The following is a 144,179-nucleotide window of genomic DNA, read 5'->3' as shown; positions in this document are numbered from 1 at the left end:
GATAATAAACGCTAATTTGTTCGCTAAAAAGTATTAAATTGGTATTAAATAAAATTAGGTTTGGCGACCGAAATTATTGATATCATTCAAAAATTTATTACATCACTGCGAAATTTAACGTTTATTCTTAAGGTATAAATATCTTTAATCAATCAACCCAAAATATTTAAAAAATTCGTCATGAGTTAAATTAGGTTTTGGAACCGAAATTACTTTACCGAAAAGAGGGACGCATATTTTTGATAATATTTGATTGATTAAAGTGGGATAAAAAGCCAAAAATATTTTTAATTTTATTTTTACCATGTTTTTAAAATTAATATTTAAATCTTAAATTAATATTGTAAACTTTGTAAAAACAATATATTTAAAATTGTAAATATTTGAAAAATTAATATAAATTTGGTGTGAATTTATAATATGAATTTTTAAATTAAGTTTGGTGTGAATTTTTAATTTTTAAAAATATGAATTTTTAATTTTATGCATTTCAAATTTTAAGTTTGGTGTGAATTTTTAATATTAATTTTGAATTTTATATTTAAGTTGTGTGAATTTAAAAACAAAAATTTACTTTATCTCATTAAGTTAAAAATATGATTTTTAAAATTCGTCGTAAGTTGAAGACTAGGTCTTTGAACCGAAATTGCTTTACCCAAGGGAGGGACGAGAACTTTTATTATCATTATTTTTAATCTTATTGAATTAAAGTATGCCAAAAACATTAAAAAACCAAAAATCTTAGCTTTTAAAATAATCGCTAAAAAAAGACAAATTTTAAAATTTTGTCGAGGGACAGACTAGGACATCGATCCGAAACGACATCGTCCTCAATAATAAGGAAAACAAAATTTTAAAAATTAATTACTTAATTGTTTTATAAGTTAAAGATTAAAAAAAAAAAAAAAAAAAAGCAAACTCCGCGACTCGCGGAGTTTGAAGTGTCCAAACACCGCGAGTCGCGGAGGGACCAATTTACAGAAAAAAATATAAAACGTAAAAAAAAAGATCAGTGCACTCCACAACTCAAACAAACTGCGAAATAACAGCGAAAATACCCGAAAAATACACCCCAAAATTACAATTTTTAACCGTTAATCACCAAATCTTTTACTAAAATCATGTTGAGAAGGATGCTATCTAGGAATTACTCAAGAAAAACGGTAAATTTCTACACCTAAACACCATTTAATCCGAAATTAGTGTTCTTGAGCAATTTTTTCCCCAATTTGATTTTGATGCTTTTTAGTGTAATTAGGCTTAAATTGTTTATGTATTATGCTTGTATAACCTAGATTGATGCTGTTTAACATGATTAGAAGCTTTAAACTTCAAATTTTAAGTAATCTAGGGTTTGTGTTCTTGAGCAAATTTGGGGCTTTTTGATATAAACAGGTTATGGCCGATTTTTGTCATGAATTGTTGCTAAATTAAGTAGTGTAACATGTCTAGGTAGTTAAATGATCCAAACTTTGAGCCTAAACATGATTTTGATAATTAAAGTGGACTTTTTCAAGTCTAAAATTCATGAACTTGATTTTTGAAAGATAATGCCATTTGAAACTTGTTTAATTGCTAGTAATGATTATTTTAACATGTTATTTGAGTTGAATGCTTATGAACTTGGCGAACATTTTCGTATATGCTTATTTGAAAAAGTGTAGATTTGATAAAAATGTGAAAATGAGCTTAAGTTTGATATAAATTGATCATGTCATTGTAATTATTTTGATTGATGATTTTGCTGACACTAATGCATATTTGGATGCACAAAAATTGTGTTTGATGTGTTTTGCAGACTGAAAGGGGTGAATCTTCATCCCAAGCTCGCAATGCTCCTGCTGAGAATGCGGAACAACAGGAGGTGGATAACTACTACAAGCAGGATATACCTCATCCAGTCATGACCTTTTCTGATATGCACTTGGAAGATTTGCACCCGAACCTGAGATTTGACAGACTTTGGATAGATTATCCAAAATACCAAAGGGGTTTGCATACTCTTCATTCTAAGGTTGTTGAGGTACCGAGGGTCATAGAATGGGGACCCTTAGAAGCTATAGAATTGGCCGGGCCAATTAGGGAATTACTTGTACAGAGGTATGGTAATTCTACTTTTAATGACTGGGTACGTTTATTCACCATGTGTAGACCTGTATATAAAGTATGGTGTGAAGAATTGTTGTGTAGTATAGAGTTGAATGATCGGGTAGCTAGTTTAACCGATCGTTCTTTTATTAGATTTTTGTTAGGCGGTTCGATGCGCCACATGTCTTTACTGGACATGGCTCAGGCTTTACGTATATATACGCCTGAGGAGTTAGCATCTGCCGATTGTAGAGGGTTGATACTAAATGGTAGAAAGATAGATGAAAATTTTGATACACACGGTGTGTGGAGTCAAATGACAAGCCATCACCGTTTCAAAGGGGGAAATTACTCTTATTTGGATATAGATAGAGCCGAATTAAGAGTGATTCATAGGTTTTTAGCTAATTCGATTACACAAAGGGGTAAGAACAAGGAAAAGGTAAATGAACAGGATTTGTTTTACCATATGTGTATTCGAGACCCACAAAGCGCTGTAAGTATACCATATTGTGTGGGTTATTATTTATCAGCTATGGTTCGGGGGATGAGACCGCATAGCATAATAGGAGGTGGTATTTTTATTACTTTGATTGGTGAATATCTCGGTGTGGATATAAGTCGGGGGGGATTATTAGTAGAAGAACCAGAACCCCGCGATACTATAGGTTTAAATGTATACCATGGTGCGAAAGTTTTGAAAAGGCGAAATAACGCCGCAGTACCATACCATGGTAGACATCCACAGGTTGAGAGAAACCAACAGCAAGGTAATGTAGGAGGGGGAAATGAGATGCAAGAAATGCAAAGGTTTATAGCTTCACAGGAGTACGAAAATGCTAGACAAAGAGCATTTGAAGATTGGCAAGTTCATCAGAACCAAATAATAGCTCATTGCCAACATATAGGTATAAACTATATTCCTACACCGAAACCCATCTTCCCTCCCTGGTCTATAGAGATGCAACCACCGTATCCTACGTATAACCCTGCCGAAGCATTCTATAGCACCTATGGTTATGCCTGGAACCCCTATTGGTACCAGTATCATCCCTAGTATACTTAGTTTTATTTATTTTGTAATTTGTAATGATTGATACGTTTAATACTTTTGTTAATATTGTAATAGTTTTTATAATTGTCTAACTTTTATTCTTAGATTTTAATAATTTTTGAATGTGGGGTAATATACCAAACTTCAAAAATATATATATATATATATATTTGCAGTTTATCTTATGTACACAACAGGGTAAAACAACGCATTTTCAAAGACTGGCATTAAGTTCAGCAAAAGCAACTAATTTTGACGACAAGATGCAAAATATATGTGAAATAACAACAAGACGGAATGAACAAATGATGTGCACCATTTATCATTCAACAAACAAACGCCAATATATTTGGAAACTTTGGTAAAAATTTAATCATTTTCACACAAATCACCCTCAATAATTTAAATTATTACTGATTTCTTGCAAATGAGGGCATTGCAAGATCTTAAGTGTGGGAAGGGGTTAAATTCTTTTGGATTTTAAAATTTTTTACTTTATACACTTGGTTACCATTAAAAATACTAGTAAAGCAGTAGTTGTATTAGAATCTAGTGCTCTCTGATAAAAAAGAACAGCCCTAGTCTTATATACTGACTACCCAATTCTAGTAAAATTTTTCAAAATTTTCAATTAAATGAACTCAAAATCATGTTTATACATATTTATGAACGATAAAACTAGGTTTTGACACCGAAATTATTGTTACCTCGGAAAGGACATAAATTGAGAAACAAACCAAAATGTTAAAATTCATTTAAAATGGAATAGAGGACGATAAAAAGGAAAATAAAAGCCAAGTGTGGGAAAATTTACCAAGTTATCTTAAACAAATGTCACATATATCTGTAACAAATAACTGAAAATACTTTTGCTTTGGACTAAACTAAACTTTTTACCCGATGAAAGAAAAGAAGAGATGGATCTACACGATGAATCAATTCCATCATTAAAAGGAAGTAAAGTCTTCCGAAAAAGAAACGCGCTTCTTGATTTAGGTCATGAAGTTGTCATCCAGACCAGCTGTAGGTTGACGAAAAATCCAGAAAAGTCATCACTAAAATCAGCAGGAAATCCACGGACCTCAGCATTAAACAGGGTCGCCAAGTGGTCAGATTTATCCTAACCATGAGAAGGATTTATCTCGTACAATGGGGTGGCACCATGCAAATTAGCTTGATAAGACTAATGAATCAGATCCCCAGAAAGGATAATCTCCTTAAAAGATCAAAAAAATCAACTTTTAAGACTGATATTACTCAATCCTAGATATTGACCTTAAAGATTGAGAATTACAAACTCATGGAATTCAATGATATCTAAACTCGAGCTTGAACGAGAAAATATTTTGATCAAAATTACAAACCGATTTGTTTTCTGAAAACCCTATTTTCAATGCTTTCATTACCATTGAACGTAAAATCCTAGGAATTCACCTGGAATTCATTAGGTCACCTGAACTAAATCGGGAGTCAACTGTAAGAACGGTGGTTGCATAGTGGTCAAAGACAGGACCTTGTGCCAGACCGAAAAATTATAAGGGTGAGCTTTACTATTGCTCCTACCAAGGATAGTAATTGCATCCGACACGTTATAGACCATAATTAAAAGCATGTCAGGGGACATTGCCTTAACAGTTGCTTGTTCAACGCTTTCCTTTACAACCGGACGGTAGTTTACCGAAAGGTAATATACGGGACAAGTAAACTGGACGTGTTGCTTTCCAAATACAAGGTTGGCAAGTGGGTGACATAAAACCGCAAGTTTTGAGCTAAAATTTTCAAAACTGAAACCCACCAAACCCACAAAAATATTTTGCAAACACCGGTAAAGGGTTATTCCGGAAAACTTATCCAGGGTAAAAACTAGATTTAATTTTCAAAAGATCAAATGTTTTTATAAAGATCCAATTTCCTTAATGGATCTAAATTTTATAGTCATGTGGGACTGTAAACCATATCGTTACTACCGTTGTTTATACCGCCGTATAGAAATCACTGATGTACAAAGTGTGAAGAATAAAGAAGTGATTCTAGTATTTCAAGACGATATTGCTTGAGGACAAGCAACGCTCAAGTGTGGGAATATTTGATAATGCTAAAAACGAACATATATTTCATAGCATTATTCCTCAAGAAAGATAAGCTTTTAGTTGCAATTGTTCTATTTACAAGTGATATTCGTTTAAATAATAAAAGGTGAACACAAAAGACAGATTCGACGAATTGAAGACGCAAATGACCAAAAAGCTCAAAAGTACAAAAGACAATCAAAGAGATTCAAATTATTGATAAGAAACGTCTCGAAATTACAAGAGTACAAGATTCAAAACGCAAAGTACAAGATATTAAATTGTACGCAAGGACGTTCGAAAATCCGAAACCGGGACCAGAGTCAACTCTTAACGCTCGACGCAACGGACTAAAAATTACAAGTTAACTATGTATATAAATATAATATAATATATAATTAATTATATTAATTATATATATATTATATATATAAAATAAATCGTAGGCAAGAAAGACTCCAAACATGGGTGAGCTGTAAAAGTAAACTCCGCGACTCGCGGAGTTTGAAGGCAAAATTGGCCGCGAGTCGCGGAGCCCCAATTTCAGAAACTCCCTATAAAGCTCGCGCATTCTGATCGTAATCATCATCTTTTTCTTCTCCTCCTCATTCATACGTAAAATATATATATATATATATATATATATATATATATATATATATATATATATATATATATATTTATAATTTATATTTTAATTTTAATTATAATTCTAATAATAAGGGTATGTTAGCGAATATTGTAAGGGTGTAAGTCGAAATTCTGTCCGTGTAACGCTACGCTATTTTTAATCATTGTAAGTTATGTTCAACCTTTTTACATTAATGTCTCGTAGCTAAGTTATTATTATGCTTATTTAAAACGAAGTAATCATGATGTTGGGCTAATTACTAAAATTGGGTAATTGGGCTTTGTACCATAATTGGGGTTTGGACAAAAGAACGACACTTGTGGAAATTAGACTATGAGCTATTAATGGGCTTTATATTTGTTTAACTAAATTATAGTTTGTTAATGTTAATATAAAGATTTACAATTGGGCGTCCCTATAAATTACCATATACACTCAATCGGACACGATGGGCGGGGTATTTATATGTACGAATAATCGTTCATTTAACCGGACACGGGAATAGATTAATAGTCACTAGAATAATTAAAACAGGGGTGAAATTATGTACAAGGACACTTGATATAATTGATAACAAAATATTAAAACCTTGGGTTACACTCAGTCGACATCCTGGTGTAATTATTAAACAAAGTATTAAAATCTTGTTACAGTTTAAGTCCCCAATTAGTTGGAATATTTAACTTCGGGTATAAGAATAATTTGACGAGGACACTCGCACTTTATATTTATGACTGATGGACTGTTATGGACAAAAACCAGACGGACATATTAAATAATCCAGGACAAGGGACAATTAACCCATGGGCATAAAACTAAAATCAACACGTCAAACATCATGATTACGGAAGTTTAAATAAGCATAATTCTTTTATTTCATATTTAATTTCCTTTATTTTATATTTAATTGCACTTCTAATTATCACATTTTTATTGTTATTGTATTTAATTGCACTTTTACTTATCGTACTTTTTAATTATCGCACTTTTATTATTCGCAATTTCATTATCGTTATTTACTTTATGCTTTAATTTAAAGTCTTGTATTTATTTGGTTTTAACTGCGACTAAAGTTTTAAAATCGATAAACCGGTCATTAAACGGTAAAAACCCCCCTTTATAATAATAATATTACTTATATATATATATATTTGTATTTTTATAAAAGTAAACTAATATAGCGTTAAGCTTTGTTTAAAAAGATTCCCCGTGGAACGAACCGGACTTACTAAAAACTACACTACTGTACGATTAGATACACTGCCTATAAGTGTTGTAGCAAGGTTTAAGTATATCCATTCTATAAGTAAATAAATATCTTGTGTAAAATTGTATCGTATTTAATAGTATTTCCTGCTAAAATTTAATAGTATTTTATACCCCACCGCTACCACATCATTGATGATGATATTTTGGAATTTCTAAGTTCGATGGTTGATGGAGAAAGATTTTCCGCAAGATTTTAACATGACTTCGGAGCAAGATATTCTCTATAGATTTCAACGGGTCCAGAATTATCTGGATTCTTTGAATATAGGGTATGGTCCTTGTATTTGTCCTTGGTCTCCTTCGTGGTTAGCTCAATCTGTTTTTCAGTTCCAACTTTTCTGAGCTTTTCCAACATACTATTCTTTATCATTAAACTTCCGACGATTAAGGTCGTTTACAGTTGTCTACAGTTTTTGCTACTTCACTCAGCTTTTTCAACATTCAGAGTATTGGTTTGTAGACTGAGTGCTGTTCAGAATTTCAGAATGAAAGACCATAATTCTAAAAGATAAATGTTATACATATAACTGTTGATGTAGATATGATGTGCGTTTTCAATGTACTGATTGCTGATTCCCGATAATTGGTATGGCAGTTCTCGTTACAAGATGCGGATGAGTATATGATAGGGTTTCAATGAATAAATATAATGATTTATCGGAGAGATTTAAACCAATAAGCAACGAGGTTGCTGGTACGTCTGCTGGTAATATGGAAGAATATGAAAGGTTTCCCGGTAACAATAAAAGAGCACGCATATATATCAAGGTTATAATAAGGTTGTTTCGAACGAAAAGTCGAAGTTATCTTGCAGGAGCTGTGACAAAATTCACTACTTTGAAAAGAGATTATCAAGTTATTTTGGGTAATAATAACACTAAGAAATTAGCACAACTACGTGTTAAATGTTTATTCAGTTTCCGAGAGTTTTTCAGATGCATAAGTATATGCATCAATCTTTTATTCTGTAGATGAAGTGCGGTTGGTTCATCCTTTAGTTTGAGATGTTTTCTAGAATCATGAAAGGTTTGAACGCATATCATAATCGTCAAGATACAAATGAAATTTAGGATGAAATCAAGTGGCAAACTTGAAGAATTATTTAGTTTCATATGTTATAATCAGTATTTTAATTCATTTTAATTGTCCAATATTATTCGTCCACAGTCGATAGTCCACAGTTAATAGTCCAATCATTCATATATAGTTTAATATATAATATTCGAATTAATTAATACTTATTGTGACCCGTGTACATGTCTCAGACTCGATCACAACTCAAAGTATATATATTATTGTAGAATCAACCTCAACCTTGTATAGCTAACTCCAGCATTACTGCATATAGAGTGCCTATGGTTATTCCAAATAATATATATAGATGCGTCGATATGATATGTTAAAACCTTGTATACGTGTCCCGATATTGAAAGTGCGTAAAATAAATAACAGAAATTAAATGACGATAAATAAAGTGCGTAAAATAAATAACAGAAATTAAATGACGATTAATAAAATTGCGAGAATATAAATTGCGATAAATAAAATGTAATCAGTTAGCTAGGAACAATTAGCTAGGAACAGTTAGCGTGGATTCTTAACAAATTTTTTTTTCTCGTAGTTAATTTGTTTGTTTCTAACAAATTTTATTTTGTCCAATGTTTTCTTCATTATGCCACTTGTTGGATTCTGATAGGGCAAAATCCAAATATGAAATTGAATAAAAATGGTTATTCTGCGGTGAACGGATTCGTATCTCGGTGGTTGTAAATAGGATAGTAAATGACTGTTGAATCAGATTCGAAGAATGTAAAGTGTAACTTATTAATATGAAAACTAAATATTCCTCAGGTATTACCTACCCGTTAAAATATTTTCACAATTAACACTTTGTACGAAAGAATTTTTAATTACAATCTTTATGAAAAAATATATATACCTATATATTTTCTTCAGATGTAATCATGGATTTAATGAGTCAATATGATATTAAACTCATCTGATTTACCGTTAGAACAAGAATATATAATCTCTAAAACATTAGAGATTACATAATCGCTATGTTGAACGAAGATAAATGATGTAGAACGTCATGTAGAACGATGATTATACTCGAGGTATAGAATGAGATGTCGAAACTGGTGACGCGGATGTTGTTGTTGGTGGTACTAGTGCTGTTGGTGCTGAGGCTGGTGATGTTACTGGTGTTGGTGATACTGCTGGTGCTTACAAATTGTGTACCGTGCTCTCTAAAGTTAACACTCGAGCTCGGAGTTCTTTAACTTCTTCTACTAACCCTGGTTGGTTATCAGTGTGAGGTAGAGGTCGGATATCTTCTCTAGTTCCGTTAATGGTAGCCTCAAGACGAAAAATTCTTACAAAAAGGGTATAAACGGTGTTGCGAACAGGTTCACCTGTGAGCGGGTCGAGTACTCCGAGGTTAGGTGGTAGATTCGGTTCATGATATGGAGTACCTTCTTCCCTTCTCCATAGGGTGAGTATGTCGCGAACCCACCCCCATTTTATCCAGTAATCAAGGTAGTTGATTGGCTGGTGTGCTCCTGTCACGCTGTATTCAAAGTCAGAGGAACGTGGTCGATTCGTATAGGCCATCTTACGCGATTACAGAAAATATTTTTGGTTTGAAGAGTTTAGTGACAGCAATTGATAGTTGGATGTATTCTCAATGCATAATATGCATAGATAAATATAGTACCAGGATCCCTTAAATTACGGAGAAATTTATGAAAGATATCAGGCAAGGTCTATAGTAACAGATACGCTAAGATATGAGATTTGTCTATACACTATTCATGCAGTAAAATGTGTCTAGACTAAGAATAATGAGCAGGTAATTTCCTAAGGATGATAAGCAGATGATTTCCGACAAAAATGATAAGCAAAACTTTTGACATGCAGATACGGTCGAAGTCCAGACTCACTAATGCATCCTAACAACTATCAGTTACACACACTAATGCAAGACCTGGTTTGCTAAGACCACGGCTCTGATACCAACTGAAATGACCCGTCCTAATCCTCCTGGACCAAGTCATCAACATCTGGTCCCATTGCGAGGTACTGACTTAAATATGCCATGAATGACTCCAAGTAATATCTTTATAATGAGCAAATGCACAGTGGAAGGTTTCTTTCATACCTGAGAATAAACATGCTTAAAAGTGTCAACCAAAAAGTTGACGAGTTCATAGGTTTATCATAACAATCATATCAATATATTAATAGACCACAAGATTTTTGTTTATATATATATGTACACTCGCAAGTGTATAAAAGTATTCTATAAGTTGTTGAGCACTTCAGTAACCATACTTAACAATTAATGTGGCATATTCCCTTTATTATGAAATCTCCCTACACTGTACCAAGTGTAGTAAAAATGAAGTACTATGCAACCGTTTACGATACTAGAGCGACTAGCCCGGTTGAGGTGGTCAAACCCGATAGATCTATCATTAGGATTCGCACTTACATGTTCTTCCAACATGTAAATATTAGTTACCAAGCTATTAGGGAAGATATGCAAGGTGGTACAACTCAACGTAGAATATATTTTAAGTACTTGTGTCTATTTCGTCAAACATAAAAGCAGCGCATGTATTCTCAGCCCAAAAATATATATTGCAAAAGCAATTAAAAAGGGAGCAAATGAAACTCACCATACTGTATTTTGTAGTAAAAATACATATGACGTCATTTAACAAGTGTATGGTTGACCTCGGATTCACGAACCTATATTAATTGTATATCTATTAAATCATATAATCGTAATCGAACAAAATATATGTATATTATTATTAGTGATCTAATTTTTATATTAATAACTTATAGGTTTCATTATTTAATTCAATATATTTATTTTATATATTTTAAGTAAATAAAAATAGTAATATAGTTAAGTTATGTGTATTAAATATATTTTTATATAAAGATCCCTTATTTGTTAATTTAACAATAATACTAGATTAAGAATGGTAATAATAATAATAATGATAGTAATAATAATAATAATAATAATAATAATAATAATAATAATAATAATAATAATAATAATAATAATAATAATAATAATAATAATAATAATGTTAATTTTAAAAATGATAATTTTAATAAAAATAATAACTTTAGTTATAATAATAATTTTATTAACAATGATGTTTTTAATAATAAAGATAAATTGATAGTTTTACTAATATTGATTCTTTCAATACTAATATAGTTGTAAAGATAATACTTTTTATTAATAACAATGCTAATATCGATAATACTATTGTTATTAATAATAATAATACTTACAATAATAATAATGATAATAAAGATAATAATACTTATACTTAATAATAATAGTAATTATAATTGTAATTATAATCATCATAATAATAATTAATGATACTTATTACTTATGTTGATAATAATAATAACCATAATAAAAATGATAATTATAATGATAATGGAAATGAAATAAAAATATATACCATTAAAAATGCTTTCCTAAAAAGATTTGCCCAAGATGAGACTCGAACCCAAGACCTCTCGATCACCCGACAACATACTTAACCATTGCACCATTTCAATTTTTCTGAATTATATCTCTTATGTACAATATTTAACCCGATTATTTTTCTGTTATGTTTTCTTCTTCATCTTCACAAGCAAATTGGCCAAAGGAGTTTATATTAGCTAATTTATGATATGATTTATAACTTGTAAATGGAACAGAAACCTTTATGATGAAATTGGATTATCAAAACAGAAAAGAAAATAAAATTGACCTGAGCAGAAGTATGAACACGATGATGAACTCGATTTCAATTTCAAATTTTAAGGATCTTTTAGCTAAAGAGTATAACATTAAAAAGGTGTTAAATCCTTATTAGAAACTTTCTATAACCTTAATTGAACTTAAAACATAACACCGATTTCAAATTTTGTGATGAATATAAAGTTTGACTTTTAGAGATAGAACTTTGACTCGTAAATTCACACACGATAAGAAAAATTGAGACTTGAAACGTTCCAGATAGTTTAAGTAAAATATTCCTAACAAGACCACATTAACACATTTTGAAATGGATTAAGAAATCTTTTTGAGTGAAATAAGAAGTATAAACAGAGCAGGCGATGGTTTCTGTTTGATTCTTGATTTAATTTCGACAATTTGAAGGTTGTAAATGATAATTGTAATTGTAAATTGATATTGTAGGTTAACTGGTATCATATAACACTAGAATTGATCGTTTATATACTGGATTGATGGTCGACAGGTTCAATGAAAAGAAAAAATAAATAAATAATCTTAAGAAAATAATATAGATTATGACTTGTAACAGAATGTGTATCTATATGGTGATTGAAATCGAATTTGGTAGCAATTTACAGACAGAAACAAAGTAATAGAATAGTATGATGGTGATGCAAAAAGAATTTGATTCCAATTTTATGTATATACTATTTTATATAATATAATTGATATTAATAACAATTCTATTAATAAAATAAAAATACTGAAATAATAATATCATAATAATACAGGTAATTATCATAATAATATTTAAGATAATAATACTAATAGTTATCATAATGTTATTAATGATATTATTAATTATACTATTAATAAATTTTACTATTTTTATAATAATAATAATATTGATAAAGATAATAATAATAATAGTAGTAACTTAATATTATAATTTCACTACTAATTATAATGATATATCAACTTTCATATTTATGTATTATCTATTGTTATTAATAATATATCTAACATTGACTTAAAAAAATATATTTTTTTATTAATAATGGTACTAATAATATTATTAGTTTAATATAAACAATTTTATCGATAATAATAATATTAACAATAGTAATATAACCATCTATACTTGTCTAATTTCATATATTTATATCTACTTTATATAATAATAGTAAGGATACAAATATTAATATTAATGCTAACATTATTAATAAAAGTAATGAGAATAATATTAATATAGTATTTACACTTAAAATTATAATTAAATTTAATATGTTACAATTTATTAATTATATCATATTTACCAATATTGAATCTTTAGTATTTATTTACTATTTATATTTAATATTTCTTATGTATAGGTTATATATATATATATATATATATATATATATATATATATATATATATATATATATATATATATATATATATGTGTGTGTGTGTGTGTGTGTGTGTGTGTGTGTGTATGTATATATATATTTACATATTTATTTACACATAATTGTTCGTGAATCGTCGGGAATAGTCAAAGGTTAACTAAATTCATGTAAACAGTTCTAAAAATTTGAGACTCAACTTTACAGACTTTGCTTATCGTGTCGAAAACATCTAAGAATAAAGTTTAAATTTGGTCGAAAATTCCCGGGTCGTCACAGTACCTACCCGTTAAAGAAATTTCGTCCCGAAATTTGAGTGAGGTGGTCATGGCTAAAAATAAAAATATTTTCATGACTCATATAAGCTGATAAATATAGTTTTATTACCATTGAGTAATATAGATAGGATAATTCGATTACTCGAAGAGTACGAGTGAAGCTATCACGAAAGAGTGAAATGAGAAAGACAAATTTCAATCATAACTTTTGACTAGTCATGGTTGAATTCAGAAAATAAGGTGCGTCTTAACTTTTGACGTTGTCTTGGTTGAATTCCGAAATTCAAGGGATTTAAAGAAAATCTTCGAAATCTAAAAGATTTGACTCTTCGGCGAGTAAGAAAATTAAGATCTCTATAATTAAATACGGTGATCTACATCGATTACTCTGTCTGATATTTTTATTATAAATTAAACTTTTTCCGTTCCATTATTTTCCACTACTCTCATTTTCTATACTTTCATTCTTAATTCTTACTTCTAAAAGATTTTGAAAATGCTTCATCCAGTTCTAATCATTGATATTTTCCTAATTATCCTTTATGTCATCCTTCTTTTTTTTAATCTTCCACCAGAAGAATCTGTTTACTTCTACTATTATCTTGGGATGATACTATTCTTAATTCTACCATGTCTTTATATTGCTATTCGTATTAATATCCACGGTTTGTAATCTCCGTGCTGTTATTGGGCTTTATATTTTCTCTTATATTTTCGGTGTCCCTGCTTCTGTCTCCTATAATCATTGTCATCCATAGTTAATGCTCTCTCTTATTTGCTGCGATTTATACCCCCTTTCTATTTCGGAGCTTCATGCTTTTGTTTTCTTTTCGCAAGTATTGGTCCAGAATTTATAGGTATGGAGTTCCGAATGAACTTAATGTTCTAAGCAAGAAAGAACGTAATAGCACGATTTGATTTGTCAAATTACCAGAATCACTAAGAATAGAACTATCAAGAATATATTTTCTTGATATGTTCAGATGTTAATTTGAATGAAGGAGTTATGTAACATGGCACGTGATGACGATATGATCTGTGAATCATCACGTTCCATTCGAAACTCAGCATGACTTACTGTAATATAATCACGTTGATCAAATGTCATTATATTATACTAATTCATGCATCAATTTCTTTACATTTCTCCAGAATTTATTCAAAAATTAAACTTAGATTTTACAGAAGTTTCCAATATAATGAAACACAGGAAGCACGAAGAGGTATATAATTTCGGACGAGAATATTTATGAAAATATCCTCAGAAATATCGAAGATATTGATGATGATATTTTGGAATTTCTAAGTTCGATGGTTGATGGAGAAAGATTTTCCGCAAGATTTTAACATGACTTCGGAGCAAGATATTCTCTAAAGATTTCAACGGGTCCAGAATTATCTGGATTCTTTGAATATAGGGTATGGTCCTTGTATTTGTCCTTGGTCTCCTTCGTGGTTAGCTCAATCCGTTTTTCAGTTCCAACTTTTCTGAGCTTTTCTAACATACTATTCTTTATCATTAAACTTCCGACGATTAAGGTCGTTTACGGTTGTCTACAGTTTCTGCTGCTTCATTCAGCTTTTTCAATATTCAGATTGTTGGTTTGTAGACTGAGTGCTGTTCAGAATTTCAGAATGAAAGACCATAATTCTAAAAGAGAAATGTTATACATATAACTGTTGATGTAGATATGCTGTGCGTTTTTGTAACAACCCAACCCGTATTCCAGACGATAAATAATTTTTTTTTTATAACACACATTTACGCGCCAATTAAATATGTAACCCATTCCGCATGTTCCATTTAAATGTACAACAATTTAAATGTTTACAAAAGGCACGAAGGCCATTAATTAAGTTTAATACAAGTTTGACCCACTACAAATGATAGTTTATAATCCAAACGACACTTCGAGCATGGTTTGGGACTAAACTACCCAAAACGTTAGGCCAACTTCCAAGCTTCCAACAAAACATCATCAAGGGACACCTAATGCCCGATAAACCCTTTGCCCTTATCCGCACCTGCAACTAAAAAGGTAAACAACGAGAGGGGTAAGTTAATGCTTAGTGAATGCAATAATTATATATTCATATATATAACCCATCTATTTGCAATCACATCCAACAAATACCTCACACGAACTTGTATCTCAATTAGCATGTCATCATACCCGTAATACTTAACAAGTCGTGTATTATCACAAACCACATTAGCATATACTCAACACAATATATATATAAACAATATGTTAAATAATCAACAATCTCAATATGGTTAACCATAAACGCTATGGTGCTACCGGCTCGTGGTTCACACCATACGCAATTGATTCATACTCTTTTATAGTGTTACCGGCTCGTGGTTCACACTCGATGCTACCGGCTCGTGGTTCACATCTTAGTTTATAGTTCTACCGGCTCGTGGTTCACACTCGATGCTACCGGCTCGTGGTTCACATCTTACTTTATAGTGCTACCGGCTCGTGGTTCACACTCGATGCTACCGGCTCGTGGTTCACATCTTATCGCACACATGTTATGGCACTACCGGCTCGATGGTTCATGCCATAACACCCACAAATAAACACGCCATATACACATACGTATAATTACTCCACTCACCTTAACGGTTCGGTGACGGTTTTGTACTTTCACAAACTTCAATGCAAGGTACCTAGTACAATAAGTACTCAATCAACACACAACTAGATGGCTAACACCAATACTTAACACATGTGCATTTAATGGCTTAAATGCACCAAATGCCCCAATTATACCAAAACCACCCCTTTAAGGTCAAGACCGCCATTCATCAATAAAAGTTAGTGGTTTAGGTCTATAAACACCAACTAACATAATCTAGGGTCTTTCATACCCATCATGCCCAAACTAGGTCAACATCACCCATTTTGACTCATTTTAACACTTTGACTCACAATCTAGTCAAACTTAGTTCATTAACTATTTTCTCATCATTAACAAGTGTATTAGTGATAAGGAACACCATTTAACACTTACAACCTCAAATCTTAAGACCAAACCCTAGATTATAGCTATTTAGGGTTTCCTTTCATCAACACGACCCAAGTTCACACATTTTAACCCCAAATGGGTCACATAAGTTCCAAATGAACCAAAACCCTAGCATAAACTAATTAAAACTCGAAACATAGAGTTAGGACTTACCAAGACTATCAAATCATAGCTAGAGACTCAAGGAACAACTTTAAAGCTTGGGTTCGGGTGAGATTTGGTCTCCTTCTTCTCCAAATGGCCTCTCTCTCACTAGGATCTCCACTCTCTCACTAGAATTCAATTTGGGGTAGATGAAGAAAGTGTTTAATGAGATGAGATCAGGTTGAACTAGCCTTAAAGTCTCAAAAACCGGCCATAGGTGAAAAGTCCTAAACACCCCTAAAAGATTCCATTTTAAATGGACAAAAATGTAAAACAGCGACCAGTATCGCGTTTCGCGACAACAAGTCGCGTTCCGCGATAACCCGACGCGATGAACAATTTTGAAACACGACATTTGATCAGAAGTGAGAAAACCCTAACCATCGTGTTCCAATACAGTTTGTCGCGATACGCGACGAACTGGGTCGCGACACACTAAACCAAAACGCGACAACCTTACTGTTGAATTCTCCCAGATACCCATCGCATTTTAACCTATTTCGTCGCGTTACACGATGTACCAGAACGCGATAGACCTTGTTCAAATGTGACACAAGGCCTGATTGAACATTTTCTATATTTTAGACACCTAACCAAACATAGTCCACTACGGATACAATATTAAACGTTTACGAGGGTAATTACGCACCTTAATACACATTCGGAAAGAACGGGATGTTACAACTCTCCCCCACTTGAATCGGAGCGCGTCCTCGCGATCCAAGCCGCATGACAAGATAGAAGATAAACTAAAACGAACTCTTCGGGTTCCTAAGTAAACTTGGAACCTTTACTACGACGCCATTGGACCTTAAAGGTCCTCACCTCTTTGTTACGCAACATTTTCACCTTCTCGACAAGTATAGCAATCGGCTCTTCAACATATTCTAACTTGTTGTTTAGCTCAATTTCGTCTAATAACATCCATGAAGAATCATCCGCAAGACACTTACGGAGATGGGAAACATGAAATGTGTTATGGATCCCCACAAGCTCTTCGGGTAATTCCAACCGATACGCAACCTCACCGACACGAGCTAAAACCTTAAATGGTCCAATAAACCGAGGAGCTAACTTTCCCCGCTTTCGAAATCGAATGATACCCTTCCATGGCGAAAACTTAAGCATCACTTTGTCGCCCTCTTGGAACTCAATCAAGCACCTACGTTTATCGGCATAAGATTTTTTCCTATCTTGCGCCTTTTTCAAATGTTCCCGAATAATTTCAATCTTGCTATTCGTCTCCAAAACTAAATCGGTACTCCCGATTTCCCTTTGACCCACTTCACCCCAACAAATGGGAGTTCGACACCTTCGCCCATATAGCATCTCGTAAGGTGGCATCCCGATACTAGTATGATAACTATTATTGTACGAGAATTCCACCAAAGGTAAGTGCTCATCCCAACTACCACCGAAATCAATAATGCACGCCCGTAACATGTCCTCCAATGTTTGATTTGTACGTTCGGTTTGACCGTCTGTTTGAGGATGGTACGCCGTGCTCAACTTCAATTGTATACCCATATCTTCATGAAACTTTTCCCAAAATAGAGATGTGAAACGGGTATCTCGATCCGAAATAATAGATATAGGAACTCCGTGTCGAGAGATGACTTCCTTGATAAACAACTTAGCCAAGGTCTCCGACGATATCGCTTCCCGAATGGGGAGAAACAAAGCACTTTTCGTTAATCGATCAACTATCACCCAAATCGAATCAAATTGGGTTCTCGCCGTTTTAGGTAACTTTGTGATGAAATCCGTGGTAATGTGCTCCCATTTCCACTTTGGGATTTCTAACAGTTGTAGCTTACCATATGGCTTTTGGTGCTCGGCTTTAACTTGCAAACATGTAACACATTGTTCAACATATTTTACAACATCACGTTTCATGCCCGGCCACCAATAATCCTTCCTCAAATCAAGATACATTTTCGTCGCGCCCAGATGAATGAAATACTTTGACTTATGTGCTTCATCAAGTAGCACTTGTCGATAATCACCCATCTTACGCACCCACACTCTTCCTTGAAAAGACAACAAACCACGCGAACCCATAGTAATGAACTCCGATTGCCCCACAATTCGTTCCGCATGCTTGTTGTGAACGTAAGCCTCTATTTGAATCACACCAAGTTTTTCAAGAAAATCGTTAGTAATAATCATATGTAACAATCCCAATCGTAACGCCGGGTGATGACTCTTTTGACTTAACGCATCCGTGACCACATTCGCCTTGCCCGAGTGATAAAGTATTTCACAACCATAATCCTTTACCACATCCATCCACCTACGTTGACGATAATTCAAATCTCGTTGATTAAATAGATGTTTCAAACTCTTATGATCCGAATAAATCGTACTCTTGACACCATACAATTAATGGAGCCAAATTTTCAATGCATGCACAACCGTCGCCAACTCAAGATCATGAGTCGGATATCTCGTTTCATGTTCCTTTAATTGTCGAGAGGCATAAGCGATGACTTTACCTCTTTGTATTAGAACACACCCGAGCCCATTTAACGAAGCATCACAATAAACCGCCATGTCTTCCACTCCTTCCGGTAACACTAACTCCGGAGCTTGACACAACTTCTCTTTTAACAATTGAAAAGCAATTTCTTGCTCGTTCTCCCAATTAAATCTCGCGTTTTTCCTCGTCACGTTTGTCAATGAAGAAGCCATCTTAGAAAAGTATTGGATAAACCGACGATAATAACCGGCCAATTCGAGAAAAATTCGGACCTCCGTAGGCGTAGTCGGTTGTCTCCAACTCTTCACCGTCTCTATCTTCCCCGGATCCACTTGAATACCCTCATTGTTCACAATATGACCTAGGAATTGAACTTCCCTTAGCCAAAATTCACATTTGGAGAACTTAGCATACAAATTCTTCTTTCGTAACGTCTTTAATACTTCACGCAAATGATGTTCATGTTCGTTCATACTCTTTGAATAAACAAGTATGTCGTCAATGAACACAATTACCGACTTGTCCAACATAGGTTAGCACACTCGGTTCATAAGATCCATGAATGTCGTCGGTGCATTCGTAAGACCAAAAGGCATAACTACAAACTCAAAATGCCCATAACGTGTTCGAAAAGCCGTTTTCTCAATATCTTCCTCACGGACCTGCATTTGGTGATAGCCGGACCGTAGGTCGATCTTAGAGAAATACGTCGCACCTTGGAGTTGGTCAAATAAATCGTCAATCCGAGGCAATGGATAACGATTCTTGATCGTCACTTTATTCAACTCCCGGTAATCGAGGCACATCCGCATACTACCATCCTTCTTTTTCACTAATAAAACCGGAGCGCCCCATGGCGAAGCACTCGGTCGAATAAAACCCTTCTCGAGCAACTCTTGGGTTTGATTTAACAACTCTTGCATTTCCGTCGGTGCTAAACGATAAGGAGTTTTAGCAATGGGAGTAGCTCCCGGAACCAACTCAATGCGAAATTCAACTTGTCTTTCCGCCGGAACACCCGGTAACTCGTCCGGAAAAACGTATTCAAATTCGCTAGCCACCGGAATTTCACGAATAGGTGGTAGCTCATCACGAGTATCAACAACATGGGCAAGAAAATCCATGCCACCACTAACAAGAAAACGACATGCCCGTGCAAAATAACATATCGGCACAAGTCTTCTTCGCTTATCGCCATGAATAATTAGCTCTCCCCCACTTGAGGTTTTCACACGAATAGATTTTTCATGGCAAGCAATATCGGCTCTATTATGATCGAGCCAATCCATACCAACAACGATATCAAAATCACCCAAAGTCATCGGGATGAGATCAATTTCAAAGTTTTCGGCACCAAACACAACATCACAATTTTTACACACATCAACCACAAGCACCGTCTTGTCGTCCGCTATTTCGACTTCTACCGGACGACTTAACTTAGCTAACGGTCTATTAAGTTTAGGCACAAATGTTGGAGATACAAACACAAATTTGCATCGCTATCAAATAGAATCCTTGCCGAATTTAAGTTAACCATAAAAGTACCTGAGACAACTTCGTTGGATTGCTTGGCCTCATCATTGGTCATCAAGTAATTGCCATCCCTAACCGTACCCCCCGCTCTCTCCAACTTCTTCACATGATCATTATTCAAATCGGGACATTCCGGCCTCTTGTGTCCTTCTTTACCACAATTATAACAAGTAAGCTTGGTCGACGCCTTGGTACAATCACGGGCTATGTGCCCTCTTTAGTTACAATTGTAACACGTGGGTCTGAAACCCCCGGAAGCACCCTTCTTCACACTATTAAAACTTTCGGAGCCTTTCTTGTTCTTTTTATTTGAAAAGTTCGAATGGCTCAAACCTTCAAACTTTCTCTTAGAAAAAGTGAAATCACTCTTCCTTGGAACCTCCGGCTCAAAACCCCGAGCCAATTCAAATAACTCTTCAAAAGACTTAGCCATACCCCAACTAATCTTACCCTTCAACTCATCGCTTAAAGTACGGTAAAAATCTTTCATTAACTTGTGATCATCACCAACATATTCCGGAAAAAAATGAGTCTTTGCCAAGAAGGTAGACTTGAGAATAACCAAGTCCATTGATCCTTGTTGCAAATGGTGTAACTCGTCCTGGATTCTATCAAGGTCGGAAGAAGTTCGGTATTCTTTGAAAAATTCCTTCTTGAACTCTTCCCACGCCAAGCTCATACATTGATCTTCACCATATAAGTTGATTTTATCGTCCCACCACAACTTAGCTTCTTCCCGCAACATACTAGAACCATACCTTGTTTTCTTCTCGGGAGGACATTCCGCGGTACGGAAGGCCCCCTCGATATCTGAAATCCAACAAGTACTCTTCAAAGGATCTCGCACCCCATTAAACATAGGAGGTTGAGCATCCTTGAAGTTTTTGTAGCGGAAGTCCCGCCTTCCATTCCCACCAATACCATCACCCCCTTCGCCACGAGGATGCAAGTTTCTAGCTTCAAATGCCTCTTCAATCGCGGCATTCATGTGTTCATTGATTAAATCGATTACTTGCTCATTAACCGATTCTTTGAAAACCTTTCTAACACTAATGATAAAATCCTCCTTGTAGTTCTTTAAGATGGCCTCAACCTTGGCCGTGAATTCGGAGTCCTTGCTCGTACCCCGTTATCGGTATCGTGTCCGTTTCTCATCTTCATTCTATAAAACGTAAAGGGTTAAACAATGGAACGAAAAGAAACGACACATATATACACACATACACCTTACCACCCCATCTTGCTCAACAATCGTCGTACATCATTTTTTTGATACGATTTGCACCCGTAGTAATGGTAGCTAGTCATTACCACGCGAGCACATCGCATTAACTCACTAGTACAACGTCTATCTCGCTTGATGATTGCAAATACAACACAAAACAATTAGTACAAGGTTAAATCGCATAAACCTAAGCACTAACAATTTCCGATCCGACCCGAAGTCCTACAAGTCCCGCATAAAAGCGCATACACAATAAAGTCTAAGTCTAGGCACCTATCTCAAGTCGCCTAAATCCCTTAGACAATACTCTGATACCACTTGTAACAACCCAACCCGTATTCCATACGATAAATAAATTTTTTTTATAACACACATTTACGCGCCAATTAAATATGTACCCATTCCACAAGTTCCATTTAAACGTACAACAATTTAAATGTTTACAAAAGGCACGAAGGCCATTAATTAAGTTTAAAACAAGTTTGACCCACTACAAATAATAGTTTATAATCCAAACGACACTTCGAGCATGGTTTGGGTCTAAACTACCCAAAACGTTAGGCCAACTTCCAAGCTTCCAACAAAACATCATCACGGGACACCTAATGCCCGATAACCCCTTTGCCCTTTTCCGCACCTTAAAAAGGTAAACAACGAGATGGATAAGCTAATGCTTAGTGAATGCAATAAAATGCTTAGTGAATGCAATAATTATACATACATATATATAACCCATCTATTTGCAATCACATCCAACAAATACCTCACACGAACTTGTATCTCAATTAGCATGTCATCATACCCGTAATACTTAACAAGTCGTGTATTATCACAAAACCACATTAGCATATACTCAACACAATATATATATATAAACAATATGCTAAACAATCAACAATCTCAATATGGTTAACCATAAACGCTATGGTGCTACCGGCTCGTGGTTCACACCATACGCAATTGAGTCATACTCTTTTATAGTGCTACCGGCTCGTGGTTCACACTCGATGCTACCGGCTCATGGTTCACATCTTAGTTTATAGTGCTACCGGCTCGTGGTTCACACTCGATGATACCGGCTCGTGGTTCACATCTTAGTTTATAGTGCTACCAGCTCGTGGTTCACACTCGATGCTACCGGATCGTGGTTCACATCTTATCGCACACATGTTATGGCACTATCGGCTCGATGGTTCATGCCATAACACCCACAAATAAACATGCCATATACACATACGTATAATTACTCCACTCACCTTAACGGTTCGGTGACAGTTTTGTACTTCCGCAAACTTCAATGCAAGGTACCTAGTACAATAAGTACTCAATCAACACACAACTAGATGGCTAACACCATTACTTAACACATGTGCATTTAATGGCTTAAATGCACCAAATGCCCCAATTATACCAAAACCGCCCCTTTAAGGTCATGACCGCCATTCATCAATAAAAGTTAGTGGTTTAGGTCTATAAACACAACTAACATAATCTAGGGTCTTTCATACCCATCATGCCCAAACTAGGTCAACATCACCCATTTTGACTCATTATAACACTTTGACTCACAATCTAGTCAAACTTAGTTCATTAACTATTTTCTCATCATTAACAAGTGTATTAGTGACAAGAAACACCATTTAACACTTACAACCTCAAATCTTAAGACCAAACCCTAGATTATAGCTATTTAGGGTTTCCTTTCATCAACACGACCCAAGTTCACCCATTTTAACCCCAAATGGGTCACATAAGTTCCAAATGAACCAAAACCCTAGCATAAACTAATTAAAACTTGAAACATAGAGTTAGGACTTACCAAGACTATCAAATCGTAGCTAGAGATGCAAGGAATAACTTTAAAGCTTGGGTTCGGGTGAGATTTGGTCTCCTTCTTCTCCAAATGGCCTCTCTCTCACTAGGATCTCCACTCTCTCACTAGAATTCAATTTGGGGTAGATGAAGAAAGTGTTTATTGAGATGAGATAAGGTTGAACTAGCCTTAAAGTCTCAAAAACCGGCCATAGGTGAAAAGTCCTAAACACCCCTAAAAGATTCCATTTTAAATGGACAAAAATGTAAAACGGCGATCAGTATCGCGTTTCGCGACAACAAGTCGCGTTCCGCGATAACCCGACGCGATGAACAATTTTGAAACGCGACATTTGATCAGAAGTGAGAAAACCCTAACCATCGCGTTCCAATACAGTTTGTAGCGATACGCGACGAACTAGGTCGCGACACACTAAACCAAAACGCGACAACCTTACTGTTGAATTCTCACAGATACCCATCGCGTTTCAACCTATTTTGTCGCGTTACGCGATGTACCAGAACGCGATAGACCTTGTTCAAACGCGACACAAGGCCTGATTGAACATTTTCTATATTTTAGACACCTAACCAAACATAGTCCACTACAGATACAAAATTAAACGTTTACGAGGGTAATTACGCACCTTAATACACATTCGGAAAGAACGGGATGTTACAGTTTTCAAAGTACTGATTGCTGATTCCCGATAATTGGTATGGTAGTTCTCGTTACAAGATGCGGATGAGTATATGATAGGGTTTCAATGAATAAATATAATGATTTATCGGAGAGATTTAAACCAATAAGCAACGAGGTTGCTGGTACGTCTGCTGGTAATATGGTAGAATATGAAAGGTTTCCCGGTAACAATAAAAGAGCACGCATATATATCAAGGTTATAATAAGGTTGGTTCGAACGAAAAGTCGAAGTTATCTTGCTGGAGCTGTGACAAAATTCGCTACTTTGAAAAGTGATTATCAAGTTATTTTGGGTAATAATAACACTAAGAAATTAGCATAACTACGTGTTAAACGTTTATTCAGTTTTCGAGAGTTTTTCAGATGCATAACTATATGCATCAATCTTTTCTTTCGTAGATGAAGTGCGGTTGGTTCATCCTTTAGTTTGAGGTGTTTTCCAAAATCATGAAAGGTTTGAACGCAGATCATAATCGTCAAGATACAAATGAAATTTAGGATGAAATCAAGTGGCAAACTTGAAGAATTATTTAGTTTCATATGTTATAATCAGTATTTTAATTCATTTTAATTGTCCAATCATTCATATATAGTTTAATATATAATATTTGAATTAATTAATACATATTGTGACCCGTGTACATGTCTCAGACTCGATTACAACTCAAAGTATATATATTATTGTAGAATCAACCTCAACCCTGTATAGCTAACTCCAGAATTACTGCATATAGAGTGTCTATGGTTATTCCAAATAATATATATTGATGTGTCAATATGATATGTCAAAACCTTGTATACGTGTCCCGATATTTAAAGTGCGTAAAATAAATAACAGAAATTAAATGACGATAAATAAAGTGCGTAAAATAAATAACAGAAATTAAATGACGATTAATAAAATTACGAGAATATAAATTGCGATAAATAAATTGCGATAAATAAAATGTAATCAGTTAGCTATGAACAATTAGCTAGGAACAGTTAGCGTGGATTCTTAACAATTTTTTTTTCTCGTAGTTAATTTGTTTGTTTCTAACAAATTTTATTTTGTCCAATGTTTTCTTCATTATATCACTTGTTGGATTCTGATAGGTCAAAATCCAAATATGAAATTGAATAAAAATAGTTATTCTGCGGTGAACGGATTCGTATCTCGGTGGTTGTAAATAGGATAGTAAATGACTGTTGAATCAGATTCGAAGAATATACAGTGTAACTTATTAATGTGAAAACTAAATATTCCTCGGGTATTACCTACCCGTTAAAATATTTTCACAATTAACACTTTGTACGAAAGAATTTTTAATTACAATCTTTATGAAAAAATATATATACCTATATATTTTCTTCAGATGTAATCATGGATTTAATGAGTCAATATGATATTAAACTCATTTGATTTACCATTAGAACAAGAATATATAATCTCTAAAACATTAAAGATTACATAATCGCTATGTTGAACGAAGATAAATGATGTAGAACGTCATGTAGAACGATGATTATACTCGAGGTATAGAATGAGATGTCGAAACTGGTGACGCGGATGTTGTTGTTGGTGGTACTAGTGCTGTTGGTGCTGAGGTTGGTGATGTTACTGGTGTTGGTGATACTGCTGGTGCTTGCAAATTGTGTACCGTGCTCTTTAAAGTTAACACTCGAGCTCGGAGTTCTTTAACTTCTTCTACTAATCCTGGTTGGTTATCAGTGTGAGGTAGAGGTCAGATATCTTCTCTAGTTCCGCTAATGGTAGCCTCAAGACGAAAAATTCTTACAAAAAGGGTATAAACGGTGTTGCGAACAGGTTCACCGGTGAGCGGGTCGAGTACTCCGAGGTTAGGAGGTAGATTCGGTTCATGATATGGAGTACCTTCTTCCCTTCTCCATAGGGTGAGTATGTCGAGAACCCACCCCTATTTTATCCAGTAATCACGGTAGTTGATTGGCTGGTGTGCTCCTGTCACGCTGTCTTCGGAGTCAGAGGAACGTGGTCGATTCGTAGAGGCCATCTTACGCGATTACAGAAAAGATTTTTGGTATGAAGAGTTTAGTGACAGCAATTGATAGTTAGATGTATTCTCAATGCATAATATGCATAGATATATATAGTACCAGGATCCCTTAAATTACGGAGAAATTTACGAAAGATATCAGGCAAGGTATATAGTAACAGATACGCTAAGATATGAATTTTGTCTATACACTATTCATGCAGTAAAACGTGTCTAGACTAAAAATAATAAGCAGATAATTTCCTAAGGATGATAAGCAGATGATTTTCGACAAAAATAATAAGCAAAACTTTTGACATGCAGACACGGTCGAAGTCCAGACTCACTAATGCATCCTAACGACTATCAGTTAGACACACTAATGCAAGACCTGGTTCGCTAAGACCACGACTCTGATACCAACTGAAATGACCCGTCCTAATCCTCCTGGACGAAGTCATCAACATCTGGTCCTATTGCGAGGTACTGACCTAAATATGCCATGAATGACTCCAGGTAATATCTTTATAATGAGCAAATGCACAGCGGAAGGTTTCTTTCTTACCTGAGAATAAACATGCTTAAAAGTGTCAACCAAAAGGTTGGTGAGTTCATAGGTTTATCATAACAATCATATCAATATATTAATAGACCACAAGATTTTCGTTTATATATATATATATATATATATATATATATATATATATATATATATATATATATATATATGTACACTCGCAAGTGTATAAAAGTATTCTATAAGTTGTTGAGCGCTTCGGTCACCATACTTAACAATTAATGTGGCATATTCCCTTTATTATGAAATCTCCCTACACTGTACCAAGTGAAGTAAAAACGAAGTACTATGCAACCGTTTACGATACTAGAGCGACTAGCCTGGTTGGGGTGGTCAAACCCGATAGATCTATCAATAGGATTCGCGCTTACATGTTCTTCCAACATGTAAATATTAATTACCAAGCTATTAGGGAAGATATGCAAGGTGGTACAACTCAACGTAGAATATATTTTAAGTACTTGTGTCTATTTCGTCAAACATAAAAGCAGCGCATGTATTCTCAGCCCAAAAATATATATTGCAAAAGCAATTAAAAAGGGAGCAAATGAAACTCACCATACTGTATTATGTAGTAAAAATACATATGACGTCATTTAACAAGTGTAGGGTTGACCTCGGATTCACGAACATATATTAATTGTATATCTATTAAATCATATAATCGTAATCGAACAAAATATATGTATATTATTATTAGTGATCTAATTTTTATATTAATAACTTATAGGTTTCATTATTTAATTAAATATATTTATTTTATATATTTTAAGTAAATAGAAATTGTAATATAGTTAAGTTATGTGTATTAAATATATTTTTATATAAAGATCCCTTATTTGTTAATTTAACAATAATACTAGATTAAGGATAGTAATAATAATAATGATAGTAATAATAGTAATAATAATAATAATAAAAATGTTAATTTTAAAAAATGATAATTTTAATAAAAATAATAACTTTAATTATAATAATAATTTTATTAACAATGATGTTTTTAATAATAAAGATAAATTGATAGTTTTACTAATATTGATTCTTTCAATACTAATATAGTTGTAAAGATAATACTTTTTATTAATAACAATGCTAATATCGATAATACTATTGTTATTAATAATAATAATACTTACAATAATAATAATGATAATAAAGATATTAATAATAATAATACTTACAATAATAATAATGATAATAAAGATAATAATACTTATACTTAATAATAATAGTAATTATAATTGTAATTATAATCATCATAATAATAATTAATGATACTTATTACTTATGTTAATAATAATAATAACCATAATAAAAATGATAATTATAATGATAATGGAAATGAAATAAAAATATATACCATTAAAAATGCTTTCCTAAAAAGATTTGCCCAAGATGAGACTCGAACCCAAGACCACTCGATCACCCGACAACATACTTAACCAATGCACCATTTCAGTTTTTCTGAATTATATCTCTTCTGTACAATATTTAACCCGATTATTTTTCTGTTATGTTTTCTTCATCATCTTCACAAGCAAATCGGCTAAAGGCAATTCTATTAGCTAATTTATGATATGATTTATAACTTGTAAATGGAACAGAAACGTTTATGATGAAATTGGATTATCAAAACAGAAAAGAAAATAAAATTGAACTGAGCAGAAGTATGAACACGATGATGAACTCGATTTCAATTTCAAATTTTAAGGATGTTTTAGCTAAAGAGTATAACATGAAAAAGGTGTTAAATCCTTATTAGAAACTTTCTGTAACCTTAATTGAACTTAAAACATAACACCGATTTCAAATTTTGTGATGAACATAAAGTTTGACTTTTAGAGATAGAACTTTGACTCGTAAATTCACACTCGATAAGAAAATTTGAAACTTGAAACGTTCCAGATAGTTTAAGTAAAATATTCCTAACAAGACCACATTAACACATTTTGAAATGGATTAAGAAATCTTTTTGAGTGAAATAAGAAGTATAAACAGAGCAGGCGAGGGTTTTGTTTGATTCTTGATTTAATTTCGACAATTTGAAGGTTGTAAATGATAATTGTAATTGTGAATTGATATTGTAGGTTAACTGGTATCATATAACACTAGAATTGATCGTTTATATACTGGATTGATGGTCGACAGGTTCAATGAAAAGAAAAAAATCTTAAGAAAATAATATAGATTATGACTTGCAACAGAATTTGTATCTATATGGTGATTGAAATCGAATCTGGTAGCAAGTTACAGACAGAAACAAAGTAATAGAATAGTATGATGGTGATGCAAACAGAATTTGATTCCAAATTTATGTATATACTCTTTTATATAATATAATTGATATTAATAACAATTCTATTAATAAAATAAAAATACTGAAATAATAATAGCATAATAATACAGGTAATTATCATAATAATATTTAGGATAATAATACTAATAGTTATCATAATGTTATTAATGATATTATTAATAATACTGTTAATAAATTGTACTATTTTTATAATAATAATAATATTGATAAAGATAATAATAATAATAGTAGTAACTTAAAATTATAATTTCACTACTAATTATAATGATATATCAACTTTCATATTTATGTATTATCTATTGATATTAATATTAATAATATATCTAACATTGACTTAAAAAAATATATTTTTTTATTAATAATGGTACTAATAATATTATTAGTTTAATATCAATAATTTTACTGATAATAATAATATTAACAATAGTAATATAACCATCTATACTTGTCTAATTTCATATATTTATATATACTTTATATAATAATAGTAAGGATACAAATATTAATATTAATGCTAACATTATTAATAAAAGTAATGAGAATAATATTAATATAGTATTTACACTTAAAATTATAATTAAATTTAATATGTTACAATTTATTAATTATATCATATTTACCAATATTGAATCTTTAGTATTTATTTACTATTTATATTTAATATTTCTTATGTATAGATTTATATATATATATATATATATATATATATATATATATATATATATATATATATGTATATATATTTACATATTTATTTACACATAATTGTTCGTGAATCGTCAGGAATAGTCAAAGGTTAACTGAATTCATGTAAACAGTTCTAAAAATTTGAGATTCAACTTTACAGACTTTACTTATCGTGTCGAAAACATCTAAGAATAAAGTTTAAATTTGGTCGGAAATTACCGGGTCGTCACAATATACTACCTAATAGACAAAAACGATTAATAGTCACCAGGGCCATTTTTGTCCTTTCACTTTTTTTTTCCTTTTCCCACTTTTTTTAAAAAAAATCCCCCATAGTTTGTTCAAATATTAAAATCGACCCCCCAAAGTGTCAAATACTCATTTTCATAAAAAAAAAATTTAAATAAACTCCACCCAAATATTCAACGGGCCATATCTTCTCGCTCGCAACGAGTTAAATTTTTCTGACACCATCGTTAAACTCGAAATAATTTTAGGAGCACACTGTCACTAACTATACGCAAAACAGACGCTTTTTAAAAAATGCTAAATATTTGAGGTACTTTTCATACACGTCTATTTTGCGTTAAATTTTTAAAAGTCGACAATTTCATAGTGAAATGCGGAGATGTACATATATTGTTAATTTAAAATAACATTTAAATCTTTCACGGATTATACCTTTTAGTTCGAATCGAATTGCGCTTCAAGGATATCATCTTTAGCCACGAAATAATTTTACAAACAAAACGCAATATAATACATTAAAAACCGAACCCCGGCGCGAAGCGAGGGTTCGAACACTAGTTTTTTCTATTTCATCAAAAAAATTGTTGAATGGCTTTGAATAATGGTGGGGATTGTGTGGAATCAAAGTGAATGGTTTTAAATTAACAAAAATAGGATCTGAGAACAGAAACGTCTAACGATATCATCCTTGGTATATCATCATATACTATTATGGAAGTAAAAATGGAACAAATATAATAGCTAGTGATGGCAAAAAGACCCACACCCGATTGGTAAACCCGAAACCCGGCACTTTTGAGGCGGGTCCGGGTATTTGGGTCATAGGCCGGGTATGAGGATGATTTTAATTTTTTGCGGGTTCGGGTCCGGGTATTCGGGTCGTAGGCCGGGTATGAGGATGATTTTATTTTTTTGCGGGTTCGGGTATGGGGATGGGTTTAGATATAAACCCGTATATACGACGAAGGGAATTTCAATTTTATTAATAAGCATTAATCAAATTTAACAATATTAATATAAGCTAAAATGTGATATTGTACTATTGTTCGATATTATAGTCATTTCGATTTAATACTCATTTTTATAACATTATTGAAACAAAAATCGAAATATATGAATGATGAATGAAAATGAGTAACATCGAAGACATTCGATACCCGCGATAAATCCGGCAACCTGAAGCGTCCCGTTCATGTCGAATATAAACGTCACGTATTCATTAGTGTCATTGCGAGGTATTGACCTCTATATGTGACATTTTTTAAAAATCTGCATACGTTTTTATGATACAAACCATAATCTTTATTATAACCAAAGGCTTAAACCACATAATAATGATTATCGTTTAGCGATAATCTTAGTCTTACAAACTTTACATTTGATAATAACAATACGATTTCCAACATATTTTACATTACAAATCTTCCGGTATGCAGTTTTATTTTTGACACAAATATGCATACTCCAAATCTTGCTTAAATTCGGCATAATGCAGCGGAAGCTTTTAATTATCACCTGAGAATAAACATGCTTAAAACGTCAACATAAAGTTGGTGAGATATAGATTTAATGCTAGTAGCATTATAAATATAGACCACAAGATTTAATATACATAAACGTTTTAATAAAAATATTCTAAGTGGTTGAGCACTTGATAACCATACTTAACATTTAATCAACGTCGCATATTCCCTTTATTATGAAATCTCACTACACTGTACCAAATGTAGTCACCTAAATGAAGTACTGTGCAACCGTTGAATACTGGTCATCCAGTCCGGTTGGGGTTGTCAGGCCCGATAGATCTATCAACAGAATTTGCGTTTACAATACCGCATGTAAATAGTAGTTACCAAGTTACAGGGAAGTATGCAGTGGTACAACTCAACGTAGAATATATATTTTTAATCACTTGTGTCCATAACGTAAATCATAAAATGCATGTATTCTCATCCCGAAATATTTAGAGTTTAAAAGTGGGACTATATACTCACTTTTGTCTTGAAGATATATAACACGACTTGGTCTCCGATAGATATCATGAACCTAACCATATATATAATATATTAACATATTTTCTTTTCAAATAATCGTTACATATATACTTATAATACTTTTAATATCTATTAGTCCGTAGTTAGCAGTCCGATGTTAGTGGTCTACAATTAGTTGCTCAATAAATAAATAAAGACCCCATCATATTCGTATTGATCAGAATTAATCTCGACTCATGGTACCATGTTGTCAAATGACGTGTTGCGTACAATCATGAGGTCTTATAATTAATCTTCTCGTGTTGTTTACGGGTGGTCCTGAAATATATAAAATCAAATCATAAGTAAATATATATAAAATATCATATTAATTAGCAAAGATATGATTAGTTTAGTTTTACTCCAATTAATTTCGTAGCTAAACTTGCTTTGGATACCCAATTTTGTTTTAGCCGTAGTTTCTTCAATATAACTCCGTTTTTGTTGGTTCAACTTGCCACTTCCTTGGATCGAGTCATTATTTATGAATATGAACTGTAAATACCTTAGTTTGCATTCGAAATCATAAGTTATAGGTCAAACTTTGGTGAATCTTATGAAAGTGATCATTTCCGTTGTAAAAACAACATCTAGATGATCATTTTTACAAAAATACTTACACTTTGAGTTACACCATGAGATTTTTATATATTAACATATTCATAAGAAATATCATTTTTCCAGAATATAAACTTCCAATTCAAAGTTTAAGATGGTTTTTAATTATCCAACCCAAAACAGCCCCCGGTTGCACTCCGACGACGTAGATTTAGTTTTAAGGTGTTCTTTGTAAAATCGAGTTGTATCTTGTTAAGTTAGCATATCATTATGATATATTACAGGTCTTAAAGTGTTTTAAAAGTCAAGTTAGAAGGATCTATTTAGTTTGCGAACAAGTTTGATATCATTCAAACTATGTTCTTATTGTTATATATATATTCGTAGTAAGATAGTCATATATGAATTGAACAAGATGATGAACCAAGGTTATACCTCAAGTATGATGAAGAAAGTTACTGAATAAACAAGATATGAACTTGTTCTTTGTCAAGACCCGTCCTAATCCATCCGGACGAAGTCCATATCGATTATAAACGATTCACAACAGTTGATTACATCGCGAGATACTTGACCTCTATATGATATATTTTACAAACATTGCATTCGTTTTTAAAAGACAAACTTTCATTTACATCGAAAGTTGACGGCATGCATACTCTTTCGTAATATATCCATCTATAATTGACTTAATAATAATCTTGATGAACTCGACGACTTGAATGCAACGTCTTTTGAAATATGTCATGAATGACTCCAAGTAATATCTCTAAAATGAGTAAATGCACAGCGGAAGACTTCTTTCATACCTGAGAATAAACATGCTTTAAAGTGTCAACCAAAAGGTTGGTGAGTTCATTAGTTTATCATAAATAATCATTTCATAATTTTAATAGACCACAAGATTTCATATTTCCATTTCTCATAAACATACGTCCCATGCATAGAGACAAAAATATCATTCATATTGATTGAACACCTGGTAACCGACATTCACAATATAAATATAAGAATATCCCCATCATTCCGGGATCCTCCTTCGGACATGATATAAATTTTGAAGTACTAAAGCATCTTGTACTTTGGATGGGGCTTGTTAGACTCGATAGATCTATCTTTAGGATTCGTGTCAATTAGGGTGTCTGTTCCCTAATTCTTAGATTACCAGACTTAATAAAAAGAGGCATATTCGATTTCGATCATTCAACCATATAATGTAATTTTGATTACTTGTGTCTATTTCGTAAAACAGTTATAAAAGTTGCGCATGTATTCTCAGCCCAAAAATATAAAGGGTAAATAGGTAAATGAAACTCACGCATATAAATATTGTAAAACAGTTAATAAATCATTTGCATGTATTCTCAGCCCAAAAACGTAAAGAGTAAAAGGGAGCAAATGAACTCACCTAATGTATTTTGTAGTAAAAATACATATAACAACATTGAACAATTGTAGGGTTGGCCTCAGATTCACGAACCTATATCATTTGTATATTTATTAATATACATAGTTGTACTTGAACAAATATATATATATATATAAATTTATTAGTTATATCCTTTTTATCTTAATAATATTTATATGTTTTATATATTCATTTTGTATATAAATATATTAATTGTTGTTATGTCATATATATTAAACATATCATTTGTATATCAATAATAGTAGTTATATTAATACCAGAATAGTCTTAATAGTGGTAAAAAGATAATAATTATGATACTTAGTATTATTAATAAGATAATAATGTTAATAATTCTATTAATGATAATATGTGTAAAAATATTAATTTTTATTGTTAATGACAGTTTTGATAATAATGATTTACTGATAATAATAATAATAATAATTCTAATCATAATTATAATATTGGTAATACTACTAAAATTGTAAGTTTAATAATTTTAGTAGTACTTATAATAGTACTAATGATAATATTAATAATAATATTACTTACTAATAATACTAGTAATGAATATGATGTTAGTAATAATGATAATAATAATATTAGTCATAATTGTGATTTTTTATTTTGTTAATAATAAATGATAACTTTTATTAATAGTAATGATAATAATAATAATAACAATATTATTACTAATGAAAATATTAATAATAATATTACATAGTGATATTACTAGTAAGTGTAATAATATTGGTTATACATTAATATTAATAATAATAATAATCCTAATCGTAATCATAATACTTATACTAATACTATTAATGTCATTAACAATACTTACTAATGTTACTTAATTAACAAAAGGGATAATAATATTAACTATAGCATTTATGTTACCATAATAATAATAATAATAACAATAAATATAATAATAATAATAATAATAATAATAATAATAATAATAATAATAATAATAATAATAATAATAATAATAATAATAAATAAAATTGAGAAAACTACCTCACAAAGAAAATGTTCCAAAAAAATGCCCACGCTCGGGCTCGAATCCGCGACCTCTCGCTCACACGAAAACACCCCAACCGCTAAACCGTCTTTTGTTTTTCTGAATAAATCCCCTTTCCAAATATATATGACCCGAATTTATGACAGTTTCTAACTCCCCTCTTCATAATTTAATCGGTAATTAAAATTGAATTATCAAACAAACAAAAAATGATTTGCGTATTACAAGAATAAAATTAACCAGTTAATATCAATGTTTGCATGGAATGAAAACAAAAAAAAAATTAAAAAAAATTCAACAGCTTCGCTGTTCGTCGCAAGTTCTTTAAAAAAAAAATTGATTTTCGCGATTGATTGTATTTTGGACCATGTTTTTTAACACGAACAATATTTCATATCCTTTCTAAAATCGTTGTGAATCCTCAATTTCGACAGAAACATCAACAAAAATTCGAATTTCATGAAGAACAAAGAGTTGACTTTTTGATTTCTAAACTTTGACCCTTAAATTAAAACTCATTAAGATGAATTGGAAGATGAGATTTTTCAGAAGGATTCACTAAAGGTTTCCTAACAATTCTACATTAACAGATTTTTTTTATACAAATCGATTTGGAGTATTTGCTTTTTTCAAAACTCAAGAACATGAACTCAAAATCAAATATTGAATTCAAGACTGTTTTGGACAAAAATTATAACATGAATTAGGTAGTAAAATATACTTAGAAACTTTATGCATCATTGATCCTAAGACATCAAATTAAATTCAAATTTCGCGATGAACAAATTAGTTGACTTTTATTTCAAAAACTTTGACTCAAAAATTAACAATTAATAAGAGGAATTGGATCGTGGAATTTTGCAGGAAGTTTGAGTGAAGGCTTCCTAATAGAACTACAATTCTAGTTTTTGAAATAGATTTGAATTTAGACATATGATAAAAAGAGTTAATACAGAGGTATCGAGAAAAAAAATAATATAAGTACCTGTTCTGTTTCTCTTTCAAGTCTTTTTTTTTTTTAATTTCTGACTTAATATTGAAATATTGATTGAATAAGATCTAATATTGATTACAGCTTTGTAGTTGAATAATGAAAGACAAGAGATCACAAGCTGAATAAGAAAAGAGAAAAGGAGATAGTGATATAACACGTTCTGTAATCTTAATATCTGTATAAATATTTTTATTTAACTGTATTATTAATATCTGAATATAACTGTGTTTATAGATTATGTTTACTTCTTTAATAAACGTAATAATAGTAAATATATCCTTAATATTTTATCTAGTAGTAATACAAGTATAATGTTAATGAAAATAATAATAATACTACTTTAACAACTATATTTTCAACTCTTAATTATATTTAATATCATAATATTATAACTTGTTAATCATCTTAACAAATTATATATTATACAATAACATAACTTGGATATTTACTATTTATCAATTTTATATATTACAATATATATATATATATATATATATATATATATAATATTACTTATGTATACACACACACATATATATTATATATATATATATATATATATATATATATATATATATATATATATTTTAAACATCTTATTTATTTTGTACATTACACTATCTATTTAATTCAAATGATTAATTGATATTATACTAATTCAAATTATTATATATACTTTTGTTTATATATATACATATAGTTATTTACAAACACTTGTTCGTGAATCATCGAGAATAGTCGAAGGTAATTGAATACATGACAACAGTTCAAAAATTTTCGAGACTCAACATTATAGACTTTGCTTATCGTGTCGAAATCATATAAAGATTAAGTTTAAATTTAGTCGGAAATTCCCGGGTCATCACATTCTTCATGACTTGGAAGATTAAGAAGTGAAATCATGAAAAGAAACAAAGGTTGTAAGTAAGTTTATATCTTGATTTAAGATAAATAACTTACATGAATTGAATCAAAGTTTAAACATAGTTTTACCTTGATTATGAAGCTAAAAGATGGTGAAAATGCTTGGAGATGATCAAGTATGATGTTAGAAGTATTTTGAGAGAGAATTTGGAATGTAAGTATGAGAAAATGGAATGGAAAAATGGGGTGAAATCATAAAAATGAATTTACTTGTTATATAGAGAAAAAAATCCTTAAGTTTGTTTTTTAGCTCATAAGTCTTCCTAATTGATCCCACATGTTGTTGACTAACAATAGCTGCTAAGAGCAGATAATTGAGGTCTAATAATTGGTATTTATCAATAGTAAATACATCTAAAAGCTGCGTATAATACGGGTACATATACCCTAGGTATACGTGTAGAAATCTTAAGAAAACGGAACGAGAATTCAAATATAACTATCTTTTATGAATATACTTATATTTTTTTATGTATTTAAGTCCTTTAAAGTAATTAAATACGTATTTATACGATACTTGTATAAGCATTATAGATTATAGGTATATATGTCAAAGAACTTTACGTATAGTTACCGTTTTGAAAACTTAAGTTAGTAGTCTCAAAGTATACTTATAACTCATTGTTATTAGTACACAATGATATGTTAAACCATCATTAGATCATGTTAAATATATATAAATACGTATATGTACACAATCGTATAATTATCGTATGTTATATAGTTCGTGATATCATCGGTCAAATTGGACGGTCAAACATTGTGTAAAACTCTTTTCAAAAACACAAGACTCAACAATTTGGATTGCTTATCATGTTGGTAATGTTTAATTTATGTAAATATTAATCTCATATGTATAAAATAATCGGAAAAATCCGGGTCGTTACAGTACCTACCCGTTAAATAAATTTCGTCCCGAAATTTTAATGTTGTACCTATTTTGCGTTCTTGGGAAACAAATGTGGGTACTTTTGTTTCATCTGATCCTCTCATTCCCAAGTAAACTCGGGACCCCTTCGAGCATTCCAACGAACTTTAACGATTGGTATGTTGCTCTGCTTGAGTTGTTTAACTTCACGGTCCATGATTTCGACTGGTTCTTATATGAATAGTAGTTTCTCGTCGACTTGGATTTCTTCAAGAGGAATGGTGAGGTATTCCTTTGCAAGACACTTCTTAAGGTTTGAAACATGAAACATATTATGTACTCCGGCGAGTTGTTGTGGTAACTCGAGTCGATAAGCTACAGGTCCAATGCGTTCGATGATCTTGAACGGGCCTACATACATTGGGTTCAGTTTACCCCTTTTGCCGAAATGTATTACACCTTTCCAAGGTGACACCTTTAGCATAACCATGTCACCGATCTGAAACTCTAATGGTTTCCTTCGGACATCGGCGTAGCTCTTTTGGCGACTACGGGCTGTTTTCAATCTCTCCTTGATTTGTACTATCTTCTCAGTAGTTTCGTGTATGATCTCGGGACCAGTTAATCATCGATCTCCTACTTCATTCCAACAGATAGGGGATCTACACTTCCTTCCATACAGTGTTTCAAATGGTGCAGCTTTAATGCTCGCATGATAACTATTATTATACGAGAATTCTGCTAATGGTAGATATTTATCCCATCCATTTCCAAAATCGATCACACATGCCCTGAGCATGTCTTCAAGAGTCTGAATTGTTCTTTCACTCTGCCCGTCAGTTTGCGGATGATATGCGGTGCTCATATCCAAACGAGTTCCCAGAGCCTCCTGTAGTGATTGCCAGAACTTTGATGTAAATCTACTATCACGATCGAATATAATGGAAATAGGTATTCCATGCCTTGAAACAATTTCCTTTATGTATAATCGTAATAGTTTCTCCATTCTATCCGTTTCCTTTATAGGCAAGAAATGTGCAGATTTGGTGAGACGATCAACTATTACCCAAATGGTGTCATAACCTCATGCAGTCTTGGGTAACTTTGTGATAAAATCCATGGTGGTACCGTCCCACTTCCATTCTGGGATTTCTGGTTGTTGAAGTAACCCTGACGGCTTCTGGTGTTCTGCTTTAACTTTGGAACAAGTTAAACATTCCCCGACATATGTTGCAACGTCTGTCTTTAAATTAGGCCACCAATAATACGTCTTAAGATCTTGATACATCTTTCCAACTCCAGGATGTATCGAGTATCTTATCTTATGTGCCTCGTTCAATATCAACTTCCTTAATCCACCCAACTTTGGTACCCAAATACGTTTTGCAAAATATCGAATTCCGTCTTCCCGTATAACGAGTTGCTTCTCATACTTCTTCATTATTTCATTTCCTATGTTTTCCTTAGTAAGAGCTTCTCGTTGAGCCTCTTTGATTTGTGAGTTGAGATTCATGCGAATTTTTATGTTCATCGCTCGTACTCGAATTGGCTCTCATTCCTTTCTACTTAGAGCGTCGGCCACTACATTTGCTTTCCCGGGATGATAGCGAATCTCACAATCATAGTCGTTTATCAGCTCGGCCCACCTACGTTGCCTCATGTTCAGCTGTTTCTGATCGAAAATATGTTGAAGACTTTTATGATCGGTAAACACAGTGCATTTAACCCCATATAAGTAGTGTCTCCATATCTTCAATGCAAACACTACTGCTCCCAGTTCTAGATCATTCGTCGTATAATTTTGCTCGTGAATCTTCAATTGTCGGGATGCGTACGCAATAACTTTCTTTCGTTGCATAAGGACGCAACCAAAACCTTGTCGCGAAGCGTCACAATATATCTCAAAATCATCGTTCCCTTCAGGTAAAGATAAAATAGGCGCCGTAGTCAACTTCTTCTTCGGTAATTAAAATGTACTCTCCTGCTCAGAAGTCCATTCATACTTCTTCCCTTTTTGCGTTAACGCTGTTAATGGTTTAGCTATTCGGGAAAAATCTTGAATAAACCTTCTATAATAACCGGCTAAACCCAAAAATTGACGTATTTGTGTTGGTGTCTTAGGAGTCTCCCATTTTTCAATGGCCTCAATTTTAGCTGGATCAACCTGAATTCCTTTGCTACTAACAACGTGGCCAAGAAATTGCACTTCTTTCAACCAAAATGCACACTTAGAAAATTTGGCGTATAACTGTTCTTTTCTTAACAATTATAATACCAACCTTAAATGCTGCTCATGCTCTTGCTCATATTTGGAATAGATAAGAATATCGTCAATGAAAACGATAACAAACTTATCTAGATACGGACTACAAACTCGATTCATGAGGTCCATGAATACAGCTGGCGCATTCGTCAATCCAAATGGCATGACCAAAAATTCGTAATGACCGTAGCGTGTCCGGAAAGTAGTTTTCGGAATATCTTCTTCTTTGACGCGTAGTTGATGATAGCCCGATCTTAGGTCAATTTTCGAATAAACACATGATCCTTGCAGTTGATCAAATAAGTCGTCAATTCTCGGTAGTGGATACCGATTATTGATAGTTAACTTATTTAATTCACGGTAATCTATACACATTCAGAAGGATCCATCTTTCTTCTTGACGAATAAAATCGGAGCTCCCCACGGGGAAGTGCTCGGTCAAATGAAACCACGGTCCAGTAATTCTTGTAACTGGCTTTGTAAATCTTTCATCTCAGATGGTGCAAGTCTGTATGGAGCACGAGCCACTGGTGCAGCTCCTGGTACTAGATCTATTTGAAATTCTATAGATCTAAATGGAGGTAATCCCGGCAACTCTTCGGAAAGACTTCAGGAAAATCTCTTGCCACATGCACGTCGTTGATGCACTTTTCTTTTTCCTTCATTTCGACTTTATTAACATGTGCTAAGATAGCATAGCACCCTTTCTTCAAGCACTTTTGGGCTTTCAAACAGCTAATGAGTTTTAGCTTTGAGTTACCCTTCTCTCCATAAATCATTACTGGCGTTTTATCCTTACGAGGAGTGCGAATTGCCTTCTTGGCACACGCAACTTCAGCTCCTATTTTGGACATCCAGTCCATGCCGACTATTACATCAAAACTTCCTAATTCTACGGGTATCAAATCAATTTTAAACGTTTCTCCGGCTAAATTTATTTTACAATCATGGCAAATTTTATCGGCTTTAATTAGTTTACCATTAGCTAACTCAATCATGTACTTAGCATCTAGATGTAATGATGAACAATTCAATTTAGCGTAAAAGTCTCTACACACGTAACTTCTATCGGCACCAGTATCAAATATAATAGATGCTGATAAGTTATTAATGGTAAACGTACCCGTAACAAGCTCCGGGTCTTCACACGCAACTCTAGCATTAATAATAAATGCTCTTCCACGTGCAGATCCGTTATTCTTCTCTGGATTCGGGCACTGGCTCTTATAATGACCCTGTTTCCCACACCCATAACAAGTAACAGTGGCCACGGTAGTTCTATTTGCATTGGTGGCAGGAGTCTTGGTGGCATTTGTATTTGTAACGGGAACCCTCCAATCTTCAGTAAGATGACCCCTTTGATTACAATTGTTGTACACCACATTACAATAACCAGAGTGATGTTTGTGGCATCTGTTACATAAAGGATTTCGTCCCTTGTAACCTGAGCTTGAACCACTACCCGCACCTTGCGTGGTTTCTTGTTTCTTGTTGGATAATTGATGGTTACCTTCCCACTTTCTTTTGTTTTCCGATGTCTTGACATCGGTGTTCTTATCCAGAATAATCTGGTCCCTCAACTCGTTTGCCATGGTGATGGCTTCGTGAATAGTCTTGGGTTTCGATGCTGTAACATTTGCCTTGACATTTTTAGGCAAACCATCTTTGTACAGTTATATCTTCCGTTCTTCGGTTGGTACCAATTCGGGACATAGCAAAGCTAATTCCATGAATCGCTGATTGTAGTTAGTGAGTTCAGTACCAACAACTTTCAGGCTTCGTAATTCAGCTTCCAACTTCCTAACCTCGTTCCTTGGACAATACTCGTTGATTAGCATTGTTTTGAATTCTTCCCATGGAGTATCATAAGCTACATCTCCTCCTACGGCCTTCACATAGTTTTTCCACCACGTGAGTGCACTATCTTGTAAGGTGCACGATGCATACTTGGTCATATCCTTCTCAATACAACCACTGATTTTAAACACAGACTCAATCTTTTCGATCCACCGGGTTAAACCGACCGGTCCTTCTGTTCCACTAAATGATGAGGGCTTGCAACCTTGAAAAGTTTTGTAGGTGCATCCCACACGAGGATTTGGGTTAACAGCATCACCTCTTGCAGCCTCGACCCATAACATTCTGTCGTTCACTCGCTGATTGATGAGTTCCTCGATTTCTTGTTCCGTCATTCGGTTCAATCGCGCCATATTCTTCAATAAGAAAAAAAATAATTATTCACACGGAATATTATAGATGTAGTGTGTATTTACAGTACATCGTAGCTTATTAATAATATGAACCAGTTATTATTATAAAAGCCTTTTCTTTTTATTAGCGTTTTATAATTATATCTAGGGTAGTACCTACCCGTTAAAGTTCATACTTAATAGCTTAGTACGGAAATCAATTACTACCACCCAAATAATACTCAACCATGGAAAATTATTGCATTTCACACTTCACTCTTTAACATATGCTTATCTTACCTCAAACATCAAGAAAACCACACTAGTAATATTATACAAAACGTTATATGATCCCATGGTTTAAAACAACAGCGCATCATTTAGCCTATATCCCAAAACGTTTGTGTTCAGGGAATCGCTTAACGCTAATCCTAGCTGTCTCCCTACGTTTTGGCTGAGGGGCCGAAGAACTGGATGCCGGGATAGAACTAATAGGAATAGCGGGAATAGGGGTGGAAGTGTCTGGTGGAGTTGGTGCCACAACATCCTCACTAAACTCGGGATTTGGATTTTCCAATTCAGTAGCCTTTCGTTTCTTTCCTCGTTCGAACTTGTCTTTCGTAATTTCCTGTATTTCTTCCTCCTCAGGATCACTTTCCAGTTCCTCTTCAATTGATTCATCCGGAAATTGTGAGTCTTCCCCAAAGGTGTCGTTTTCATCGTCGGATAGGTTAATGACTGGAACACTATCTGGGGATTCTGGTTCGGAGTCGCTGAATGTGATAACAAGTTTTAAGCCAGACATCTATCACACAACAACTAGCACGTTAGTACCACATAATATTTACATATTAATTTTTAACCAACAAGGATAAGCAATAGTTTTCGAAATCAGACACGGTCAAAGTCCAGACTCACTAATACATCCTAACAAACTCGATAAGACACACTAATGCAAATTTTCTGGTTCTCTAAGACCAACGCTCTGATACCACCTGAAGCGTCCCGTTCATGTCGAATATAAACGTCACGTATTCATTGGTGTCATTGCGAGGTATTGACCTCTATATGTGACATTTTTTAAAAATCTGCATACGTTTTTATGATACAAACCATAATCTTTATTATAACCAAAGGCTTAAACCACATAATAATGATTATCATTTAGCGATAATCTTAGTCTTACAAACTTTACATTTGATAATAACAATACGATTTCCAACATATTTTACATTACAAATCTTCCGGTATGCAGTTTTATTTTTGACACAAATATGCATACTCCAAATCTTGCTTAAATTCGGCATAATGCAGCGGAAGCTTTTAATTATCACCTGAGAATAAACATGCTTAAAACGTCAACATAAAGTTGGTGAGATATAGGTTTAATGCTAGCAGCGTTATAAATATAGACCACATGATTTAATATACATAAACGTTTAAATAAAAATATTCTAAGTGGTTGAGCACTTGATAACCATACTTAACATTTAATCAACGTCGCATATTCCTTTTATTATGAAATCTCACTACGATGTACCAAATGTAGTCACCAAAAAGAAGTACTGTGCAACCGTTGAATACTAGTCGTCCAGTCCGGTTGGGGTTGTCAGGCCCGATAGATCTATCAACAGGATTCGCGTTTACAATACCGCATGTAAATAGTAGTTACCAAGTTACAGGGAAGTATGCAGTGGTACAACTCAACGTAGAATATATATTTTTAATCACTTGTGTCCATAACGTAAATCATAAAATGCATGTATTCTCATCCCGAAATATTTAGAGTTTAAAAGTGGGACTATATACTCACTTTTGTCTTGAAGATATATAACACGACTTGATCTCCGATAGATATCACGAACCTAACCATATATATAATATATTAACATATTATCTTTTCAAATAATCGTTACATATATACTTATAATACTTTTAATATCTATTAGTCCGTAGTTTGCAGTCCGATGTTAGTGGTCCACAATTAGTTGCTCAATAAATAAATAAAGACCCCATCGTATTCGTATTGATCAGAATTAATCTCGACCCGTGGTACCATGTTGTCAAATGACGTGTTGCGTACATAAAGTACCGTGTTGTCAAATGACGTGTTGCGTACAATCCTGAGGTCTTATAATTAATCTTCTCGTGTTGTTTACGGGTGGTCCTGAAATATATAAAATCAAATCATAAGTAAATATATATAAAATATTATATTAATTAGCAAAGATATGATTAGTTTAGTTTTACTCCAATTAATTTCGTAGCTAAACTAGATTTGGATACCCAATTTTGTTTTAGACGTAGTTTCTTCAATATAACTCCGTTTTTGTTGGTTCAACTTGCCACTTCCTTGGATCGAGTCATTATTTATGAATATGAACTGTAAATACCTTAGTTTGCATTTGAAATCATAGGTTATAGGTCAAACTTTGGTGAATCTTATGAAAGTGATCATTTCCGTTGTAAAAACAACATCTAGATGATCATTTTTACAAAAATACTTACACTTTGAGTTACACCATGAGATTTTTATATATTAACGTATTCATAAGAAATATCATTTTTCCAGAATATAAACTTCCAATTCAAAGTTTAAAATGGTTTTTAATTATCCAACCCAAAACAGCCCCCGGTTGCACTCCGACGACGTAGATTCAGTTTTAAGGTATTCTTTGTAAAATCAAGTTGTATCTTGTTAAGTTAGCATATCATTATGATATATTACAGGTCTTGAAGTGTTTTAAAAGTCAAGTTAGAAGGATCTATTTAGTTTGCGAACAAGTTTGAAATCATTCAAACTATGTTCTTGTTGTTATATATATTTGAAGTAAGATAGTCATATATGAATTGAACAAGATGATGAACCAAGGTTCTACCTCAAGTATGATGAAGAAAGTTATTGAATAAACAAGATATGAACTTGTTCTTGATGACTTGGAAGATTAAGAAGTGAAATCATGAAAAGAAACAAAGGTTGTAAGTAAGTTTATATCTTGATTTAAGATAAATAACTTACATTAATTGAATCAAAGTTTAAACATAGTTTTACCTTGATTATGAAGCTAAAAGATGGTGAACATGCTTGGAGATGATCAAATATGATGTTAGAAGTATTTTAAGAGAGAATTTGGAGTGTAAGTATGAGAAAATGAAATGGAAAAATGGGGTGAAATCATAAAAACGAATTTACTTGTTATATAGAAAAAAAAATCCTTAAGTTTGTTTTTTAGCTCATAAGTCTTCCTAATTGATCCCACATGTTGTTGACTAACAATAGCTGCTAAGAGCAGATAATTGAGGTCTAATAATTGGTATTTATTAATAGTAAATACATCTAAAAGCTGCGTATAATACGGGTACATATACCCTAGGTATACGTGTAGAAATCTTGAGAAAACGGAACGAGAATTCAAATATAACTATCTTTTGTGAATATACTTATATTTTTTTATGTATTTAAGTCCTTTAAAGTAATTAAATACGTATATATACGATACTTGTATAAGCATTATAGATTATAGGTATATATGTTCCAATCATATTTTAACACATCACCCAAAATCTTTTCGATGACAAATTTAACACTCACCACTATTTAACTCTATTGTCGCGTCACAGTCAAAAACCCATTTTTTCACCCAACTCACTACACGTCACCGCTAGGGTTACAAACACTTGGCTGATGGCTTATGCGAAAGCAGTCTAAAACATATAGAAGTCTAAAAACAGGAACAATGCATTCTAGGGGAGAACTACTTCTTATGTTGGATATTTATGGAACAACCATAGTTGATGACCTACAAAAACATATCGATCACGTTGTTTTCTTTTTAACGGCGATATCGAAATCGAATCCTCTCATTTGTCACTCACACACACATTAGGAGGAAACTCAATTCACGACGATCAGCGTGGTTTAACTAAGCTATGTTTTACTTTGATAAGTCAAATGGGTAAAGTAGTAGAAAATGGTAAATAAGAAAAAGGCCAAATGGGTAGATACTTCATAAGTGTGGGTTGAATGCATAACCTACTAAATCGTTTTGTTAAAAAATCACTGATACTACACGTATGTGAGGTATGGTGGAAGTGGTATCTTGACAATCATTCTTCTACCCTTGAAACACCCCTATCCTCAACCCACAATTTATTTATAAGAAAAGTTCAAAACTTGATGAATAGAATTTAAGAGGATCTTATAAGGCTCGTGTTATATTAGATTATTACTTACACACGGTCCTAAAAGAGTTTCCGAAGTACTTCAATATGATAAACAGATTATTAATGAGATGGGTACTGTGATGACCCGGAAAATTTCGACTTATTCTGAACCAAATTCTCGATATGGTTTATATTTTTGACACGATAAGCAAAGTCTGTAAAACTGAATCTCAAAATTTTTGAACTACTTTCATATATTCAAATACCTTTCGGTTGTTCTTGACAATTCGCGAACAATTATATGTATATAGATACATATATATATATATACATATATATATATATATATATATACACACTATAACTTGAAAACGTAACAATGTATTAATTGTTTGATACCGTACATTAAACTTATTGGTTTAAATATTTATTTGAATATATATGATAAGTTGGAATATTAATTGTATGAATAACTTGCGATGTATATTTAAAACGTGTTTATGAATGTTGAAAATATATATTAACTTGGTCATAAAACGATTTGTTATTTTATATATATATATATATATATATATATATATATATATATATATATATATATATATATATATATATATATATATATATATATATATCAACAAATAGCGAGACAATGATTTATAGAAGTAAATGACCAAAACACTCGAAAGTTTAAGATACACTTTGAATGATATAGTTTATTAATAATTTAAGACTATATTTTGACAAAGGTACGAGTCACAAAACGTAAATTGCGAGTTTTCTAAGCGTACAAAAATGCGTTCGAGAAACCGGAACCGGGACATAAGTCGAGTGACAACGTACGAGTCATTGGAACGAAAATTACAAGTCAACTATGCACATGAATTTAATATAATATATAATTAATTATTTAAATTATATATATTATATATATTATATTTAATTATGTCGACAAACAAGAAAACAAAAAATATGTGAGCTGGATCTGACGGCCATGCGATCGCATGGGAAATAGGCATAAAACCCATGCAAGTGCATGAGCTCATGCAAGTGCATGAGATTTGCACTAAAATCCCATGCACTCGCATGGGCATCAGATTTAGCAAACATCTATAAATCAAGCTGGTTCCTGCACTTTTAACACACACACATATCCGAATACATATTACTCCCTCTGTAATTATTATTATTATTATTATTATTATTATTATTATTATTATTATTATTATTATTATTATTATTGTTATTATTATTATTATTATTATTATTATTATTATTATTATTATTATTATTAAGATTAAGAATATTATTAATCTTATCATTATTAGTATTATTAATTAGTATTACACATAAAATACTACGACAAGTTATGAGCGTGTCACTTTCAAAAATGGGTTTTCGAGCGGGATAGAGCTAAGGAAATTATGGGTTATTGCCAAAGAGGTTATGGGTAATGTTCGGGGGTATATTTGTGAATCAAACCTAGTGTTTATCATCTCCGTTACGTCTACGTACTTTCCTACAATATTAAATCTCAATATTGATACGTAAGCACTCATATTTTATCTTTTATATATTAATTGTGTATCCATATCTAGTGCTCGAGTATATATATTTATACATGCTTGTATGCTAAATTTCGTCGCTAAACAGTTTATAATGATTCACGAATTAAATACATATATTACTGGTAAAAGGTATATGATATACATGTTTTTGGAAAGCTGGCGAAAAATCAATAACTTTTCATTTAGATATCGAATAGTTTCGATGAACGGATTAAAAGATACGATCAACTGAATTATGATTGACGTTAATTGGAATTGCTTTTGAATCTGCAATTAATATTTAAAACAACTTGTTTATAAGATTGATAAATTGAATTTTTGAATATTACCAACCGAGCAAATGAATCCTTATATAAGGTATGTCTCGTTTTGTTGAACTATTGTCAAAATTGACTTTTTGAAACGACTTTGGATAACTTTTGTACGTCGATCTCGAGCATTAGGATTGTGATACACTATGACCAGACCTAGCTTGATAGACATTTATTGACCAACATATGTTCTCTAGGTTGAGATCTACGATTATTTGATATTCCGAGTTTCGGTCACATTTTGGTGAACAACTTTATATGCTGCTAAGGTGAGTTTCATTTGCTCCCTTTTTAATTGCTTTTGCAATCTATATTTTTGGGCTGAGAATACATACAATATATTTAAACGCAATGGATACAAGTACATACTTAATTCTACGCTGAGTTTAAACCGAAAATCCCTTAGCTTTTGTAACTAGTAACTACCAGTACATAGGATATGGACTGGTGGGCGCGAATAACAGTATATGGATCCATAGGGCTTGACATCCCCGTCCGAGCTAGAGCACTAGCCTTTTAACGGACGTGTGTTATTTGAGTTTCGGACACGTTGGTTTGCGTGTATTAAAACGAATGGGGTATTTATCATTATAACGTTAAAGTTTAGTTACCAGGGTGCTCTGTTATGTAGAATCTATTACTAAACGTTTCTGGATGAAACAACTGAAATATTGTGATCCACTTTTATATACAGATTATGCAAAACACTAAAATAATGAACTCACCAACCTTTGTGTTGACACTTGTTAGCATGTTTATTCTCAGGTTCCCTAGAAGTCTTCCGCTGTTTGCTTATATGTTAGACAAGCTATGTACGTGGAGTCGTACATGGCATATTTTTCAAGGAAATGTTGCATTCACCAAATCATCACCATGTATCTTATTTTGACTGCATTGTCAACATAAGTACTATTGTAAACTTTTATTTATGGTGATTGTCTATATGTAGAAATCATCAGATGTCGAAAATCTTTAATTTATATATTCATTTATGGTGTACCTTTTCAAAAGAATGCAATGTTTACAAAACGTATCATATAGAGGTCAAATACCTCGCAATGAAATCGATGAATGACGTGTTCGTCCATATGGATTTGGAGCGATCGTCACAGTTGGTATCAGAGCATTGGTCCTAGTGAACCAGGTCTTGCATTAGTGTGTCTAACTGATAGTTGTTAGGATGCATTCGTAAGTCTGGACTTCGACTGTGTCTGCATGTCAAAAGTTTTGCTTATCATTTCTTATCAGAAATTACCTGTCTACCATCTTATGTCTAAACGTGTCTTATTGCATTAATTGCATAGATAATATAGACAAAAATTCGTATATTGGCATATCTATTAGATTAAACTTTGCCTGACATCTTCCGTAAAATCCTCCGTAACTTATGGGATTCTGATATTATAAATACATATGTAAACTATGTATTAAGGAGTACCAAATTAGTGCTATAATCTATTTCATTCCAAAAATCTTTTCCTCGATTTCACAAAATGGATCGTGTATCTAGTTCGAATTCCTTAGATTCCGACAGCTATTCCGATATGGATATTCACTCAAGCTCTGAAAGCAGTGTAACCGAAATGGATCAACCAATTAGCCATCATCTATTCTGGATGAATTGGGGATGGGTTCATAGCCTACTTAATCATTGGTGACAAGAAGAAGGCGATCCCTTCCATCCACCACATTGCCCTCTTGGCGAAGAACCTGAAGCACTTACCGGCGAACCTGTTCGAGAAACCATTTTCTCTCTCATTTCCAGAGTTTCTCGTCATGATTATATACTACATAGAATTTTAGATCTTATTTATCCGCTCGTCCGAACCGATCATCCCAGTATAATAGAAGAAGTCAATGAGCTTCGCGCTCGGGTAGTGGCTTTGGAGAATATGGTGCGAAGGTTACAAACACCAGCAGCAGCACCGGCAACATAACCGTACCACCATTATCAACACCAACAGTATCATTACCACCACCAACAACCACATCCGCATCCCACACCTCAATATCACATCTAAAAAATGTACTTCAGATATCAACATCATACGCACCGTAGATACCAAGGAGTGCCAACAACAATAAATGATGAAGTATTGATTCATTACTTCATCGAAGAAATATTCTACGGCGATTATGTAATCTCTAAAATCTTAGAGATTATTTATCCCAGTTCTAACCGTAAATCAGATGAATAGAAGGAAGAATAGAAACCCTGATAAGAATGATGCATAAGGTACAAGCTAGACTTGTTTTACCAACAGCATCAACAGTACCCTTAGCCTCACCAACACAGTCAGTGCTGTCAACATCATTAGAATCACCAGCACCTCTAACATCACAAGCTCCGCAAGTTCAAGAAAGCACCGTGGATATTATTACAAGTCAACAACGCGTATATTTGTATCAACGAGTTATGAAATATTAACTCATTCTTTCTGAAGAATTTATATGTATATCTTATATATATAAATTTTAAAACCATCATAAATCTTTTCGTACTAAGCTATTAATTATGAATTGAAAAAGGGTAAATACTACTCGGTTAAATTCATATTACTAATATGCTATGATGTACATCCTTCGTTAACAACTTAACCTTCGTTAACTACAATCTCTGTTTCAATCCAATGAATTTCGTTTCATAATAAACCAAGTGTATTATTCAATAATATGGTTGATTTTACACTTTCATCTTCGATGCACTAGAAACTTTCTAGAAAACATCATTTGCACCTTGCGAAGTTTGCAAGAATTCCACGAATATCAACACCTTTCACCAAGGAATATCAATAAGAATAAATAATGAAGTATTGATTTCATTAGCGAAATACTCCGCAGAGATTATGTAATCTTTAATATTTTAGAGATTATTCATTTCTAATTCAAGCTGAAAATCAAATGAGATTAATATGATATTAACTCATTAAATCTGTATTACATCAGAAGAAAATATACATACATATATTTTCATAAAAACGATAATAAAAATTCTTTTGTACAAAGTATTAATGGTGAAATCTTTAACGGGTAGGTAATACTCGGGAAATATATAAGTTCACAATTAATATGTTATACTGTACATTCTTCAACTTTGATTCACAAATCTATTAATCATGCTCACAACGATATACAATCGTTTTCATACAAATTCGATTACATATTCTGGTATTGACGGATCAGAATCCAAGTCATAACTCTGAATCTGTGACATCATTCTTAGATCTCTACATCTTTCAAAGCTATACTTTGACTTCAAAACTGTGCAAGATCCTTTAGCGTTGTTTTTACCAAAAATAGTCTTGCAATTCCTTTTCAAAGTATCCAGTATTATCAACAATTCAACCAGTCAACGAAGACCTTTCAGACTTGTAACTTTGGTATATATGTTTTTGTTACTAGGGAACCTTTTATGTTCTACCACATTAGCAGTAAATTTACCAATAACTTCATTGATCTTTGACCTTTCGATAAATCCTTATACTCATTGAAACCCTATCATGTACTCATTCACGTCTTGTAACAATAATTGCCATACCAACTACCAAGAATTAGCAATCAGTATTTTGAAATTTTGCATCACGTCTATGCCAACAGTTATATGTGTACATATAACGTCTATCTCCTGGACTTACATACTTCGAATGTGAAGTTTCTGAAAAACATCCCAAACTGCGAAACTGGTTCTCCGAAATTGGAAAAATGTTGATGAAGCAGTAAAAACTGTAAACGACCTTAACAATAAAGAATAGTGTGCTGGCAAAGCTCAGGAAAAGAGAAGGTTTGGAACTAGAAAACAGATTGAGCAAAGTATGAAGGAGGCCGTGGATAAATACAAAGACTGAACCTGCCTTCAAAGAATCTAAATGATTCAGTGTCTGCTGAAATCCTTAGAAAATACCTTGCTCCTTACTCTAAAACCTTTACGGACAATATTCTTCATCATCATCTTATCTTGAATATTAGAAATTCTAAGATATTATCATATATTTCATTATAAATATCTTCAATATTTCTGAAGATGTCTTCATCCGAAATCATTCATCTCTTCGCGCTATCTGTGTTACATCATAAAAGAAACTATTTTAGTTTCTAACATCTGAAAAATTCGAAAAATTTAATGTTTTGAAGTAGTGTTGGGAACTGAAGCATGAATTAGTATAATATAATGACACTTGATCAACGTGATTATATTACAGTAAGTCATGCCAAGTTTCTAATGGAACGTGATAAAGGTTCACAGATCTCACCCTCATCATGAACCATGTTACATAACTCTTTCATTCTATATACTCTCTAAATATATCAAGAAAATATATTTCTTGACGATTCGGTCTTTTCCAGATATTCTGGTAATTTGACAAATCAAGATCGTGCCATTACAATTCCCTTCTTAGAACATTAACTATGTTCATTTCAAAATCCACACTTACGAATTCTGGACCATTATTCGCTTGACTTGAAGTCGGGAAGAGAAAACGAAAGTATGAAGCTCCGAAATATATTGGAGAATATAAAGCCCTATAACAACCCCGAAATTACAAACCGTGTATATCAATGCGTATAGCAATATAAAGACACGGGAGAATGAAAAACACTATAACCCCAAGGTAATGGTAGAAGAAAATAACTTCCTCTGGTGGTAGATGAAAAAGAAGAATGACAGATATGAAAGTTAAGAGTATATCAAGAATCAGAACTGGATGAAGCATTTCACAATCTTTTAAAGTATGAAATAAGGAAGAAGATGTAGGAGTGGTGAAAATAATGAAACGGAAGTGGTTAATTTATAGCGAAATATCAGACATAGCAATCGAGGCAGATTATGCATTTAATCAAAGGAAATCGTAATTTCCTTAAATTTCGAAGAATCAAATCTTATTATGAAGATTTTCTATTCCTTAAATTCGGGAAACCAATCGTTACTATGTCAAAAGATAAGACGAATCTCCATTTCACTCTATTATGATAACTTCTCTCATACGCTTCGAGTAATTGGATTGTTTTATCCATATTATTCAAGCAGTGATAAAACTCTATTTATCGACTCATATTCGTCAAGAAAACATTTTTATTGTTAGCCATGACGACCTCACTCAAATTTCGGGATGAAATTTCTTTAACGGGTAGGTACTGTGATGACCCGGAAAATTTTGACTTATTCTGAACCAAATTCTAGATATGGTTTAATATTTCTGACACGATAAGCAAAGTCTGTAAAACTGAATCTCAAAATTTTTGAACTACTTTCATATATTCAAATACCTTTCGGTTGTTCTTGACAATTCACGAACAATTATATGTATATAGATACATATATATATATATATATATATATATATATATATATATATATATATATATATATATATATATATATATATATATATATATATACACACACTATAACTTGAAAACGTAACAATGTATTAATTGTTTGATACCGTACATTAAACTTATTGGTTTAAATATTTATTTGAATATATATGATAAGTTGGAATATTAATTGTATGAATAACTTGCGATGTATATTTAAAACGTGTTTATGAATGTTGAAAATATATATTAACTTGGTCATAAAACGATTTGTTATTATATATATATATATCAACAAATAGCGAGACAATGATTTATAGAAGTAAATGACCAAAACACTCGAAAGTTTAAGATACACTTTGAATGATATAGTTTAGTAATAATTTAAGACTATATTTTGACAAAGGTACGAGTCACAAAACGTAAATTGCGAGTTTTCTAAGCGTACGAAAATGCGTTTGAGAAACCGGAACCGGGACATAAGTCGAGTGACAACGTAAGAGTCATCGGAACGAAAATTACAAGTCAACTATGCACATGAATTTAATATAATATATAATTAATTATTTAAATTATATATATTATATATATTATATTTAATTACGTCGACAAACAAGAAAATAAAAAATATGTGAGCTGGATCTGACGGCCATACGATCGCATGGGAAATAGGCATAAAACCCATGCGAGTGCATGAGCTCATGCAAGTGCATGAGATTTGCACTAAAATCCCATGCACTCGCATGGGCATCAGATTCAGCAAACATCTATAAATCAAGCTGGTTCCTGCACTTTTAACACACACACACACATATCCGAATACATATTACTCCCTCTGTAATTATTATTATTATTTTTTATATTATATTATTATTATTATTATTATTATTATTATTATTATTATCATTATTATTAAGATTATTATTAATCTTATCATTATTAGTATTATTAATTAGTATTACACATAAAATACTACGACAAGGTTATGAGCGTGTCACTTTCAAAAATGGGTTTTCGAGCGGGATAGAGCTAAGGAAATTATGGGTTATTGCCAAGGAGGTTATGGGTAATGTTCGGGGGTATATTTGTGAATCAAACCTAGTGTTTATCATCTCCGTTACGTCTACGTACTTTTCTACAATATTAAATCTCAATATTGATACGTAAGCACTCATATTTTATCTTTTATATATTAATTGTGTATCCATGTCTAGTGCTCGAGTATATATATTTATACATGCTTGTATGCTAAATTTCGTCGCTAAACAGTTTATAATGATTCACGAATTAAATACATATATTACTGGTAAAAGGTATATGATATACATGTTTTGGGAAAGCTGGCGAAAAATCAATAACTTTTCATTTAGATATCGAATAGTTTCGATGAACGGATTAAAAGATACGATCAACTGAATTATGATTGACGTTAATTGGAATTGCTTTTGAATCTGCAATTAATATTTAAAACAGCTTGTTTATAAGATTGATAAATTGAATTTTTGAATATTACCAACCGAGTAAATGAATCCTTATATAAGGTATGTCTCGTTTTGTTGAACTATTGTCAAAATTGACTTTTTGAAACGACTTTGGATGACTTTTGTATGTAGACCTCGAGCATTAGGATTGTGATACACTATGACCAGACCTAGCTTGATAGACATTTATTGACCAACATATGTTCTCTAGGTTGAGATCTACGGTTATTTGATATTCCGAGTTTCGGTCACATTTTGGTGAACAACTTTATATGCTGCTAAGGTGAGTTTCATTTGCTCCCTTTTTAATTGATTTTGCAATCTATATTTTTGGGCTGAGAATACATGCAATATATTTAAACGCAATGGATACAAGTACATACTTAATTCTACGATGAGTTTAAACCGAAAATCCCTTAGCTTTTGTAACTAGTAACTACCAGTACATAGGATATGGACTGGTGGGCACGAATAATAGTATATGGATCCATAGGGCTTGACATCCCCGTCCGAGCTAGAGCACTAGCCTTTTAACGGACGTGTGTTATTTGAGTTTAGGACACGTTGGTTTGCGTGTATTAAAACGAATGGGGTATTTATCATTATAACGTTAAAGTTTAGTTACCAGGGTGCTCTGTTATGTAGAATCTATTACTAAATGTTTCTGGATGAAACAACTGAAATCTTGTGATCCACTTTTATATACAGATTATGCAAAACACTAAAACAATGAACTCACCAACCTTTGTGTTGACACTTGTTAGCATGTTTATTCTCAGGTTCCCTAGAAGTCTTCCGCTGTTTGCTTATATGTTAGACAAGCTATGTGAAATGTCCCGTTCTTATTGATTAAAAACGTTCCATATTAATTGATTTCGTTGCGAGATTTTGACCTCTATATGAGATGTTTTTCAAAGACTGCATTCATTTTTAAAACAAACCATAACCTTTATTTCATAAATAAAGGTTTAAAAAGCTTTACGTAGATTATCAAATAATGATAATCTAAAATATCCTGTTTACACACGACCATTACATAATGGTTTACAATACAATTATGTTACATCGAAATCAGGTTCTTGAATGCAGTTTTTACACAGTATCATACAAACATGGACTCCAAATCTTGTCCTTATTTTAGTATGCAACAGCGGAAGCTCTTAGTATTCACCTGAGAATAAACATGCTTTAAACGTCAACAAAAATGTTGGTGAGTTATAGGTTTAACCTATATATATCAAATTGTAACAATAGACCACAAGATTTCATATTTCAATATACATCCCATACATAGAGATAAAAATCATTCATATGGTGAACACCTGGTAACCGACATTAACAAGATGCATATATAAGAATATCCCCATCATTCCGGGACACCCTTCGGATATGATATAAATTTCGAAGTACTAAAGCATCCGATACTTTGGATGGGGTTTGTTAGGCCCAATAGATCTATCTTTAGGATTCGCGTCAATTAGGGTGTCTGTTCCCTAATTCTTAGATTACCAGACTTAATAAAAAGGGGCATATTCGATTTCGATAATTCAACCATAGAATGTAGTTTCACGTACTTGTGTCTATTTTGTAAATCATTTATAAAACCTGCATGTATTCTCATCCCAAAAATATTAGATTTTAAAAGTGGGACTATAACTCACTTTCACATATTTTTACTTCGTCGAGAAGTAAGACTTGGCCACTGTTGATTCACGAACCTATAACAATATATACATATATATTAAAGTATGTTCAAAATATATTTACAACACTTTTAATATATTTTGATGTTTTAAGTTTATTAAGTCAGCTGTCCTCGTTAGTAACCTACAACTAGTTGTCCACAGTTAGATGTACAGAAATAAATCGATAAATATTATCTTGAATCAATCCACGACCCAGTGTATACGTATCTCAGTATTGATCACAACTCAAACTATATATATTTTGGAATCAACCTCAACCCTGTATAGCTAACTCCAACATTCACATATAGAGTGTCTATGGTTGTTCCGAAATATATATAGATGTGTCGAAATAATAGGTCAAAACATTGTATACGTGTCTATGGTATCTCAAGATTACATAATATACAATACAAGTTGATTAAGTTATGGTTGGAATAGATTTGTTACCAATTTTCACGTAGCTAAAATGAGAAAAATTATCCAATCTTGTTTTACCCATAACTTCTTCATTTTAAATCCGTTTTGAGTGAATCAAATTGCTATGGTTTCACATTGAACTCTATTTTATGAATATAAATAGAAAAAGTATAGGTTTATAGTCGAAAAAATAAGTTACAAGTCGTTTTTGTAAAGGTAGTCATTTCAGTCGAAAGAACGACGTCTAGATGACCATTTTAGAAAACATACTTCCACTTTGAGTTTAACCATAATTTTTGGATATAGTTTCATGTTCATAATAAAAATTATTTTCTCAGAATAACAACTTTTAAATCAAAGTTTATCATAGTTTTTAATTAACTAACCCAAAACAGCCCGCGGTGTTACTACGACGGCGTAAATCCGGTTTTACGGTGTTTTTCGTGTTTCCAGGTTTTAAATCATTAAGTTAGCATATCATATAGATATAGAACATGTGTTTAGTTAATTTTAAAAGTCAAGTTAGAAGGATTAACTTTTGTTTGCGAACAAGTTTAGAATTAACTAAACTATGTTCTAGTGATTACGAGTTTAAACCTTCGAATAAGATAGTTTTATATATATGAATCGAATGATGTTATGAACATTATTACTACCTCAAGTTTAGTAGGTAAACCTACTGGAAGTGACAAGAAATGATCTAGCTTTAGAGGATCTTGGATGGCTTGAAAGTTCTTGAAGTAGGATCATGACACAAAAACAAGTTCAAGTAAGATTTTTACTCGAATTAAGATAGTTTATAGTTATAGAAATTGAATCAAAGTTTGAATATGAATATTACCTTGAATAAGAAAGATAACCTACTGTATATAACAAAGGTTTCTTGATCTTAGATGATTACTTGGAATGGATTAGAAAGCTTGGAAGTAAATTAGTAACTTGAAGGGATTTTTGAAGTATTCTTGAAGTGTTCTTCCTATGATGATTATAGCTTGATTCTTGAAGTGATTTTTGATGAAGATGATGATTAACTACTGGAAAAATACGTTCATAATAGTGTGTGTGTGTTGAGAGAGAATTAGAAAGAGAATTGGAAGTGAAACGGAGTGAATGATGAGTGGTAATTGGTGAGTGGTGAGTGGGGTTAAAAGGAGTTCTAGTTAGTTGACTAGCTCATAGTAGAAGTTAAAATTGATTAGTCATATATGACATAATCAAGAGTGGAATCCCATGCTAGTTCCTATTGGTATATACCTATAGTAAGTACGTTTTGAAGCTGTGTATAATACGGGTAAGAATACGACTAGAATTCTTGATGCAAGAAAAGAATGGGAAAGTAACTGTAACCATTTTTGTTAAGTATGAGTGTTTTGATATATGTCCTGAAGTCTTCTAAAAGTATTTTAATACATCTAAATACACTACATGTATATACATTTTAACTGAGTCATTAAGTCATCGTCAGTCGTTACATGTAAGTGTTGTTTTGAAACCTTTAAGTTAACGATCTCAATTAATGTTGTTAACCCATTGTTTATTATATCTAATGAGATGTTAAATTATTATATTATCATGATATTATGATATATTAATATATCTTAATATGATATATATACATTTAAATGTCGTTACAACGATAATCGTTACATATATGTCTCGTTTCGAAATCCTTAAGTTAGTAGTCTTGTTTATATGTATATAACTCATTGTTAATATACTTATGGAGATACTTACTTATCATAATCTCATGTTAACCATATGTATATCCATATATATATCGTCATGTCATTTTTACAAGTTTTAACGTTCGTGAATCGCCGGTCAACTTGGGTGGTCAATTGTCTATATGAAACGTATTTCAATTAATCAAGTCTTAACAAGTTTGATTGCTTAACATGTTGGAAACATTTAATCATGTAAATATCAATCTCAATTAATATATATAAACATGGAAAAGTTCGGGTCACTACAGTACCTACCCGTTAAATAAATTTCGTCCCGAAATTTTAAGCTATTGAAGGTGTTGACGAATCTTTTAGAAATAGATGCGGGTATTTCTTCTTCATCTGATCGTCACACTCCCAGGTGAACTCGGGTCCTCTACGAGCATTCCATCGAACCTTAACAATTGGTATCTTGTTTTGCTTAAGTCTTTTAACCTCACGATCCATTATTTCGACGGGTTCTTCGATGAATTGAAGTTTTTCGTTGATTTGGATTTCATCTAACGGAATAGTGAGATCTTCTTTAGCAAAACATTTATTCAAATTCGAGACGTGGAAAGTGTTATGTACAGCCGCGAGTTGTTGAGGTAACTCAAGTCGGTAAGCTACTGGTCCGACACGATCAATAATCTTGAATGGTCCAATATACCTTGGATTTAATTTCCCTCGTTTACCAAATCGAACAACGCCTTTCCAAGGTGCAACTTTAAGCATGACCATCTCTCCAATTTCAAATTCTATATCTTTTCTTTTAATGTCAGCGTAGCTCTTTTGTCGACTTTGGGCGGTTTTCAACCGTTGTTGAATTTGGATGATCTTCTCGGTAGTTTCTTGTATAATCTCCGGACCCGTAATTTGTCTATCCCCCACTTCACTCCAACAAATTGGAGACCTGCACTTTCTACCATAAAGTGCTTCAAACGGCGCCATCTCAATGCTTGAATGGTAGCTGTTGTAGTAGGAAAATTCTGCTAACGGTAGATGTCGATCCCAACTGTTTCCGAAATCAATAACACATGCTCGTAGCATGTCTTCAAGCATTTGTATCGTCCTTTCGCTTTGCCCATCAGTTTGTGGATGATAGGCAGTACTCATGTCTAAACGAGTTCCTAATGCTTGCTGTAATGTCTGCCAGAATCTTGAAATAAATCTACCATCCCTATCAGAGATAATAGAGATTGGTATTCCATGTCTGGAGACGACTTCCTTCAAATACAGTCGTGCTAACTTCTCCATCTTGTCATCTTCTCTTATTGGCAGGAAGTGTGCTGATTTGGTGAGACGATCAACTATTACCCAAATAGTATCAAAACCACTTGCAGTCCTTGGCAATTTAGTGATGAAATCCATGGTAATGTTTTCCCATTTCCATTCCGGGATTTCGGGTTGTTGAAGTAGACCTGATGGTTTCTGATGCTCAGCTTTGACCTTAGAACACATCAAACATTCTCCTACGTATTTAGCAACATCGACTTTCATACCCGGCCACCAAAAATGTTTCTTGAGATCCTTGTACATCTTCCCCGTTCCAGGATGTATTGATTATCTGGTTTTATGAGCTTCTCTAAGTACCATTTCTCTCATATCTCCAAATTTTGGTACCCAAATCCTTTCAGCCCTATACCGGGTTCCGTCTTCCCGAATATTAAGATGTTGCTCCGATCCTTTGGGTATTTCATCCTTTAAATTTCCTTCTTTTAAAACTCCTTGTTGCGCCTCCTTTATTTGAGTAGTAAGGTTATTATGAATCATTATATTCATAGATTTTACTCGAATGGGTTCTCTGTCCTTCCTGCTCAAGGCATCGGCTACCACATTTGCCTTCCCCGGGTGGTAACGAATATCAAAGTCGTAAGCATTCAACAATTCAATCCACCTACGCTGCCTCATATTCAGTTGTTTCTGATTAAATATGTGTTGAAGACTTTTGTGGTCGGTATATATAATACTTTTGACCCCATATAAGTAGTGCCTCCAAGTCTTTAATGCAAAAACAACCGCGCCTAATTCCAAATCATGCGTCGTATAATTTTGCTCGTGAATCTTCAATTGTCTAGACGCATAAGCAATCACCTTCGTTCGTTGCATTAATACACAACCGAGACCTTGCTTTGGTGCGTCACAATAAATCACAAAATCATCATTCCCTTCAGGCAATGACAATATAGGTGCCGTAGTTAGCTTTTTCTTCAATAACTGAAACGCTTTCTCTTGTTCATTATTCCATTCAAATTTCTTCCCTTTATGCGTTAATGCAGTCAAGGTTTTTGCTATTCTGGAAAAGTCTTGGATGAACCTTCTGTAGTAACCAGCTAGTCCTAAAAACTGGCGTATGTGTTTCGGAGTTTTCGGGGTTTCCCACTTTTCAACAGTTTCTATCTTTGCCGAATCCACCTTAATACCTTCTTTGTTCACTATGTGACCGAGGAATTGAACTTCTTCCAACCAAAATGCACACTTTGAAAACTTAGCGTACAATTCTTCCTTCCTCAATACTTCTAACACCTTTCTCAAATGTCCACCGTGTTCTTGGTCATTCTTTGAGTAAATAAGTATGTCATCAATGAAAACAATGACAAACTTGTCAAGGTATGGTCCACACACTCGGTTCATAAGGTCCATGAACACAGCTGGTGCATTAGTTAAACCAAATGGCATGACCATAAACTCGTAATGACCGTAACGTGTTCTGAAAGCAGTCTTTGGAATATCATCTTCTTTCACCCGCATTTGATGATACCCGGAACGTAAGTCAATCTTTGAATAAACATACGAGCCTTGTAGTTGATCAAATAAGTCGTCGATTCTCGGTAGTGGGTAGCGGTTCTTGATGGTAAGTTTGTTCAACTCTCGGTAGTCGATACACAACCTGAATGTACCATCTTTCTTCTTGACAAACAAAACAGGAGCTCCCCACGGTGATGTGCTTGGTCGAATGAAACCACGCTCTAAAAGTTCTTGTAATTGGCTTTGCAGTTCTTTCATCTCGCTGGGTGCGAGTCTGTAAGGAGCACGAGCTATTGGTGCAGCTCCTGGTACAAGATCTATTTGAAATTCAACGGATCGATGTGGGGGTAATCCCGGTAATTCTTTCGGAAATACATCGGGAAATTCTTTTGCAATGGGAACATCATTGATGCTCTTTTCTTCAGTTTGTACTTTCTCGATGTGTGCTAGAACAGCATAGCAACCTTTTCTTATTAGTTTTTGTGCCTTCAAATTACTAATAAGATGTAGCTTCGTGTTGCCCTTTTCTCCGTACACCATTAAGGGTTTTCCTTTTTCTCGTATAATGCGAATTGCATTTTTGTAACAAACGATCTCTGCTTTCACTTCTTTCAACCAGTCCATACCGATTATCACATCAAAACTTCCTAACTCTACTGGTATCAAATCAATCTTAAATGTTTCGCTAACCAGTTTAATTTCTCGATTCCGACATATATTATCTGCTGAAATTAATTTACCATTTTCTAATTCGAGTAAAAATTTACTATCCAAAGGCGTCAATGGACAACTTAATTTAGCACAAAAATCTCTACTCATATAGCTTCTATCCGCAACCGAATCAAATAAAACGTAAGCAGATTTATTGTCAATAAGAAACGTACCCGTAACAAGCTCCGGGTCTTCCTGTGCCTCTGCCGCATTAATATTGAAAACTCTTCTGCGGCCTTGTCCATTCGTGTTCTCCTGGTTCGAGCAATTTCTAATAATGTGGCCCGGTTTTCCACATTTATAACAAACTACATTGGCATAACTTGCTCCGACACTACTTGCTCCACCATTACTCGTTCCGACACCATTTGTTCCTTTCGTTCTATTAACCCCTGGTCCGTAGACCTCACACTTCGCTGCGCTATGACCATTTCTTTTACACTTGTTGCAAAATTTGATGCAGAACCCCGAGTGATACTTTTCACACCTTTGGCATAGCTGCTTCTGATTGTTGTTGTTGTTGCGGTTATTATTGTTGTTGGGATGATTGTTGTAGTTGCTGTTGTTGTTGTTGTTGTTGTTGTTGTTGTTGTTGTTGTTGTTGTTGTTGTTGGGCCGTTTGTTGTAATTGCGATTGATGTTGCGATTGTTGGGATAATTGTTGCGATTATTGTTGTAATTGCTGTTGTTGTTGTATTGGTGATTCTTATCACCGTTTTCCTCCCACTTTCTTTTGACTTGCTTCACATTGGCCTCTTCAGCAGTCTGTTCTTTAATTCTTTCTTCAATCTGGTTCACTAGTTTGTGAGCCATTCTACATGCCTGTTGTATGGAGGCGGGCTCGTGTGAACTTATATCTTCTTGGATTCTTTCCGGTAATCCTTTCACAAACGCGTCGATCTTCTCTTCCTCATCTTCGAATGCTCCCGGACACAATAGGCACAATTCTGTGAATCGTCTTTCGTACGTGGTAATATCAAATCCTTGGGTTCGTAACCCTCTAAGTTCTTGTCTTGAGCTTATTGACCTCGGTTCTGGGACGGTACTTCTCGTTCATCAAGTGCTTGAATGCTGACCACGGTAGTGCGTACGCATCGTCTTGTCCCACTTGCTCTAGATAGGTATTCCACCATGTTAACGCAGAACCTGTGAAGGTATGCGTAGCGTACTTCACTTTGTCCTCTTCAGTACACTTACTTATGGCAAACACCGATTCGACCTTCTCGGTCCACCGTTTCAATCCGATCGATCCTTCAGTTCCATCAAATTCCAAAGGTTTGCAGGCAGTGAATTCTTTGTAGGTGCATCCTACACGATTTCCTGTACTACTAGATCCAAGGTTATTGTTGGTATGTAGCGCAGCCTGTACTGCGGCTATGTTTGAAGCTAGAAAAGTACGGAATTCCTCTTCATTCATATTCACGGTGTGTCGAGTAGTCGGTGCCATTTCCTTCAAAATAGTCAAATGGAACAAGTTAATCATACAGAATATTAAGAGTAGTTAATAGTATTTCGTAGCATAATATGAACTCATTTATAAAAGCTTTTTCTTCATATTAGCGTTTTATAAGTTTAAATTCGGGTAGTACCTACCCGTTAAGTTCATACTTAGTAGCTAATATACAATTCAACTACTACAATTCTATATGAAAAACTGATTATAATAATATTTCGCGTTCAAACTTTTATACAATATTTTACAAACTTACAATACCGCTTATTTCACATAAAGCATGAAATATAGCACACAATAACTTTGATACAAGATAGTTGTGAAGATAATTATAGCTAGTACACAAGTCGTTCAGCAAAGGCAATAAAGACACGTAATTCATACGTCCAGAAACAAGTCATGCATTCTGGTTTTACTAGGACTACTTCCCATCCTTGGTCTTGTGGAACATAACCGTTATGGCCGTTGATAAGACAGCGTGTTGTAACGTCGTCAAAGGGACGAGGGTTACGTAATGTCCAACAGTCCCGTAACAATCTAAAAACCTCATTTCTTACCCCAATTACCGACTACGTCACTTGTGGGAACGTTTTGTTTAATAGTTGTATGCCGATGTTCTTGTTCTCACTTTGGTGAGAAGCGAACATTACTAATCCGTAAGTATAACATGCTTCTTTATCTTGCATGTTAGCCGCTTTTTCTAAATCACGAAGTCCAATATTCGGATATATTGAGTCAAAATAATTTTTTAACCCATTGCGTAAAATAGCATTTTGGTTCCCCGCAATATATGCGTCAAAGTAAACACATCGTAACTTATGGATTTCCCAATGTGATATCCCCCATCTTTCGAACGAAAGCCTTTTATAAACCAAGGCATTCTTGGAACGTTCTTCGAATGTCTTACAAACTGATCTCGCCTTAAATAGTTGTGCCGAAGAATTCTGACCGACTCTAGACAAGATTTCATCAATCATGTCTCCGGGTAGGTCTCTTAAAATATTGGGTTGTCTATCCATTTTGTGTTTTTATACTGTAAAATAGACAAGAGTTAGATTCATAGAAAAAATACTTATTAATACAAGCAATTTTTATATATATCATAAAGCATAAGCACACTATATTACATATATTACACCACACGAATACAACTATCTTATTCCGACTCGCTTGTTTCTTCTTCTTCGGTTTTGGTTAATTTTGCCAAGTTTCTAGGGATATATGATGTTCCCCTAATATGAGCCGTCGTTATCCACATTGGTTTAGAAAAACCTGGTGGTTTAGAGGTTCCCGGGTCATTATTACAACTTAAGGACTTCGGGGGTTGACGATACATATAAAGTTCATCGGGGTTGGAATTAGATTTCTCTATTTTTATGCCCTTTCCCTTATTATTTTCTTTTGCCTTTTTAAATTCAGTTGGGGTAATTTCTATAACATCATCGGAATTCTCGTCGGAATTCGATTCATCGGAGAATTGGTAATCCTCCCAATATTTTGCTTCCTTGGCGGAAACACCATTGACCATAATTAACCTTGGTCGGTTGGTTGAGGATTTTCTTTTACTCAACCGTTTTATTATTTCCCCCACCGGTTCTATTTCTTCATCCGGTTCCGATTCTTCTTCCGGTTCCGATTCTTCTTCTGGTTCCGACTCTTCTTCCGGTTCCTCTTCGGGAACTTGTGAATCAGTCCATGAATCATTTCAATTTACATTTGACTCTTCATTATTATTAGGTGAGTCAATGGGACTTGTTCTAGAGGTAGACATCTATCACATAATATCAAACGCGTTAAGAGATTAATATATCACATAATATTCACATGTTAAAAATATATAGTTTCCAACAAAATTTGTTAAGCAATCATTTTTCAAGTAAACACGGTCGAAGTCCAGACTCACTAATGCATCCTAACAAACTCGATAAGACACATTAATGCAAAATTTTGGTTCTCTAAGACCAACGCTCGGATACCAACTGAAATGTCCCGTTCTTATTGATTAAAAACGTTCCATATTAATTGATTTCGTTGCGAGGTTTTGACCTCTATATGAGACGTCTTTCAAAGACTGCATTCATTTTTAAAACAAACCATAACCTTTATTTCATAAATAAAGGTTTAAAAAGCTTTACGTAGATTATCAAATAATGATAATCTAAAATATCCTGTTTACACACGACCATTACATAATGGTTTACAATACAATTATGTTACATCGAAATCAGGTTCTTGAATGCAGTTTTTACACAGTATCATACAAGATGCATATATAAGAATATCCCCATCATTCCGGGACACCCTTCGGATATGATATAAATTTCGAAGTACTAAAGCATCCGATACTTTGGATGGGGTTTGTTAGGCCCAATAGATCTATCTTTAGGATTCGCGTCAATTAGGGTGTCTGTTCCCTAATTCTTAGATTACCAGACTTAATAAAAAGGGGCATATTCGATTTCGATAATTCAACCATAGAATGTAGTTTCACGTACTTGTGTCTATTTTGTAAATCATTTATAAAACCTGCATGTATTCTCATCCCAAAAATATTAGATTTTAAAAGTGGGACTATAACTCACTTTCACAGATTTTTACTTCGTCGGGAAGTAAGACTTGGCCACTGTTGATTCACGAACCTATAACAATATATACATATATATTAAAGTATGTTCAAAATATATTTACAACACTTTTAATATATTTTGATGTTTTAAGTTTATTAATTCAGCTGTCCTCGTTAGTAACCTACAACTAGTTGTCCACAGTTAGATGTACAGAAATAAATCGATAAATATTATCTTGAATCAATCCACGACCCAGTGTATACGTATCTCAGTATTGATCACTACTCAAACTATATATATATTTTGGAATCAACCTCAACCCTGTATAGCTAACTCCAACATTCACATATAGAGTGTCTATGGTTGTTCCGAAATATATATATATGTGTCGACATGATAGGTCGAAACATTGTATACGTGTCTATGGTATCTCAAGATTACATAATATACAATACAAGTTGATTAAGTTATGGTTGGAATAGATTTGTTACCAATTTTCACGTAGCTAAAATGAGAAAAATTATCCAATCTTGTTTTACCCATAACTTCTTCATTTTAAATCCGTTTTGAGTGAATCAAATTGCTATGGTTTCATATTGAACTATATTTTATGAATATAAACAGAAAAAGTATAGGTTTATAGTCGAAAAAATAAGTTACAAGTCGTTTTTGTAAAGGTAGTCATTTCAGTCGAAAGAACGACGTCTAGATGACCATTTTAGAAAACATACTTCCACTTTGAGTTTAACCATAATTTTTGGATATAGTTTCATGTTCATAATAAAAATTATTTTCTCAGAATAACAACTTTTAAATCAAAGTTTATCATAGTTTTTAATTAACTAACCCAAAACAGCCCGCGGTGTTACTACGACGGCGTAAATCCGGTTTTACGGTGTTTTTCGTGTTTCCAGGTTTTAAATCATTAAGTTAGCATATCATATAGATATAGAACATGTGTTTAGTTAATTTTAAAAGTCAAGTTAGAAGGATTAACTTTTGTTTGCGAACAACTTTAGAATTAACTAAACTATGTTCTAGTGATTACGAGTTTAAACCTTCGAATAAGATAGTTTTATATATATGAATCGAATGATGTTATGAACATCATTACTACCTCAAGTTTAGTAGGTAAACCTACTGGAAGTGACAAGAAATGATCTAGCTTCAAAGGATCTTGGATGGCTTGAAAGTTCTTGAAGTAGGATCATGACACAAAAACAAGTTCAAGTAAGATTTTTACTCGAATTAAGATAGTTTATAGTTATAGAAATTGAATCAAAGTTTGAATATGAATATTACCTTGAATAAGAAAGATAACCTACTGTATATAACAAAGGTTTCTTGATCTTAGATGATTACTTGGAATGGATTAGAAAGCTTGGAAGTAAATTAGTAACTTGAAGGGATTTTTGAAGTGTTCTTGAAGTGTTCTTCCTATGATGATTATAGCTTGATTCTTGAAGTGATTTTTGATGAAGATGATGATTAACTACTGGAAAAATACGTTCATAATAGTGTGTGTGTGTTGAGAGAGAATTAGAAAGAGAATTGGAAGTGAAACGGAGTGAATGATGAGTGGTAATTGGTGAGTGGTGAGTGGGGTTAAAAGGAGTTCTAGTTAGTTGACTAGCTCATAGTAGAAGTTAAAATTGATTAGTCATACATGACATAATCAAGAGTGGAATCCCATGCTAGTTCCTATTGGTATATACCCATAGTAAGTACGTTTTGAAGCTTTATATAATACGGGTAAGAATACGACTAGAATTCTTGATGCAAGAAAAGAATGGGAAAGTAACCGTAACCATTTTCGTTAAGTATGAGTGTTTTGATATATGTCTTGAAGTCTTCCAAAAGTATTTTAATACTTCTAAATACACTACATGTATATACATTTTAACTGAGTCGTTAAGTCATCGTCAGTCGTTACATGTAAGTGTTGTTTTGAAACCTTGAAGTTAACGATCTCAATTAATGTTGTTAACCCATTGTTTATTATATCTAATGAGATGTTAAATTATTATATTATCATGATATTATGATATATTAATATATCTTAATATGATATATATACATTTAAATGTCGTTACAACGATAATCGTTACATATATGTCTCGTTTCGAAATCCTTAAGTTAGTAGTCTTGTTTATATGTATATAACTCATTGTTAATATACTTATGGAGATACTTACTTATCATAATCTCATGTTAACCATATGTATATCCATATATATATCGTCATGTCGTTTTTACAAGTTTTAACGTTCGTGAATCGCCGGTCAACTTGGGTGGTCAATTGTCTATATGAAACATATTTCAATTAATCAAGTCTTAACAAGTTTGATTGCTTAACATGTTGGAAACATTTAATCATGTAAATATCAATCTCAATTAATATATATTAACATGGAAAAGTTCGGGTCACTACACTATGTGCATGGAGTCTTACATGGCATATTTTTCAAGGAAATGTTGCATTCACCAAATCATCACCATGTATCTTATTTTGACTGCATTGTCAACATAAGTACTATTGTAAACTATTATTTACGGTGATTGTCTATATGTAGAAATCATCAGATGTCGAAAATCTTTGATTTATATATTCATTTATGGTGTGCCTTTTCAAAAGAATGCAATGTTTACAAAACGTATCATATAAAGGTCAAATACCTCGCAATGAAATCGATGAATGACGTGTTCATCCATATGGATTTGGAGCGATCGTCACGGGTACTTTTCATCATTTTGATGAAGAAAGATATGAAATATATAGGTTATTGTTTGTTGCTACAAATACGTCATCATTTTGCATAAATAAAAAAGGAATGTTTTCAAGTTTATAGAAATGCATAGTTTTCGATAGACAGATAATTTATTTTATTTTTTTCGGCGAAAAAATAGAAATTAAATTAAAAAGGCCTTCAACAAGATGTGAAGAGCCCAAATAGCTACAAACTAACTCAAGTGAATTTACAAAGATAATATCCACTTGAGACACAAGATTCAAGCTAAGCTCTTGCTAAGAACACTAGCCTAAAAAATTATTCAAACTCATACAAACTATTAGCTTTGACATGGGATCCATGTGTGAAGCAGAAATGATTCACAAAAGATGAAAGTGAACGCTTAATGAAAACCTTGAAATTGAACACCCGCACAAGAGAAGCCCGACACGAAAATTCCCCCTTTGAAGATCGCAATAATTATTACAACCCAAATAGCCCAAATTACCGTCGACGCTATTCAATTGTTTTAATAAAAACGTGAGGAGAAACATGCAAAAATAAGTGAATAACCACCCTTGCTTGTGCTTGCACTAGTGTAGAAGCCAAGGAAAAAAAAAGAGTAATACCACCCCAAGACTTTATAACTAATTATGATTGCAAAAGGAACGTCACCTCTTTTCTAGTAGAAACTCACACTAAAATTGTGAAAATATTATTGCCAAGGGGCACCCTGCTGATCCACCTCATAGTACTAAAAAATCAAACTCTATAAGACTGATCCTAACGCGGCGTCAAATTTCTCCCGTCATCCCAGTTGGCAAGTTGTTTGACGCCCTTGACGCCCCTAACGCAGCGTCAAAATTTGACGCTCCGGGCGTCAGTCGAAAAGTTGACGGAGGTGTCAAATATTTTTCAGCCAATCAGATTTCACCACATATTTTTATATATTATTAATTAATAAATTATATACCCAACTACCAATAATATTTTAGCACATCACCCATTTACAAATTTAACCCTCAAATTTGACACTCCCCTTTATTTAACTTCATCTCTTGACCTTGCCATATCACCAAAAAGTACATCACTTGATTTTGATGTCATCGTCACGGTTAGAAACAGTCTAACTCACAACTGGGACTTTCATTGATCAAAATTGTTTTTAAGCAAAATAAGATCATTTTAGGTCCACCACCATGTCCTGCATATAAGTTCAAAAGTCCTTCTTTTTACAAAAACTAATTGGTAATAGAGAGAGGTTCCCCTAGGCTTATATACAAGCATTTATTTCTTTTCCATTCCTATGTGGGACACACTTTAACCGATTATGTCCAACAATCACCCCCTAATCGGTTTGTTCATGCATTCGTATCATATAACTTGGCTTTTTACCCCGGAACCGTTCATTTACATCTCGACTTCTCCCGGACACCCGACCTCCCCCCCTGGTCACATCCAAAGTCACGCCGATTTGAACCGTCGTTGCCACAATGATTACACTTGTGTCACCTGCTTTGATACCACTTGTAGGATCGTTTTAGGTCCACCACCATATCCTGCATATAAGCTCAAGAGTTCCCTAGTACTCTAAAACCAATTGGTGATAGAGGGAGGTTCCCCTAAACTTATATACAAGTATTTATTTCTTTTCCATTCCCATGTGAGACACGCTTTAACCGATTAGCTCCAACAAGTGCAACACAAAGATTCCAAGTTGACCACTCAAAGAAGAGACATGCTCCAATCATTTTAGAAAACTGCGTACAAATTCTTTGTAAACTGCTAGTAATTCGAAAAACCACCTCATTTAGAAAATTACATAGATGCTGCATATACCATGACCTGATCTAAAGGTGGAGGTAGTTAGATTGTATAACTGTCAAACTGGTGCAGGTTGAAACGGGGCGAGTTAACCCATGAACTTTTTGCTAAATTGTTTATAGATTATTAATGTGTTGAGCACGATTACAATATATAAATATCATCCAAGTACCTTATTAATCTGACTTATTTCATAAAACACTAAAATATTTTGTATATACAAACAATTTTCTTGACGTAAACAATTTTCTTAATGTAATTATACAACTTTAGAAATTGTGCATAGTAAGCATACCCATGTACAATATACTAATGAAACAGTGAAGATGCACAATTTCGATATATTTTACTTTTTGGCATCTCCATATTTTTTAATCTCAACCCATTGCTTTTAGAAATGAAACATTAATTCATTGTTAGAGCACCAGGTGCCTCGCGTCCCCCTCATCACCGTCCCTCCAAAATCGACACCGGGAGCTCGTCGCCCGACACTGCTCCGCCGTCGTCCCCACCGTCGAAGACCACTGTCGTGAGGCCGACGGTGTGATTTTCACTCTTTTTTTTTTTTTCCTCAAATCCGAATTTTCTTTTCTTTTTTCCTTTTTTTTATTATTTGTGAGGTTCTTTTTTTTTTTTTTTTTTTGGTTCTTTGTGAGGGTCTTGGAGGTTGGAGGTTGGAGAGATGAAGACGTGTAGGTGAGAGGTTCAGGTGAGAGGTGAGAGGTGCAGTTTTTTTGGTTTGTTTTTCATTTAATAAATATATAATAAAAACGTTTAAAAATTAATAGAAAATAGAAAATATAAAATGGACACTGAAAATGGACACCGTGGACACCTCCACTCATAACACTGTTAGTCAATTTCGACTTCAATTTTCGACATTGAAAATGGACACTGAAATGGACTACGGACACCCTGTGCTCTTAACGAAGTTAACACCATTGTTTCCTCTGATTGTAATGTTTAGCATGTTGGGATTCAAGGGCTAAGAACCAATTTGAGAAAACTGGTAAGTTGCACATCGCTTTATTATTGTTAATATTTAGGCCATGTTTGGCAACAAGTTTTTTGGAGCTTTTAGGAGCTTCACTAGCTTTTATGAAAAAACTTCTATCAAATAAAAAGTTCCGTTTGGTTATAAAACTTAAAGCTTTTTGAGAGAGAGAAAGCTAAAAGCTACTAGAATTGGCTACTAGCTACCAGTATAGATGCACAAACCGGATAAAAAACCGGATTCGGACAAAAAAAAAACCGGATTTTTTTGTCCGGATTTTTCGGAACCGGATCCGGTTCCGGTTCTCGGCGTCGGATTTTTTTCGGATTTTTTTCCGGAACCGGTTCTTTTTCGGATCTCGATCGGATTTTTTCGGATTTTTCTTGGACTAGGATTCGATTTTGCGAATTATATTTTTACCGGTTCTATTTTTTTAACGTTTGACAACAATAATATAATCGGTATAAAGAAAAGTTATAATGCTCAACTGCTTAACACAATAGATAATATAAATAACAATATTCGAACAATACAATTATATAAATAACACTTTTATTCGAACGATACAATAATAAAAATAAAAACACTTTTATTCGAACAATACAATTATAATTAATACATTTCGAGCTTCGGCATGGCCATCACCCAATAATGTATTAAGACTAAAGTATATCGAGCTTCGGCATGGCCATCACCCGTTATACTTTAGTCGTCAAATGACCCAAATGTGTTATCTTGTTGAGCGCGTTGAGGATGGTGCCTTCGATCGTAGTCTTCAAAAGCGGGGTCATCAACTAGAGAAAGGTAAGCTTGTTGGTAACCCGATACATTCATTTCGGTTTGGTCCATATCAAACGGTTCATAGTCACCTTCATCCACTTCGTTTAGTTCATTGTCGGAATTCTCTTCGGTTGTTGTAGGTGATAATCCCGCTAAATTTTCTTCAAACTCTATACATTCTTCAATGTCGTTATATAACGGACCTTCTAATGAAGTTTGATCTTGTATCCTATCTACCCCATCCAAATAATCTTTCAAACATACACATACTTTCACAGCTTGGGGGGTAAGTCTTGACCTTCTTTCCGATATAATTCGACCACTCAAAGAAAAGGCCGATTCGGAAGCTACGGTTGAAGCTTGAACGGTAAATAAGTCACGAGCCATAATGCTTAATATTGGATATGTGTCTTGTTTTGTTTCCCACCATTTTAAAATGTCAAGGTTGTTAAATTGTTCTTCACTCATGTTTAGTGCAAAGTTTGCCATCTTATAATTTCCCAACTCGCTTGTGGGTGCCGATGTTCGTGCGCGTTTGGAAGCGTCTTCACGTACCAAGTTAAAAAGACTTATTTTGAGGTCTCGGCTCCTTCGAGAAGATGATCCGGGTTGGTCAACAATTGGGTTTGATTGTCGACCATATTTTGTTGCATAAATACCAAACATATTCTCAAAAACATCATTAAAAGCGTGTACTTGGTTCAAAAGGTAGTTGGGTTCGGCATCAAAAACACCATGCACACAATCAAAGTTGGTATATATTGTTGTCATCAATCGTTCAACCCCATTAAAATTTAATCGTGGGTCAAGTGCGGCCGCACATAAAAATACCTTCGGTATCTCTCCAAAATATTTTTTTAGTTTTTTTCTTATATGAAAAATCGCTTGTCTAAAAATAACATTATTTGAGTTCGCAAATTCGCATATTTTTTCCGTCATTATATAAAATTGTTCTAAAACTAGTACGCTAGTTGGGTAATAAACACCCGATAACATTGTTGATGCCTCTTTAAAAACTTGTAAAAAACTTGTTAATGATTCCAAGTCATCCCATTCGTCGTCACTAATTGGTTCGAAAAATCCCTTTCTAAGTAGTTTTCTATTAAAAGCGATTAACGTTTCTTTTTGACGTAAAATATTTTCGAACATTAAACAAGTAGAATTTCATCTTGTATTATTATCAAAATAAGGACCTAACCAAGTGCCATGACAATCTTTAACAAAAGCCTTATAGTTATGATGTCGTGCGTTGCTCGTACGATAAATCGTTACTAATAATCTTCTAAATTTTTCTTTTAACGAAGAACAAAAAGTTAAACAATCTTGAACTCCCAAGTTTATAATATGAGCAACACAACGTGTATGAATAAATGCACCATTTAAAATCGGTCTAAGTGCAATTTTTAACTCACTCATGGCCGCATCATTATTAGATGCATTATCTAGCGAAATTGTAAAAACTTTATCGATTAAATTATATTCTTCTAAAGTGTCTTGTAACGCTTTTTTTATATTATTACCGTTATGTGGATAACCAAATATTTTAAAATCGATAACACGTTTCATTAAAAGCCACGAATCGGGATTAAACCAATGAGCGGTAACGGCTAAATAAGAATTTGCCGTTCCATGTGGTGCGCTCCAAACATCACAAGTTATAGAAACCCTATGTTTATATGTTCGAAAACCTTCAATTATTTCAGTTTTAGCTTTTTTCCATAATTTAAAGGCGTCACGTCTTAAGGTAGAACGACTTACATTGCTATATCGCGGTTGTAGTCGATTCCGAAGTAGCTCCGTAAGCCTTGGATTGTCGAAGTGGTTGAAAGGAAGCGCTTGTTGAATGACAAACCTTGACAAATCTTGCCGAAGAGCTTCGGCATCGTATTCAAAAATCGAACCATCGGCCCGCATTGTTTGTTGTCTCGGGTCTTGCCTTGCACTACAACTTTTGTCAAGATGTTTTCTTAACGTTGTATTACCCGAAACACCCATGAACTTCATACATTGTGTACAACGAGCTTTTTCCGCACCATCCTTCATTACACACAACTCGAATTTGGACCAAACGTCCCCTTTTCGCTTTGTTTCTTTTTTGTAATCAATATCGGCCGTAGTGTAGCCTTGTGAAGATGTTCCAACGGAAGCGGAACCGGAAACGGAAGCTTGTGAATTATCCATTATGGGATAATTAGACTAGAGATTAGAGAATATTTAGTGATTTAGAAATAAATATGAGAATGTTTGTTGGTGCATTTTCAACCAAGGCATTACCATGTATTTATAATGGACTTTGTGGGGTTAAAATGGTAAAAAAAAAAAACTCAAAAAACTGCAAAAATTGGCTGAAACTGCAAAAAAAAAAAAAAAAAAAAAAAAAAAAAAAAAAAACGGCTAGTTTTTTGAAAACCGGATCGGATCCGGATCCGGATCCAAACCGGATCGGATAAAATCCGGTTTATATCCGGAAAAAATCCGGTTTTCTTGAAAAACTGGATCCGGGTGGAACCGGATCGGATCTCGGATCCGGATCCGGTTTTTGCTGTGTCCGGTTTTGCTTGGATCCGGTTCCGGATCGGGTCACCGGATCGGATCTCGATCCGGTTTTTTTGCCCATCTATAGCTACCAGCTAACACGTAACAGCTACTACCTAAAAACTACCAACTAGTTTTGTCAAACATACCCTTAACAAGGTTGAACTTATAAAGAAGTCAAATATCAGAATCATGGTGTCCACCATCTCCATTTAATTCCCATTAACATACAGTTTGGATCTGATAGATAGCAGTTGTAAAGATTATAAAGAACCAATCAGTTGGCATAACTTTTAATTAATTTAAACAGTGATGCTGGCAACTACACAACAATATGTCCATCATTTTATTAAAGCTTTAAGCATAATGCAACACTTTTTCATCATGGTATCTTAAAGCAATGTCACAATCATTACAACTAGATTCCTTTTTCCTTTGCAAATAGAGAGATTGTACCAACTGGGATTTAAACTCAAGTTAACGAATTCAGCTATAATGTTATCATATTTTAGGTAGAAATACTGAAAAGGAAATAAGAAAAACAAGACTTGATATATAAGCTAAAATGAGATTAAAATTAAAGAATTGTGGGAACATACATCAATCATCTCTGTGAGCTCTCAATGTCGGTACCGAATTGAAACAACATAAAAAAGAAAACGAAAATGAAATTTAATAAAAGTAGATGTTGCAAGCTGTGTATCTTCAAACAGCATTTGAAATGCACAAAATCAGAAACATTTTCTATGCACAATTGATGGACCAGACTCATCATACTCGGCCTTCGCGATCCACATCTGCATTTACCGCAACCAATATTAGAAATCTTTCAAGATTAACAATAAAATAAACAACAGACGATCTTTATTTATTTTGTCTGTCTAAAATTTCAAAACTCATCACATGTACTTATAAATGGGCAATTCAGGATATGTGTTATCTCTAACGCGTAAAATTCAAAAAGGTACTGTATTTACAAAGAAAATAGGTCAGGTCAAGCGATAGAAAGTTGGAAATTTTGTATTTTTAACAAATAAACCTACTAATAGTTCTACTTTTAATACTGTACTTAAGTCAGTAAAAAAGTTAACATATTTGCACAATGTTTCAATGGTTTTGGTAAGTCTTAGGGTCCAGGTCAATGGTTATAACTTATAACTAAAGATCGTTTGGATCTTTCAATCAGACGACGTAGGTCTTCTATTTAACTTTATCTCCCGCTTTTTTGCCCAATAAAAAGAACAAGATAATTTGACACCTAATTATGTACAAATAATACAAAACCTTGGATGAAATTTTTCTTTTTTTTTTTGGGTCAACTCAATCTGATCCAGTCAAACCCATATCTAAATTAACCATTTAACCCATTACCCAATTATGGATTTTCAATAATATATAAAAACCAAACCTGCTGGAACGTGCTAAGAGACGCAAGGATCGACCCACCAATCCAAACACTATACTTCCTTTCAGGAGGTGCAACAACCTTAATCTTCATACTACTCGGGGCTAAAGCCGTAATTTCCTTACTCATCCTATCAGCAATACCAGGAAACATAGTGGACCCACCACTTAAAACAATATTACCATACAAATCTTTCCTGATATCAACATCACACTTCATAATCGAATTATACGTCGTCTCGTGAATACCCGCGGCTTCCATACCAATCATAGACGGTTGGAACAAAACTTCGGGGCACCTGAACCGTTCAGCACCGATAGTGATGACCTGGCCATCGGGTAGCTCGTAATTTTTCTCGATGGTTGAACCGGTGTTGGAAATTTCGAGCTCTTGTTCGTAGTCGAGGGCGATGTAAGCTAACTTTTCCTTCATGTCTCGAACGATTTCTCGTTCTGCGGTTGTGGTGAACATGTACCCACGCTCGGTTAGGATTTTCATTAACGCATCGGTTAGGTCGCGCCCGGCTAAGTCGAGACGTAGGATAGCGTGTGGGAGTGCGTACCCTTCGTAGATTGGAACTGTGTGACTCACACCGTCCCCTGAATCCAAAACAATACCTGCACCACACGATAAAACAAATACAGAGATTAGATAGGTTATACAGAGTAACAAATTAAAGATGATGTTTGCAAAATTAATCAGTTTGCACTTTTATACATTTAACTAATAAATTTCAAAATTATGTATGTAATTATAAAAGAAAATCATAAACATACACTTTAACATAATAATTCTCTAAAAACATAAACATAAACATAATTGTTCATTTTTTTAAAAAATACTAAAATCCTAGTTTAATTCATATTAAAATGTTTATCAATTTTGATTTTAACCAATTTTGACCAACAAATACGATTTTAACCCATTAACCAACGTTGACTGATTAATTAAACGGGTTTTGGAAAATCAGATGTGTCTTTTCTTAAAAATGAGTAATCGGGGTTTTTTACAACAGTTACAAGCCTAATAAAAGCCCAAATCTACCAACTGGCAACTTGATATATACTTGTATATCAATAACCTTTACAAACAAAATATAGAATCCTCAGCGATCTACACAATATAAGTTTATTTGTCTACACAATAAGGGTTAGACAAGCAGATTCAAGATCTTTCCATAAACATAAACATATCACATTTTTCTATTAGGTCATAAATGAACACTTACCAGTAGTACGACCACTGGCATACAAAGACAGCACAGCCTGAATAGCCACATACATAGCAGGGGTATTGAATGTCTCAAACATAATCTGAGTCATCTTCTCACGATTTGCTTTCGGATTCAATGGAGCTTCGGTCAAAAGAACAGGATGCTCTTCTGGAGCAACACGAAGCTCATTGTAAAAAGTGTGATGCCAGATCTTCTCCATGTCATCCCAGTTACTAACGATACCGTGTTCGATCGGGTACTTCAATGTTAAAATACCTCTTTTTGATTGCGCCTCGTCGCCAACGTAAGCGTCTTTTTGACCCATTCCAACCATCACACCCGTGTGACGTGGACGCCCAACGATACTTGGAAACACAGCTCTTGGTGCATCATCTCCTGCAAATCCAGCCTGCAATTATCACAAAAAACCGTTCAGTATCAATCAAATATTATATTCATATCCATATATAATATATACCTTAACCATTCCGGTTCCATTATCGCACACGAGTGGCTGAATGTCATCATTTTCTGCCATCTTATTATATCTATGTAATCAAAAACATACATCCACATATCACATTTAATGTTACAATAATAATGTACTACATCTTCACTAAAATAAGGTTGAAGACGCGTTTAGATTAACTTATTTATGAAATTATTGACTTAGTAAAAGTTCAAAAAGCTATAAGGTTATTAATAACGGCTTATAAATGTTATCAACTTCCATAGCTAATAAAAATTGTAAAAAGCTCAACATTTTGCGAAAACAACTTAACATACTTGTTTTTCGAATTACTGTATTTATGCAATCACAAATACTTTTTATATCTACAGAAAAAAAAAATCTATAAAGAATATGGATATAACCACTTAGCAAAGTATCAACACAAAATTTAAAAAAAAAAAAATGACATATAAAGAAATAGGGGGAAATGAATTCGATGCAACAATGTATGAATAGTTATTAATAAATAATATAAATAGTTAACAATATTAGTAAATTAGAGCAAAAATGAAATGAAGAAATATACTAGTACCTGATGAAACCCTAGAAAAATGGCTGAAAAAATGGAGGAGATATGAGAATTGAGAAGAAGGGGGGGTGTGTGTGACTGAGAGAGAGGGAGAGAAGTGAGAAATGAAAGAGAGAGTTATATGAAGAATGAGATTTGATCTAGACCGTAGATTTATTTGATGTACGAGGTGGATTACACGTCTCGGTTGTCACGGGCCCATGTCTCGTTCCGGCTCTCCACTCATTCATCTTATTTTTTATATATATATATGAAATAATTAAATAAATATATTATTTTTGATTTTATTTATTTTTCACTTTAAAAAAACAAGAAAATATATGCATAATAAAAATTAGTTAAATTAATAGCAGCGGCAGCCCATAGAGTATGGATTTTGGGTACTGATTATGCTCATACATCTTGTGGAGTATGGATTTTGGATATTGATTATGTTTTGGCATGACGAAAATGTTAGAAGTTTAGGTGAGGGAGTTTGCAACACCCTATCCCGGATCGTATAGAGAAATAAAGTATTAGTCTTGTATAAACATAAGGAAGTGACTAACTAATATCTTTTACCATGGTTTTAGTTTTTAACCTGGAGATACTCTGTTAGTCCACTGCTTTAGCTTATGAGGGGCGATTTTCTATCGGGTTGCGACAGGCACTCGGTGCGTGCATCTCTTGAGAGCGATTTGCGAGTCATTTCACCACCTCAAGCACATAATTGGTTACATTTAGGCTGACTGCTCGTGAATTGCAGTCAAGAGATGACTCAATAAGTTCACTATCATTAGAATCACATTGCATAATATCCTTCATATGTTCACCATCATTAGAATGGCATTGTAACATAATATCCTTCATAGGTTTAGCGTCAATATATACCTTAAGAAAAATTATCGAATGATATGATTCTCGCTCTCACTCTTCCTCGCCACAATTCAAATTATACCTCACATACTCATTTATTATTCACTATTAACTACTTTTAATTTTTATAAATGAACAGTTAACCAATATACGTAGTATTAATTATGGTGGAGGTTTTTACTATTCTCATAAGTATAGCAGTCATTATATTATTTTTAATAGCCATTATATTATTTTTTTCTCTGATGTTGATGTCATTATAATGTTCTTTTTTTCTTTTCCTTTTAATATTTTTCTTTTTGTCATCTTGAAGTCATTTTTTCCTTTTCTTTCCGAATGTTTTTTTCTTTTAGGAATTTTTATTCCTAAGAAAGTGGACCACTAATTTAATAGTTCGTTATTATATATAAACTATTTGGGCATTACCCAATTGACTATCATGACTAGGGGTGTTCATTTTCGGATATCCGAAATTCGGATATCCGAATTTTCGGATATCCGAAAATTCGGATAGTGAAAAACCCCATCCGAAATCCGAATCCAAAATTTCGGATATCCGAAATTTCGGATTCGGATATCGGATTATCCGAATATCCGATATTTTTTAAGAACTTCCAATATTTTCGGATAATTTGGATATTTTTCAGATATTTCGGATATTTCAGATAGTTTTCGAATATTTCGGATAATTTTCAAATAATTTTCGGATTTTTTCGGATTCTTTTCGAAATTTCGGATATTCGGATATTCGGATATCCGAATATCCGAAAATTTTGAAAACTCCATCCGAATCCGAAAAATCGGATATCCGATTTTCGGATATCCGATTTTCGGATATCCGATTTTCGGATATCCGAATTTTCGGATATCCGATTTTTCGGATATTTTCGGATTCGGATTTCGGATAATTCGGATTCGGATTTCGGATTCGGATATTTTGAACACCCCTAATCATGACTCATAGTGAAATTGTATGTCTCAATTTTAATCATTGACAACGTCCTCTTGAACCTAATTTGAGATTTTAGAGTGAAAGGTGTTTAGCTGACATGGGGCTCATGGGAGTGACGCATGAGTTTTTGATGTTCGAAGTTTACTTGCTACGGGGAGTCAATGTGTGTGTTCAAATAGAGGTTACTCGTTACCAAAATATATACATGTGTATGTGTGTGTAATTACTCATATATTACTATCATTATCTGATTAAATACGACGGCTTCTATGTATAAAGCGCTGAAACATCTGTTATCTATTATCTGATTCAGTACAATGGTTTCTATGTGTTAATTTTTTATTTAGGATGATTAAATATAAATAAATACTGATATGATGAGATTTTTTTTTAAATAGTAATTTTATTTAAGTCACTTGCAAAAATGGAAATTTTACAATCATTACGAAAATGGTAAAACCGAAGTTCCAAACTTCGGTTTTGCCAAATCCGAAGTTTGAAACTTCGATTTTAGTGCTTTATTCGTTTACTATGTTGACTATATGACTGGACTGGCAACATGTCAAAACCGAAGTTCCAAACTTCGATTTTGCTTTAAATTTCAGCTACCACATTTATTGTAAACTTATCCCAATTATTAACCATAATCCGTTAAAAACAAAACTCGCGAATCCGAAGCCGCCACGTGGAAACCGAAGTTTCAAACTTTGGTTTTGGGTCTGTATAAATCCGAAGTCTGATACTTCGGCTCTCACACACAAATCACATTCCCAATCAAATAAAAAAAAATCGAAAATCTCTTTGATTTTCAACAAAAAAAATGGCTCAAATGAACTAAATACGTGCTAGATCGGAGCCGATTGATAGTTCTTTATTGTTTTTCCAAGAGGAAATGAATCATAGATCATATGAAATTTTTACAAAGAAGCTTGACGAGGACGTGTTGATCAAACCAAGAAGATCTGATCTGAGCTTTTGGCAGCATATTTCAGGGCTACAAAACTAAACAATTGATGAGAGGGTGCAGGTGTATCTTGATAATGTGGGGTTAGGTTTAGTTTGTAAATTGGGTAAACAAAAACTCGATTGGTCACTTGTTACTGCTGTGGTTGAAAGATGGCGCCCGGAGACGCATACGTTTCATTTACCGATTGGTATAAAATCATTACCTTATATATATTAATTATTTATTTTAATATATATATATATATATATATATATATATATATATATATATATATATATATATATATATATATATATATATATATATATATATATATTCCTTATTAATTTAGTAAAGTATATATATTATTATATATTCGTAATATATATCATTAATTTAGTCAAGTATATAATATATATATATATATATATATATATATATATATATATATATATATATATTATTAGATATTCCTTATTAAAATAATATATATATATATACATATATTAATATATATAAAATCAATTTATATATATATATATATATATATATATATATATATATATATATATATATTTATATATATTAGAATTATATTTAAATATATATAAATTCGAATTTATATATATATAATCCATATTAATATATATAGGAGAAGCAACTGTAACGTTGCAAGACGTTCAGGTTTTATGGGGTTTACCAATAGACGGGGATGTTGTATCCGGTATTTGGTATGAAACAAATGATAGGGATTGGATACCGTTTGTCGTTACCTGCTTAGGGATCGCCACCGAGGCTATTGGTGATAGGAGTATACATAAAGGGAGGATATTACTTTCTGTTTTAATGGCAGAGTTGGCAGAAAATGTTGGAGACACTATCGAGTCTCACCAACAGCGGGCTAGAGTATACATTTTAGCTCTGATGGGCGGCGTTCTATTTTCTGATTCTAATGCGTACGATGTCCCTTTGAGTTTCTTGCATACCATACTTGACTTGAGTCCAGATAGACGTATAAGTTGGGGTAGTGCGGTTCTCGCACATCTTTATAGAAATTTTTGTAAAGCAGCCACAAACTATGATCTCAAGGCCATTAATGGTGCGCTACTTTTAGTACAACAGTGGGTGTATGAACGAATTCCATCCATCATGTCACGACCCTACTTTTTCCGTTATCTTTTACCGTTAATTATTTAACGACCGTTAACTGTTATTCGTGCCACGTCATTTCTATGACCTATATTATTATTTTTGTAATAATATATTAACTATTATGTGTTATATGAATATTTGTATTCATATCTTAAATTGTACGTTTCTACGTGTCGCGGATTTCTATCCGGCGAATCTTTTCGATTTTCAAACCAACGGTCGAGCTTTTGGGATTTTTAAGTCCTAATTATTTTAAATATGATATTTTAATGTCATATGATTATATATAGTGTTTATATATTTTATCCGTCGTGTAGTTGTTATCTCTCCGAAAAATCAATCGCGTAGTAGCGTTTTCGCGTTTCGGGCTTCGATCGGGCGTTCGGGCCACAAGCAATTAGTCATTTATCAATTTTGGGCCAAAAGGGGGCCCACCCTACCCATGGAAAACCGGACATCCTTTATGGGGGAGGTTTAGATTTAATTTTTTTTTTGATAAATTCCATTTACACATCATTTTATTTCATTCTTATTATTTTCTCTCAAAATTTCCTTTCTTCTTTCTCCTCCCTTTTTTGGCCGCCACTTTTCTCACCATCATCATTTTCAATTGATCATCATCTAGAGCTTGGATCAAGGGGCTTTTAACATCAACGGATTGCTCTCGTTCTCCTCTACACGCTCATACTTTTCATTTCTCGATTTGGGTATAAACACTAACCCTAGCTTTTCAATTTTTTCTTTATTTTTCGGTATTTTGATGTTATATTGATAGTATGATGCTTATATGTTATTGTATTGTTGATTGTATGCGTAGAAATGCTCGATTATATATGTTTTCGGTTTGATTAATTTGGGACAGCAGATTTTTCATTAATTTCTGATTATGTAACTGTTATAAAAGTGAAATTAAAGTGTCTAGATGAGTTCCTCTCATCAAGACATTAATTTTAGACTTTGGATTCATGTCATTTTGATTCTCGGAGCTCTAGTTATGGTTAAAATGGTGTTTTGTTGGAATTAAAATGTGAACATGAATTGGTACAGGTATAGTCCAACTTTGTGATCATTTTTGGAGTCTTTAGGGTGTACTAGTGTGTTAGGATTGATGATGGAATGAACTTTCATGTTCGGGTCATCGAAATCCGAGTCACGTATCACCCGTTGCGTCTAAAACACGATTTTGATTGAATTAAAGTTTCAAGTGATGTCTTGGCTGATCACCACGACTTTTGGGCTGTTCTTGGTGTGTTCTTGAGTGTACCGAAGTGTCGGGTGGTTTGATTAGGCGGAGATATATGTAAGGCTCGCCGAAAACCGACACGTGGGGCTCAAGATACGACCCGATGAACTTTTGATTTAAAACTTGTGATTAATTATTAAACTTATGATATAAATAATGAATTTCATTATCATTTAATTACTTATGATATAAAAAGTAATTATTATAATTTAAGACTTATGATATATATTTATTATATCATTTAATTATTACTTATGATTTAATTAACATTTTAATTAAACTTATGATTAATAATACTTTTATTATTAATGGAAAATACTTATGATAAGTATTAAACTTATATTATAAGATTATTATTATAAGACTTATAATAAAGATTAATTAATTATTTAATTATTATAAGGCTTAGTTATTATTTAATTATAATTTAATTATTAAATATTTATGATTTAATAATTATAATTAGAAACTTATGATATGATTAATAATTTATTATTAATTAATAATACTTAGGATATGATTTAAAATTTATTATTAATTAATAATACTTATATTATGACTAATATTTAATTAATTAATTAAATACTTATGTTATATTAATTATATCATTTAAACTTATATTAACTTTAATAATTCATTTTATTTTAATTAAACTTATGTTATGATATAATTAGACATATTTAACTTTAATAAACATTATAACTTACATTATTATTACAACTTACACTTTTAAAATTAACGTTGACTATGTTTGACCAAGGTTGACTTTTGAGTTGACTTTCAGTTGACTTTGACTTTCAGTTGACTTTTGTTGAATTTCTAAATAAGGAAACTTTCCTAACTTAAAACTTTCTAAAAATAGAAACTTTCTAAATTTGGAAACTTTCCAAAAATAGAAACTTTCCTAAAATAGAAACTTTCCAAAAATAGAAACTTTCCAAAAATAGAAACTTTCCAAAAATGGAAACCTGCTAAAAATAGAAACTTTCTAAAAATAGAAAGTGTGTGTCCGTACGCTGTTCCGATCAAACCGATGCATGTTGAGTATTGTTCTATGACTACTTGCAACATGTACAATAGCTATCATACTAAGACTTGACCTAAATTAGTTATTTATATCGACCTTCTTTATTTATAGGTCGGCGTTGTGATCATTCCTGATCACTTTAATTCATTTGCTGTTTGCATATTTTTGTGGTTACTTCGTTTGCTATTAAGGTGAGTTATAGTCCCATTTTCTATTTTAAATCTTTTGGGATGAGAATACATGCAATTTATTTTATATTTTGGACACAAGTGGAAGTTGGTTTAAATTATTCATTGTGAGTTGAACAAAAATATTCCCTAGTCTGGTAACTGTAATCACTGGTTTCTACTAGTGAACGCGAATCTTACGGATAGATCTATCGGGTTTGACAACCCCATTTCGAGCTAGTCGCGCTAGCAATTTATAATCGGAATGTTTAGTACTTCGTAATTTGTTGTAGATACACTTGTTCGGTGTATATTATTTATTGTGTTTGGCAAGGGTAAATAAATGGTTAAGTGGTTACCAGGTGGCTCACGGTAAATAGAATAATGTTTTTATATATTTTCTAGCATATAATTTTGTGGTCCAAAAAGGAGTTTTTATGTTTTCAAGCATAAATTTTTACGGTTTAAATTAAATATTGTTTGCAATATTAAACCTATAATTCACTCAACATTTTTGTTGACAGTTACTCGCATGTTTTATTCTCAGGTTTATGATTGATTGCTTCCGCTGTGCTTAGAGAGTCTGCATATTTATGATGGCAGCTTTTGTTAAACAATAACTTGCATTCTCTTTTGATACATTTAATAGTGGATGCTGTTGACTTTGTTTTGGTCAACTTTTGGTTAAGTAATAAATTATGGTTTTTCTAAACTTACATATTTTGATAGGTTTCCTTTATAGGAAATCATTTTTAAATAAAGAATGCAAGGTTATTTATTAAATTTATATAGAGTTATGATCAAGCTGTGGGACCAAGATAACGATGGTCGTCAAGTGTACTTTGATGGGTCGTTTCAGTTGGTATCAGAGCTCTGGTTGTAGGGAATTAGGCTGCATTGATGTCGTTACCCGAGTCAATAGGGTGCATTAGTGAGTCTAGTCTACAGCCCGGCCTATAATGTATTGTTATATATGATTATTTGTATCGTATTAGTATGTATATTGTTATCATACATACATCTGGTTATGTTCTGAATCCGGGAGGAACTCCCATTCTGATTTAAACGTATTCTTCGACTCATGCGAGTTTATCATTATAAGAACACCTCAGAAAGTGAAACTGAGGGATGTCATTCTTGACTTCTGAAATTCTAGACATTTCTATGTCATCTATTATGGTTATGTATATAATGTTTGAGTTATATTACGTGAGATGTCATTCTTGACTTCTAAATGCTCGACATTTCAATGTCAGCTATTATGTTTAGGTATATAACACTTTTGTTATATTACGTGTCTTTTGCCGTTGTGCCTGTATGCTTTGATTTTTAACCAGAAAATGTCATTCTTGACTTTCAGAGATTTTTGGTACTTCGAAGACATTTCGATGTCATCGTTACTCCTATTCGTTACTTATGATGTTTTGTCTCTTGTGCTATCCTTAGCACATTGTTTAAGAAATTATTTTAGAGAAATTGTGTGAAAATTCGAGGTTGATCGCGTGTCCTGACCTCATGTAGTGCTATTGGAATGGAACTATGAATTAGTGAAATATAATGGCGTCAGGCCAACGTGATTATATTACGTTAATTCATAAAGAAGTCCCAATATTGTGACATGAGGAATAGAAAGCGAGTCAAAGAAATTTTTTACACTACTCATTTAGAAGTTCCGATGTATTACATGGGTAGGGAAAATATTCATTATCTTATTTGTTGATATACGAGAATCTCGGTTTAACCAGATTATCTATCTCATGCTCTATCCTTTCATAACTCACTTGTTAGCAACAGCTTCGCTCGGGAACAGTTTTGGCCCAAGGACTTATGTCCTGATAATAGTCAAAACAACATTTAACTCATTGGTTTTCATGACCTCGTAACATTTGTTGGTCAAATGTCGCACGACGATTCAGGTCATTTACTCGATCTTTCACAATCTTACTTCAACTTGTAACCTCTGAAATACAGATACTCTGTTTATCATCGGGAGTTTTACACTTTTGTTTAATTGGGTGGTTCTCACGGATTTATGGGCGAATAGAAGTAATGAAATATTTTGTCATGTATACAATTTATAAAATCGTATATGTACGTATAGATTCAAATGAATAAGTTTACCTTAACCTATTTTGATTAGTACACACTAAATTATACCTTCAAAATTATTTTAAAACCACACCTTTATTGAGTTGTTTAATTAAGTCAGATTATTTTATATAAAATGGTACACATTGTACATACTTTTAAATTACTAAGAACTTCGTTCCGTTTATGTTGTCACATCAAACGTTTAAATCATTTTCAAAACTCCTTTGATTGATTTTATCAAATTTTCGCATTACTCTACAGAGTGTTTGGATCACAGTTCTTCGCATCCTCCGTTTAAGGATGAAACTTACCATTAAGTTCATTGATAAAAACTCTTACGCCACTTTGGATGGCGGTTTTATAAAATTGTTGGGAAGCCTTTACGTTCTGATAATGCTAAAAACGAACATATATTTCATAGCATTATTCCTCAAGAAAGACAAGCTTTTAGTTGCAATTGTTCTATTTACAAGTGATATTCGTTTAAATAATAAAAGGTGAAGACAAAAGACAGATTCGACGAATTGAAGACGCAAACGACCAAAAAGCTCAAAAGTACAAAAGACAATCAAAAAGGTTCCAATTATTGATAAGAAACGTCTCGAAATTACAGAAGTACAAGATTCAAAACGCAAAGTACAAGATATTAAATTGTACGCAAGGACGTTCGAAAAACCGGAACCGGGACTAGAGTCAACTCTTAACGCTCGACGCAACGGACTAAAAATTACAAGTTAACTATGTATATAAATATAATATAATATATAATTAATTATATTAATTAATTATATATTATATATATATATTAAAAACCGTCGGCAGCAAGAAACTCCAAGGGTGTGAGCTGTAAATATATCTCCGCGACTCGCGGAGTTTTAAGGGCATTTTGCCGCGAGTCGCGGAGCCCCAAAAATCAAGTCTGGCTATAAAGCCAACCGAATTCTGATCAAATATGATCATCTTTTTTTCTTCCTCTTCATACGTAAATATATTTATATTTATAATTTATATTTTAATTTTAATTATAATTCTAATAATAAGGGTATGTTAGCGAATGTTGTAAGGGTGTAAGTCGAAATTCTGTCCGTGTAACGCTACGCTATTTTTAATCATTGTAAGTTATGTTCAACCTTTTTATATTAATGTCTCGTAGCTAAGTTATTATTATGCTTATTTAAAACGAAGTAATCATGATGTTGGGCTAATTACTAAAATTGGGTAATTGGGCTTTGTACCATAATTGGGGTTTGGACAAAAGAACGACACTTGTGGAAACTAGACTATGGGCTATTAATGGGCTTTATATTTGTTTAACTAAATGAAAGTTTGTTAATGTTAATATAAAGATTTACAATTGGGCGTCCCTATAAATTACCATATACACTCGATCGGACACGATGGGCGGGGTATTTATATGTACGAATAATCGTTCATTTAACCGGACACGGGAATGGATTAATAGCCACTAGAATAATTAAAACAGGGGTGAAATTACATTCAAGGATAATTGGTGTAATTGTTAACAAAGTAGTAAAACCTTGGTTTACACGCAGTCGATAACCTGGTGTATTCATTAAACAAAGTATTAAAACCTTGTTACAATTCGAATCCCCAATTAGTTGGAATATTTAACTTCGGGTATAATAATAATTTGTCAAGGACACTTGCAATTTATATTTATGACTGATGGATTGTTATGGACAAAAACCAGACGGACATATTGAATAATCCAGGACAAAGGACAATTAACCCAAGGGCATAAAACTAAAATCAACACGTCAAACATCATGATTACGGAAGTTTAAATAAGCATAATTCTTTTATTTCATATTTAATTTCCTTTATTTTATATTTAATTGCACTTCTAATTATCGCACTTTTATTTATTGTTATTTAATCGCACTTTTAATTATCGTACTTTTTAATTATCGCAATTTTATTTTATCGCATTTTTATTATTCGCAATTTCATTATCGTTATTTACTTTACGCTTTAATTTAAAGTCTTGTATTTATTTTACATTAGGTTTTAACTGCGACTAAAGTTTTAAAATTGACAAACCGGTCATTAAACGGTAAAAACCCCCCTTTATAATAATAATATCACTTATATATATATTTGTATTTTTATAAAAGTAAACTAATATAGCGTTGAGCTTTGTTTAAAGATTTCCCTGTGGAACGAACCGGACTTACTAAAAACTACACTACTGTACGATTAGGTACACTGCCTATAAGTGTTGTAGCAAGGTTTAAGTATATCCATTCTATAAATAAATAAATATCTTGTGTAAAATTGTATCGTATTTAATAGTATTTTCTGCTAAAATTTAATAGTATTTTATACCCCTCTGCTTTGACATCAAGTATTTTTGGCGCCGCTGCCGGGGAAATAACATTTAAACGCCGGAAGCGCAACGCTAATATAAAAAAAAAAAAGGATTTTTAGTTACTTTTATTAAAAATTCGCTTTTGTAAAAATACGTTTTAATTATTCAAAAATAAAAAAAGAAAAACAAAAATATATGTATTTTTAAGATTTTGTAAATATTTAAGTTTTATAAGTTTCTTTATTTCTATTTTAGTTTATAAAAATATAAGTTTTATTTTAAAATCGTTTATTTAAATTAAAAACAGAAAACATAAAATAAAAAAAAAATAAAAAAAAAAAATAAAGAAAAACGCGTAAAAAGTAAAACCTGTCAACTGAATTCTGGATCCCCGCGACTCGCGGGGATTTCTTCTTTATTTGCCGCGACTCGCGGAGGGTTTCTGACACACGGACAAAAACCCTAATCAAGCATTGATTACGGGTTTTAATTTATTATTATTATTATTAAAACTTAATTATTATTATTATTATTATTAGTTTTATTTTTACTTTTACTTTTTATTTATATATTTTAGTTTAATTAGTTTTATTAAATTGTAAAATTAGTAATTTTATAAAATAAATAATATAAAAATAATATTTTTATAAAAATTGTACTTTTTACAACTTTTTGTACATTTTTATATTTTGTACCTTTTTAATCGTTGTAGCGTAATATTTGTATTTTTAGCTCATAATTAATTTTAAAATTAGTTTTTGCTATAATTATTTTTACTCCTAGATTTTTAGGCTTTGCCGTAGAATTCCTTAAGTGCTTTTTCTTTAGACTAAGATTTAGGTGCTTTAGAATTTTGCGACGCCTTTTTAAGTTTTAGTTTCTTTTTAAGTTATTTTCATTTGGGATTTAGTTTTTCCTTGTAAGCTTTAATATTTTTAGACCTTTTACTATGTATCAATTATCATTCCAATTAGTAATTTCAATTTGCGATTATAATTTTAAGTTAGTTGTAGTAATAAGGTTAGGTTAGTAAAGTATTTTTAAGTTTTTATAAGTTTCTTTTATTTTTCCGTCGTCTTTTATTTTTCAACCATTTTTTCTTTTTCAACCTTTATCGACAAACTCTTTTTCTCTCTTATTTCTCGCTATTCTAGTTTTAGGACTTAGAATTTTTTCTACTTCTTATCTAAATTTCTAAAAATTACGAAAATTTATTTTAAGTGGTTAAATTAATAGACATCAAAATTTTCTGGTTCGTAGTAATAGTTGGATTTGTACGTGGACCGGGTTATTGGAGCCAAACAGTCCTCAATTATATTGAGACCAAACGAATCCTGCCCCTCTGCTGCATCTTTTGGCTATTCGAAACGTGGGCAAAATCAGAAAAGTCTATTGATTGGATAACTTATTATAATTTTTCTTTCCTTTTTAAAACTAATAGGATATTCAGTGAATGCACCGAGCAAGACGTTCATCACCTTTTGTACGTTCACCACCTGTAACTCGATCAAGACATCGTTTAACAAATATAACCGCCGTTGATTTTTCTTTAGAATCGTCATCCAATCGACCAAGTACTTCAGTTCAAATTTCCGATAATCCAGTTTTTGAAACAAACCTCACAATTGAGAATCCAGAAAATATTCAGGAACGGTTCATAGATCCTGAACCATTAAACTTTCCTCCGGAACCACCAATCATTCAAACAGAGATTGTTGAGGAACGAACTATTAAATCAGAATCATCTAGTGATACCGATTCAACAAATTCAATTATGGAGAATCTGGAACCTTTAAGTATGGAAGACCGAATGAGAGCTAAACGCACTGGCCAAGGTCACGCAATTACTCATCCAGACATTAATGCGCCAGATTATGAAATCAAAGGACAAATTCTACACATGGTGACTAATCAATGCCAATTTAGTGGTGCGCCGAAGGAAGATCCAAATGAACATCTACGTACCTTTAATAGAATCTGCACACTATTTAAAATACGAGAAGTGGAGGATGAACAGATATATCTCATGTTATTTCCCTGGACTTTAAAGGGAGAAGCCAAAGATTGGTTGGAATCATTACCTGAAGGGGCGATCGATACATGGGATGTTTTAGTTGACAAATTTCTTAAACAATTTTTTCCCGCATCTAAAGCCGTAAGACTTCAAGCAGAAATTGTTACGTTCACACAGAAGCCAAATGAAACTCTATATGAGGCGTGGACAAGATATGGAAAGTTATTAAGAGGATGTCCGCAACATGGCTTAGACACCTGTCAAATAGTACAAATATTCTACCGAGGATGCGACATCACTACAAGAAAAGACATAGATATAGCAGCTGGTGGTTCTATTATGAAGAAAACCGAAACTGATGCTTACAAAATTATTGATAACACTGCTTCCCACTCACATGAGTGGCACCAAGAAAAAGATATCATTAGATCATCTAAAGCAGCTAGAGCCGATTCTAGCCATGACTTAGATTCCATTTCAGCAAAGATAGATGCTTTCGAGAGACGAATGGAAAAGATGACTAAAGATATTCATGCTATACGAATTAGTTGTGAGCAGTGTGGAGGACCACATTTGACAAAAGATTGTCTCAGTATTGAATTAACAATGGAACAAAGAGAGAATATTTCATACATAAACCAAAGGCCTGGAAATAATTATCAGAATAATTATCAACCGCCAAGACCGATTTACAATCAAAACCAGAATTATAACCGAAATATTCCATACAATAACCAACAAGGTCCTAGCAATCAACAAGTATCCAATAATACTTATAATCAGCAAAGACCGAATTTTCAAAACAAACCACCACAACAAACCGATGATAAAAAGCCAAATTTAGAAGATATGATGACGAAGCTAGTTGAAACTCAAACGCAGTTTTTCACATCTCAAAAACAAACCAATGAACAAAATGCTCAAGCATTTAGAAATCAACAAGCTTCTATTCAAAATCTGGAACAAGAAGTAAGTAACCTAGCAAGGTTAATAGGTGAAAGAAAACCGGGAAGTCTACCTAGCGATACAAATGCTAACCCCCGGAATGAAACAGCTAAAGCTATTACCACAAGAAGTGGTACAACACTTAAACCACCTGAAATACCTGTAACTTCTGATGAAACTATTCCTACTACACAAGAACCACAACCTGATCAAGATAAGGAAAAAGAACCGGTAGTTGAAAAGGTTAATGAAGATAACACAGTTAAGAATAAACCTTATGTTAAACCATACCAACCACCACTTCCTTATCCGAGTAAAATGAAGAAGGAAAAACTTGAAGCCGAGCAATCCAAATTCTTGGATATGTTTAAACAGATAAATGTAAATCTTCCTTTCATTGATGTAATTTCAGGAATGCCAAGATATGCTAAATTCTTGAAAGATCTAATCACGAATAGAAAGAAAATGGAAGAACTCTCGGCTGTTACTATGAATGCTAATTGTTCAGCAGTGCTGTTGAATAAGATACCAGAAAAACTATCTGATCCAGGAAGTTTCACAATTCCATGTTTTCTGGGTAGTCTTAGTTCAATAGAAGCATTAGCAGATTTAGGTGCTAGTATAAATCTAATGCCGTATTCACTATACGCTAAACTAGACCTTGGAGAATTGAAACCAACCAGAATAAGCATACAACTAGCCGATAGATCAATAAAATATCCTAGAGGGATAATGGAGAACATGCTAGTTAAAGTTGGTACTTTAGTATTTCCAGTAGATTTTGTTGTTCTGGACATGGAAGAAGATTCTCAAGTTCCTCTCATACTAGGAAGACCATTCTTAAACACGGCTAAAGCAATGATAGACGTGTTCGGTAAGAAACTGACCCTAAGTATAGAGGATGAGAGTGTTACCTTTTCAGTTGATAGAGCAATGCAACAACCACAATCTGCAGATGATACATGTTATTATATTCAAACTATAGATGCACATGCGGAATTATTAGAAGAATTTCCAGAATTACAAGGAACAGGAGAATGTTCTTTAGGAGAAGGAAATGAACCAATTGATGAAGCTGAAATGTTAGCTACACTTATAGCTAATGGATATGAACCAACAACAGAAGAAATTCAAATGCTAAAAGAAGAAGACAGATATCGATATAAATCATCGATAGAAGAACCTCCGAAATTAGAGTTAAAGCCACTTCCAAACCATTTGGAATACGCTTATTTACATGGTGAATCTGAATTACCTGTAATAATATCGTCTTCTCTTACTGAAAATGAGAAATCACAACTCATTTCTGTGTTGAAAGCTCATAAACCAGCCATTGCATGGAAGATTCATGATATTAAAGGAATAAGTCCTTCGTATTGCACACATAAAATCCTTATGGAAGAAGGTCATAAAACGTATGTGCAACGCCAACGAAGACTAAATCCTAATATGCAAGATGTAGTTAAGAAAGAGATTATTAAACTGCTAGATGCAGGTTTAATATATCCAATTTCTGATAGTCCATGGGTAAGCCCAGTTCAATGCGTGCCTAAGAAGGGTGGCATGACTGTCATCACAAATGAGAAAAATGAGCTTATTCCTACTAGGACTGTAACAGGATGGCGTGTATGTATTGATTATAGAAAATTAAATGACGCCACCAGAAAAGATCACTTTCCCTTACCTTTCATAGATCAAATGTTGGAAAGATTAGCCGGAAATAGTTACTATTGTTTTCTAGATGGATTTTCCGGATATTTTCAAATTCCAATAGCACCCGAAGATCAAGAGAAAACCACATTCACGTGCCCTTATGGTACTTTTGCTTACAAACGCATGCCATTTGGACTTTGTAACGCCCCTGCAACCTTTCAAAGGTGTATGATGGCAATTTTTCACGACATGATAGAAGAATGCATGGAAGTATTCATGGATGACTTTTCAGTCTTCGGTGATACATTTAAATCATGTCTAGTTAATCTGGAACGAATGCTAATTAGATGCGAAAAATCAAATCTAGTACTTAATTGGGAGAAATTCCATTTCATGGTTAAAGAAGGCATCGTTCTTGGACATAAAATTTCAAAAGAAGGAATTGAAGTGGATAGAGCTAAAGTAGATGTAATTGCTAAACTTCCACATCCCACAAATGTTAGAGGAGTTAGGAGTTTTCTAGGGCATGCCGGTTTTTACCGACGTTTCATAAAAGATTTTTCTAAAATTGCCACTCCTATGAATAAACTCCTAGAAAAGGATGCGCCATTCATCTTTTCAGATGAATGTATCAAATCTTTTAATATTCTTAAAGAAAAACTCACTAATGCGCCGATCATGATAACACCAAATTGGAATCTACCATTTGAACTAATGTGCGATGCAAGTGATTTTGCAATGGGAGCCGTTTTAGGACAAAGGATTGAAAAACGATTTCAACCTATATATTATGCTAGTAAGACATTACAAGGAGCACAAACGAACTATACAACTACTGAAAAAGAACTCCTTGCTATTGTCTTTGCTTTTGACAAATTTCGATCATATCTAGTTCTAGCAAAAACGGTGGTCTATACCGACCATTCTGCTCTTAGATACCTATTTTCAAAACAAGATGCTAAACCAAGATTAATCCGTTGGATCTTACTCTTACAAGAGTTTGATATTGAAATCCGAGATAAAAGAGGAGCAGAAAATCTCGCCGCTGATCATCTTTCTCGTCTTGAAAATCCCGAATTAGAAGTTCTGAATGAATCGGCCATACAAGACAACTTTCCTGATGAATATCTATTGAAGATAGATTATAAAGAAATCCCATGGTTTGCAGACTATGCAAACTACTTAGTTTGTGGATTCCTTGAAAAAGGATTATCGTACCAAAGACGAAAGAAATTCTTCAGTGATATAAAACACTATTTCTGGGAAGATCCACATCTGTTTAAAAGTTGTCCCGATGGAATAATACGCCGATGCGTATTTGGAGATGAAGCTAGTAAAATTTTAAACCATTGTCACACAGGACCAACAGGAGGGCATTATGGGCCTCAACTAACAGCAAGAAAAGTTTATGAAGCTGGATTCTATTGGCCTACAATTTACAAAGACGCACACCTTCTTTGCAAATCCTGTGATGCATGTCAAAGGGCCGGAAGAATAAGTCAACGTGATGAAATGCCACAAAATGTCATCCAAATATGTGAAGTATTTGACATTTGGGGTATTGACTTTATGGGTCCATTTCCAAAATCTCATAATAATTTATATATACTCGTAGCCATTGATTATGTATCTAAATGGGCGGAAGCACAAGCTCTCCCAACTAACGATGCACGAGTTGTAGTCAACTTTTTAAAACGTCTTTTTGCAAGGTTTGGAACACCGAAAGCTTTAATAAGTGATCGGGGTACTCATTTCTGTAATAATCAACTTGAGAAAGTTCTTAAAAGATATGGAGTAACTCATAAAATCTCCACCGCATATCATCTACAAACAAGTGGACAAGTTGAAAATACAAACCGAGCTTTAAAACGTATTCTAGAGAAAACCGTAGGATCAAATCCAAAGGAATGGTCCATTAAATTGGAGGATGCACTCTGGGCTTTTAGAACAGCCTACAAAACTCCAATTGGAACCACACCTTTTAGACTTGTTTATGGAAAAGCATGTCATCTTCCAGTAGAAATTGAACACAAATCATTTTGGGCTTTGAAGACATGTAATCTTGATTTACATGAAGCCGGACGTCTACGATTAAGTCAACTAAACGAATTAGAAGAATTAAGACATGAAGCATACGAAAATTCGTTAATCTATAAAGAAAGAACGAAGAAATGGCATGATAAAAGAATCAGAAGTTCAAAAGAATTTAAAGAAGGAGACAGAGTTCTTCTTTTCAATTCACGATTCAAGCTATTTCCTGGAAAATTGAAATCAAGATGGTCTGGACCATTCATAGTCAAAAGAGTTTTCCCATACGGAACGATAGAATTGATGAATTCAAATGGGATTGAATTTAAAGTTAATGGTCACAGAGTTAAACATTACATACATGGTCCGATGGAAGTCGACAACGAAGTTACTCACAATTTCGACACCACAGCTAACTAAGTGTGGGGAGAATCAAGTCTTTAAAGGATAATATGTATTTCTGTTAGAGTTAGATTGTCTGTTTTCGTGTAGTTCTCGAAAATGGAACACGTATGGTCTTTCCCTAGCAGACCCTAAAGAACTAGTCTTCTCCCCCCATTCTGAATTTTTATTTTTTTAGGTTTTTACGAAATGAAGACTGCCTGTGAACTAAACCATGGTCTAATGCTACACGCTTTGATCACTAAAAGAAATAATGACATACTACCGAGTGAAATAGTATCAGTAATCAGAGAAAGAATGGACGGAGTTAGAAAAGGATCCAGATGCGAAGATAATAAGTTACAATTTGGTAAAGGAAAATCAAAATCCGCAGCGAAAAGAAGAGCACGACACCTAGAACGATGTCACAAATGCGGAAAATGGTCCCATGGAGGTAAATGTTCAAATAATCAAACTTATTCAAATACCGAATTTGTTACTTTATGCAGAGACGGACCGTTCATATGTTTAGAAGAAAAGACAATGAATGCTCGAGGTTACGCCTATGCAGCCATGGAAAACCAATTAAATCGACTATCTTATGAATATAATAGATCATATAACTAAGAAATCTATTTCACAGGTATGTCTGTACAGTTTTTATTTTTATTTTTATTTTTAACCTTTTGATAATAAACGCTAATTTGTTCGCTAAAAAGTATTAAATTGGTATTAAATAAAATTAGGTTTGGCGACCGAAATTATTGATATCCTTCAAAAATTTATTACATCACTGCGAAATTTAACGTTTATTCTTAAGGTATAAATATCTTTAATCAATCAACCCATAATATTTCAAAAATTCGTCATGAGTTAAATTAGGTCTTGGAACCGAAATTACTTTACCGAAAAGAGGGGCGCATATTTTTGATAATATTTGATTGATTAAAGTGGGATAAAAAGACAAAAAGATTTTTAATTTTATTTTTAAAATTAATATTTAAATCTTAAATTAATATTGTAAACTTTGTAAAAACAATATTTTTAAAAATTGTAAATATTTGAAAAATTAATATAAGTTTGGTGTGAATTTATAATATGAATTTTTAAATTAAGTTTGGTTTGAATTTTTAATTTTTAATTTTGAATTTTATATTTAAGTTGTGTGAATTTAAAAACAAAAATTTACTTTATCTCATTAAGTTAAAAATATGATTTTTAAAATTCGTCGTAAGTTGAAGACTAGGTCTTTGAACCGAAATTGCTTTACCCGAAGGAGGGACGAGAACTTTTATTATCATTATTTTTAATCTTATTAATTTAAAGTATGCCAAAAACATTGAAAAAACCCAAAAATCTTAGCTTTTAAAACAATCGCTACAAAAAAGACAAATTTTAAAATTTTGTCGAAGGACGGACTAGGACATCGATCCGAAACGACCTCGTCCTAAATAATAAGGGAAACAAAATTTTAAAATTAATTACTTAATTGTTTTAATAAGTTAATGATATAAAAAAAAAAAAAAAAAAAAAAAAAAAAAACCAAACTCCGCGACTCGCGGAGTTTGGAGGGTAAATCTCCGCGAGTCGCGGAGAGACCGGATTACAGAAAAAAAAAATAAGAGCTGCACACGAACTGATCAGCTCCCACACACAAACACACTGCATAAACACCCGAAAAATACTGCGAAAACCCACGAAAATCACCCCCAAAAATCTCAATTTTTAACAGTTAATCACCAAATTTTTTGCTAAAATCATGTTGAGAAGGATGATATCTAAGAACTACTCAAGAAAAACGGTAAATTTCTACACCTAAACACCATTTAATTCGAATTTTAGTGTTCTTGAGCGATTTTTCCCCAATTTGATTTTGATGCTTTCTAGTGTAATTAGACTTAAATTGTTTATGTATTATGCTTGTATAACCTAGATTGATGCTGTTTAACATGATTAGAAGCCTTAAACTTCAAATTTTGAATAATCTAGGGTTTGTGTTCTTGAGCAATTTGGGGCTTTTTGATATAAACAGGTTATGGCCGATTTTTGTCATGAATTGTTGCTAAATTGAGTAGTGTAACATGTCTAGGTAGTTAAATGATCCAAACTTTGAGCCTAAACATGATTTTGAGAATTAAAGTGGACTTTTTCAAGTCCAAAATTCATGAACTTGATTTTTGAAAGATAATGCCATTTGAGACTTGTTTATTTGCTAGTAATGATTATTTTGACATGTTATTTGAGTTGAATGCTTATGAACTTGGTGAAAATTTTCGTATATGCTTATTTGAAAAAGTGTAGATTTGATAAAAATGTGAAAATAAGCTTAAGTTTGATATAAATTGATAATGTCATTGTAATTATTTTGATTGATGATTTTGCTGACACTAATGCATATTTGGATGCACAAAATTTGTGTTTGATGTGTTTTGCAGAATGAAAGGGGTGAATCTTCATCCCAAGCCCGCCATGCTCCTGCTGAGAACTTGGAACAACAGGAGGTAGATAACTACTACAAGCAGGATGTACCTCATCCAGTCATGACCTTTTCAGATATGCACTTGGAACAGTTGCACCCGAACCTGAGATTTGACAGACTTTGGATAGATTATCCAAAATATCAACGGGGTTTGCATACTCTTCATTCCAAGGTTGTTGAGGTACCGAGGGTCATAGAATGGGGACCCTTGGAAGCTGTAGAATTGGCCGGGCCAATTAGGGAATTACTGGTACAGAGGTATGGTAATTCTTCTTTTAATGACTGGATATGTTTATTCACCATACGCAGACCTGTATATAAAGTATGGTGTGAAGAGTTGTTATGTAGTATAGAGTTGAATGATCGGGTAGCTAGTTTAACCGATCGTTCTTTTATTAGATTTTTGTTAGGCGGTTCGATGCGCCACATGTCTTTACTGGACATGGCTCAGGCTTTACGTATATATACGCCTGAGGAGTTAGCGTCTGCCGATTGTAGAGGATTGATACTAAACGGTAGAAAGATAGATGAGAATTTTGATACACACGGTGTGTGGAGTCAAATGACAAGCCATCACCGTTTCAAAGGGGGAAACTACTCTTATTTGGATATAGATAGAGCCGAATTAAGAGTAATACATAGGTTTTTAGCTAATTCGATTACACAAAGGGGTAAAAACAAAGAAAAGGTAAATGAACAAGATTTGTTTTACCATATGTGTATTCGAGACCCACACAGCGCTGTAAGTATACCATATTGTGTGGGTTATTATTTATCAGCTATGGTTCGGGGGATGCGTCCACATAGCATAATAGGAGGTGGTATTTTTATTACTTTGATTGGTGAATATCTCGGTGTGGATATAAGTCGGGGGGATTATTAGTAGAAGAGCCGGAACCCCGCGACACTATAGGTTTAAATGTATACCATGGTGCGAAAGTTTTGAAGCGGCGAAATAACGCCGCAGTACGACACAATGGTAGACATCCACAGGTAGAGAGAAACCAGGAACAAGTTAATGTAGGAGGGGGGAATGAGATGCAAGAAATGCATAGGTTTATAGCTTCTCAGGAATACGAAAATGCTAGACAGAGAGCATTTGAAGATTGGCAAGTTCATCAGAACCAGATCATAGCGCATTGCCAACATATAGGTAGAAACTATATTCTTACACCGAAACCCGTCTTCCCTCCTTGGTCGATAGAGATGCAGCCACCATATCCTACGTATGACCCTGCCGAAGCATTCTATAGCACTTATGGTTATGCGTGGAACCCCTATTGGTACCAATATCATCCTTAGTTTTATTATTATTTTTTTTTATTTTATAATTTGTAATTATTGATACATTTAATATTTTTGTTAATATTGTAATCATTTTTATAATTATCTAACTTTTATTCTTAGATTTTAATAATTTTTGAATGTGGGGTAATAAACCAAACTTCAAAAATATGTATATATGTTGCAGTTTATCTTATGTACACAACAGGGTAAAACAACGCATTTTCAAAGACTGGCATTAAGTTCAGCAAAAGCAACTAATTTTGACGACAAGATGCAAAATATATGTGAAATAACAACAAGACGGGATGAACAAATGATGTGCACCATTTATCATTCAGCAAACAAACGCCAATATATTTGGAAACTTTGGTAAAAATTTAATCATTTTCACACAAATCACCCTCAATAATTTAAATTGTTACTGATTTCTTGCAAATGAGGGCATTGCAAGATCTTAAGTGTGGGAAGGGGTTAAATTCTTTCGGATTTTAAAAAATTTTTTACTTTATACACTTGGTTACCATTAAAAATACTAGTAAAGCAGTAGTTGTATTAGAATCTAGTGCTCTCTGATAAAAAAGAACAGCCCTAGTCTTATATACTGACTACCCAATTCTAGTAAAATTTTTCAAAATTTTCAATTAAATGAATTAAAATCATGTTTATACATATTTATGAACGATAAAACTAGGTTTTAACACCGAAATTATTGTTACCTCGGAAAGGACATAAATTGAGAAACAAACTAAAATGTTAAAATTCATTTAAAATGGAATAGAGGACGATAAAAAGAAAAAAATAAAAAGCCAAGTGTGGGAAAATTTACCAAGTTATTTTAAACATATGCCACATATATTTGTAACAAATAACTGAAAATACTTTTGCTTTGAACTAAACTAAACTGTTTTACCCAATGAAAGAAAAGAAGAGATGGATCTACACGATGAATCAATTCCATCATTAAAAGGAAGTAAAGTCTTCCGAAAAAGACACGCGCTTCTTGATTTAGGTCATGAAGTTGTCGTCCAGACCAGCTGTAGGTTGACGAAAAATCTAGAAAAGTCATCACTAAAATCAGCAGGAAATCCACGGACCTCAGCATTAAACAGGGTCGCCAAGTGGTCAGATTTATCCTAACCATGAGAAGGATTTATCTCGTACAATGGGGAGGCACCGTGCAAATTAGCTGGATAAGACTAATGAATCAGATCCCCAGAAAGGATAATCTCCTTAAAGATTAAAAATCAGCTTTTAAGCCTGATATTACTCAATCCTTGAGATTGACCTTAAAGATTGAGAATTCAAACTCATGGAATTCAATGATATCTAAACTCGAGCTTGAACGAGAAAATATTTTGATCAAAAATACAAACCGATTTGTTTTCTGAAAACCCATTTTCAATGCGTTCATTACCATTGAACGTAAAATCCTAGGAATTCACCTTGAATTCATTAGGTCACCTGAACTAAATCGGGTGTCAACCGTAAGAACGGTGGTTGCATAGCATGGTCAAAGACAGGACCTTGTGCCAGACCGAAAAATTATAAGGGTGAGCTTTACTATTGCTCCTACCAAGGATAGTAATTGCGTCCGACACGTTATAGACCATAATCAAAAGCATGTCACGGGACATTGCCTTAACAGTTGCTTGTTCAACGCTTTCCTTTACAACCGGACGATAGTTTACCGAAAGGTAATATACGGAACAAGTAAACTGGACGTGTTGCTTTCCAAATACAAGGTTAGCAAGTGGGTGACACAAAACCGCAAGTTTTGAGCTAAAATTTTCAAATCTGAAACCCACCAAACCCACAAAAATATTTTGCAAACACCGGTAAAGGGTTATTCCGGAAAACTTATCTAGGGTAAAAACTAGATTTAATTTTCAAAAGATCAAATGTTTTCATAAAGATCCAATTTCCTTAATGGATCTAAATTTTTATAGTCATGTGGGACTGTAAACCATATCGTTACTACCATTGTTTATACCGCCGTATAGAAATCACTGATGTACAAAGTGTGAAGAATAAAGAAGTGATTCTAGTATTTCAAGACGATATTGCTTGAGGACAAGCAACGCTCAAGTGTGGGAATATTTGATAATGCTAAAAACGAACATATATTTCATAGCATTATTCCTCAAGAAAGACAAGCTTTTAGTTGCAATTGTTCTATTTACAAGTGATATTCGTTTAAATAATAAAAGGTGAAGACAAAAGACAGATTCGACGAATTGAAGACGCAAACGACCAAAAAGCTCAAAAGTACAAAAGACAATCAAAAAGGTTCCAATTATTGATAAGAAACGTCTCGAAATTACAGAAGTACAAGATTCAAAACGCAAAGTACAAGATATTAAATTGTACGCAAGGACGTTCGAAAAACCGGAACCGGGACTAGAGTCAACTCTTAACGCTCGACGCAACGGACTAAAAATTACAAGTTAACTATGTATATAAATATAATATAATATATAATTAATTATATTAATTATATATATATTATATATATATATTAAAAACCGTCGGCAGCAAGAAACTCCAAGGGTGTGAGCTGTAAATATATCTCCGCGACTCGCGGAGTTTTAAGGGCATTTTGCCGCGAGTCGCGGAGCCCCAAAAATCAAGTCTGGCTATAAAGCCAACCGAATTCTGATCAAATATGATCATCTTTTTTTCTTCCTCTTCATACGTAAATATATTTATATTTATAATTTATATTTTAATTTTAATTATAATTCTAATAATAAGGGTATGTTAGCGAATGTTGTAAGGGTGTAAGTCGAAATTCTGTCCGTGTAACGCTACGCTATTTTTAATCATTGTAAGTTATGTTCAACCTTTTTATATTAATGTCTCGTAGCTAAGTTATTATTATGCTTATTTAAAACGAAGTAATCATGATGTTGGGCTAATTACTAAAATTGGGTAATTGGGCTTTGTACCATAATTGGGGTTTGGACAAAAGAACGACACTTGTGGAAACTAGACTATGGGCTATTAATGGGCTTTATATTTGTTTAACTAAATGAAAGTTTGTTAATGTTAATATAAAGATTTACAATTGGGCGTCCCTATAAATTACCATATACACTCGATCGGACACGATGGGCGGGGTATTTATATGTACGAATAATCGTTCATTTAACCGGACACGGGAATGGATTAATAGCCACTAGAATAATTAAAACAGGGGTGAAATTACATTCAAGGATAATTGGTGTAATTGTTAACAAAGTAGTAAAACCTTGGTTTACACGCAGTCGATAACCTGGTGTATTCATTAAATAAAGTATTAAAACCTTGTTACAATTCGAATCCCCAATTAGTTGGAATATTTAACTTCGGGTATAATAATAATTTGTCAAGGACACTTGCAATTTATATTTATGACTGATGGATTGTTATGGACAAAAACCAGACGGACATATTGAATAATCCAGGACAAAGGACAATTAACCCAAGGGCATAAAACTAAAATCAACACGTCAAACATCATGATTACGGAAGTTTAAATAAGCATAATTCTTTTATTTCATATTTAATTTCCTTTATTTTATATTTAATTGCACTTCTAATTATCGCACTTTTATTTATTGTTATTTAATCGCACTTTTAATTATCGTACTTTTTAATTATCGCAATTTTATTTTATCGCATTTTTATTATTCGCAATTTCATTATCGTTATTTACTTTACGCTTTAATTTAAAGTCTTGTATTTATTTTACATTAGGTTTTAACTCCGACTAAAGTTTTAAAATCGACAAACCGGTCATTAAACGGTAAAAACCCCCCTTTATAATAATAATATCACTTATATATATATTTGTATTTTTATAAAAGTAAACTAATATAGCGTTGAGCTTTGTTTAAAGATTTCCCTGTGGAACGAACCGGACTTACTAAAAACTACACTACTGTACGATTAGGTACACTGCCTATAAGTGTTGTAGCAAGGTTTAAGTATATCCATTCTATAAATAAATAAATATCTTGTGTAAAATTGTATCGTATTTAATAGTATTTTCTGCTAAAATTTAATAGTATTTTATACCCCTCTGCTTTGACATCACGTTCATAAAATTTTCCCTATATTGGTTGGACATAAGCGAAACGCGGACCGATAAACCAATTTTTTGGAGTACACTCGGTGGTCACCCTATTGTAGAAAAGGCGCTAGGTGGGTTTCTACCCCAACTGTGGTTATAGTGGGTATCATGGATATATGTTACACTAGACCGTTTGAGGAGTTTCTACTCTCAATATTCGCTGTCAACCGCAACACCCTCGTAAACATCAATCCTAGGATTCAATACTTTGAGGTGCACGAAATTATTTTTGGAGATTCATCTCACCTGGATTCGACTATTCTTTACAGTCCACGATTCACGTTTCTTTTTATCCGCACATAAATTTAAGAATATGGATGAATCCTAGATTTCCTCGCTTATTGAACTAGGAAGTTCACTCTCGTTGAAATATCACACCTTTCGTACGTCTTCCTTTCGGATATGTAATGAAAATTTACTTTGAAGACCATGATCCTTGTTATCTCCTTTGAGAGAATTGCCTTAAATATCTATGCCACCGATGTGACTACTCTATATATTTCTTCCTTCATTATTGCAACTATATTTCATTCGTCCCAGTTCGTCCCCTTGGGGAGCTCCTGTTTTGTTTGTTAAGAAGGAAGGTGGTTCATTCCGATGGTGTATTGATTATCGCGAGTTGAACAAGCTTACTGTTAAAAATCGTTACCGTCTTCCGAGAATCGATGATCTATTCGATCAGCTTCAAGGTTCGTCTGTTAAATCTAAGATCGATCTTCGTTTCAGTTATCATCAACTACGTGTTAAAGAAACTGATGTTCCGAAAACCGCTTCCCGCACCCGTTATGATCACTATGAATTCCTTGTTATGCCGTTCGAATTGACAAATACACCTGCTGTCTTCATGGACCTAATGAACCGTGTGTGTAGACCCTATATGGACAAATACGTTATTGTTTTCATCGACGAAATCCTTATTTATTCCAAGAGTGATGAAGAGCACGAAGAACATTTGAAGTCGGTCCTTGATTTGTTGAGGACGGAAGAGTTGTACACTAAGTTCTCTAATTGCACGTTCTGGTTGAAAGAAGTTCAATTCCTTGGACACGTTGTTGGTAAGAAGGGAATTCAAGTTGATCCTGCTAAGAATAAGGCGATTGAGAAGTGGGAAATTCCGAAAACTCCTACTCAGATTCGCCAGTTCCTAGGTTTGGCAGGCTATTATAGAAGGTTCATTCAAGATTTTTCACGAGTAGCGAAACCTCTGACTGATTTAACGCATAAGGGGAAGAAGTATGAGTGGAGGGATGAACAAGAGACTGCTTTTCAAACCCCGAGGAAGAAGTTGACTACCCCTCCGATATTGTCGCTACCTGAGGGTAATGATGATTTTGTCGTCTATTGTGATGCATCGCTTCAGGGCTTTGGTTGTGTTTTGATGCAACGAAAGAAAGTTATTGCGTACGCGTTACATCAGTTGAAGATTCATGAGCAGAATTATACAACCCATGATTTAGAGTTGGGAGCTGTTGTGTTTGCGCTTAAGATTTGGAGACATTATATTTATGGAGTCAAAAGTACAGTGTGTAGTGACCCGAACTTTTCCATGTTTATATATATTAATTGAGATTGATATTTACATGATTAAATGTTTCCAGCATGTTAAGCAATCAAACTTCTTAAGACTTGATTAATTGAAATATGTTTCATATAGACAATTGACCACCCAAGTTGACCGGTGATTCACGAATGTTAAAACTTGTAAAAACTATATGATGACATATATATGGATATATATATATATATATATATAGTTAACATGATACTATGATAAGTAAACATATCATTAAGTATATTAACAATGAACTACATATGTAAAAACAAGACTACTAACTTAATGATTTTTAAACGAGACATATATGTAACGATTATCGTTGTAAAGACATTTAATGTATATATATCATATTAAGAGATATTCATACATGATAATATCATGATAATATAATAATTTAAAATCTCATTTGATATTATAAACATTGGGTTAACAACATTTAACAAGATCGTTAACCTAAAGGTTTCAAAACAACACTTACATGTAACGACTAACGATGACTTAACGACTCAGTTAAAATGTATATACATGTAGTGTTTTAATATGTATTTATACACTTTTGAAAGACTTCAATACACTTATCAAAATACTTCTACTTAACAAAAATGCTTACAATTACATCCTCGTTCAGTTTCATCAACAATCCTACTCGTATGCACCCGTTTTCGTACTCGTACAATACACAGCTTTTAGATGTATGTACTATTGGTATATACACTCCAATGATCAGCTCTTAGCAGCCCATGTGAGTCACCTAACACATGTGGGAACCATCATTTGGCAACTAGCATGAAATATCTCATAAAATTACAAAAATATGAGTAATCATTCATGACTTATTTACATGAAAACAAAATTACATATCCTTTATATCTAATCCATACACCAACGACCAAAAACACCTACAAACACTTTCATTCTTCAATTTTCTTCATCTAATTGATCTCTCTCAAGTTCTATCTTCAAGTTCTAAGTGTTCTTCATATATTCTACAAGTTCTAGTTACATAAAATCAAGAATACTTTCAAGTTTGCTAGCTCACTTCCAATCTTGTAAGGTGATCATCCAACCTCAAGAAATCTTTGTTTCTTACAGTAGATTATCATTCTAATACAAGGTAATAATCATATTCAAACTTTGGTTCAATTTCTATAACTATAACAATCTTATTTCAAGTGATGATCTTACTTGAACTTGTTTTCGTGTCATGATTCTGCTTCAAGAACTTCGAGCCATCCAAGGATCCGTTGAAGCTAGATCCATTTTTCTCTTTTCCAGTAGGTTTATCCAAGGAACTTAAGGTAGTAATGATGTTCATAACATCATTCGATTCATATATATAAAACTATCTTATTCGAAGGTTTAAACTCGTAATCACTAAAACATAGTTTAGTTAATTCTAAACTTGTTCGCAAACAAAAGTTAATCCTTCTAACTTGACTTTTAAAATTAACTAAACACATGTTCTATATCTATATGATATGCTAACTTAATGATTTAAAACCTAGAAACACGAAAAACACCGTAAAACCGGATTTACGCCGTCGTAGTAACACCGCGGGCTGTTTTGGGTTAGTTAATTAAAAACTATGATAAACTTTGATTTAAAAGTTGTAATTCTGAGAAAATGATTTTTATTATGAACATGAAACTATATCCAAAAATTATGGTTAAACTCAAAGTGGAAGTATGTTTTCTAAAATGGTCATCTAGACGTCGTTCTTTCGACTGAAATGACTACCTTTACAAAAACGACTTGTAACGTATTTTTCCGACTATAAACCTATACTTTTCTGTTTAGATTCATAAAATAGAGTTCAATATGAAACCATAGCAATTTGATTCACTCAAAACGGATTTAAAATGAAGAAGTTATGGGTAAAACAAGATTGGATAATTTTTCTCATTTTAGCTACGTGAAAATTGGTAACAAATCTATTCCAACCATAACTTAATCAACTTGTATTGTATATTATGTAATCTTGAGATACCATAGACACGTATACAATGTTTCGACCTATCATGTCGACACATCTATATATATTTCGGAACAACCATAGACACTCTATATGTGAATGTTGGAGTTAGCTATACAGGGTTGAGGTTGATTCCAAAATATATATAGTTTGAGTTGTGATCAATACTGAGATACGTATACACTGGGTCGTGGATTGATTCAAGATAATATTTATCGATTTATTTCTGTACATCTAACTGTGGACAACTAGTTATAGGTTACTAACGAGGACAGCTGACTTAATAAACTTAAAACATCAAAATATATTAAAAGTGTTGTAAATATATTTTGAACATACTTTAATATATATGTATATATTGTTATAGGTTCGTGAATCAACAGTGGCCAAGTCTTACTTCCCGACGAAGTAAAAATCTGTGAAAGTGAGTTATAGTCCCCCTTTTAAAATCTAATATTTTTGGGATGAGAATACATGCAGGTTTTATAAATGATTTACAAAATAGACACAAGTACGTGAAACTACATTCTATGGTTGAATTATCGAAATCGAATATGCCCCTTTTTATTAAGTCTGGTAATCTAAGAATTAGGGAACAGACACCCTAATTGACGCGAATCCTAAAGATAGATCTATTGGGCTTAACAAACCCCATCCAAAGTACCGGATGCTTTAGTACTTCGAAATTTATATCATATCCGAAGGGTGTCCCGGAATGATGGGGATATTCTTATATATGCATCTTGTTAATGTCGGTTACCAGGTGTTCACCATATGAATGATTTTTATCTCTATGTATGGGATGTGTATTGAAATATGAAATCTTGTGGTCTATTATTATGATTTGATATATATAGGTTAAACCTATAACTCACCAACATTTTTGTTGACGTTTTAAGCATGTTTATTCTCAGGTGATTATTAAGAGCTTCCGCTGTCGCATACTTAAATAAGGACAAGATTTGGAGTCCATGCTTGTATGATATTGTGTAAAAACTGCATTCAAGAAACTTATTTTGTTGTAACATATTTGTATTGTAAACCATTATGTAATGGTCGCGTGTAAACAGGATATTTTAGATTATCATTATTTGATAATCTACGTAAAGCTTTTTAAAAACCTTTATCTATGAAATAAAGGTTATGGTTTGTTTTAAAAATGAATGCAGTCTTTGAAAAATGTCTCATATAGAGGTCAAAACCTCGCAACGAAATCAATTAATATGGAACGTTTTTAATCAATAAGAACGGGACATTTCACAGTGTACACTGATCACAAAAGACTTCAACATGTCCTTGATCAAAAACAACTAATTTGAGACAGCGAAGATGGATTGAGTTATTGAACGATTATTATTGTGAACTCCTCTATCATCCGGGAAGGACCAATGTTGCGGCCGATGATTTAAGTCGAAAAGAGAGAGTTAAACCTCATAGGTTTAGAGCCTTGAGTATGACCATTTGAACTAACCTCGCTAGGCATATTCTTGAGGTACAACAAGAAGCCTTGAAGGAGGAGAATTTCGTAACGGGAAGGTCCGAGGCTTGAGTAAACAGTTTGAGGTATGAACCGATGGTACTCGGTATTTTGCGGGACGTCTTTGGGTTTTGAAGTTTGGTGATCTGCGACAACTTGTTTTGGATGAAACTCATAATTCTAGGTACTCTATTCATCCTGGTTCAGGAAAGATGTATCATGATCTTAAGGAGCTGTATTGGTGGCCTAATTTGAAAGCTGATGTGGCTACGTATTTGGCTAAGTGTTTGACATGTGCTAAGGTTAAAGCTGAACATCAAAAACCGTCTGGACTATTGGTGCAACCTGAGATTCCCGAGTGGAAGTGGGAAGGTATTACGATGGATTTTATCACGAAATTACCGAGAATAGTGGGTGGTTCTGTTACCATTTGGGTGATTGTTGACCGACTCACAAAGTCAGCTCATTTCTTGCCGATTTAGGAAACAGATTCGATGGAGAAGCTTACTCATTTGTATTTGAAGGAAATTGTTTCAAGACATGGTGTTCCTGTATCTATTATTTCAGACCGAGACAGTCGATTTACATCGAGGTTTTGGGAATCCTTACAGGGAGCTTTGGGAACGAAATTGAATATGAGCACTACTTATCATCCACAGTCGGATGGTTAGAGTGAAAGGACCATTCAAACGTTAGAAGACATGCTACGAGCATGCGTTATTGATTATGGTAATGGTTGGGATAGATATTTTCCCCTGGCTGAATTTTTCTTATAATAACAGCTATCATGAAAGTATTAAAGCCGCACCGTTTGAAGCCCTGTATGGTAGAAAGTGTGGGTCTCCCATCTGTTGGAACGAGGTTGGGGATGCTCAACTCACAGGCCTAGAGATTATTCATGAGACTATCGAGAAGATTGTACAGATTAAAGAAAGGTTGAAAACCACCAGGAGTCGGCAAAAGAGTTATGCCGATATTAGAAGGAAAGATTTGGAATTTCAAGTTGGTGATCGTGTCATGTTGAAGGTATCACCTTGTATGGGTGTGGTACGTTTTGGTAAGAGGGGAAAGTTGAATCCTTAATTTATTGAACCGTTCAATATTACGGAGAGAATTGGACCCGTGGCTTATTGTTTGAAATTGCCACACGAGCTTAGCGCTGTTCATGACGTTTTTCATGTATCGAATTTGAAGAAGTGTTTGGCCGAGGCCGATGAAACCATTCCTCTGGAGGAACTCCATGTTGATAAGCAACTTCATTTTATTGAGGAACATGTTGAAATTATGGATCGAGAGGTTAACACTCTCAAGCAGAGTAGAATTCCTATTGTCCGAGTTAGATGGAACGCCAGACGCGGTCCCGAGTTCACTTGGGAGCGTGAAGATCAGATGAAGCAGAAGTACCCGCATTTGTTCCCAGATGCTGAGTCAACCCCTGCACCTGCTTAAATTTTGGGACGAAATTTCCGTAACGGGAAGGTACTGTCACGACCCTACTTTTTTCGTTATCTTTTACCGTTAATTATTTAACGACCGTTAAATGTTATTCGTGCCACGTTATTTCTATGACCTATATTATTATTTTTGTAATAATATATTAATTATTATGTGTTATATGAATTTTTGTATTCATATCTTAAATTGTACGTTTCTACGTGTCGCGAATTTCTATCCGGTGAATCTTTTCGATTTTCAAACCAACGGTCGAGCTTTTGGGATTTTTAAGTCCTAATTATTTTAAATATGATATTTTATGTCATATGATTATATATAGTGTTTATATATTTTATCCGTTGTGTAGTTGTTATCTCTCCGAAAAATCAATTGCGTAGTAGCGTTTTCGCGTTTTGGGCTTCGATCGAGCGTTCGGGCTACAAGCAATTAGTCATTTATCAATTTTGGGCGAAAAGGGGGCCCACCCTACCCATGGAAAACCGTACATCCTTTATGGGGGAGGTTTAGTTTTAATTTTTTTTTTTTGATAAATTCCATTTACACATCATTTTATTTCATTCTTATTATTTTCTCTCAAAATTTCCTTTCTTCTTTCTCCTCCCTTTTTTGGCCGCCACTTTTCTCACCATCATCATTTTCAATTGATCATCATCTAGAGCTTGGATCAAGGGGCTTTTAACATCAACGGATTGCTCTTGTTCTCCTCTACACGCTCATACTTTTCATTTCTCGATTTGGGTATAAACACTAACCCTAGCTTTTCAATTTTTTCTTTATTTTTCAGTATTTTGATGTTATATTGATAGTATGATGCTTATATGTTATTGTATTGTTGATTGTATGCGTAGAAATGCTCGATTATATATGTTTTCGGTTTGATTAATTTGGGACAGCAGCTTTTTCATTAATTTCTGATTATGTAACTGTTATAAAAGTGAAATTAAAGTGTCTAGACGAGTTCCTCTCATCAAGACATTAATTTTAGACTTTGGATTCATGTCATTTTGATTCCCGGAGCTCTAGTTATGGTTAAAATGGTGTTTTGTTGGAATTAAAATGTGAAGACGAATTGGTACAGGTATAGTCCAACTTTGTGATTATTTTTGGAGTCTTTAGGGTGTACTAGTGTGTTAGGATTGATGATGTGATGAACTTTCATGTTCGGGTCATCGAAATCCGAGTCACGTATCACCCGTTGCGTCTAAAACACGATTTTGATTGAATTAAAGTTTCAAGTGATGTCTTGGCTGATCACCACGACTTTTGGGCTGTTCTTGGTGTGTTCTTGAGTGTACCGAAGTGTCGGGTGATTTGATTAGGCAGAGATATATGTAAGGCTCGCCGAAAACCGACACCTGGGGCTCAAGATACGACCCGATGAACTTTTGATTTAAAACTTGTGATTAATTATTAAACTTATGATATAAATAATGAATTTCATTATCATTTAATTACTTATGATATAAAACTTAATTATTATAATTTAAGACTTATGATATATATTTATTATATCATTTAATTATTACTTATGATTTAATTAACATTTTAATTAAACTTATGATTAATAATACTTTTATTATTAATGAAAAATACTTATGATAAGTATTAAACTTATATTATAAGATTATTATTATAAGACTTATAATAAAGATTAATTAATTATTTAATTATTATAAGACTTAGTTATTATTTAATTATAATTTAATTATTAAATACTTATGATTTAATAATTATAATTAGAAACTTATGATATGATTAATAATTCATTATTAATTAATAATACTTAGGATATGATTTAAAATTTATTATTAATTAATAATACTTATATTATGACTAATATTTAATTAATTAATTAAATACTTATGTTATATTAATTATATCATTTAAACTTATATTAACTTTAATAATTCATTTTATTTTAATTAAACTTATGTTATGATATAATTAGAGATATTTAACTTTAATAAACATTATAACTTACATTATTATTACAACTTACACTTTTAAAATTAACGTTGACTATGTTTGACCAAGGTTGACTTTTGAGTTGACTTTCGGTTGACTTTGACTTTCAGTTGACTTTTGTTGACTTTCTAAATAAGGAAACTTTCCTAACTTAAAACTTTCTAAAAATAGAAACTTTCTAAATTTGGAAACTTTCCAAAAATAGAAACTTTCCTAAAATAGAAACTTTCCAAAAATAGAAACTTTCCAAAAATAGAAACTTTCCAAAAATGGAAACCTGCTAAAAATAGAAACTTTCTAAAAATAGAAAGTGTGTGTCCGTACGCTGTTCTGATCAAACCGATGCATGTTGAGTATTGTTCTATGACTACTTGCAACATGTACAATAGCTATCATACTAAGACTTGACCTAAGTTAGTTATTTATATCGACCTTCTTTATTTATAGGTCGGCATTGTGATCATTCCTGATCACTTTACTTCATTTGTTGTTCGCATATTTGTGTGGTTACTTCGTTTGCTATTAAGGTGAGTTATAGTCCCATTTTCTATTTTAAATCTTTTGGGATGAGAATACATGCAATTTATTTTATATTTTGGACACAAGTGGAAGTTGGTTTAAATTATTCATTGTGAGTTGAACAAAAATATTTCCTAGTCTGGTAACTGTAATCACTGGTTTCTACTAGTGAACGCGAATCCTACGGATAGATCTATCGGGTTTGACAACCCCATTTCGAGCTAGTCGCGCTAGCAATTTATAATCGGAATGTTTAGTACTTCGTAATTTGTTGTAGATACACTTGTTCAGTGTATATTATTTATTGTGTTTGGCAAGGGTAAATAAATGGTTAAGTGGTTACCAGGTGGCTCACGGTAAATGGAATAATGTTTTTATATGTTTTCTAGCATATAATTTTGTGGTCCAAAAAGGAGTTTTTATGTTTTCAAGCATAAATTTTTACGGTTTAAATTAAATATTGTTTGCAATATTAAACCTATAATTCACTCAACATTTTTGTTGACAGTTACTCGCATGTTTTATTCTCAGGTTTATGATTGATTGCTTCCGCTGTGCTTAGAGAGTCTGCATATTTATGATGGCAGCTTTTGTTAAACAATAACTTGCATTCTCTTTTGATACATTTAATAGTGGATGCTGTTGACTTTGTTTTGGTCAACTTTTGGTTAAGTAATAAAGTATGGTTTTTCTAAACTTACATATTTTGATAGGTTTCCTTTATAGGAAATCATTTTTAAATAAAGAATGCAAGGTTATTTATTAAATTCATATAGAGTTATGATCAAGCTGTGGGACCAAGATAACGATGGTCGTCAAGTGTACTTTGATGGGTCGTTTCACATCACGCCAATCCTCAAAAATGATGTACGAAAGATTCCAGCGGACCTGCCACCGAACCAGATTCCACTGATTCGAGCACCCTATGGTTCGAGGTATATCATTGTAACTTTAAACCTTTAGTTATTGTAACTATATTAATTTGTATGTGTTATTCATATGTAGGTGGCATGGTAAACGGACAATCAAAAATACGTCAGCACATGTATTGTCTACGTATCGCTCCCTACTTACGGCGTTAACGCCTAGACAGGTAACATTTATTTGGTGTGAAACTATAGATGCTATGTTAAAGTCAAAACATTTTTTAAGTATTATAATATGTTGATGCAGTTTATATGGCAACCCTATGATGATTTGTTTTTCGCCCGACTACCCCGGCAGTGCACAGCTGACAGACCCTTATGGTCATACTGTGGCACTATTATATTCTGGGCTACTATTGAGACATATCTACCGGATCAGGTCTGCAGGTAGTTTGGATGGGGTCAGCCTATTCCAAGTGTTGAACACTTGCTTCCCGCTCAGACGCATCATTATTTACACAAGATAAACCTCTGCATAAAAAGAAGTGCTGATATGAGGGCTATTGCCCCCCACGTCAAGTACATCGGACAATGGAATGACCGAGCCAACTGTTTATTTGTTGGTAGGGATGGTGGGGGTGTGAGTAGGGATTACTATGACTGGTACAAGGCTCGTACAGTTGTGCACATTGCAGATCCCGGAATCGATGAGGGCACCAACATATATCCTAATTGGGCAGGGACTACTAACATATATGTAAGTGTTGGTTGAATGTTGGTTAATGAACTAAACAACAAAATTAAGTATGGTGATTAACCAAAGAATAGGTTTTGATGATGACACATACATATGCATAAGTGATGACTGACATCTTAACATAAAACACGCAAGGTCACTAATCCATACTTTATCTTGCAAATGGCCAAGTCAAACATAGCTTAAAGAATGGAATTAAAGATCAGTAAAATACACGGTCAAGGTACGATCGACCTTATACCCAGTCGTAGAACCCCAAACTAAATTACAACGCAGTTTTATGAAAATAAGTTGAACGGTCGCCACCACGGTCAACCGCAGTTTTCTCTGTCACCAATTTTGTTCAAATTAAGTTTGACTAGTTCCCGACATTTATAATTCATGAAACCTTTCTCAACATGCTTAGAATAGATGCCCTCTCCATACTCAATCGAGTTTTGGTCATAAAAACACTAATCGTGGTTAATTACACCTAATGACGTCTTAATGACAAATTAACCAAAATTAGGCATAACACATAAGTTTTAAACAGTAACTTGTGATCTTAAATCTTATCTAGACATCTTTAGTATGATCATCAAGTACCAACACACTTAAGCCAATATCAGTAGAACAATAATTATTATTAAAAATGACTTGGTGATTAATTAAGGCTAAATGAAGAACAATGCTTTCAAGTGTAACTAGTAAAGACTTGTAATCCTAAAATACACTTAGATACATTTAGGATGGTTACCAAGTCCCAACTAGAGATTTCTCTTCCCTTGTGCATGTGTTGGACATTAATGTATGCTTACACATTAATCATGCAATATGTTATATTGCAAGTAAGCTTGCTAAAAGCTTAAATTATAAGTTGTGCAAATATTTATATGATTGATCTTAGTGTAACTATCTCTTGCTATGTGTGAGTATTATTTGCTACTTACTAATATGTTTAATACTCATAAATTTTTCGACTTGATTAATATGCTTGCTATGTGCTTACTAGTTAGGATTCAAGTAACTAGCCTACTCCAATAAATTAAGTGTAAAATGGTTCACAATGAAATTATGGTCAATTGTCTATTTGGTCTTGTCTAAGTAACTGATGTTAAAGCTAAGGGGTATAAAATACTATTAAATTTTAGCAGGAAATACTATTAAATACGATACAATTTTACACAAGATATTTATTTATTTATAGAATGGATATACTTAAACCTTGCTACAACACTTATAGGCAGTGTACCTAATCGTACAGTAGTGTAGTTTTTTGTAAGTCCGGTTCGTTCCATAGGGAAAATCTTTAAACAAAGCTTAACGCTATATTAGTTTACTTTTATAAAAATACAAATATATATATAAGTAATATTATTATTATAAAGGGGGTTTTTACCGTTTAATGACCGGTTTGTCGATTTTAAAACTTTAGTCGCAGTTAAAACCAAATGTAAAATATTAAATAAATAAAAGACTTAATTTAAAGCGTAAAGTAAATAACGATAATGAAATTGCGAATAATAAAAGTGCGATAAAATAAACTTGCGATAATTAAAAAGTACGATAATTAAAAGTGCAATTAAATACAATAACAATAAATAAAAATGCAATAATTAGAAGTGCAATTAAATATAAAATAAAGGAAATTAAATATGAAATAAAAGAATTATGTTTATTTAAACTTCCGTAATCATGATGTTTGACGTGTTGATTTTAGTTTTATGCCCATGGGTTAATTGTCCTTTGTCCTGGATTATTTAATATGTCCATACGGATTTGTCCATAATAGTCCATCAGTCATAAATATAAAGAGCGAAAGCCTTCGTCGAATTATTCTTATTCCCGAAGTCAAATATTTCAACTAATTGGGGATTCGAATTGTAACAAGGTTTTAATACTTTGTTTAATGAATACACCAGGTTATCGACTGCGTGTAAACCAAAGTTTTACTACTTTGTTAACAATTACACCAATTACCCTTGAATGTAATTCACCCCTGTTTCAACAAGTCTATTAACTATTAATCCAGTTCCGTGTCCGGTAAAATGAATAATTATTGGTATTTATAGATATCCCGCCCACCGTACCCAGTCAAGCGTATGAGGTTATATATAAATACGTCGAATTATAAGTTTGTATATTAAATTAACAAGGTATTGTTTAGTTAATATAAAACCCATTAATAGCCCATAGTCTAATTTCCACAAGTGTCGTTCTTTTATCCAAACCCCAATTATGGTACAAGGCCCAATTACCCAATTTTAGTAATTAGCCCAACATCATGATTACTTCGGATTAAATAAGCATAGTAATAACTTAGCTACAAGACATTAAATTAAAAAGGTTGAACATAACTTACAATGATTAAAAATAGCGTAGCGTTACACGGACAGAATTTCGACTTACACCCTTACAACATTCGCTAACATACCCTTATTATTAGGATTAAAATTAAAATTAAAATTAAAATATAAATTATAAATATAAATATTACGTATAGATATAGAGAGATTGATATATTTTATATATATTTTTACGATCAGAATGCGCGAGCTTTATAGGCAGTTTCAACATTTGGGGCTTCGCGACTCGCGGCCCTTTTCTTCTTCAAACTCCGCAAGTCGCGGAGATCGTATTTCCAGCCCGCACATCTTTGTCTTTTAATCTGCCGACGGAATTTAATATATAAATATAATATAAATATATAATTTATATAATTAATTATATATTATATTATATTTATATACATAATTAATTTATAACTTTCGGTCCGTTGCGTCGAGCGTTGAGAGTTGACTCTGGTCCCGGTTCCGGATTTTCGAACGTCCTTGCGTACAATTTAATATCTTGTACTTTGCGTTTTGAATCTTGTACTCTTGTAATTTCGAGACGTTTCTTATCAATAATTGGAACCTCTTTGATTGTATTTTGTACTTTTGAGCTTTTTGGTCGTTTGCTTCTTCAATTCGCCGAATCTGTCTTTTGTCTTTACCTTTTAATATTTAAACGAATATCACTTGTAAATAGAACAATTGCAACTAAAAGCTTGTCTTTCTTGGGGAATAATGCTATGAAATGTATGTTCGTTTTTAGCATTATCAAATATTTCCACACTTGAGCGTTGCTTGTCCTCAAGCTATATAGTCTTGAAATACTAGAATCACTTCTTTATTCTTCTCACTTTGTACATCAGTGATTTCTATACGGCGGTATAAACAATGGTAGTAACGATATGGTTTACAGTCCCACATGACTATAAAAATTTAGATCCATTAAGGAAATTGGATCTTTATGAAAACATTTGATCTTTTGAAAATTAAATCTAGTTTTTACCCTAGATAAGTTTTTCGGAATAACCCTTCACCGGTGTTTGCAAATTCTTTTTGTGGGTTTGGTGGTTTTCAGATTTGAAAATTTTAGCTCAAAACTTGTGGTTTTGTGTTACCCACTTGCTAACCTTGTATTTGGAAAGCAACACGTCCAGTTTACTTGTCCCGTATATTACCTTTCGGTAAACTACCGTCCGGTTGTAAAGGAAAGCATTGAACAAGCAACTGTTAAGGCAATGTCCCCTGACATGCTTTTAATTATGGTCTATAACGTGTCGGACGCAATTACTATCCTTGGTAGGAGAAATAGTAAAGCTCACCCTTATGATTTTTCGGTCTGGCACAAGGTCCTGTCTTCAACCATGCTATGCAACCACCGTTCTTACGGTTGACACCCGATTTGGTTCAGGTGACCTAATGAATTCCAGGTGAATTCCTAGGATTTTACGTTCAATGGTAATGAACGCATTGAAAATGGGTTTTCAGAAAACAAATCGGTTTATAATTTGATCAAAATATTTTCTCGTTCAAGCTCGAGTTTAGATATCATTGAATTCCATGAGTTTGAATTCTCAATCTTTAAGGTCAATCTCTAGGATTGAGTAATATCAGGCTTAAAAGCTGATTTTTAATCTTTAAGGAGATTATCCTTTCTGGGGATCTGATTTATTAGTCTTATCAAGCTAATTTGCACGGTGCCCCCCATTGTACGAGATAAATCCTTCTCATGGTTAGGATAAATCTGACCACTTGGCGACCCTGTTTTATGCTGAGGTCCGTGGATTTTCTGCTGATTTTAGTGATGACTTTTCTAGATTTTTCGTCAACCTACAGCTGGTCTGGACGACAACTTCCTGACCTAAATCAAGAAGCGCGTTTCTTTTTCGAAAGACTTTACTTCCTTTTAATGATGGAATTGATTCATCATGTAGATCCATCTCTTCTTTTCTTTCATCGGGTAAAACAGTTTAGTTTAGTCCAAAGCAAAAGTATTTTCAGTTATTTGTTACAGAAATATGTGACATATGTTTAAGATAACTTGGTAATTTTTCCCACACTTGGCTTTTATTTTCTTTTTTATTGTCCTTTATTCCATTTTAAATGAATTCTAATATTTTGGTTTGTTTCTCAATTTATGTCCTTTCCAAGGTAACAATAATTTCGGTGTTAACACCTAGTTTTATCGTTCATAAATATGTATAAACATGATTTTGAGTTCATTTAATTGAAAATTTTGAAAATTTTTACTAGAATTGGGTAGTCATTATATAAGACTAGGGCTGTTCTTTATTATCAGAGAGCACTAGGTTCTAATACAACTACTGCTTTACTAGTATTTTTAATGGTAACCAAGTGTTTAAGATAAAAATTTTAAAAATCCGAAAGAATTTAACCCCTTCCCACACTTAAGATCTTGCAATGCCCTCATTTGCAAGAAATCAGTAACAATTTAAATTATTGAGGGTGATTTGTGTGAAAATGATTAAATTTTACCAAAGTTTCCAAACATATTGGCGTTTGTTTGCTGAATGATAAATGGTGCATATCATTTGTTCATTCCGTCTTGTTGTTATATCACATTTATTTTGCATCTTGTCGTCAAAATTAGTTGCTTTTGCTGAACTTAATGCCAGTCTTTGAAAATGCGTTGTTTTACCCTGTTGTGTACATAAGATAAACTGCAAACATATATACATATTTTTGAAGTTTGATATATTACCCCACATTCAAAAATTATTAAAATCTAATAAAAAAAGTTAGAAAATTATAAAGACTATTACAATATTAACATAAGTATTAAATGTATCAACATTACAAATTATAAAATAAATAAAACTAAGTAGACTAGGGATGATACTGATACCAGTAGGGGTTCCATGCATAACCATAGGTGTTATAAAATGCTTCGGCTGGGTTATACGTAGGATACGGTGGTTGAATCTCTATAGACCAGGAAGGGAATATGGGCGATGGAGTAGGAATATAGTTTCTACCTATATGTTGGCAATAAGCTATGATTTGGTTTTGATGAACTTGCCAATCTTCAAATGCTCTATGTCTAGCATTTTCATACTCTTGTGAAGCTATAAACCTTTGCATTTCTGCCATTTCATTTCCCCCTCCTACATTACCTTGCTGTTGGTTTCTCTCAACCTGTGGATGTCTACCATGGTATTGTACTGCAGCGTTATTTCGCCTCTTCAAAACCTTCGCACCATGGTATACATTTAAACCTATTGTATCGCGGGGTTCTGGTTCTTCGACTAATAATCCCCCCCGACTTATATCCACACCGAGATATTCAGCAATTAAAGTAATAAATATACCACCTCCTATTATGCTATGCGGTCTCATCCCCCTAACCATAGCTGATAAATAATAATCCACACAATAAGGTATACTTACAGCGCTTTGTGGGTCTCGAATACACATGTGGTAAAACAAATCCTGTTCATTTACCTTTTCCTAGTTCTTACCTCGTTGTGTAATCGAATTGGCTAAAAACCTATGAATTACTCTTAATTCAGCTCTATCTATATCCAAATAAGAGTAATTTCCCCCTTTAAATCGGTGATGGCTAGTCATTTGACTCCATACACCATGCGTATCAAAATTTTCGTCAATCTTTCTACCATTTAGTATCAACCCTCTACAATCGGCAGATGCTAACTCCTCAGGCGTATATATACGTAAAGCCTGAGCCATGTCTAGTAAAGACATGTGGCGCATCGAACCTCCTAACAAAAATCTAATAAAATATCGATCGGTTAAACTAGCTACCCGATCATTTAATTCTATACTACACAACAATTCTTCACACCATACTTTATATACAGGTCTACACATGTTGAATAACTGTACCCAATCGTTAAAAGTAGAATTACCATACCTCTGTGTAAGTAATTCCCTAATTGGCCCGGCCAATTCTACAGCTTCTAATGGTCCCCATTCTATGACCCTAGGTACTTCAACAGCTTTAGAATGAAGAGTATGCAAACCCCTTTGGTATTTTGGATAATCTATCCAAAGTCTGTCAAATCTCAGGTTCGGGTGCAAATCTTCCAAGTGCATATCAGAAAATGTCATGACTGGATGAGGTATATCTTGTTTGTAGTAGTTATCCACCTCCTGTTGTTCCGTATTCTCAGTAGGAGCATTGCGAGCTTGGGATGAAGATTCACCCCTTTCAGTCTGCAAAACACATCAAACACAATTTTTGTGCATCCAAATATGCATTAGTGTCAGCAAAATCATCAATCAAAATAATTACAATAACATGTCCAATTTATATCAAACTTATGCTCATTTTCATATTTTTATCAAATATACACTTTTTCAAATAAGCATATACGAAAATGTTCACCAAGTTCATAAGCATTCAACTCAAATAACATGTCAAAATAATCATTACTAGCAATTAAACAAGTTTCAAATGGCATTATCTCTCAAAAATCAAGTTCATGAATTTTAGACTTGAAAAAGTCCACTTTAATTCTCAAAATCATGTTTAGGCTCAAAGTTTGGATCATTTAACTACCTAAACATGTTACACTACTTAATTTAGCAACAATTCATGACAAAAATCGGCCATAACCTGTTTATATCAAAAAGCCCTAAATTTGCTCAAGAACACAAACCCTATATTACTCAAAATTTGAAGTTTAAGGTATCTAATCATATTAAATAGCATCAATCTAGGTTATACAAGCATAATACATAAGCAATTTAAACATAATTACACTAAAAAGCATCAAAATCAAATTGGGTATAAAATTGCTCAAGAACACTAATTTTCGGATTAAATGGTGTTTAGGTGTAGAAATTTACCGTTTTTCTTGAGTAATTCCTTGATAGCATCCTTCTCAACATGATTTTAGTAAAAGATTTGATGATTAACGGTCAAAAATTGCGAATTTGGTGTGTGTTTTTCGGGTTTTTTCGGGTTATTTTCGCAGTATTTTTGTTTTTGTAGTGTGTGGACTGAGCTGATTACGTTTTTATTTTTTTCTGGGTTTTGGTCCCTCCGCGAGTCGCGGTGTTTGACCCTTCAAACTCCGCGAGTCGCGGAGTTTGTATTTTTTTTTATATATATATCTTATACTAATTAAAACAATTAAGTAATTAATTTAAAATTTTGTTTCCCTTGTTATTTAGGACGAGGTCGTTTCGGATCGATGTCCTAGTCCGTCCCTCGACAAAATTTTAAAATTTGTCTTTTTGTAGCGATTGAGTTAAAAGCTAAGATTTTTGGTTTTTTTTTAATGTTTTTGGCATACTTTAATTCAATAAGATTAAAAATAATGATAATAAAAGTTCTCTTCCCTCACTCGGGTAAAGCAATTTCGGTTCAATGACCTAGTCTTCAACTTACGACATATTTTAAAAATCATATTTTTAACTTAGCGAAATAAAGTAAATTTTTGTTTTTAAATTCACACAACTTAAATATAAAATTCAAAATTAATATTAAAAATTCACACCAAACTTAAAATTTAAAATTCATAAAAATAAAATTCATATTTTAAAAATTAAAAATTCACACCAAACTTAATTTAAAAATTCATATTATAAATTCATACCAAACTTATATTAATTTTTTCAAATATTTACAATTTTAAATATATTGATTTTACAAAGTTTACAATATTAACTTAAGATTTATATATTAATTTTAAAAACATGGTAAAAATAAAATTAAAAATCTTTTTGGCTTTTATCCCACTTTAATCAATTAAATATTATCAAAAATATGCGTCCCTCTTTTCGGTAAAGTAATTTCGGTTCCAAGACCTAATTTAACTCATGACGAATTTTTGAAATATTTTGGGTTGATTGATTAAAGTTATTTATACCTTAAGAATAAACGTTAAATTTCGCAGTGATGTAATAAATTTTTGAATGATATCAATAATTTCGGTCGCCAAACCTAATTTTATTCAATACCAATTTAATACTTTTTAGCGAACAAATTAGCGTTTATTATCAAAAGGTTAAAAATAAAAATAAAAAATGTACAGACTTACCTGTGAGATAGTATTCTTAGTTATACGATCTATCCCATTCATAAGATAGTCGGTTTAATTGGTTTTCCATGGCTACATAGGCGTAACCTCGAGCATTCAGTGTTTTTTCTTCTAAACATATGAACGGTCCGTCTCTGCATAAAGTAACAAATTCGGTATTTGAATAGGTTTGATTATTTGAACATTTACCTCCATGTGACCATTTTCCGCATTTGTGACATCTTTCTAGGTGTCGTGCTCTTCTTTTCACTGCGGATTTTGATTTTCCTTTACCAAATTGTAACTTATTATCTTCGCATCTGGATTCTTTTCTTACTCCGTCCAATCTTTCTCTGATTACTGATACTATTTCACTCGGAAGTGTGTCATTATTACGTTTAGTGATCAAAGCGTGTAGCATTAGACCATGGTTTAGTTCACAGGCAGTCTTCATTTCGTAAAAACCTAAAAAAAAATAAAAATTCAGAATGGGGGGAGAAGACTAGTTCTTTAGGGTCTGCTAGGGAAAGACCATTCGGGTTCCATTTTCGAGAACTACACAAAAACAGAAAATCTAACTCTAACATAAATACATATTATCCTTTAAAGACTTGATTCTCCCCACACTTAGTTAGCTGTGGTATCGAAATTGTGATTAACTTCGTTGTCAACTTCCATCGGACTATCTATGTAGTGTTTAACTCTGTGACCATTAACTTTAAATTCAATCCCATTTGAATTTATTAATTCTATCGTTCCGTATGGGAAAACTTTTTTGACTATGAATGGTCCACACCATCGTGATTTCAATTTTCCAGGAAATAGCTTGAATCGTGAATTGAAAAGAAGAACTCTGTCTCCTTCTTTAAATTCTTTTAAAGTTCTGATTCTTTTATCATGCCATTTCTTCATTCTTTCTTTATAGATTAACAAATTTTCGTATGCTTCATGTCTTAATTCTTCTAATTCGTTTAGTTGACTTAACCGTAGACGTCCAGCTTCATGTATATCAAGATTACATGTCTTCAAAGCCCAAAATGATTTGTGTTCATTTTCTACTGGAAGATGACATGCTTTTCCATAAACAAGTCTAAAAGGTGTGGTTCCAATTGGAGTTTTGTAGGCTGTTCTAAAAGCCCAGAGTGCATCCTCCAATTTAATGGACCATTCCTTCGGATTTGATCCTACAGTTTTCTCTAGAATACGTTTTAAAGCTCGGTTGGTATTTTCAACTTGTCCACTTGTTTGTGGATGATATGCGGTGGAGATTTTATGAGTTACTCCATATCTTTTGAGAACTTTCTCAAGTTGATTATTACAGAAATGAGTACCCCGATCACTTATTAAAGCTTTCGGTGTTCCAAACTTGCAAAAAGACGTTTTAAAAAGTTGACTACAACTCGTGCATCGTTAGTTGGGAGAGCTTGTGCTTCTGCCCATTTAGATACATAATCAATGGCTACGAGAATATATAGATTATTATGAGATTTTGGAAATGGACCCATAAAGTCAATACCCCAAATGTCAAATACTTCACATACTTGAATGACATTTTGTGGCATTTCATCACGTTGACTTATTTTTCCGGCCCTTTGACAAGCATCACAGGATTTGCAAAGAAGGTGTGCGTCTTTGTAAATTGTAGGCCAATAGAAGCCAGCATCGTAAACTTTTCTTGATGTTAGTTGAGGCCCATAATGCCCTCCTGTTGGTCCTGTGTGACAATGGTTTAAAATTTTACTAGCTTCATCTCCAAATACACATCGGCGTATTATTCCATCTGGACAACTTTTAAACAGATGTGGATCTTCCCAAAAATAGTGTTTTATATCACTAAAGAATTTCTTTCGTTTTTGGTACGATAATCCTTTTTCAAGGAATCCACAAACTAAGTAGTTTGCATAGTCTGCAAACCATGGAATTTCATTATAATCTATCTTCAATAGATATTCATCAGGAAAGTTATCTTGTATGGCCGATTCATTTAGAACTTCTAATTCGGGATTTTCAAGACGAGAAAGATGATCAGCGGCGAGATTTTCTGCTCCTCTTTTATCTCGGATTTCAATATCGAATTCTTGTAAGAGTAAGATCCAATGGATTAATCTTGGTTTAGCATCTTGTTTTGAAAATAGGTATCTAAGAGCAGAATGGTCGGTATAGACCACCGTTTTAGCTAGAACGAGATATGATCGAAATTTGTCAAAAGCAAAGACAATAGCAAGGAGTTCTTTTTCAGTAGTTGTATAGTTCGTTTGTGCTCCTTGTAACGTCTTACTAGCATAATATATAGGTTGAAATCGTTTTTCAATCCTTTGTCCTAAAACGGCTCCCATTGCAAAATCACTTGCATCGCACATTAGTTCAAACGGTAGATTCCAATTTGGTGTTATCATGATCGGCGCATTAGTGAGTTTCTCTTTAAGAATATTAAAAGATTTGATACATTCATCTGAAAAGATGAATGGAGCATCCTTTTCTAGGAGTTTATTCATAGGAGTGGCAATTTTAGAAAAATCTTTTATGAAACGTCGGTAAAAACCGGCATGCCCTAGAAAACTCCTAACTCCTCTAACATTGGTTGGATGTGGAAGTTTAGCAATTACATCTACTTTAGCTCTATCCACTTCAATTCCTTCTTTTGAAATTTTATGTCCAAGAACGATGCCTTCTTTAACCATGAAATGGCATTTCTCCCAATTAAGAACTAGATTTGATTGTTCGCATCTAATAAGCATTCGTTCCAGATTAACTAGACATGATTCAAATGTATCACCGAAGACTGAAAAGTCATCCATGAAAACTTCCATGCATTCTTCTATCATGTCGTGAAAAATCGCCATCATACACCTTTGAAAGGTTGCAGGGGCATTGCAAAGTCCAAATGGCATGCGTTTGTAAGCAAAAGTACCATAAGGGCACGTGAATGTGGTTTTCTCTTGATCTTCGGGTGCTATTGGAATCTGAAAATATTCGGAAAATCCATCAAGAAAACAATAATAACTATTTCCGGCTAATCTTTCCAACATTTGATCAATGAAAGGTAAGGGAAAGTGATCTTTTCTGGTGGCGTCATTTAATTTTCTATAATCAATACACACACGCTGTAACATCCCGCCTTTTTCCATTTACTTTTCCGTTATACTAATTTAAACTCCGTTATATGTTTATAACATCTCCCGTTAATACGCGTTTTAAAATATTCCGTTTAGGTATTTTCCGCACCCGACTACAAACTCGAGGGACTAAAATTGACACGGGGCAAACTAGTTGACTAGGTCAACTAGTCCACCCCAATCACCACCATTCAACCATCTCCCTCTCTCTCTCTTTCTCTCTAGCAAGAACACACACACATTTACCAAATTCATTCAATCATCATCTAAATTCGACCTAGGAGGCTTACAACAAAATAAATTACATATTCGTGATCCTCTCTTCATCCTCTTCATTTTGGTACCAACTTCATCTCGTTTGGGTAACATTTCTAAAACACTAGTTTTCTTTAAATTTGTGTTCTTGACTTAAAAGTATGTTAATTAGTGTCTATGACTCATTGTGATGTCGTGTATGTAATTTGTATGCTCGATTTGTTGTTTTTGGTGTAACTAGTTCATTATGAAAATTACTTGCTAAATCCTTGATTTTGGATGATCAAATGTTATTAGATTGTTAATGTGCATGTTTTAAAAGTGTTACTAGTATCATTAGCTTCATTTTGATGTATAGATTGATTAAAGAAACTTCATAAACGCGATTATTGATTTTGTGAACTTTTGGTTAGGGTTTGATAGCTTTAAAATGAACTTTTAATGCGTTGAATGCTTGTTAATGTTATTGATAAGTGTTTAGTTGTATTACATGTTTCATTACCTTCAAAATGGCATATCATACATGTAAATTGGATTCCCGGAACTTGAAATGCATCTTGATGAACTTGAAACTTTGATTTTGGACGTTTAACGAACATTCGACGAGGTTATTGTTGTCTTAAATGATAAATTTGATTTAGTTAATGTATCTAGTTGTGTTCCTTGTCGAAAGAGCTTTCCGGTGATATAAAATACATGTTCTAATTGTTTGCGGATCATAAGTTATGATTATTTGAAGTTTGGGTCGTGCACTTGTGTAATTCAGCAAACAGGACCTGTAAGCCATTTGGGACGCCGTCCCACCCTCTTGGACGCCGTCCCACTCTCCATATCAGGACACCGTCCTGATTTTGGGACGCCGTCCCACTCTTCATACTGGGACACCGTCCTGATTTTGGGACACCGTCCTGTTACACTAAAACTGGCTGTTTGCTTTGGTCATTTGACATAAAAATGTATGCTATGCTACGGACCTCCGATTAACATGAAACTTGGCCAACATGCTCATATATGATTATATAACTTAGAAAAATTGTCGGATACCCAACCCGACCCCGTTGACTTTTCCGTTGACTTTTCCGTTGACTTTGACCCGACCAAGTTGACTTTTAATTAAACTTAACCAAATAATTGTGCAATCGTTCTAACATGTTTTTATACTTGTACCTTGCATGAAACATGACAATTTGATTCACATGCTATTATGATCGAGTCTTAACGAGCCATAGGACTAATTGAACATCTTTGACCTATCGTGTTTACCGTTATTGATACAACCTATTGTTTAGGTCAACACTAGCATTGTTCTTTGCACACGTTTACTTGTTGAAGTACTTTACTACTCGTGCACTCAAGGTGAGATCATAGTCCCACTTTTACTCTTTTTGAACTTACATTTGGGATGAGAAAACATAAATATTTCTTTACTAAGTGAACACAAGTACAGGAAAACAAAGATTCTACATACGAGTTTAGAACAAAATCCTCAATTCAATTATCATTAGTTACACTTGCCGGGTGTAAGCGAGAACTTATGTTGTATGGATCCATATGGGTTTGACAAACCCTCATTCAAACGGTTCGCTACCGTTTACGAATGAAATATATTTTCGAGAAACAGTGTATGTTCTAGCACTAAGTGATGGGGTTCTATGGAAGGAATGTTAAGCATTGATAATTGGGTGCTCGTGAAACAAACTTTTGGAATGTATTACTATTATTTCATTGATGCAAATCTTGTGGTTCACTTGTACTTACTTACTTAAACCTATGATTTCACCAACGTTTTCGTTGACAGATTTCTATGTTTTTCTCAGGTCCTTGAACGATACATGATACATGCTTCCGCTCATTATTTTGATACTTGCATTGGATGACGAGTATATATGCATACATGGAGCGTTTTTTGGCTACTTTTAAATTGTGTCGCATAAGTTTCATTTGTACTTATAACTTTGTAACGTAACTTGTGGTGGAACTATTCTCGTAAACTTTGAACAATCTTTACATTTGAAATGAATGCGACATATCTTTTGGTCAAACGTTGTTTTAAAGACTTATGACCACGTAACGGGACCTAAGTAGACGGCGCCGTCAATGACGATTTTGTCGGGTCGCTACAGATGGTATCAGAGCGTTGGTTGTAGGGATTTAGAGTTCATTGGTGTCGACCCCGAGTCATAGGGTACATTGGTGAGTCTAGACTACAACCGGCATATAGACTTGAAGTAGGAATTACTTGACTACTTGTGCATTTATACTCGAACTCTTCTACTCATATCTACTCTTAATTCATCTTAATCTCACGTTGTTTAATTTGATTGACACGCCACCTTGACTATATGAAATGATGTCGAATGCACATATGAATCAGGGTAATATAATTTCCGGGATTATATTACGGTGACTCATATGAACGTTCCGACATTATGACATAAAGAATTTAAGGCGAGTCGAGGAAAAACTTCTCTTTATCTTTATTCTATATCACGGTTAGTATTATTGAGAATACTAATCAATGATATTCTTGTGTCTTGAAGGAACAATGGCTCCTCGTCGTGTACGCCGCAATGAAACTCCCGAACAAGCTCTCGAACGGATGATAGCTACCGCCGTAGATGCGGCCATGGCCGGTCACTCATCCAACAACAATAATAATAACAACCACAACAACAACAACAACAACAACAATGGAGCCGGTAACTCAAACGAAGGATGCTCCTATAAAGCTTTCATGGGGTGCAAACCTCACACTTTTGATGGAACCGGGGGACCGGTCGTGCTCACCCGATGGTTTGAGCAAACGGAAGCCGTCTTTAGCATAAGCGGTTGTCGGGACCAAGACAAGGTCAAATACTCCACTCACACCTTCGCCGGTGTCGCTCTTACATGGTGGAATACTTATGTACAATCGGTGGGTACCGATGAAGCTCGCGCTCTCTCTTGGGCCGACTTGAGGGAAAAGATGATTGTCGAATATTTCCCTCGTGAAGAAACCCGAAGGCTCGAACAAGAGCTAAGAACTTTAAAGGTGATCGGAAATGATCTCAAGGCTTATAATCAACGATTTTCCGAACTAGCCTTGATGTGCCCAAATCTTGTGAACCCCGAAGCTTTAAGGGTTGAACTTTACATGGATGGTCTTCTAAAGAGCATCAAACACGGAGTAATGTCATCCAAACCCCCTAATCATCAAGAAGCTTTGAACATGGCCCGCAAATTGATAGAGACAGTGGACGAAATCGTAGTACCGGCACCTAAAGCCGAGGACAAGTCGGGTAACAACAAAAGAAAATGGGAAGCTCCCCAATCAAGCAACAACAACTTTGCCAAGAAATCTTTCACCTCCGACGGCAAGAAGGGTTATGCCGGAATTCTACCTCTTTGCAACAAATGCAACAAACATCACTTTGGCGAATGTAGTAAGCTAATTTGCCATCGGTGCCAAGGAATTGGTCATAAGGCCAACGATTGTAAAAGTGCCACTCCCGTCGCTCGAAAGTGGCCCAATGCACCAAAGACGGGTACTTGTTACGAATGTGGCCAAATGGGCCATTATAGAAATGCATGCCCGAAGAGGAAAGATAACCCCAATACGCGCGGCCGAGCTTTCAACATCAACACCGAGGAAGCCCGGGATGACACTGAACTAGTCACGGGTACGTTTCTTCTCAACAATTCTTATGTCTCTTGCTTATTCGATTCGGGTGCCGATAAATGCTTTGTATCCAAGACTTTGACTCATTCTTTTAGCACTCCACCTCTTCCATTAGATACCACTTATACCATTGAAGTGGCTAACGGGAAACTATTAAGTGCCGACACATATTACCGGGGGTGTACGTTAAACATTTTGGGTAAGGAATTTGAAATTGACTTGATACCCATGGAACTAGGAAGCTTTGATGTAATAATCGGTATGAATTGGTTAGTCAAAACGAAATCTCACATCCTTTGTGATCTTAACGCAATCCAAATTCCTATCGAGAATGGTGAACCTTTGATTGTTTATGGCGATAAGAGTTGCACCAGACTCAACCTCGTTTCGTGCCTTAAAGTTAGAAAACTACTCCGTAAGGGTTGTTTTGCGATCCTTGCCCACGTTAAGAAAGTCGAGTCCGATGAGAAGCATATCGATGATGTACCAATTGTTAGTGACTTTTCTGATGTATTTCCCGACGAACTGCCGGGTCTTCCACCTCATCGACCGGTTGAATTCCAAATCGATCTTATTCCAGGAGCCGCACCCGTAGCACGTGCACCGTATAGACTTGCTCCATCCGAAATGCAAGAATTGCAAAGTCAAATCCAAGAACTACTTGACCGTGGTTTTATCCAACCTAGCCATTCACCTTGGGGCGCTCCGATTTTGTTTGTTAAAAAGAAAGACGGATCCCTACGAATGTGCATTGATTATCGTGAACTAAATAAATTGACGGTTAAGAACCGATATCCTCTTCCTCGCATCGATGACCTCTTTGATCAACTACAAGGGTCTTGTGTATATTCGAAAATCGATCTCCGCTCGGGTTATCATCAATTAAGGGTTAAGGGGGAAGATGTCTCCAAAACCGCTTTCCGGACTCGTTATGGTAGTTATGAATTCCTCGTCATGCCATTTGGTCTCACTAACGCACCGGCGGTGTTCATGGATCTTATGAACCGCGTGTGCAAACCGTATCTCGATAAATTCGTTATTGTGTTCATCGATGATATATTGATCTATTCTAAAAATGAAGAAGAGCACGAACAACATCTCCGACTTGTGCTTGAACTATTGAGATAAGAACGACTTTATGCCAAATTCTCCAAGTGTGAATTTTGGTTGAAGGAAGTTCAATTTCTTGGTCATGTTGTAAGTGATCAAGGCATTAAAGTCGATCCCACGAAGATCGAAGCCATTAGTAAATGGGAGACTCCTACTACTCCTACTCACATTCGTCAATTCTTGGGTCTCGCCGGGTACTATCGTAGATTCATCGAAAACTTCTCTTTGGTTGCACGTCCTCTAACCGCATTAACTCACAAGGGAAAGAAATTCATTTGGGCGACCGAGCAAGAATCCGCGTTTCAAATCTTGAAAACGAAGCTAACCACCGCTCCTATCTTGTCACTTCCCGAAGGCAATGATGACTTTGTTGTATATTACGATGCCTCGAAACATGGTTTTGGGTGTGTATTGATGCAACGAACGAAAGTCATTGCTTATGCTTCTCGACAACTCAAAATTCATGAACGAAACTACACGACACATGATCTCGAACTCGGAGCCGTTGTCTTTGCACTTAAAATGTGGAGACACTATCTTTATGGAACCAAGAGTACTATATTTACCGACCACAAAAGTCTCCAACACATTTTCGATCAAAAGCAACTAAACATGAGACAACGACGGTGGATTGAAACTTTAAACGATTACGATTGCGAGCTTCGTTACCATCCCGGGAAGGCAAACGTAGTAGCCGATGCCTTAAGTCGAAAAGAAAGAGCGGTGCCTCTTCGTGTCCGAGCTTTAAACATCACCATTCACACCAACCTCAATAGTCAAATTCGTGTAGCCCAAGATGAGGCCCTCAAGGATGAAAACCTTTCACACGAGCTCTTGAACATTCTCGTCTCTCGATTCGAAATTAGGGAGACCGGACTCCGATATTACGCTGGAAGGATTTGGGTGCCTAGTTATGGGGACCTACGAAGCCTTATTTTAGATGAAGCCCATAAGTCACGATACTCGATTCACCCCGGTGCCAATAAGATGTACCACGACCTTAAACAACTATATTGGTGGCCGAACATCAAAAGGGACGTAGCTACTTATGTTTCCAAGTGTTTGACATGTTCCAAAGTCAAAGCCGAACACCAAAGACCGTCCGGACTACTTCAACAACCCGAGATCCCGCAATGGAAGTGGGAAAGAATAACGATGGATTTTATCACCAAACTACCAAAAATGACGGGCGGTTATGATACCATTTGGGTTATTGTTGACCGTCTCACCAAATCCGCACACTTCCTTGCCATGAAAGAAACGGACAAAATGGAGAAACTTGCACAACTTTACATTAAGGAGATCGTAGCCCGACACGGTGTACCTTTATCGATTATCTCCGACCGAGATGGCCGTTTCGTTTCTAGATTTTGGCGTACATTGCAAGAAGCGTTGGGAACGCATTTAGACATGAGCACCGCATATCATCCACAAACCGACGAACAAAGCGAACGCACAATTCAAACTTTGGAAGACATGTTACGAGCTTGCGTGGTTGATTTCGGAAAAGCTTGGGACAAGCACTTACCTCTCGCCGAGTTCTCTTATAACAATAGTTATCACGCGAGTATTAAAGCCGCACCTTTTGAAGCGCTATATGGCCGAAAATGTCGTTCACCTCTTTGTTGGGCCGAGGTAGGCGACGTGCAAATCACCAGACCCGAACTCATTCACGAAACCACCGAGAAAATCATTCAAATCCGAGATAGGCTTAGGACGGCCCGAAGTCGTCAAAAGAGCTATACCGACAAACGACGCAACGATCTTGAATTTCAAGTCGGTGACCGAGTAATGTTAAAAGTCGCACCTTGGAAGGGTGTAATCCGTTTTGGGAAACGCGGGAAGCTAAATCCGCGGTATATTGGTCCTTTCGAAATCTTGGAGCGTATTGGAACCGTTGCTTATCGTTTAGATCTTCCGCCTCAACTGAGTTCCGTTCATCCTACCTTCCATGTATCTAACTTGAAAAAGTGTCTTGCCGAACCCGATATCATCATCCCTCTCGAGGAACTTACTATTGATGACAAACTTCATTTTGTGGAGGAACCGGTTGAAATTGTGGACACCTCCGTCAAGACATTGAAACAAAGCCGAATCCCGATTGTTAAAGTCCGTTGGAACGCCAAAAGGGGACCCGAGTTTACTTGGGAAAGACAAGATCAAATGCAAAGGAAGTATCCTCATCTATTCGTGAATTCGGAAATGCAAGATCTCGAGGAAGAAACAACGACTACTACGCCTACTTAAATTTCGGGATGAAATTTCTTTTAAGGAGTAGGTAATGTAACATCCCGCCTTTTTCCATTTACTTTTCTGTTATACTAATTTAAACTCCGTTATATGTTTATAACATCTCCCGTTAATACGCGTTTTAAAATATTCTGTTTAGGTATTTTCCGCACCCGACTACAAACTCGAGGGACTAAAATTGACACGGGGCAAACTAGTTGACTAGGTCAACTAGTCCACCCCAATCACCACCATTCAACCATCTCCCCCTCTCTCTCTTTCTCTCTAGCAAGAACACACACACATTTACCAAATTCATTCAATCATCATCTAAATTCGACCTAGGAGGCTTACAACAAAATAAATTACATATTCGTGATCCTCTCTTCATCCTCTTCATTTTGGTACCAACTTCATCTCGTTTGGGTAACATTTCTAAAACACTAGTTTTCTTTAAATTTGTGTTCTTGACTTAAAAGTATGTTAATTAGTGTCTATGGCTCATTGTGATGTCGTGTATGTAATTTGTATGCTCGATTTGTTGTTTTTGGTGTAACTAGTTCATTATGAAAATTACTTGCTAAATCCTTGATTTTGGATGATCAAATGTTATTAGATTGTTAATGTGCATGTTTTAAAAGTGTTACTAGTATCATTAGCTTCATTTTGATGTATAGATTGATTAAAGAAACTTCATAAACGCGATTATTGATTTTGTGAACTTTTGGTTAGGGTTTGATAGCTTTAAAATGAACTTTTAATGCGTTGAATGCTTGTTAATGTTATTGATAAGTGTTTAGTTGTATTACATGTTTCATTACCTTCAAAACGGCATATCATACATGTAAATTGGATTCCCGGAACTTGAAATGCATCTTGATGAACTTGAAACTTTGATTTTGGACGTTTAACGAACATTCGACGAGGTTATTGTTGTCTTAAATGATAAATTTGATTTAGTTAATGTATCTAGTTGTGTTCCTTGTCGAAAGAGCTTTCCGGTGATATAAAATACATGTTCTAATTGTTTGCGGATCATAAGTTATGATTATTTGAAGTTTGGGTCGTGCACTTGTGTAATTCAGCAAACAGGACCTGTAAGCCATTTGGATGCCGTTCCACCCTCTTGGACGCCGTCCCACTCTCCATATCAGGACACCGTCCTGATTTTGGGATGCCGTCCCACTCTTCATACTGGGACACTGTAATGACCCGGACTTTTTCGATCGATCTATACTTATAAGATTATTATTTACATAAATTAAACCTTACCAACATGATAAGCAATCCAAATTGTTGAGATTTACGTTTTTGAAATGAGTTTTACACAACGTTTGACCGTCTAGTTTGACCGATGATATCACAAACTATATAACATATGATAATTATACGTTTGTGTATATATGTATATATACATATTTAAAATGATCTAAGGATGTTTTAATACCTCATTTTGTATTAATAACAATAAGTTATAAGTATATTTTGAAACTACTAACTTAAGTTTTCAAAACGATAACCATACGTAACGTTATTTGACATAAATACTTATGACCTATAATGTTTATACATATATCGTATATGTAATGTATTTAATCACTTTTAAGGACTTAAATACATAAAACCATATAAGTATATTCACAAAAGATAGCTATATTTGAATTCTCATTCCGTTTTCACAAGATTTCTATACGTATATCTAGAGTATATGTACTCGTATCATACCTAGCTTCTATACGTATTTACTATTGGTAAATACACATCAAATCACCACCAACCAGCCCTTGTTCATGCCTTATGTATAAGGTAATTAGAAATTGGATGCTAGCATTGAAAGTCATACAAAATAACAAAAGGAAAACTTGTCTTTGTCTCCCCCCATTCACGTTTTTTTAAAGGGCAAGGAGTACTCCATTTTGATTCATTTTCACTTTCATTTTCTAGCTAAACACACACACTTTCATGAGCCTTAAACCCCTTAACCATCTCAGCTCACAACCATGAAGATCTAGTTCCAAAAACATCACTTAATCATCATAAGAAAACCCTTACAAAAACACTTCAAGAATCCTTCCAAGAACACAAGCTTACTTCCAATCTTTCATCCAATTCCATCACTCTTTTGGTTCTAGGTTTTTACTTCTCTTTTACAGCAATCTTGTACAAGTAACTTGAGGTAGTAACTTTGTTCATAACCTTATTCGATTCACATATATATAGCTATCTTATTTTATGGTATACAATTTTAACAACAAGAACATAGTTTGAATGATTTCAAACTTGTTTGCAAACTAAATAGATCCTTCTAACTTAACTTTTAAAATACTTCAAGACCTGTAATATATCATAAATATATGCTAATTTAACAAGGTATAACTTGGTTTTTCAAAGAACACCTTAAAAACTGAATTTACGACGTCGGAATGCAACCGGGGGCTGTTTTGGGTTGGATAATTAAAAACCATCTTGAACTTTGAATTGGAGGTTTATATTCTGGAAAAATGATATTTCTTATGAATATGTTAACACATAAAAATTTCATGATTTAACTCAAAGTATAAGTATTTTTAGAAAAATAATCATTTAAGGTTGTTTACATGATGGAAAATGATCAACTTCATAAGTTTCACCAAAGTTTGACCTATGACCTGTGATTTCGAATACAAACTAAGGTATTTACAGTTTATATTCTTAAAGAGGGACTCGATCCAAGGACTTGGCAAGTTGAACCAACGAAAACGGAGTTGTAACGAAGAAACTATGACCAAAACAAAATCGGATATCCAAGACTAGTTTAGCCACGAAAATAATTGGAGAAAAATTAAATAAATCACATCTTTTTAAAATAACATGATATTTTATATATATGTACTCATAATTTAATTTTATATATTTCAGGATCACCCGTAAACAATACGAGAAGATTAATCATAAGATCCCATGATTGTACGCAACACGTCATTTGACAACACCGGTACCGTGGGTCAAGATTAATCCCGACCAATACAAATACGATGGGGTTTTATTTATTTCGATGGGGGTTTTATTTATTAAACACCTAAATATGAACCATTAAAATTGAATTACTAACATCGGACTGCTAACTACGGACTAAGAAATTATTAAAACTATTAAAAGTATAATAAGTATATATATGTGACGATTGTTTAAAATGGAAATATATTGATAAACTATATATGGATAGGTTCGTGATATCAACCGGAGACCAAGTCAAAATATATATATCTTCAAGGCAAAAGTGAGTATATAGTCCCACTTTTAAACTCTAAGTATTTCGGGATGAGAATACATGTATTTTATGTTTTACGTTATGGACACAAGTAACTGAAAAATATATTCTACGTTGAGTTGTACCACTGGCATACTTCCCTGTAGCTTGGTAACTACTATTTACAGCGGTATTGTAAATGCGAATCCTGTTGATAGATCTATCGGGCCTGACAACCCCAACCGGACTGGACGACCAGTATTCAACGGTTGCACAGTACTTCGTTTCGTGACTACACTTGGTACGGTGTAGTAAGATTTCATAATAAAGGGAATATGCGACGTGATTAAATGTTAAGTATGGTTACCAAGTGCTCAACCACTTAGAATATTTTTATTAAAATGTTTACATATGAAATCTTGTGGTCTATATTTATATCGCTGCCGGCATTAAACCTATATCTCACCAACTTTATGTTGACGTTTTAAACATGACTATTCTCAGGTGATAACTAAAAGCTTCCGCTGCAACATGTTGAATTTAAGCAAGATCTTGAGTATGCATATTTGTGTCAAAAATAAAACTGCATATCGGAGGATTTGTAATGTAAAATATGTTGGAAATCGTATTGTTATCATCACATGTAAAGTTTGTAAGTCTAAGATTATCGCTAAACGATAATCATCTTTATATTGTCTAAAACTTGTATTAAAATAAGAGTTATGGTTTGTAATGTAAAATAAATGCAGTTGTTCTTTTAAAAATGTCGCATATAGAGGTCAATACCTCGCAATGAAATCATACGTTATCTAACTCGTTCTTATGGTTAAGGACGGGTTATGACATGTGGTATCAGAGCGGTGGTCTTAGCGAACCAGGTTTGCATTAGTGTGTCTAACTGATAAGTCGTTAGGATATATTAGTAAGTCTGGACTTTGACCGGGTCTGATTTAACAACCATTGCTTATCATTGTTGGTTAAAATTTATATGTAAATATTATGTAGTACTAATGGGTTAGTTGTTGTGTGATAGATGTCGGGCTCAAAACTTATTATCACATTCAGCGACTCCGAATCAGAATCTTCAGATGGTGTTTCAGTCATTAACCTATCCGATGACGAAAATAATATCTTTGGGGAAGACTCACAAATTCTGGATGAACCAACCATAGGGAACCCGGAAAGTGAACCTGAGGAGGAAAGTGAACCCGAGGAGGAAAGTGAACCCGAGGAAGAAATACAGGAAATTACGAAAGACAAGTTCGAACTAGGAAAGAAACGAAAGGCTAATGAATTAGAAAATTCAAATCTCGAAGAGGATGATGTGGCACCAACTCCACTAGACACTACCACCCCTATTCCCGCTATTCCTATTCATTCTATCCCGGCATCTAGTTCTTCAGCCCCACAGCCAAAATATAGGCAGACAGCTAGGATAAGCGTTAGGCCATTCCTTGAACCTAAACGTCCTAGAAAATAGACCAAACGATGCGCTGCCGTATTAAACCATGGGATCATATAATGTTTTGTATAATATTATTAGTGTGGTTTGCTTAATGTTCGATGTAAGATAAGCATATGTAAAATAGTGAAGTATGAAATGCAATAATTTTCCATGGTTAAGTATTATTTAGATGGTAGTAATTGGTTCTGTACTAAGCTATTAAGTATGAACATTAACGGGTAGGTACTACCCTAGATATAATTATAAAATGCTAATAAGAAGAAAAGGCTTTTATAATAATACCTGGTTCATATTGTTAACAAGCTATAATGTACTATAAATACACACTACATCTATAATATTCCATGTGAATAATTATTTTCTTTCATTAGGAAATGGCGCGATTGAATCGAATGACGGAACAAGAAGTTGAGGAATTCATCAACCAGCGAGTGAACGACAGAATGTTATGGGTCGAAGCTGCAAGAGCTGCTGCAGTTAACCCAAATCCTCGTGTAGGATGCACCTACAAGACTTTTCAAGCTTGCAAGCCCTCATCATTAAGTGGAACAGAAGGACCGATCGGTTTAACCCGGTGGATAGAAAAGATGGAGACTGTGTTTAAAATCAGTGGTTGTGTTGAAAAGGACATGACCAAGTATGCATCGTGCACTTTACAAGATAGTGCACTCACGTGGTGGAAAAATTATGTGAAGGCTGTAGGAGGAGATGTAGCTTATGATACTCCATGGGAAGAATTCAAAATAATGTTAATCAACGAGTATTGTCCAAGGAACAAGGTTAGGAAGTTGGAAGATGAATTACGAAGTCTGAAGGTTGTTGGTACTGAAATCACCAACTACAATCAGCGATTCATGGAATTAGTTTTGCTATGTCCTGAATTGGTTCCAACCGAAGAACGAAAGATTGAAATGTACAAAGATGGTTTGCCCAAAAAGGTCAAGGCAAATGTTACAGCATCGAAACCTAAGACAATTCATGAAGCTATAACCATGGCAAACGAGCTAATGGATCAGGTCATCATGGATAAGAAAGTATCCAATACTGATGTGAAGGTATCAGGTAACAAAAGAAAGTGGAATGGAAATTATGATCGAGGTAACCAACAACAATCTTTTAAGAAACAAGAAATCACGCAAGGTGCGGGTAGTGGTTTAAGCTTTGGTTACAAAGGACAAAATCCTTTATGTAACCGATGCCACAAACATCACTCTGGCTACTGTAATGTGGTATGCAACAAATGTAATCGAAAGGGTCATCTTGCTGAAGATTGTAGGGCTCTCGTTACAAATACAAATGGTACCAAGACTCCTGCCACCAATGCAAATAGAACTGCTTTGGCTACCATTACTTGTTATGGGTGTGGAAAACAAGGTCACTATAAGAGCCAGTGTCCGAATCCAGAGAAGAATAATGGATCTGCACGTGGAAGAGCATTTGTTATTAATGCTAGAGAGGCGTGTGAAGACCCGGAGCTTGTTACGGGTACGTTTACCATTAATAACTTATCCGCATCTATTATATTTGATACTGGTGCCGATAGAAGTTACGTGAGTAGAGGCTTTTACGCTAAATTGAATTGTTCATCATTACCTCTAGATGCTAAGTACATGATTGAGTTAGCTAATGGTAAACTAATTAAAGCCGATAAAATTTGCCGTGATTGTAAAATAAATTTAGCCGGAGAAACATTTAAAATTGACTTAATACCCGTAGAATTAGGAAGTTTTGATGTAATAGTCGGCATGGACTGGATGTCCAAAGTAGGAGCTGAAGTTGTGTGTGCCAAGAAGGCAATTCGCATTCCTTGTAAGGATAAAATGCCGGTGATGATTTATGGAGAGAAGGGTAACTCAAAGCTAAAACTCATTAGCTGTTTGAAAGCCAAGAAGTGTTTAGAAAAGGGATGTTATGCTATTCTAGCACATGTTAATAAAGTCGAAAAGAAAGAAAAAGAGAAGTGCATCAACGACGTGCCTGTGGCAAGAGATTTTCCTGAAGTTTTTCCGGAAGAGTTGCCGGGATTACCTCCATTTAGATCTGTGGAATTTCAAATAGATTTAGTACCAGGAGCTGCACCAGTGGCTCGTGCTCCATATAGACTTGCACCGTCCGAGTTAAAAGAACTTCAGAGTCAGTTAAAAGAATTACTGGATCGTGGATTCATACGACCAAGTACTTCACCGTGGGGAGCTCCAATTTTATTTGTTAAAAAGAAAGATGGATCTTTTAGGATGTGTATAGATTATCGTGAATTAAATAAGTTAACTATCAAGAATCGGTATCCACTACCGAGAATTGACGACTTATTTGATCAACTCCAAGGATCATGTGTGTACTCGAAAATTGACCTAAGATCGGGCTATCATCAATTACGCGTCAAAGAAGAAGATATACCGAAAACTGCTTTTCGGACACGTTATGGTCATTACGAATTTTTGGTCATGCCGTTTGGATTGACGAATGCGCCAGCTGTATTCATGGACCTCATGAATCGAGTTTGTAGTCCATATTTAGAAAAGTTTGTTATCGTTTTCATTGATGATATTCTTATCTATTCCAAGAGTGAGCAAGAGCATGAGCATCATTTAAGGTTGATATTATAGTTGTTGAGAAAAGAACAGCTATATGCTAAATTTTCTAAATGTGCTTTCTGGTTGAAAGAAGTGCAATTTCTTGGCCACGTTGTTAGTAGCAAAGGAATTCAGGTTGATCCAGCAAAAATTGAAGCCATCGAAAAATGGGAGACTCCTAAGACACCAACGCAGATACGCCAATTTTTAGGTTTAGCCGGTTATTATAGAAGGTTTATTCAAAATTTTTCCCGAATAGCTAAGCCGTTGACAGCGTTAACGCAAAAAGGGAAGAAATATGAATGGACATCTGAGCAGGAGAGTGCATTTCAATTACTAAAGAAGAAGTTAACTACGTCGCCTATTTTATCATTACCAGAAGGGAACGATGATTTTGAAATATATTGTGACGCTTCGCGACAAGGTTTTGGTTGCGTTCTTATGCAACGGAAGAAAGTTATTGCATACGCATCCCGACAATTGAAGATTCACGAGCGGAATTATACGACACATGATCTGGAACTGGGAGCAGTCGTGTTTGCATTGAAGATATGGAGACACTACTTGTATGGGGTTAAATGCACTGTGTTTACTGATCATAAAAGCCTTCAACATATTTTTGATCAGAAACAGCTGAACATGAGGCAACGTAGGTGGGTCGAGCTGATAAACGACTATGATTGTGAAATTCGTTATCATCCCGGGAAGGCGAACGTGGTGGCCGATGCTCTAAGCAGAAAGGAACGAGAACCAATTCGAGTACGAGCAATGAATATAAAAATTCGCATGAATCTCAACTCACAAATCAAAGAAGTTCAACGAGAAGCACTTACTAAAGAAAACATAAGAAATGAAATAATGAAGAAGTATGAGAAGCAACTCGTTATACGGGAAGATGGAATTCGATATTTTGCAAACCGTATTTGGGTACCGAAGTTGGGTGGATTAAGGAAGTTGATATTGAATGAGGCACATAAGACAAGATACTCGATACATCCTGGAGTTGGAAAGATGTATCAAGATCTTAAGACACATTATTGGTGGCCTAATTTAAAGACAGACGTTGCAACATATGTTGGGGAGTGTTTAACTTGTTCCAAAGTCAAAGCAGAACACTAAAAGCCGTCAGGGCTACTTCAACAACCAGAAATCCCAGAATGGAAATGGGATGGTATTACCATGGATTTCATCACGAAGTTACCAAAGACTGCCTGGGGATACGATACCATTTGGGTAATTGTTGATCGTCTCACCAAATCTGCACATTTCTTGCCTATAAAGGAAACGGATAGAATGGAGAAATTATTACGATTATATATAAAGGAAATTGTTTCAAGGCATGGAATACCTATTTCCATTATATCTGATCGTGATAGTAGATTTACCTCAAAGTTCTGGCAATCACTACAGGAGGCACTAGGAACTCGTTTGGATATGAGCACCGCATATCATCCGCAAACTGTCGGGCAGAGTGAAAGAACAATTCAGACTCTTGAAGACATGCTCAGGGCATGTGTGATCGATTTTGGAAACGGATGGGATAAGTATTTACCGTTAGCAGAATTCTCATATAATAATAGTTATCATGCGAGCATTAAAGCTGCACCATTCGAAGCACTGTATGGAAGGAAGTGTAGATCTCCTATCTGTTGGAATGAAGTAGGAGATCGACAATTAACTGGTCCCGAGATCATACACGAAACAACTGAGAAGATAGTACAAATCAAGGAGAGATTGAGAACGGCCCGTAGTCGCCAAAAGAGCTACGCCGATATCCGAAGGAAACCATTAGAGTTTCAGATTGGTGACATGGTTATGCTAAAGGTGTCACCTTGGAAAGGTGTAATACGTTTTGGAAAAAGGGGTAAACTGAACCCAAGATATGTAGGCCCGTTCAAGATCATCGAACGCATTGGACCGGTAGCTTATCGACTCGAGTTACCACAACAACTCGCTAGAGTACATAATACATTTCACGTCTCAAACCTTAAGAAGTGTCTTGCAAAGGAAGACCTCACCATTCCTCTAGAAGAAATCCAAGTTGACGAGAAATTGCAATTCGTAGAAGAACCAGTCGAGATCATGGACCGTGAAGTTAAACGGCTCAAGCAGAGCAACATACCGATTGTTAAAGTTTGTTGGAATGCACGAAGAGGTCCCGAGTTTACTTGGGAGCGAGAGGATCAAATGAAACAAAAATACCCGCATTTGTTTCCCGATGACGCAAAATAGGTACGATTTTAAAATTTAGGGACAAAATTTATTTAACGGGTAGGTACTGTAATGACCCGGACTTTTTTGATCGATCTATACTTATAAGATTATTATTTACATAAATTAAACCTTACCAACATGATAAGCAATCCAAATTGTTGAGATTTACGTTTTTGAAATGAGTTTTACACAACGTTTGACCGTCTAGTTTGACCGATGATATCACAAACTATATAACATATGATAATTATACGTTTGTGTATATATGTATATATACATATTTAAAATGATCTAAGGATGTTTTAATACCTCATTTTGTATTAATAACAATAAGTTATAAGTATATTTTGAAACTACTAACTTAAGTTTTCAAAACGATAACCATACGTAACGTTATTTGACATAAATACTTATGACCTATAATGTTTATACATATATCGTATATGTAATGTATTTAATCACTTTTAAGGACTTAAATACATAAAACCATATAAGTATATTCACAAAAGATAGCTATATTTGAATTCTCATTCCGTTTTCACAAGATTTCTATACGTATATCTAGAGTATATGTACT

The 144,179-nt window shown here is 33.7% G+C and overlaps 2 protein-coding genes across 2 annotated transcripts; one reads left to right on the top strand and one right to left on the bottom strand.

Moving 5' to 3' along the window:
* Positions 1-76,083: 76,083 nt before the first annotated feature.
* Positions 76,084-79,293, bottom strand: LOC139893173 (actin-like). Its single transcript, XM_071876324.1, has 5 exons — positions 79,216-79,293; positions 78,651-78,720; positions 78,188-78,581; positions 76,963-77,576; positions 76,084-76,351 (listed from the first exon to the last, which is right to left on the bottom strand). Exons 2-5 carry the CDS (start codon positions 78,708-78,710, stop codon positions 76,286-76,288), a joined length of 1,134 nt encoding a protein of 377 aa, XP_071732425.1. The 5' UTR covers positions 78,711-78,720; positions 79,216-79,293; the 3' UTR covers positions 76,084-76,285.
* A 2,842-nt stretch (positions 79,294-82,135) lies between these two features.
* Positions 82,136-115,454, top strand: LOC139889804 (serine/threonine-protein phosphatase 7 long form homolog). The gene is made up of 5 exons (XM_071872732.1): positions 82,136-82,173; positions 82,715-83,086; positions 114,822-114,909; positions 114,990-115,121; positions 115,185-115,454. The coding sequence occupies exons 1-5, from the start codon at positions 82,136-82,138 to the stop codon at positions 115,452-115,454; spliced, it is 900 nt and encodes a 299-aa protein (XP_071728833.1).
* The last annotated feature ends 28,725 nt before the right edge of the window (positions 115,455-144,179 follow it).

This window comes from Rutidosis leptorrhynchoides, chromosome 2 (genome assembly GCF_046630445.1).
Source record: "Rutidosis leptorrhynchoides isolate AG116_Rl617_1_P2 chromosome 2, CSIRO_AGI_Rlap_v1, whole genome shotgun sequence".
NCBI lineage: Eukaryota > Viridiplantae > Streptophyta > Magnoliopsida > Asterales > Asteraceae > Rutidosis > Rutidosis leptorrhynchoides.
Note: the sequence above shows the minus strand (reverse complement) of the source record. Positions and strands in the feature narration are given on the sequence as shown.

Bases quoted from the DNA above. Each gene is read 5' to 3' on its own strand.
- LOC139889804 (XM_071872732.1), top strand. From the start codon at position 82,136: ATGGCGCCCGGAGACGCATACGTTTCATTTACCGATTG. The intron at 83,087-114,821 runs GTGGGTGTATGA...ATTCATATGTAG, and splicing joins GCGCTACTTTTAGTACAACA to GTGGCATGGTAAACGGACAA. The intron at 115,122-115,184 runs GTCTGCAGGTAG...CTTCCCGCTCAG, and splicing joins AGACATATCTACCGGATCAG to ACGCATCATTATTTACACAA.
- LOC139893173 (XM_071876324.1), bottom strand. From the start codon at position 78,710: ATGGCAGAAAATGATGACATTCAGCCACTCGTGTGCGATAATGGAACC. The intron at 78,582-78,650 runs GTATATATTATA...TGATAATTGCAG, and splicing joins ATGGAACCGGAATGGTTAAG to GCTGGATTTGCAGGAGATGA. The intron at 77,577-78,187 runs GTAAGTGTTCAT...CGTGTGGTGCAG, and splicing joins TGCCAGTGGTCGTACTACTG to GTATTGTTTTGGATTCAGGG.